General features: G+C 48.5%; 9 protein-coding genes and 1 non-coding gene across 20 annotated transcripts in view; 5 read left to right on the top strand and 5 right to left on the bottom strand.

Moving 5' to 3' along the window:
• TLCD3B (TLC domain containing 3B) overlaps positions 1 to 7,369 on the top strand; it is an 8,112-nt gene extending 743 nt beyond the window's left edge. Inside the window, exons 1-5 of one of the 2 annotated variants that reach the window (XM_087815159.1) lie at positions 2,238 to 2,362; positions 3,280 to 3,363; positions 5,945 to 6,179; positions 6,592 to 6,687; positions 7,082 to 7,369. In XM_087815159.1, the coding sequence (XP_087671285.1) occupies positions 2,238 to 2,362; positions 3,280 to 3,363; positions 5,945 to 6,179; positions 6,592 to 6,687; positions 7,082 to 7,369 (828 nt within the window). Of the gene's footprint in view, positions 1 to 2,237; positions 2,363 to 3,279; positions 3,364 to 5,944; positions 6,180 to 6,591; positions 6,688 to 7,081 lie in introns of those variants that run through there. The other variant, XM_016218554.2, reaches the window with a different exon arrangement.
• A 1,124-nt stretch (positions 7,370 to 8,493) lies between these two features.
• On the bottom strand, positions 8,494 to 9,230 carry FIMP1 (fertilization-influencing membrane protein 1). The gene is made up of 3 exons (XM_087815224.1): positions 9,167 to 9,230; positions 8,686 to 8,850; positions 8,494 to 8,588 (listed from the first exon to the last, which is right to left on the bottom strand). The coding sequence occupies exons 1-3, from the start codon at positions 9,228 to 9,230 to the stop codon at positions 8,494 to 8,496; spliced, it is 324 nt and encodes a 107-aa protein (XP_087671350.1).
• Positions 9,231 to 16,001: 6,771 nt separating this feature from the next.
• On the top strand, positions 16,002 to 19,915 carry DOC2A (double C2 domain alpha). The gene is made up of 10 exons (XM_016218561.2): positions 16,002 to 16,272; positions 16,635 to 16,714; positions 16,891 to 16,965; positions 17,089 to 17,198; positions 18,779 to 18,905; positions 18,987 to 19,046; positions 19,122 to 19,285; positions 19,411 to 19,492; positions 19,588 to 19,684; positions 19,770 to 19,915. Exons 1-10 carry the CDS (start codon positions 16,002 to 16,004, stop codon positions 19,913 to 19,915), a joined length of 1,212 nt encoding a protein of 403 aa, XP_016074047.1.
• INO80E (INO80 complex subunit E) lies at positions 19,501 to 28,984 on the bottom strand. Of its 4 annotated transcripts, none has more exons than XM_016218562.2 (7): positions 28,837 to 28,984; positions 28,614 to 28,684; positions 28,349 to 28,401; positions 25,457 to 25,535; positions 25,253 to 25,364; positions 24,758 to 24,874; positions 19,501 to 20,920 (listed from the first exon to the last, which is right to left on the bottom strand). In XM_016218562.2, the coding sequence occupies exons 1-7, from the start codon at positions 28,915 to 28,917 to the stop codon at positions 20,699 to 20,701; spliced, it is 735 nt and encodes a 244-aa protein (XP_016074048.1). In that variant the 5' UTR covers positions 28,918 to 28,984; the 3' UTR covers positions 19,501 to 20,698. The 4 variants fall into 4 exon arrangements, with proteins under 4 accessions (XP_016074048.1, XP_016074050.1, XP_016074051.1 ...); XM_016218564.2 differs by having other exon boundaries at positions 19,502 to 20,920; positions 24,758 to 24,823; positions 28,837 to 28,981; XM_016218566.2 differs by lacking the exon at positions 19,501 to 20,920 and adding an exon at positions 21,486 to 21,572 and having other exon boundaries at positions 28,837 to 28,977.
• Positions 28,985 to 29,166: 182 nt separating this feature from the next.
• HIRIP3 (HIRA interacting protein 3) lies at positions 29,167 to 32,677 on the top strand. 2 transcript variants are annotated; one of them, XM_087815784.1, is made up of 7 exons: positions 29,167 to 29,683; positions 29,759 to 29,879; positions 30,000 to 30,111; positions 30,357 to 31,666; positions 31,735 to 31,930; positions 32,014 to 32,112; positions 32,189 to 32,677. In XM_087815784.1, exons 1-7 carry the CDS (start codon positions 29,619 to 29,621, stop codon positions 32,347 to 32,349), a joined length of 2,064 nt encoding a protein of 687 aa, XP_087671910.1. In that variant the 5' UTR covers positions 29,167 to 29,618; the 3' UTR covers positions 32,350 to 32,677. The 2 variants fall into 2 exon arrangements, with proteins under 2 accessions (XP_087671910.1, XP_016074046.2); XM_016218560.2 differs by having other exon boundaries at positions 31,768 to 31,930; positions 32,189 to 32,671.
• A 650-nt stretch (positions 32,678 to 33,327) lies between these two features.
• Positions 33,328 to 51,238, bottom strand: TAOK2 (TAO kinase 2). 4 transcript variants are annotated; one of them, XM_016218559.2, is made up of 19 exons: positions 50,482 to 51,227; positions 47,438 to 47,604; positions 47,198 to 47,269; positions 46,998 to 47,099; positions 46,474 to 46,519; positions 46,251 to 46,347; positions 45,979 to 46,092; positions 45,781 to 45,872; positions 43,742 to 43,835; positions 43,558 to 43,639; positions 42,601 to 42,768; positions 42,171 to 42,431; positions 41,821 to 41,982; positions 39,970 to 40,335; positions 39,686 to 39,889; positions 39,108 to 39,347; positions 35,785 to 35,997; positions 34,657 to 34,839; positions 33,328 to 34,568 (listed from the first exon to the last, which is right to left on the bottom strand). In XM_016218559.2, the coding sequence occupies exons 2-19, from the start codon at positions 47,567 to 47,569 to the stop codon at positions 34,047 to 34,049; spliced, it is 3,150 nt and encodes a 1,049-aa protein (XP_016074045.2). In that variant the 5' UTR covers positions 47,570 to 47,604; positions 50,482 to 51,227; the 3' UTR covers positions 33,328 to 34,046. The 4 variants fall into 4 exon arrangements, with proteins under 4 accessions (XP_016074045.2, XP_016074044.2, XP_016074043.1 ...); XM_016218558.2 differs by having other exon boundaries at positions 42,171 to 42,449; XM_016218557.2 differs by lacking the exons at positions 33,328 to 34,568; positions 34,657 to 34,839; positions 35,785 to 35,997 and having other exon boundaries at positions 37,224 to 39,347; positions 50,482 to 51,238.
• Positions 51,239 to 52,054: 816 nt separating this feature from the next.
• On the bottom strand, positions 52,055 to 62,979 carry TMEM219 (transmembrane protein 219). 3 transcript variants are annotated; one of them, XM_087815787.1, is made up of 6 exons: positions 62,964 to 62,979; positions 61,769 to 61,967; positions 61,492 to 61,681; positions 55,517 to 55,746; positions 53,759 to 53,928; positions 52,055 to 52,154 (listed from the first exon to the last, which is right to left on the bottom strand). In XM_087815787.1, the coding sequence occupies exons 2-5, from the start codon at positions 61,931 to 61,933 to the stop codon at positions 53,791 to 53,793; spliced, it is 723 nt and encodes a 240-aa protein (XP_087671913.1). In that variant the 5' UTR covers positions 61,934 to 61,967; positions 62,964 to 62,979; the 3' UTR covers positions 52,055 to 52,154; positions 53,759 to 53,790. The 3 variants fall into 3 exon arrangements, with proteins under 3 accessions (XP_087671913.1, XP_016074084.1, XP_087671912.1); XM_016218598.2 differs by lacking the exon at positions 62,964 to 62,979 and adding an exon at positions 62,511 to 62,745 and having other exon boundaries at positions 61,769 to 61,970; XM_087815786.1 differs by lacking the exon at positions 62,964 to 62,979 and adding an exon at positions 62,511 to 62,533.
• A 24,814-nt stretch (positions 62,980 to 87,793) lies between these two features.
• KCTD13 (potassium channel tetramerization domain containing 13) lies at positions 87,794 to 102,218 on the top strand. The gene is made up of 6 exons (XM_016218578.2): positions 87,794 to 88,106; positions 90,092 to 90,261; positions 98,242 to 98,331; positions 98,421 to 98,473; positions 99,130 to 99,325; positions 101,284 to 102,218. The coding sequence occupies exons 1-6, from the start codon at positions 87,863 to 87,865 to the stop codon at positions 101,518 to 101,520; spliced, it is 990 nt and encodes a 329-aa protein (XP_016074064.1). The 5' UTR covers positions 87,794 to 87,862; the 3' UTR covers positions 101,521 to 102,218.
• Positions 102,219 to 102,372: 154 nt separating this feature from the next.
• Positions 102,373 to 105,314, bottom strand: ASPHD1 (aspartate beta-hydroxylase domain containing 1). The gene is made up of 3 exons (XM_016218577.2): positions 104,444 to 105,314; positions 103,138 to 103,251; positions 102,373 to 102,482 (listed from the first exon to the last, which is right to left on the bottom strand). Exons 1-3 carry the CDS (start codon positions 105,312 to 105,314, stop codon positions 102,373 to 102,375), a joined length of 1,095 nt encoding a protein of 364 aa, XP_016074063.2.
• LOC148093586 (U6atac minor spliceosomal RNA) lies at positions 102,732 to 102,862 on the top strand. Its single transcript, XR_015714316.1, has one exon. It is a non-coding gene; the product is annotated as a U6atac minor spliceosomal RNA (small nuclear RNA).
• Positions 105,315 to 106,229: the final 915 nt, after the last annotated feature.

Raw genomic sequence — 106,229 nt, forward strand, 5'->3', positions numbered from 1 at the left:
GTGTCATTTAGCATCTCTGACCGGTGCAGTCCTCATTTGTAAACGGATTTAATAAGAATACTCACAGCCCTGGCCGGTTTGCTCAGTGGTTAGAGCATCGTCCCCCGTCCGTAAAACAAGGATACTACCATCCGGGAAGATGAAATGAGAACGTAGGGAAATCACCTTGCCCCGTGCTGAGCACATAGGACACGTTCAGGAAGTTGGGTCCCCTTAAGTGAAGCCCTGAGGTCAGGAAGCTAGGTCCACTATTGTTTCTAAAATTGTCGCGAACTCCCGCCGAGGCCAGAGGCCTCCTAGGGTCTGTTCCTCAGCACGCCACTAGAGGGCAGCGTGCAATAGAAAATCCCGGCTCTTTGATTTAGGGGGCGGGAGATGGAAAAGGCTTGAAACAGGCAAAAGCAAATTGTAGGGCTGCTTACTGAGGTGTATATTATAGGGCAGGCCGGGAAAGCAAAGGTTTGGGTAGCAGGTCCCACGTCATGCAGAAGTCCACAGGACTGCTGGGTGCAGGGTGGGAAGGCAGCACGAAGGCAGAAACCAGTCTGGTTCTGGCTGAGCTTCTGACCTGCAGCGTGACCTTGGCCAAGTCACTGGGCCTCTGTTTCCATACGGTTGAATGAGGGGCTTGAACCAGCCAATCCCTGGTCCTTTCCAATCGGAAACTTGGCTGTTCTGTGAAGTCGCAGAGAAAGAAGCATAATAAACCTGGAGAAAAAGAGTGACCAGTGCTCAGGGGAGGCCAGGAGAGGCCAGGAAGCTGAAGGACAGGGGTGGGAGCATCCTAGGGCTCCAGGTAGGTTTTCTGAGAGGTAGCATTTCTCCACCCTCTTCACACTCCACAGCCACTCTCACACCTAGTATGAAAGGGTTCCTGCCTCTTATTATGTGTGTGTTGTTGGGGAGGTCACTGAAGACCTAGGGATCATTTTTGTCCTGTAAATAGGGGACAGGTACCGTTACCTCAGTGATGTTACAACAGTTAGACGAAGTCACAGGGCAGTTTGGAGTGGAGCCAGGACCTAGAGGCACAGCATATAGGTACACCTGGAGTTTCCCTCCCTGCCACCCGGGTGAAGGCTGTGGATGCTTCTGAGTCTGAAGGACACTATGTTGAAGTGTTTTTATTCCTATCCATTCCTTAAAATAATCCTTCAGAGACCCCAAGATGCACCACTCCCTCCTCCAGGGAATCCTCTATCCCCTGCTGGAGTGGGCCCCCTAAGCTGGGCCCCCCAACAGGCCACTGAGGGACAGGTGTTGGCAGGCATTTGCAAAATGCTGGTGGGAAACAGGATCAGGCCCATCTGGGGGCTGAGAGCCCCCTCCCAGCTGGCCCAGGAGCCCTGGGCCACCTTCCCCGGCAAGAGGAGAGCCTCCCCTCCCCTGGCCCTAGTCCGCAGCAGCCCCCGTGCCGCAGCTGCGGTCTCTTTAAGGGCCTCCCCCTCCCTCCTTCTTTGCTCCCCCCATCTCTGTCGCAGCCGCTGCTGTGGCTCAGAGCTGCATGGGGAGACGCCACTGCAGGTCCGGTTTCTTGGTGTCTGGTCGGTGCCATCATTTCCCCACCCCTCCCCCGCCCTACCCAAGCTGGTGACTTCCCCTTCCCCCTCCCCCTCCCACTGAGGGGGCAGGGGGCTGGGCATGAACTCTCTATAATGCCCCATGCGGCGTCAGTGCGGGGCGGCGGGGACTGTGGCGGCAGCCAGAGGCGGGAGAGCAGTGCTGACCGCTGACCACTTGCCCGGCCGCTCCTCGGCCTCTCTTCCCTCCTGCCCTCTCTGCCGGCCTTTCAGGGCTGCCCCCACAGTCCCACCCCCACCCCGCACCCCGCCTCCTCCGGCCCTCCCAGCCTCTCCACGTAGCCCCCCACCTGCCTTGTCTCTCCCTCCCCTCCCCCACCCGCATCTTCCTCCTCCTCCTGCACCCTCTCCCTCCCTGTCCTCTCACCAAGTCCTCCCCTCCTCATCTCTCTCCCTCCTTCTGGCTGGCTTTCTCCGGCTCCCTTTCCCGGATGCTCCCTCTCCCTGGTCTCCCCCCTTTCCCCATCTAATCTAACTCCTTTCCCCGCCTCGGGTCTGGCTCCCCTGCCCCAGCCCTTCCTGCCCTGTCCGCTTTGTGCCCCTGTCTCTTTCTCTCTCTCCTCTGGTTTTGCATCTTTTCTCCACCTCTAACTCCCTGCATCTCAGTCTCCCCGTCCCTCCCTGGCTGCTCTTCTCCCTCCCGAGGCCTGAGCCACCATGCTGACCCCAATGGTGGCTGGGGGGGTGGTGTTCCCCGGACTCTTCCTCCTCTCCAAGAACACGCTCCAGCGGCTGCCCCAGCTGCGCTGGGAGGAGGCCGATGCAGTCATTGTCTCAGCCAGGTAAACCGCACCCCTTCCCCTCGGTCCCTCTCCCCCTCAGGCTTTATGGGGATGAATGGGACCCAGGCCTTCCTCGGACCCTTGGCCCGGGGGGATCTGGGGGCTCCTCAGGGGGTCAGTGGGCTTTACCTCCAAGCTTCCTTCCCTCCTCACTGCCTTACTCTGTCCCAGGAGACCTCGTCCAAACCCAGCCATCTGGTCTACTCACATTCAACTGCTTTTCTTTCCTTTCCCCATTCACCCTCCCACCCTCCAAAACAGGATCAGCATGTGACTAAAACATTCCTACAAGATATTAGGGAAGGAGGCAAGGGGCAGAGCGCTGTGCATTATTCAGAGCATGTGTTTGGGGGGACAAGGGACAGAGGAGTGAAAGGTAGAACTCCATACAACTGTGGAATGAGGGCCAGGGTTGGGGAGTGGAGAATGGCAGCAGTTAAGGACACAGTGGGGAAGTGGCCAAGGGGAATCTGGAGTCACGGAGGGACTAGTTGGCGACCGGTATGATGACTGGGCAGCTGAGTGGTGCAAGAACAGGTCCAGGGCTTCCCCTTGCCATCCTCTGCTGTCCCCACCCTGGCCCTCCCCAGGAGGGGCGCTGTTATCAGCCACACATTCTCAGCATTGCCTCACCTCAGGATGACCTCCCTGGTGTCCTGGGAGGGAGACAACTCAGTGTCCACAACTGAGGGAAGGAAGCTGGCAGCCAGGAATGGGGTGGACTGATGAGTGGCAGCTGGGCAAGTGCAGGAGCCTGAGGTGGTGGGCGTGAGCCCTGGGTAAGGCAGCCTTGGGAAAAGATGGGCAGGGGTTGACCTGAGAAGTAACCAAGTACAAAGCATGGTAACTGGACAGTAAAGAGGAGAAACCAAGGGTTATGTCTATTTCCTCTACCACTGCTCCCTCTTCCTCCCTAGGCTAGTGTCCTCTGTCCAAGCCGTCATGGCCTCCACAGCTGGCTACATCGTCTCCACCTCCTGCAAGCACATCATTGATGACCAGTAAGTGCCATGAGACCCCCTTTGCCCAGGCTCCAGCAGCTTGTGTGTAGGTGTGACCCCTGAGATCTTCTAGGGGACTCCTCTAGGGGTCCCCAAGCCCTTCACCTGGGCCTGAGCAAGTTAACTGTAATAGCTGCAACTCAACACCCAGGGATAAATTTATCCGTGTCCTGTCCTTAAAGGTCAGAGCCAGCAGGAGGAGTGGGGATCAAACAGGATCCTCAAAGCAGCTCCGGGGCTTCCCAGCCTCCTGTATCATAGGTTCTGAATGCTGATTTCTCCCCTACCTCCTCCCACCCTACACCCTTCAGACCCCATTTCCAACCAGCAGCTAACTGGGGTGCCTTGTTCCTCATGCTGGGCTCACCCCTCACCTCCTCCCAGAATCCAGGGATCCAGCCCCAGCTCCGTGCAAGAGGGAAAGGAGAGAGATGACACAAACAAGGCCACTAGTGGTGTGTGTGTGTGTGTGTGTAGAGGTCAAAATTTGGCACTGGCCGCTGCTGCAGTGCCTGGTGCTTGCCAAAAAAGCCGGGGCCTGAGAGGTGGGGCAGGAGGCGGAAGGAGAGGGGCCCTGTCCGTGGTGCTGACGGGCCAGTTCTAAGTGACCCATGGGCTGCACCAGAGTTGCCTCTAAGGATGCAAACGATGCCCCAGGCTTCACTCTGGCCCTGCTACCTTTCTGTGGTGGCTGTCGAGTGCCAGGGACATTGTCTGGATGAGCCTGACCTAGAGGTGCCCCCTCTTTCCCTGCAGAGGAGTTCCTTCATCTGTGGGTTGAAGTACATCCCTCCCAGGAAAGGCAGCTGGGGGGAGTTGAGTTGTGTATGTTAAATGCCTAGAGCAGCTCTGCTCACATCTAGTGGGTACTTAACTCTTTCTTCAGACTCCACCCCTGTGACTTGGCTTCCTCTTGCCCTCTCCCCTCTTCTCCATCCCTGGGTCCAAATGAGCCTGGATCCCCACACATTTCCTCCTCTCGCCTCTGTACAGAGGTCACCTTCCGGCTCTTACCTCTCCTTCCCCCCAGCTCTGTTCTTTCCCCTCCCTTTTTAATCCTCAGGTAGATGAGGATCAGGGTTAATCTAGGGGCAACGGCTGTTCCTACTTCTGAGCAACTAATTGCTCAGAGGGTGGGTCTGGGTTTAAACCTTCACATTGCTGCCCAGGGACTGGTGGGTGGTCTTGGTCCCCCTAAAAGACAGTGGGCCCACCCCTACCATGTCTGCTACAGTGGGCTCTCCTGGCCATTCCCTGCTCTAACTTCCCTCAGGCTACTGGACCCCTTTCCACTTTACTGCCCTCTGTCGCTAAGCTGCTCCTTCTGTCTCCCTCCTGGTCACACACTCCAGCCTGGGTCTCAGCTCCTCTTTTCCTGAAACCACCATTGCCAGCATGGGCTTCCTGTTCCCTTTCAGGCCAGCCTCCCCCCAGGGCTTGCTCCCCCCAGGGCTTGCGTTCTGTTTCCAGCTTAACCCCGCCCCCCCACCTCCCCCCCACCCCCCAGTCTACCTCCAGGTCTCATCACTTCTCCAGCAGCTCCTCACATTTGGTCTCAGCTCTTTTTCTGCGTCGTTTCTTGGCTGACTTTACTTTTGCCCCTCCACCTAGCTTTGACCTCCCACCCCCACCTCGGACCTGTCACAGCACTGTAGGATTTAAGAGAAAGGGCTCGATGTACTGACTCAAGCAGGAAAATGCAATATTGCATATTATGCACTTTTCGTTTTTGTTTACTCTCAAAGTACAGAGAACTTTCTCTGCTCTTGGCTCCCTTTGCTCAGCGTTTTTTCCATAATGCTTGGCTGTACCTGAAAAAACAAGAGATTGGGCCACATCCAGGAAGAACAAGTGGCACAGGCAGCACCAGCTCCCCAGCGGGGCCTGTCTCCCATGCGTGTCTCGAGTCTTCCAGGGGACAGCGGGCTGAGAGTGAGGCCTGCGGAGCCAGGCTTCTCGTGTTTATTTCTTGGCCAGGTTACCTAGCCTCTCAGTTTCCTCATCTGTAAAATGGAGGGGATAACCATACCTACTTTTTAAAGGATTTTTGTAGGGGAGTAAATAAGTTTGTGCATGTAAAAGATTTAGAATATTAGAATAGTTCCTGCGTGTAATAATGACTAGTCACTGTTGGCCAATATGCTCTCCCCCGGCATGCGCACCCTTCTATTTGTCCCAACCTCACTGTCTTTCACACCTTGCCTGAGCTTGTTTTCTCACTCTACTGCTGCCCTTTGGTGTGTGCTGTCTTTTTATCTTTTTCTCCCACCATATTGGGGGGGGGGAGGAATGAATAAATGAATATGAAAAATGGGTGGGTTTTGAGAGAGTCTGGGTTTGAATCTCATGACTGCTGCCTACCAGCCATGGGACTGCATGACTTCGAGCAAGTTTCTTGCCCTCTCACCTGGGGTTTCATCATGTAATCTGAGTCCACATCCGCCTCAGGGCCCTGAAGAGCACTGAGCTCTGGCTCACACGATGCCTCCAGCATCAACCCTGGCACCGCTGCGGCTCTGCCACGGCCTTTCCTCCTGACCACCTCTCTCTCTCTCTGCCCACCCACTCCCTCTGCCCACAGACACTGGCTTTCCTCTGCCTACACACAGTTTGCAGTGCCCTACTTCATCTACGACATCTACGCCATGTTTCTCTGTCACTGGCACAAGCACCAGGTCAAGGGGCATGGAGGGGACGAAGGAGGGGCCCGGGCCCCAGGCAGCATGTGGGCTGTGGCGCGCGGCTACCTGCACAAGGAGTTCCTCATGGTGCTCCACCACGCCGTCATGGTGCTCGTGTGCTTCCCGCTGTCGGTGGTGAGTCAGGGCACTGAGCCAGGGCCCCCATGTCCTGCTCACGCCAGCACTGTGAGGAACCTGGGGGGCCATGGGTCCAGGTTCCAGCAGCAGGGCAGGCCCAGGGTGGAGGGTCCCCACAGAGGGTTTACTGAGTGCCAGACCAGCCCCAGACAGCAAAAGGGCCTGGGGTCAGCCTGGCCTGGCGGGGCCATACCGAGCCGTGGTGCTTCAGAGCTGCTGTTGCATGTTTCTGAGCCTCAGTGTCCTCATATGGAACATACTGTATACAGTCCTACCTACAAGATTGTGGGATACAGTAAGGTCATGTTCAGACTTTCAAAATTAAGCATCTCCAAAAGTGATGGAGAGAGCAGAGCAGGTGCTGCCCAGGGACCCAGCGAGGCCGGGCGTTTCCTTCCTGTCCTCTCAGGTGTGGCGTCAGGGCAAGGGAGACTTCTTTCTCGGCTGCTTGCTCATGGCAGAGGTCAGCACGCCCTTCGTCTGCCTTGGCAAGATCCTCATCCAGGTGAGAGGGGCCCTGAGAGGGTAGGAGCCTGATGGGAGGGCACGGGAAGGGCAGGTACACTCGGGGACCTTCCCGGAATCTTTAAAGGACAGGCCAAGTGCCAGGTCGGGGAGCGACTGTAGGGTGGGGTAGAGGGGAGGCGGGCTGCCGGGCCTTGAGCCGGGCGCCGTCGGAAGAGCCGGGGGAAGGCTCGCGGGCGGACGGAGGGGGCGGGGCCGGGGGAGGGCGTGGTCGGTGGATGGGGCGTGACCAGGGGCGGAGGGCGTGGTCGGCGGCGGAGGGCGTGGTCGGCGGCGGAGGGCGTGGTCGGCGGGCGGAGGGCGTGGTCGGCGGGCGGAGGCACGCCCCCCGCCGCCGCTCACCAGGCCCGCTCTCTGCCGCGCCCCCGCCGCAGTACAAGCAGCAGCACACGCTGCTGCACAAGGTGAACGGCGCCCTGATGCTGCTCAGCTTCCTCTGCTGCCGGGTGCTGCTCTTCCCCTACCTGTACTGGGCCTACGGGCGGCACGCGGGGCTGCCGCTGCTCGCCGTGCCGCTCGCCATCCCGGCGCACGTGAACCTGGGCGCCGCGCTGCTGCTCGCGCCCCAGCTCTACTGGTTCTTCCTCATCTGCCGCGGGGCCTGCCGCCTCTTCTGGCCCCGGAGCTCCCCGCCGCCCTCTCCCGCTCAGACCCAGGACTGAGGCTGGGGCCAGGGGACCCTCCCCACCCCTTCCCAAGCCCCACCCCTATTCCCGCGGGGACCGGGCTCTGGGCTGCAGGAAGGGGGTGGGGAGCCAGGGGCCTGACAGCCCCAGGACTGTCAAATGGACTCCGAAGGGGCGGGCGCAGACCCCTTCAGGGGCTGAGAGGAGGGACCAGGTGCAGTGGAAGGCAGGGGGAGAGGGCCTCTTCTCCCCACGGTGCCTGGCGTTGAGCCGAGGGGAGCGAACCCCTTCCTGCATACCCCCTTTTCCGATCAAAACCCTGGGGCCCTGAAGAGCGAAGGGCACAGGAAGGGGCACCGCTTCCAGGGGCAAGGCTTGAGGGCTTGGGGAGACTGATGGAGACTCGAGGGGACCAGGAGTCAAAGAATGTTGGGGAGGCCCGGCTGCCAAGGCCATCCCACACCCCCTGCTGCAACTCTTCTAGGCTCCCCGACGTCTGGGCGGGAGGGGCCACCCTAACCAACCCCCATGGGCCTTGCTCAGGGCTGGTTGCTCGCTCCAGGAGAGACCAGCCTGAGGAATCTTATTTATTCACCCAAATTCAAACTAATTTGTTGGGGTGGGGGGAGGGAGGTGGCTGCTATCCTCCAGCCTTCCCAGCGCTGAGCAATCCCCGGGGCAGGCGAGGGGGCGCCCGGTTCTTTCCCCCCTAGGCTGCACATCTTGCCCTCAGGCCCTGGCATGTCCCTGGTGCTACAGACCTCTCAAGGCTTCCTCCAGTCTGGGGTCGGGGAACCCTGGGAGGTGCTTTACAGACCGCTAATAAAGACGATCTGCGTGAACGCCACCATGGCCCTCTTAGCCCGGTTTTTCGAGGCTGGGGCTGGGCTGGGGGGCTAGGGATAGAAAGCCAGGATGACCACAGATCAGGGCAGGACCCCCTGGCTGCTTACTGAACGGTCGGGAAGAAAAGCAAACACGTTTATTCCTCAGCAGGGGAGGAGGGTGGGTCTGAGCACTCAGGGTGGCATCCAGGGCTGTCTGGCTCTTTAGGCCCCTTTCTGGAAGCTCCTACGGGGTATGGAGATCAGAGGTAGGAAGCCACCTCTGGGTCCTTAGGCCTCTGCCCTGGAAGGTCCCTTGGGCGGGGGAGGGCGGCCTTACGCGTGAGTGCAGAACTGGAACAGGAAGAAGAAGAAGGCCGCAGTCAGGATGCCCACCAGGAGGCGGCGGAAGATAGTGGCATTGGAGGGCCCTGCTGGCCAAGGAAGAGGAGGTGGGGACCCTGCACTCATCCCCAAGGTCAGCTCTTCTCCAGGCTCTGACCAGGAGGAGGCCCCTTCTCAAGCCACTCATACCTGCATTAGCAAAGAAGACAGGTTCCTCTTGGATAAACTGGGCCACGGCCAGGATCTTGGCTTCGTCTGAGTCTGGGTAATCAAAGAATTTGCGTCTGTTTATGAAGTCCAGCAACTCTGTTCCCAGGGTCGAGGTCTTGGCACTCTCCGGACTGGGTGCTGGGAACCCAGAGCAAAGTCTCTGACAAGAGTCAAGCAGACCCCTACCTCCCACCCCAAGAGACAGAAGCAGACCCAGGGCCCCGCCAGCCTTCACGGCCTTAGTGTGGCTATGGAGGGGCTCGATTTTTTTCTAGGAACTTCTCCAAGATCAATGGAATTCTCCACAAGAAGGCCCACGCTGGCTGGGGTGGATGGGAGAGCAGTGTGGAGAGCAAAGAGAAAGGCTGAAGCTTGGCCTCCTAGCCCCTTAGGGGGCGCTGACCCTTTCCCCCCAAGCTTTCCTCCTTCCCACTGCTCCAGGACCACTCCCCACCTGTATCAATGGCCCCCAGCCCAACCAGCCACACCCACACCCTCGCCCACTGCCACAGACTCATGACCACTTCTGTGAGGAGTGGGGGCTCTATGATGTCACAGCCTGGAGCCTTTATGATCACACACTCTGGGGTGAGGGGAGAGAGAAACTGCTGGAGCTTAGAACCCTTCCCCCAATCACCCCAGAATTAGAGGGGAGAGGTTGGGACCCACAGAGCCTCCCATACTTTGGGTTGAACAGTGGCAGCTCCAGAATTTAGAAACAGAAGGGACTTGGTGGAGCTAAAGAATACTGTATTTGTACAGAAGGCACAGGTTTTTTGTGTGTAGAAGGGAGACAAGGCTAAAAACCTTCAGTTACCCCTTAGATCAACCACAAGAGCATTTATTGAGCACTTATCACTTTGCCAAATACTTCACATAGATTGACTCATCTCACCATCACAACCCCATGAAGTAGGTACTACTGGCCCTAACTACACAGAAGAGGGAACCAAGGCACAGATGGGCAAAGTAATGTGGGCAATGCACACTTCCCTTGGGTGTGCATTTTCCTTCCTGAGGCCGCCTCTGGCCTTGTGTTCCCAAATTCAGGAGCAGAGGCACCTCCGCTCTCCCCAAGCCCTGTAGCCTAGCGCTCAGCCAAGGATGACCCCGGGGTTAGGAACCAGGAGAGATGATAGGATTTCCCCACTAGGTGGCAGCATTGTCCAAGCCTGCCTGCCTGTTTCCCCTCTTCTCCCAGGGAGACACAGCTCCCCAGCTCCAGGCCCTTCACCACCCTCTCTCCCCACAGGTCGCATCAGGTGCTTCAGGAGAAGGTATTACCATTGCCAGGGGAATGGCAGGCATGGGGGTTGTCAGAGGAAGCCCCTGGTTCATCTCTCGAGGCAGCTCTCTCGGTCATGCACAAAGCTTTTGCGGGCGCCCCTCTCTGGGTGGCCTCCCCCAAGGGCCATCCCATTTCCTCTTTCTAGTGCCCAGTTTTCTCTTATTTGTTACTTCCCAAGAACTGGGCCTCTGTCTGCTTCAAAGAGTTAGTTCCTTTCTGACTGACAGATAGGGACTGTCTGTCACAGATGTGTCCGCCCTACCCAAGCCCAAGGACACTTCAGGGTCTCCTTGGTTTTATTACACAGATGCCTGTTCATGTGTGAGGCCCGCTCCCTCCTCCACTGGATCCCCACCCCTCATCTCTCCTGCCCTCGTGGACTGCCAGCCCGTTCTCACAGCAACACTAGGAGGCACATGCCATGCTCTGCTTCCTAAATACGAATAAAAGCCCAGAGAGAAAAGGGGGAAAGAGGAGGGAAACTAACACCTTGGGGGCTTCCTGTGGGACTGGCTCATGTGGGCCTCTTCTCTCTACACTTATGTCTTCTAAGAAAGAGAAAGTGAGTTCCCAACGTCACAGGTATGTAAGGAACAGCAGGGACTCAACCTGCTTCTTGGCTCAGGGCTCAGGGCCAGGGCCCAGGCTCCATGTGCCACTGCTCCTGGGGTTCAGCTGGGAGAAAAGGGGTTCAGAGCCTTTAAACCTTTGGAATGGAATTTGCAGTTTCCTCAATTGCCTCAAAAGAATACAGCTCCTTCTCTACCTGAAAAGGCCCTTTTGACTCAAACAGTGAATTATCCATTCATTTGCTCACCCAACGATTAAATAAATGTATTGAGCTCCTACTATGCGCTGGGCTCCATTTGTGACTTAAATAGAAATCGCCAGGCCCTGCTCTCTGCCCTCAGGGCGCACAGGGGAGAGAACTAACGTAGGCACATCATTAGGGTACAGACAGGCAAACCCTAAGGGGCTGGCTGCACTTGCCGTCTCTACGTTGAGTGTATTTTTCAGCCCCTTCAGGCCTGCCTTTGTCTCCACCACTCCACTGAAACCACTTTTGCCAAGTCCACCAATGATCTCATAACTTGCCGAATCTAATGGTTACTTCTCCGCCTAGTCTGTCTGTCTGTCAGCATCCTGAACCTGCCTCCAGGCTCCGGAGCCACACTCACTGATTCTCAGGACACCGAGTTCTCTAACCAGCTCAGCCTTGGACCTTCTCTTTTCTATCTATACTCTCTCCGTAAGTGATCTCATCCGGCCTCATGGCTTTAAATACCATCTATACGATGATGACTCACAAATGTATATTTCTAGCCCAGCCCTCTCCTCTGAGCTCCAGATTCCTCTACCCAGTTTCCTGCTTCATGCCTCTGTATGTCCAAAACCATCTCAGACTCCACAGATCCCACACAGAGCTCTTGATGCTCCTACCCCAAACCTGCTCCTTTCTTTTGCAGCAAATGGTCTCATGATTCCCCTACTCTGCTCAACACTGAAGCCCAGGAATCAGATCCCTCCTTGTCTCTCTTCTGACAAACCCACTATCAAGACCTGTTGGTTCAATTTCCAACATAAATCGCAAATCCACCCACTTCCTTCCCCCTCCGGTTCTGCCCCCCTTGCTTAAGCCAAGCCCATGTGTCGCCCAGCTTATTGTAACAGCCTGTGGACTGGTTGATCTCCCTCTGCTCACGCTTCCCCCAGTGACAACAAGCCAAGAAACACGCATCTGCTAAGTAAAACCCTCCAGTGGCTTCCGGTGGCTCCTGTGTGAATTCTGAACTTACCCTGACCTGAGAGCCTTGCCCAGCACCGTTCGCCTACCCCTTTGGCTCTTTCCAGGCTCTCGCTTCCTCGGCACACTCCAGCCCTGGCACGCACCTCTGTCTTGACACGCTCGCTCCGCACTTGACCTGGCTGACACCTCCTCATCTCAGCCAAGGCTGAGGAGACACTTCCCCTGGGAAGTGCACCTGAAACCCCACACTTTGTGACCCTCCCCAGCCACTGCATGGGTCTCGTGGCATGGGGCTTGTTTGTGTATTGTCTATCTCCCTACAAGGCTGTGAAGCCAGAGATCACTGATCTTGGTGATAATCATAACACCACAATATATAGTAGGTATTTGATAACTATTATTGACTTAATGGGGAGGTGAAAAGCTTTTCCACCTCTTGACAAATCAGGGCTCAGCCCTGTCCATTCTCCCCTTCAACAAGGCTCTCTGGAGGGCACTACTGAGCTAAGCCCCTTAAGATCACAGTGGAGGGTGCAGGACTCTAAGGCTCTTCTTGCCCAGCTTACCCCCTCCTCTCACTGCAGGCCCAGGTCTGCCTCTGGCCAAACCCACCAGCTCTGGTCCTGGATGGTGGCATCTCCCTTAGCCCTGTCTCCTTGCTTATCCTGGAGGGCCCTGAAGGAAACCTAATGGTTGCCTTTACTTTAAAAAATACATTCTTTTAATGCTTTTGAATAGGTAACATATGCACATGGTACAAAATTTAAAAGGTATAAAAAGATATATGTTGAAAAATAACTCGTCTATTCCTGCCTTACCCTGCCTCGCAGCTACCTCCTCAGAGGTCACCATAGTTACCACTTGTGCAGCCTTCCAGAAATAATTTATGGACAAATAAAGAAACATATATAAACTCCTTTCCTCCCACTCAAATGGAAGCGTTCCATACATGCTACTCTGTGCCTTACTTTTTTCAGTTAACATGAGATTCTGAAGGTGATTCTGTACAAGTACAGAGACCTCTTTCTTTGCCTTGGCTGCATACTAGTTCATTGTATGAAACTGTGTCATAATTGACTGAACTGGTCCTCCACTCATGGACATTTAGGCTGTTCCCAATCTTTTGCCATTTTAAATAATCTTGAATTTCTATTATTTTGCTCATGGGCCAGCATATATATATATACACACATATATATATATGTATGTATATATGTATGTGTGTGTATATATATATACACACATATATATATACACATATATATATGACAAAATCCTAGAAGTGGCATTTCTGGGTCAAATAGTCTACGTATCTGTCATCTTGGAGTCCACCGTCAGACTGGCCTCCGAACAGGTGCTGTCCACTTACCCACAGCCTCATCAACATTATGTGTTAACAGATGCTTTGAATTTTACCATTCGATAGACAACAAGTGCTATCTCAGTGTTGTTTGACCTTGCATTTCTCTTTTTAAAAACTGTATGTTTTAAAAATACACATTTCAATAGATCTTAACCATTTTCAAGCAGACAGTTCACATTGTTGTGCAACTGTATTTCTCTCTTTTTAAAAAACATATGTTTTTATTGATTTTAGAGAGGAAGGAAGAGAGAGAGAGAGAGAAACATCAACGTGAGAGAGGTACATCGATCGGTTGCCTCCCATGGAAACCTCAACCTGGGCATGCGCCCTGACCAGGAACTGGCGACCTTTTGGTGCATGGGACAATGCTCAACCAACTAAGCCCCACGGCCAGGGTCACATTTCTCTTTTAAATCACGGTTAGTAACGTCAACTTGGTGGCAGGCCCAGCCTGAGGCAGCCTCTGCTCCCTGGGGGGGTGGGGGAGAGACAGAAATGCAAGCAGGCTTGACAAACCAGTGTCACTGGAGCTGAGCCTGAGATAGCACTGGAAGCTGGGGGGATAGGAGGGGAATGTTCCAGGAAGGCTCCTAGGAAGAGGTGACTCAGAATGATCCCCTGAAGGAAGGGGAAGGTCCTCCAGGCAGAGCAGCTTGTGTGAGCAAAGGTCCGGTGGCCTGAGAGATCCAGGTGTGTTCTAAAAACTGCAAATAACATTCCTAAGAGCCGGTGCCAGGAGCTGCTGCGGGATGAGATCAGAGAAGTCGGGTCTTGGACTGAAGGGCCTTGGAAGCCACTGTGGGGACTTAGTCTTTGGGGGATGGCAAGTTTGGGGCAAAGGAGAGCAAAGATCAAAGGCTGGAGTTAGACTGGCAGGTGGCAGGGTTTTAGGCGAGAAAGGGGAACTGGTGAGGAGAGACTGCAGTGCTCTGGGGCATTCAGAGCGGAGCCCGATGCCCCTGGCCCCCGAGGGACAGAAGTGGAGCGGGTGAGGGAGGGGTGAGGCAGGGGTGAGGGAGGGTGAGGGAGGGGTGAGGCAGGGGTGAGGGAGGGTGAGGGAGGGGTGAGGCAGGGGTGAGGGAGGGGTGAGGGAGAGGTGAGGGAGGGGTGAGGGAGGGGTGAGGGAGAGGTGAGGGAGGGGTGAGGGAGGGGTGAGGCAGGGGTGAGGCAGGGGTGAGGGAGGGGTGAGGGAGGGGTGAGGGGGGTGAGGCAGGGGTGAGGGAGGGTGGGTTCCCAAAGGAGACGCCTTCCCAGAGAGAGGGCCACGTGCCCTCGGGGGTGGATTGGGTCACAAGGAGAGACAGCGGCACAGCCAAAGGGAGAAGGCGTGGGAAAGCCACAGCCTCAGACCTTCGTCTCCTCCCTCAGACTGTGAAAGTCCCCGGCTGGGCTCGGGGACCCCGAGGTCCCAGGCCAGGGGCGGCAGGCGGACCAGACCTCCTCGCCCTGCGGGATCCTGGGTCCCTGCGGATCTTCCAGGCCCTCCCTCAGGCTCCGCCCTAAGGACACCCCGAGTGGAGGGCCCGACGCCCTCCTCCCCCGCACCCCTCCGCGGGGGAGGGGCGTGAGGCGGCACCGGGGACGCGGGGAGGGAGAGAGAGGCGTCGCCATGGCAACTAGGCGGTGGACGGTCCCGGAGGCTCCGGAGGGGAGGAGGGAGGAGGCGAGGCAGTGGGCACCGTGGGCTCGGAGCGGGGCCGGGCAGGAGCCGGGTCCCCGGGGGCAGTTAGGGAGCACCGGGCAATTCTCCAGTTGGTTCCTGGTGACGCTAGGAGCTCGTGTGTTTGCGAGTGTGTGTATGCGAAGTTTTGGGGGTGAGTGTGTCAGCGAGTGTCTGGGTTTGCACATGTGTGTGAGAGCGCGCACGTGGGCACGGGCGTGTGGGCGGGAGTGCCTGTGCAAGATGCGGTGCCAGCCCGCGTGCCCGTGACCGTGCGTGTGCGCTCGTGTGCTTCCCCAGGCGGGCCCCGGGTGGGCCAGCGGGAGAGTCCCGCCCGCTCCCCACCCCCCGCCGCCGGCGCCCGCAGCCTCCAGCCTCCACCTCGCTCACCCCTCCTCCCGCACTTTCCCGGCTCTCCCTCCCTCCCTCTCGGCGCGCACAGCCGGACTCTGCGCTCTGCTCGCTGGCCACCCTGGGAATCGCCACCGCCCAGACTGCGCCCGCCGTCCCCCCAGCGCTTGGGCACCTGTTGGAGGCACAGAGGCAGGTGCAGGGGGCTGGTCGTCGGGGGAGGGTAAGGGTGTGCGCGTTAGCCTGCAGGTGCCTGCGGGGTGGGGGGTTAGCCCGCTCGAGGCTGTAATTCCTGGCTCCTCTGGAGAGCCAATCTAAGGAGGAGGCATCTGAGGAAGGGGACCCCGGCTTGGGTTGCAGGGGGGGTGGGGGACCAGGCAGACAGGCAGGTGCTGGGACTGAATGGACAGTGGGAAGTGAATGTCTAGAGGGGTGGGTGACACCCGGACTAGACAAGCACCTGCGGCAGAAGGATGAATAGAGCCTCAGAGAGAGGAGGGGACCTACAGGGTGGCTTCAGGGAGTAGGCAGGGCCCAGGGACAGACGGAAGCCCAGAACGAGGGGCAGACAGAAGCCCAGAATGAGGGGCAGGAGCTGGGAAGATGACAAAAGGACAATCTAGAGGTAAGTGGGCAAGGCGAGGTGGAGCCAGGACATATCTGAGGGGAGTGGGTTAGCAGCCCAGCCCCTGTGGAGCAAGGCTGGGGGTTGGAGGACTGAGGCCTCCTGCCTGCCCCTCAGCTGGCACAGGCTGACCTCTCCCTGGACACCTAGAAAGGGAGGCCAGACTGGGGAGGTTGCTGCCTGCAGCCCATAGGTATAAGGAGTCAGCAGTGGGCTCATGCACTCCAACTCCCTCCCTGCAGACAGGGGTGCTGCATGAGGGGCCGCAGGGGTGATCGCATGACCATCAACATCCAGGAGCACATGGCCATCAACGTGTGCCCCGGGCCCATCCGGCCCATCCGCCAAATCTCTGACTACTTCCCCCGCCGGGGACCAGGACCTGAAGGGGGCGGTGGTGGGGGGGGCTTTGGGGAGGCCCCTGCTCGGCTGGCCCCCCTGGCCCTGGCCCCCCCTGCAGCCCTCCTTGGGGCCACCACGCCCGAGGATGGAGCTGAGGTGGACAGCTATGACTCGGATGATGCCAGTGAGTCTGGGGGCTTAAAGGGCCCAGGGTGGTAATGGGGCCCTCCAGGCTTGTGGGAACGGGTTGGGGCCCTGCTGGGTGTGTGTGTTGGGGGGGGGGGGGGGGAGGCAACAGCACTGCCACTACAGCTGCAGTCAGTGTGGAGATTACAGCTTTAGCAAGGCTCAATATTCAATATTTCTGCTGAGACAACCACCCACACAGCCCCAGTTGCAGCGAACCAGGAACCCAGACACACACACTTGCAGGCTGACAGATAGGGATACATGCACACACCTTCACAGCCAGCACACGGCAGGCCTGCCTGCCGGCTCGCACCCCTGTCTTTACACACTGACTACGCTACTTTTTCTCTCCTCCAGCCGCCCTGGGATCGCTGGAGTTTGACCTTCTCTATGACCAGGCCTCCTGCACTTTGCACTGCAGTATCCTCAGGGCCAAGGTGGGCACTTCCTACCTCCCAAGCCTCAGCCCTGCTTGCCTCCCACCAGGGAGGGGTGGGTTTCCACCCTCCCTTCCCTTCCAGTCTCCAGGCCAGACCCCTCTCCCTTCTCCATACCCCAAGGATCCACTCTGCTGGGGGAGGGCTGGGAGCTCACAGCCCTCTTTCCTCTCCAGGGCCTCAAGCCCATGGATTTCAATGGCCTGGCTGACCCCTACGTCAAGGTGCACCTGCTGCCTGGAGCCTGCAAGGTAATAGTGTCCTTCCTCCACCAGTCTGGCCCAGCTTGTGTGTCTACCTCCAACCTTCCCTTGCTTTCAGCCTCTGTGGATCTAGGGAACATGTATTGAGAACCCTTCATCCCCACACCTCAGGCCAATAAGCTAAAAACTAAGACTCAGAGGAACACTCTGAATCCAGTGTGGAATGAGGACCTGACGTACAGTGGAATCACGGACGATGACATCAGCCACAAGGTGCTCAGGTGAGGGGCCCATCCTCCCTGCTGCCAAGGATTGCAGCCCAGCTCAGCACCTCCTCTGGGACAGCTGCCATTGGAACCTTCTTTGGTTGATCTACTTCCTATTGAGCTGCTCTCAGATGCTCAAGTACAATCAGTGGCTCCTCAGCCCCTTTGGCAGCAGGACAAAATGTTTCCCTGGCATTCCTACCCCCAAAATAGGTCCTACTGCTCCTCCGACAGAGGACTGCCCTCTTCTGACTGGTCAGGTTCATTACTCCTAACTTTTGCCTGTTGTCTCTTTACCTGGAAAGTGCTCCCTGCTTCCTGTGTCTCTTTCCACCACCCTACGCTCCACTCGTTGTTTGAGGCTCTGCCTTGTCCTGAAAGCTTTCCCTGGTCACCGACCTCCCTTTTCACTTCTGGACTTAAGTCAGACCTATGCAGTGGAGGTCTGCCCATCTGTTGCCTGTGTCCCCCTAACATCTCTAAGGAGTGGGGTCTTAAGGGACAGGAAAGTTGCTCAGTCATCCTGGGAGGTGGAGCTGTGGGGAGAGTAGTCCTTGGCAGGGAATGAAGGGCAGCAAAGCCTAGGCTCCTGGAAGAGCTTTCCTTCCTTTGTTCTTGGGCAATAGGAAGTGATGGAAGAGTTTGCATCAGGGCAGGTCCCGCTCTGCCTTAATTAAATACACCTCACCTGTAAAATGGGCTGTGTGGTGAGCTGCAGGCCTGGCACCTGAGAAGGATGCTTTAATTTGCCGCCTTCCTCTGCCCCTCCCTTTACACTGCTCAGGCTGTCCCTGCTCCATCAGGATCTGCTCAGCTACTTCAGGAAGCTTTAACAAATCTTGGGGACCCTCCCCATCCTCACCTCCAGGGCCTGTGGACAGGATCCTACTGATTGTGTATAGGGTGTGCATTTGGTGGATGTGGGTCACGGACTCAGGATGTAAGAGCTAGAAGGGCCTTGAGGAGCCTTCGGCAGTTGAACAAGGTGCCCATACCTCCTATGGAGCTCCTGTCCTTTTCTGCATGGAGCAGGGAGCCGGCCTGGGAGACACGAGGCCAGAGATAAGAAATGATTGCTTTTATTTCTATTGTCCCCTTCTGCAGCCCCCTGTACTTCCTTCTGCTGTGACACTCTTGAGTAGCTGTGTCATGCAGGAGTGTTTGATTCCCAGCTCTGCCACTTTCTAGCAACCTTGAGACCTTGGGCAAGTCAACTTCCCAAAGCCTCAATTCCCATCTATAAAATGGAGATAATGATTACCTGCCTCCTAAAGCTACTATAAGGATCAAGTGAAAAGAAATGTAAAATGCAGAGCCCAGGGCTGGGTACCACTGAGCACTCAGAGATGTATTCCTCACTCTCTAGCTCCTGAACTATGGGGCCAGCCTTTCTGGGTTCTGCCTCTGGCCTCGGCTCCAGTCCACCTCACACACCACCAAGGTGATGTCTCTCACACGCAGCCCACTTACAGGAGAGGTGTCTTTAAGGCAGAGCGGGACCAGTCTCAGGTGCTCAGGGTTCCATCGGAGGCACTTTCTCACTGGCGTGGGGCTCAGGTACGCCAGGGGCCCTGACCTCGCAGTTTCCCCGCCAGGATCTCCGTGTGTGATGAAGACAAACTGAGCCACAATGAGTTCATCGGAGAGATCCGCGTACCCCTCCGCCGTCTCAAGCCTTCACAGAAGAAGCATTTTAATATCTGCCTCGAGCGCCAGGTCCCGGTCGGTGCGGGGCTGTAGGGCGCTAAGGGGAGGGGGCCCCGGGGAGGCCAGGTTTCCAGAACCTTCTCTTTGCCCTCTCAGCTGGCTTCACCCTCTTCCATGTCGGCAGCACTGAGGGGCATATCCTGTTACCTGAGGGAGGTAAGGGACCTCACATGGACCAGCCTGGGTGGGAGGCGGTAAGGTTGCAGGCTGACCTCTGTGTCTGCCCCGAAGCTGGAGCAGGTGGACCAGGGGCCTGGGCTGCTGGAAGAACGCGGGCGCATACTGCTGAGTCTCAGCTATAGCTCGCCGCGCCGGGGGCTGCTGGTGGGCATCATACGCTGTGCCCATCTGGCTGCCATGGACGTCAATGGCTACTCCGACCCCTATGTCAAGACGTGAGCCCTCCCCCTGCCCTGGGGCCCACCCTGCCCTCCCCAGGGAGCCCGACCCCTGCCCTAGTCTCCTCGGGCCTGGGATAGCCCTGACCGCGCTCCTCTGCCCCACCCCACCTCCTCTGCAGGTACCTGAGGCCGGACCTGGATAAGAAATCCAAGCACAAAACAGGTGTGAAGAAGAAGACTCTCAACCCAGAATTTAATGAGGTAAATGGGGCAGGGACCAGAAATCATGGGGGCAGGGGGATGGGGGGGGCGGGTAGGGCAACACCTCATGGAAAATGTGGCTTGCCCTGTCCTAGGAGTTCTTCTATGAGATGGAGCTCTCAGCTCTGGCCACGAAGACTCTGGAAGTCACAGTCTGGGACTATGACATTGGCAAATCCAACGACTTCATTGGTGAGGGAGGAGCCTGCTGGGTGGTGCTGATGGAGGGCCAACTGGCAGTGAGCAGGGTCCTGATTTTGCCTCGACTGCTCCCCAGGTGGCGTGTCCCTGGGGCCAGGGGCCCGGGGAGAGGCCCGGAAGCACTGGAGTGACTGTCTGCAGCAGCCAGACACAGCCCTGGAGCGCTGGCACACCTTGACCAGCGAGCTGCCCCCTGCAGCCGGGGCTCTGCCCTCAGCCTGAGCAGGGCAATCAACTGCCCAGCACAGGCCCCTTGGGGCTGGGTCCAGTACCCGACCTTCGCACGAGTGTGTTGCACGTTTACACGGGGTGGCTGCCCCGCCCCGCCCTGCACTACCTGTCTTATTTCGTGAGAGTCTCTGTGACTGTGGGTCTGTCTTCTTGTGAGGGCTGTGGAGATCTGTATTCACATATGCAAACTTCCTCCTGCCTGACTCGCTACTACATGCAAATATGCAAACCACCTGCCCTGTGCACGCCTGCCGGGAGGTCCTGCCAGGGCCCCCGCCCCAAGGCCCCGGCTGCTGCTCCTCTTTCTTGCCTCTCCAGGCTGCCCCGTCCCCTCTGCCCACAGGGAGGAGGTCGGATTAGGGGGGGTTCAAAGGAGGAGAAAGTTTCCAGAAAAGGAGAGAAACCAAAAAAGAGCCAATCCTTTAACACAGAATCGTTCAAAAAGCAAAACATCTCGCCCTGTACAGCTGCCCTTTTAAACAGAAGGGGGGGGGGGCAGGCACCGCAGGGTCTCTGCCTCTCCCAGAGGTGGCAGATGTTCCCAGCCACTCATTTAAATAACTGTCCACAGGATGGGGCCAGGATGTGAGGGCAGGCCCCTGCCCTCTGGTGAGGGGCCCACCTGCCAGGGGACATTTGTGCATGTTTATGCCTTTTCTGATTGTGTCAGTGGCCACAGCATGGCAACTGGGCGTCAATAAATGTCTCTGTGGAAGCTGGGGGCTCGTGTGTGCTGGCACAGGGGGCACTGGACAGGGGCTCAGGCAGAGGGGGTCACTCCGGGATGTCGATCACCAGGTCATCATCTCCGTCCAGGGCATCATCCCCGCTGCCTGCATCGCTGAACATCTGCCGAGGGACTGCACTCAGGATCGTAGGGGGGGGCATCTTAGGGGGTGGCAGTGGGGCCAGGGCTGCCCCCACCCCAGCCCCAGAACCCCGGCTGGGGAAAGTCAGCGGCCCTCCCACAGGGCAGTCAGGGGGTCCCACCGTCATCTGCAGCAGGGGGGAAAAACACAGGGAGGGGCTGTCAGGGAGGAATGGGACCTCCAGGGGGCTGGCACTGTTCGGTAAGGCAGTTCTGGGGGATGGGGAAGGGGCAAAGGCTCATTCAGGGGGTATTGGACACAGCCGGGCCAGCCATGCTGGAATCAGGAGCTCTGCCCCACCTTAGCCCCTGCAGAGTCTCAAACCAGCAAGTGCCTAGGGGTAAGTGGTAGTGATGGAGGCAGTGATGAGGGTGGTGGTGGAGCTTAGAGGAAACCAGGAGGGAAAGGCTGGGCCCCACCCTCACCAGGGAGGCACCTTGGCAGCCCCTGTGATGGCAGTTAGGGCCAGACTCAGAGTCAGCCTGGAGTGCCTGCCTGCCTACCTGCCTCTGGGCACCTCAGATCCCACTGGCCTCCTGTCCCTCCTCCTACTGTGGGACTCACTGGTTCAGTGGGGGTATCCTAGGTCTTCACCCCCTGCTAGTGAGGCTTCTTATATCTGGGATGGGCCCCTCCTTGGGATCCCCGCAGTCACTGGCCTAGGCCAGGCCCTCCTCTCAGCTCACCTGGACTACGGTACCAGCCTCCTAACTGGACTCCCTGCCTTCAGCCTCTCCCAGATCCAGCTCCTCCTCCGCACTGCAGCCAGAGTGAGCTCTCTAAAACACAAACCTGAGCGAGTCATTCCTCCACTGGAGGGCCTCAGCCTCTTTGCTGCCTGCAAGACAGGCAGTGCTGCGTGCCTGAGAACAGGCCAGTCCTTCCACCGGAGTGTCCTTTTCTATTTGTCAAAAGTCCTGCTTTGTCCTCTGAGGCTGGGAAGTGGCCTCTGTCCTTCCCAATCCTCCAGCCCCACCCCTGCCGGGTCCTTATACTCCTCCCCACACAGTGCTCCATGGGCTTCATGCTTTGCCTGAGCACCTACTAATAGTGATTCCCATTAACGATCTCAGACCATTCTGACCACCCTGGAAAGGAGAGGTCATGGGCCAAAGGAGAAAACTGAGGCTGCCAAGTCCCCACTGGGCAGTGTTCAATCTGGCCCTGGGGTGGGGGTGACAGAAAATGCTTATGTGTGTTCTCCACAGTGGCCCTTCTGATTGCTTTAACCCACTCAGCCCTCATGGCGTTCCTTCACTGCTGTTCCTAGGGTGCCGTGGAGGGCCAGAGTGGGTTTTTAATCAGGGTCAGCACCTCAGGGTACAGATGTCTGCCAGGACTGATGACAGACAGGAGGCCCAGTACTGGGCACTCATGTGTACACACAGGAGCAGACACACATGTACAGCTGAAAAAAACAGCGGCATGAGAACTGTCCCTTCCCTCTGGCCACTACTCTTGACCCCTACTCTAGGTTCCCAAGTCCTAACCCTGCTTGCACTTACTCAATGGCCTCCTCAGGTGACCAATAGCAGCTAATGTTGATCTATGGCTTACTAGAGACCAGGCACTGGGCTAAGTTTTCTCTCCTTTAACTCATTTTATTGTGACAGTGACCCCATGACCCCATGGGAAGAAAGCTGAAGCTCATCGAGTTAAATGACATGCCCAAGGTCACATGGAGGAGCTGGGATCTAAACCCAGCCAAGTCGGACTGAGGCCCAGGCTCTTAACTGACCTGTTTCAGTCTTTGCAGCTTTCCCTCCTCTCCTCAGATTTGCTACCTCCAGTCTCCATCCGCCAAGTCACTCAGAAATGTCAAGACCTCCACTCCCTTTACAGACCCTCCAGACTCTGGACGTCAAGGCCTTCTATGATCCCATCTCATTGTAGTTCTTTCCAATGTTGTTCAAGATCTCATGACTCCTACTCCAGCCCAAGCAACTCTTTCACCATGTCCTTTGTCTTCCTTCCACCACTGCCTCAGCCAGTAATATCCAAATCTCACTTACCCTGGGCTCAAATGTTACCTCTTTTGTGAGGCGTTCCCCGAATTATCCCCTTCCTCAAGCACAGCAACTGACTTGGGCTCCCAACCAAGATTTTCTCTCACTGACCAGAACTTAGCTCCCCAACACTCCTCTACTTTAGGACCCAACATCGCAGAAAGCCTCAAACTGCCAAGCCCATGCCACACCACACCTTTACTCATAGGCTCCAGGTTTCACTGACCCTTGCCATCTCCACCATCCTGCCCTATAGGCCAGAAACAAAAGCCCTGCTAAGTAGAGTGAAGAGTCAGTGTATCACCCGTTACCTACCTATTTTCAGGCATGAGGGTCAAGGTCACACAGGGAGTTAAGTGGCAAAGCCGGGATACAAACTCTAGAACCCACACTCAACACCACCACACGGCGTCTCATTTCACTTCTGGCTCCAAAACCTTGAGTCGGCAGTCCACCCAACTTGACAGCTGTCCAGCCTGGTACCTATTCCACTTTGATTCAGAGGTGGATGGGCACTGTGCCTTCTGTGCCCTTGTCTCCTGGGGCTAGGTGTGCAGACCTCTTCTCTTCTCCACCCACAGTCTTACCTGCCGATCGCATCCACTTCCATGCTGATGACTTTCAAGTATGTACCCCATGAGCCCCAGGCTCACATTACCCAGTTGTCTTGTTGGCATTTCCAGACGGCATCTCAACATGTCAAAAAACAAACTTGTCTTCTCTCCCAAACCTGCTCTTCCCAGTCCTCACTTCTTCAGTTGCTCAGGAGTTGTCCTTGACATCTTTATCATGGCCCACACTGGTCTTTCTGTGGCTCATTCTTTGAAATAGACCCATGACCCACTTTTCACCCTCTCCATTGCTATCTGGTTTAGTGCAGTAGCCTCCTCACTGGTCTCCCTATTTCCATCCTGACCTAAGCCCCTCCCCTCCCCAGCCTATTCTCCACACAGCAATGTCAGCAATTTTGTTAACATGTAAATCAGATCAGATTCTCCCTCTGCCCAATCTCTCCAAAGGCTCCCTATTCATTCATAGTACAAGCCAAAGTCTTTAGAAACCTACAAGGCCTACACAATCTTATCCCTCAGTTACTTCTCTGACTTGCTCTTTGAACATCCTCTCCCTTCTGACTTTCATCCAATCACACTGGACTCCTTCCTGGTCCCAGAACAAGCCAAATCTGCACACATTCCTGCCCCAGGGCCTTTGCACTGGTTATTCTTCCTGATTGAAACACTTTTCCAGAGAGCTTGTTCCCACTTCAGTGAAGTTTCTGACCAAATAGCATCCCAGACCACCTAACCAGAAATATCACCCCCATCTACTCTGGTGCTTTCCATCCTCTTTACTTGACTCCATTTTTCTGTACTGATACCTACTTATCTTGTTTATTTTCTGCCTATCTTGCTAAAACGCAAGTTTCAGGAAGGCACCTGCAGCACCCAGAACAGTGCCTGGTACATAGTAAGACACTCCATAAACACTTGCTGATTACATGTATTTTGATTGCTCACTTTACAGACACAGAATCTGAGACCTAGAGGGTGAAAGAGCCCTGCTCAAGGTCCCACGGTTTTAACTGGTGCAGCCTTGACTTGATTCTGGATCCCACAACTCCACCCCACCCTCTGGGGTTGCCTGGCATCACAGAACACCTGTGAAAATGGGCCTGGCCCCTAGTCACACTGAAGCAATATAAGAGCAGGACCCTAGGCACCTTCACTCTGAGTTCCCCAACGTTGGTCCTGCTCCTGATCTATCTCTACATCGAGCCTGTGAGCCAGCACTTCTCTGACCCATACCCCTCATTACCTAGTGCTAGGCTGGGCCCCCAGCAGCCCCAAATCAATCCTTCAAAATTCTTGGACAGGCCCCCAGCCCCTGTCTTGAGCCTCCCTCAAATGGCTATCCTCCTGCCACTCTGGCCCCTCCCTAACATTCCCAAATCAGGGTACCTTGAGTTTCCGGGGCAGGCGGGGCCGTTTCTCCCGCTTGGGCCTCAGGGGGCTGGGCTCGGGCAGCTGCAGGGCCAGGTAGTCAGAAGGGAATGGGGGGTAAGGGGGGGAAGCCAGCTGCAGGTGGGAATGGGGGAATGGAGATGGGAAATGGAATGGATGGGTGGGGGGTGAAGGGAAAAAATGCAAACAGGAAGAATGGAAAAACAAGAGATGGTGATGAGTGTGGCTTCTGAGAACAGAAGGGGATGGGACAGCAGCAGGACTATGTCCTGGGGTCTGCTCTCCTCAGTTATATCTGTCCCCCATTTCTACACCAGAGAGAACTGGGCAGCCCTGACTCACACCCCTCCAAGGGATGCTTGCTGGCCACACCCAGACTGATGTCCCCAGCACTGGGCTGGCTTCACCAAAGCCTGGCCCCTCTACCCAAATGACACCCACCATCTTCCCAGGCATCTTAATTACCATTGCCCTCCCTTGACCCCAACTCACCGAGCTCAGGTAGGGGGAAGGGGCCCCGGAGGCCTGAAGGGGAAACCCTGTTGAAGGAGGCAGAGAGAGGCTGGAGGGAGAGGGGGCACCCCCCATCGGAGGGCTTCTCTTCCTGGAGAAAGGATAGGGGAGGGGGTCAGAGGAAGCTAGGAGGCCCAGGTGCCCTCCAACCCCTATCCCCAGAGAATGATGGCTTCTTCTCACCTCTTGGGGGCTGGTGTGTCCGACAACTTGGGTGTCCCCTCTGTCTCGCTGTTATCTGAAGATGCAGTGGCATCTGAGTCTGTGAGCGGGGAGAGCTGGTCAGTAAGCAGGGTTCCTGTCTACCTCAGAGGGGTATAATCTCAACTCTATGGAAGGGCTCCAGAGAAGCTGCCTCTTCAGTTGGTGCACACATGCTATTCTGGGGAGCCCACAAATCCTCCAGCTTCTTAAAATGTCTTCACAACTGACTTTCACAAACACTTCCTGCCAGGCTCCTCCATGATAACGCATTTGTCAAGTACTTACTGTGTGCCAGCCGGGCCGGGCACTCTGTACTTTTAGACATTGGTCTAGAGCACTTTACATTCATCACCCTTCCTTGTCTTCTTAACCATCCAGGAAGGTGATGACCTCACCTCCACTTTTCAGATGAGGTCACTGAGGCTGAGAGTTAGGTGTGGGGACTTGAACCCAGGTATCTGACTCTCCGGCCAATTCATGCCACTCTCTCCTCATTCACCTCTAAGCTGCCTTCAGCTCCTGGCTCTGCTCCATTCCCTATATCCAGGGTCCTGATAATCTACCTCTCAAATTTCTCCTACCTTTATCCAATGCCCTCTATTCCAACTGCCACAAGGTCAAGCTACTACCTTGTGGTGTCAAAATCACATAAGCAATCTCGCCTCTCTGCAGCACTGTCCACTCCCACTCCAGAATGACTTAAAACATAAACCTGACCAAATCTGAAATGCTTAATGTGGCCTCAAACCTACCTTTCTGATCTCCCAACCAAACTGTACTCTTCACATCATGTCAACTTAATCAAAAAACATTTATTTCCCAGTTCTGTGCCTCCACCTAGAAGATCTGTCATTCATTTGACAAATAACTGCTACATGTGATATGTGCCTTTCTCAGTTTCTTGGCTCAGACTTATCCTTTAAGAAGCAAATTAATATACATGTCTAATCACTATTGTACACCTGAAACTAATATACTGTGTCAATTGTAACTGAAAAAGAAAAATACCAAAAAAAGTACAATTTAATGCCTTTCTGAGAAGTCTTCCCCAAAATCCTTCAGGCCCAGTTAATTGCTGGCTCTTCCAGAACTCTATTCTCACTTGTCATGGTTCTCCTTATACTGTGCTAAAATGAGTCATGTGTGTGTGGGTATTTCCCTGACCAGAGTGTGGGATTCTCCAGGATACAAGTGGTGGCTTACGTGTCTAGCTCTTAATTTGCAGATTTATCACACTCTGATTATGAACATGCCGGTTCTCTCATGTTTCCTGTCCTGAAACACCCCTCCATCAAGAAGTTATCTGGAATACCTCAGGGAAGGAACAAGCAGGCAATGAGAAGCCAGAATAAAAGCCAAATGTTTTGCCACGACCTACATGAGCTGGCTTTTCCTTATTTCTCTGACCTCATATCATCTACTATCCTATAATATGCAGATGAATGATGGTGTGTGTTCAAATAAAACAGTATTTATGAAAGCCTGGCTGAATATTGTTTGCTGACCCTGCTCTAGACCAATGTCTAAAAGTACTACAGAGTGCCCAGCTAGCATGGCTCAGCGGTTGAGCATCAACCTATGATCCTGACTGATTCCTGGTCAGGGCACATGCCGGGGTTGTAGGCTCGATCCTTAGTGGGGGTGGGGGGGTGGGGGGGGTGAGGGAGGCAGTTGATCAATGACTCATCAATGATGTTTCTCTCTCTCTCTTCCTCTCCCTTCCTCTCTCTGAAACCAATAAAGATATATATATATATATATATATATATATATATAAAGTACCACAGAGGGAGGTGACTGTGACATGGCTTGAGGGTCCCATCCTGGAACAGAGGCACAAATGCCAAATGTAGAGCTTTTTCAAACTGTCTCAACTCAGTAGGTCATGAAGTCAATTTATTGGCTTGCAACCAGCATTCAATGAAAAACAGAAAAAGCAGTCTAAAAAGTATCAGAAAAAATTGTGTATAGTGATCTTAACATCATTTCATTAAATTTTGTTTTGTAAGTAAGTATTTAAGTAGGGACTTGTTCATGATGTAAAACATATTACTGATTGTAAATAGTGCTCCGAAAAAGTTTGAAAACACTGCTTATATGTCTTAGCTCTTCTGCTCTTCAGACAACCTGGTCTTCTGTTACCTCAGAGTATTTGTATTTGGTTACTCTGCCTGAAACCTCTCATTCATATCTTCTAAGATTTTTTCCCCTTCTTATCTAGGTCCTAACTCAAACACTACTTCCTAAAAAAGGCCTTTCTTGGACATTGTTTTGAAACATTGCCTGCCGTCTCCTTTTATATGGTCTGCAAACTAAGAATGGCTTTTACATTTTTTAATGGTCTGGGGGGGAAGGGGAATGAAAGAAAAATATTTTATGACATGAAAATTATGTGAAATTCAGTTTTACTGACACAGCCATGCTCATTTATTTACATATCACCTCTGGCTGCTTTTGCACTACAACAGCAGAACTGAGTAGCTGTGACAAAGATTATGTTCTGCAAAGCCTAAAATATATGCTATCTAGTCCTTTACAGAAAAGTTTACCAACCCCTGCTCTACCCTGATTTTATTCCTTTCAAATCTAAAATTCTAATTTCTTGCTTACTTATTATCCCCAACTAGAACACAAATTTCAAGAGACTTCATCCATCTTGGTCACCATAGTATCTCCTGTGCAAAGTACAGTGCCTGAAACACAGTCGATGTTCAATAAATACTTGAGTGAAAGAATGGTAGAAGTGAAGGGCAAACAACTGGGCTTAAGAACCATTGGAAGCTGTATCAGCTTCCACAGCCTAAAAGGAGGGGCCCAGGAAGCTTGCTGAAGCGCCAGGAATCATGTCCTTCACCAGTTTTTCATGCTCACCAGAAGAGTCTTCATCCACGTTTTCATATTGCAGAAGTCGGTCTAGGAGGAAACTGAGGAAAGAAGCAGGGAGAGTGAGTGTTTATTCCCGCCTCGGCAATGTTCTCCCGGGCCCTTGTCCCTTCTAGCTGGCCCGTTGGATCCTAGCAACAGCCCCAAGGCAGGCACCATGCATTTGTGGCATTCTCGGACGGGGTCTGAATACGTAGATCTACAGCAACCTCGTCACCCGCAGGCCTCCCTTCTCCAACCCAGCGTGCCTCACCTCTTGTCCCGGGACACCTTCAGCAATTTCCTCTGTGCCTTCCTCAGTTCCTCCTGAAAGCACTCGTGCTCCTGCATTACAGTCAAGGCGCCCGCTGAGCCGACGGTGGTCCGGAAAGGGGCCCGGAACCCAGCAAAAGCTCACCCCATTCCCTTTACTCGTGGGTAAACTGAGGTCCAACCAGCGACAAGCCTCCCCCCCTCCCCCTCGCCCCATCACTCACGTAGATGAGGAACTTGAGCTTCCGCTTCAGGTTTCGGTATTTCTTCTTGTAGTCCACTTCGCCGTCTGCCGGCCCGTTCATGACCAGCCCCGGGAGCAGCGCCCCAGCACTGAAGTCCCGCTACCCTGAAACGGCTCAGCTCCGCCTCTCACGCCTCCACTTCCGGAGACTAGGTAAAACTGTGCTTGCTGGGACTACAACTCCCGGCGTACCCCGCGCCCAGGGCTCGTTACCACACTGGCTGCCCTCTCAGGGAATACCGGGAACGGAACGTTGCTTCAAGCGGCTACCGTGAAGTTGGCGTCGCCGCGACGTGATGATGTCACAAAGATGGAGGATGCAGGAGAGCGCCTTTACTGATTCTAAAAATGCTCAGCGGTTGGAAGGCATAAGTCTTCCCCCGGGATCCCTAGTTTTCAGGAGAGATGTCTGTTTTCTTCTGTCTTTCGAAGTCACAGCGGCCTAGCTGGCCCGTGACCACGGACAGAGGCGTCGCGGATTGATTACGTTACACCCAAAGGTTGCGCCGAATCGGTTTCTAACGAGAATTTTAAAAAAACGATTGGTTCTAAGGAAAGGAAGGAGCCGCGAGACCCTCCAACTGCCGGGGAAATCAGGTTTTGTCTGGCAAAGTCCTCGGTCCAAGCGGGCCGCAACCGCCACTCAACGGCCCCTCGCCACACGGCGCCACTACACTGCGCGTGCGCAAGCTCCTGTCAAACGTGCTAACGGAGGCCGAGAAGATAAAAAAGGCGGGAGCTACGAATCCCAATTAGAGCAAAATGGCGCGGGAAAACGAGATGCAGGAGTTCACTCGTAGCTTCTTCCGAGGCCGCCCGGACCTCAGGTGCACTGGGTTGGGGTTGGGGTTGAAAAGAGCAGGGGCAGGGCGCGGACTCCCCCTTGACACGTGTCTCCACAGCATGCTCACGCACTCCATCGTGCGGCGGAGGTTCTTGGCTCACACTGGCCGTGACCATCTGAATCCCAAGGAGAAGCAGGCACTGAAGCGGCTAGTTGAGGAGGAACTGCTGAAGATGCAGGTGTGGGCGCTGAGGCCCCGCTACGGGAGGCAGGGTTTGTTGCCTAGGAGTAGGGGCCTGAGAGAGGGTGAGGCAGAACATCACCTTGATACAGGTTTTGCCCTCTTGATGCACAAACAGGTGGATGAAGCGGGTGCCAGAGAAGGACTAGACCTTGCCAAGAAGGCAAAGAGGCCTCCCACCCCCTGCAGTGACCCAGAGAGAAAAAGGCTCCGTGTGAATTCGGAATCAGGTTAGTGCCTTCTGCACGGTGGTTCATTCAAAAAGTATTTACCCTGCATGTATTATGCTCCAAGGCACTGGATGAAGTCATGAGGTCAGTGAGTCAGGGACCAGGAACAGGGTGGACTGACAACTGTTTCCTGCTGTCCTTCCCTTCATCTGTCAGTGCAGGGTTTGAGGCAACCTATTATCCCAAGTGGAGGGAGAAGGGACAGGAGGAACCTGTCCCAACCTTCTCTTCTCTCCACATTCCAGAGCCCAGTGCTGCAGCCTCCAATCCAAACTGCTTCAGCCACCCGGCAAAGTATGGGATGGCAGCAGTAGTCAGCCCAGTGAAGGAGAGTCCAAAGCGAGCCTCAAAAAAAGCAGTTGAGAGCAGTGACGAGGAAGAACAGAAGAGGGACCTTACTGCAAAGGTTGGATCAGAGGAGGCAGTGAAGGAGAGCTGTGAGGAAGAGGAGGAGAGCTCTGCTGGAACAAGTAAGGTTTGGAAAGAGGAGAGCAGTGGGGAAGAGGATAAGGAGGAGTCCAAAGGCAGGACTAGGAATAAACGTGCAACAAGAGACAGGACCCGGTGGAAGGGTGGCAAAAGGCAGAGTGGAAGCAGTGAGGAGGATGGGGAAGACAGCTGGAGGAAGTTGAAACCAGCTACTAAAGGCATGGGAAAGTCAGCCAAAGTGGAAAATGGAAAGACAGCCAATGGTGAGGCAAGTGATTCAGAGAGGGAGGCCAGTGACAGTGAGGCAGGGGGGACCCCCAAGGGGGAGAGGAAGAACCACTCTTACAGGAAGAGCGCCAAGAAAAGCAGGACACGAAGCTCTTCCTCCTCCTCTTCAAATGGCAGTCCGGAACCCAGAGGCAGGAAGGTGAGGGTGAGGATGGGGTGGGAGGCCACAACTAAGAACAAGCAGGCACCAGGCAAGATTTCAGACAGTGGGAAGCAGGCCATGCAAGAGAGTAACAGTGAGGAGGAACCCACCCAAAGGACGGAAAACAAAGGGGCTAAAAGACACCAGGAAAGTGAAAAGGAGAGCGAGGGGGAGGAGATCCTAGCCAAGAAAGAGAACAGAGAGGAAGAGGATTGGAAACTCAGAACTCCAAACAATGGAGGGAGAAAGTCAGCTTGGGAGGAGAGGAGCGGTAAGCAGAAAAACAGGGCTGTGCTGGGAGACTGGGGGGACAAAGAGGAAGAGAAGGAGAAAGGAGCAGAAGGCAGCGGAGGTAACAGTGAGGGAGATGAAGAGCCCCTAGTGCGGAGAAAGAGCAAGGACAGGACTCAGTGGAATGGTGGCAAAAGGCAGAGTGGAAGCAGTGAGGAGGATGGGGAAGACAGCTGGAGGCAACCAGCTACTAAAGGCATGGGAAAGTCAGCCAAAGTGGAAAGTAGAAAGACAGCCAATGGTGAGGCAAGTGACTCAGAGAGGGAGGCGAGTGACAGTGAGGCAGGGGGGACCCCCAAGGGGGAGAGGAAGAACCGCTCTTACAGGAAGAGCTCCAAGAAAAGCAGGACACGAAGCTCTTCCTCCTCCTCTTCAAATGGCAGTCCGGAACCCAAAGGCAGGAAGGTGAGGGTGAGGATGGGGTGGGAGGCCACAATTAAGGGAAGAGGGAGACCCAGACTCAAGCCCAGAAGTCCTGGCCTTCAGCTGTTGTCTTTCCTTGCCAGGCTGGTCATCGTGATGAGGACCACCCTGCTGTGATGAGACTAAAGCGCTACATTCGGGCCTGTGGTGCCCATCGCAACTACAAGAAGCTGCTGGGCTCCTGCCGCTCACGCAAGGAGCGCCTGTGTGTCCTCCGGGCAGAGCTGGAAGCTCTGGGCATGAAGGGTTAGGCTGGGTATATCCTGGGGGCTGCAGGAGAGGTCCGTGGCTGCTGGGCAGGAGAGGATCACAAGCTTCTTCTGCCCCAGGTAACCCTTCTTTAGAGAAGTGTCGGGCTCTGAAGGAGCAGCGTGAGGAGGCAGCTGAGGTGGCATCCTTGGACGTTACTAACATTATCAGCTGTTCAGGTGAGGGGCTTCCTACTACTCCCCAGGAACAGATGGGGCTTGGACTTTCTTAGACAAGTAATCTACTTCCCTCCAGGTCGGCCACGCAGACGCACGGCCTGGAACCCTTCAGAAGCAGCCACCCCTGGGGAGCTATACCGCCGGGCCCTGGACTCAGAGGAAGAGCGGCACCGTCCCCCAAGGCCAGACTGGTCACATATGCGTGGCATCATCAGCAGTGATGGTGACAGTAACTGAGCTCCCCCATCTATTAACAGGGACTTTACACACTTGTAGAAAGCACATATATAGCCTGCCCCCGACAACCAACCCCTATTCTGTGCCCGCAGAGCAAAAGTAACTTTCTTCAGAGACTTGAAACCCCCAGAGACACAGTTGTTGGGATCTCACTTCTCAGTTTCACATTCTCAGTTTAAAGTGCTTACAGGGGTTTATTTTTTGACTTAATAAAGAAGTGTTTGAATCACCTCATCAAAACTAGTCCCCCACTCTCATTCCCCTGTACTTGGGGCCAGGAGGCTGAGAAGTGGCCACTGTCTTCCCATCCACCCCTAGTCTGGTTCCCTTTAATTTCCCTCAGGTTCTCCAAAGAAGTCCCAGCTTTTAGACCCTGCCATCCAGTCTGCTACCAGACTCTATTCATGAGTGTGGTTCCTATTCTCCTTCCTCCAATCTGACTAGTGTGCCTCTTTGAGCCTCCTCCATAGTTTGAAGGAGCATATGAAAACTGGCCTTAATGTGAAGCACAAAATGAAATAATTTGGGGACAGCTGGTGTGTCTTCCTTCCCCCTTACGAAAACAGCCACTTGGTCTATAGGTAAACTCTTTTAGCATTAAAGGAGTGGGGGCACAGGACCTACACCTTACCAATCAATACTATCCCAGGCCTCTGGCTACAGATGGAGTCAGAGAGGTACTTGAGGACTTTACTGGGATTCTTGCTGTTGAAGTTGCTGGTAACAGGTAAGCCTGGAGTTGCCAGGAGCCTGAGCATAAAGTGACTCTTCTAAAAATATTTAAAACAAAGCAAAGGGAAGCAGAGATCAAGTTTAATGATCCCATTTGAGGCTCTGGCTCCAGTCATGCCCAAAGTCATTAAAATCAATGCAGTTTTTACTTATACAGCCCAATAAATTCTCTTTAAATACAAGTGACACTATCACCTGCCACTGAACAGTCCTTAATACACAGCTTAGAAAGCATGAGTCCTGGGGTCTGTTAGAATAACCAACAGTTTATTAAAAGCTTGCCATGGGGGCTCTGTGCCAGCCCCGTAGCTGGGAGGGTCTCCCGTGACAGCCCCCAGACCTGGGAGCAGGCCCTTCCAAGGTCCTTTCCTTGTTCCCCTGCCCCAGCTCTGATCTCAAGTTTAAAAAAAAAAAAAGACAAGACGGCACAGGACGTCAGACGGCAACAGGGGAATGGAGAGACCCAGGCATCCTGACCCCAAGACCCCATCCTGATCCTTCTTCCTATGCAAGCCTTTTCCTCCTGTACTTCCCACCCCAGGCCCCAGACTTGCTCTGCCACATCCCAGGTCTGGGGGGCCTGGCATCCGTTATCCATGGCCCCATTGCAGGGGTAGTATAGTTCTTTGAATATAGTATATCTAGACCCACCCTTCCCCTCCCCCAGGGGACTAGATGAATATTTGACACACATATCTCCCTCCTTTTCCGAGGCTGTGATGGAGAGAGACCCTGGCACCATGGTGGGGAGGCAGGGGCTCCTAGTCAGCCTTGAGACACCTATGCCCAAGCTGACCCTGGACCACTGGCCAGCCCAAGAAGCTCATGAGATGAGGAGGTTTGAGGAGAGTTGGAACCAACATCCTGTCCCCCACCCGTGGGTGGGCCTCAAGTTTACAGCCCTCCAGAATCAGGCTCTACCCACCCCTGCCCCTGCCCCTTCATCTGCTTATCCACCCTGCACTTCAGGAATAGAAGTGGGAGGAACCATTGAGGATGTGGGAAGCGACACTGGTACTGCGGCTCAGAGGCCCAGGCACCGCGGCAGCAGGTGGGCCCACATTGTCACTGCCACTACCCCCCGAGGCTGCCCGTCGCAGGGGCTGGGGGCTGTTTCTTAGCAGTAGCAGGGCTCCACCACGGGGTGTCCCACTCTGTGCTGGGGGCCCCAGCCAATTTGGGGGACCTGGGGGAGCCAGCAGAGAGGGCTGGCGCCAGGCTGGGGGGGGCATGCCAGGTGGAGGAGGGCCATGGCTCCAGTGTGCCCCTGAACGGGGAACAGGGCGGGAGGGCCAGGCAGGGGCAGGGGGTGGAGCGGGATAGCCCTGGGCAGCAGCCTCAGCTGGGATGCCTCCCAGAGCCATACTGGAGAAACCCAGCCTCATGCTCTCAGCATCGAAAGCCTCGATCTCACGGGCCTGACGCTCGAGCAAACTCCGGATTCGCTCAGAACGCCCTGTCTGCAGGGCCAGCAGCTCCTCTTCTACCTGGGGCACCCAGAATAGAAATCAAAGAGTCCAGTGAGGGTGGGGGTACTGCCTTCCCCACCCCATCCTGGAGGCCAAGCCGTCTTACCCGCTGTTCCAGCAGTGCCCGCCTCAGAGCTACTCTCTGTTCCAGCTCTCGCAACTCCCTCTCGTGTTGACTTTCCGTGCGGATCTTGATCTTACTCTGATAAGCATTGAGCAACTCCAATTCCTGTTGAAGCTGCTGCCGAAGGGCCTGGAACTCTGCTTCTTGGGTCTCATCAAGCCGCAGCTGGAAATTAGGAAGAACTAGTTTTAGGGGCCTCCTCCCCCACCCCCACAATCCTCCCCTGCCCCAGGTAGGCCTGGGCCCTAAGGTTTCAAGCAGCAGCCAGTGTCAACATCTACCAAAATGAAAGGTCGTCATACCCTGTGACACAGCAATTACACTTCCAGGAATTTATCCCCAAGGTATACTTGCACATGTGCTCGAAGGTGTTCACTGAAGCGTTGTAATAGCAAAATACTGGAAACAACCTAAATGTCCACCAATAAGGGATGGGTTAAATAAATTATGGTATATTCATACCATGGAAAATTCTACGCTGTTAAAAAAATGAGGTATGTGTACTGACATGGGAAGATGTCCAAGAAACATTAGGTGGAAAAAGAAGTTAAAGAATAGTATGTAAAGTATGATTCCATTCTTGTTTAAAATTTTTATGTAACTTTTCAAATATGCATAGGAAAAATCTAGTACAATGAATTATTAACAACTGTTACCTCTGAGAGGGACTGGGTGAAAAAATAGCAACGAACAGTGTTACTTTTTACACCATGTGTATATTTTAAGTGGCCCATTCCAGTCTTATGTGTGACCACTTTTAGAACAGCAACCTTCAAAACCCTCCAGAAGTCTGAGAAAATTGGCCTGAGGGCTACAGGCATTTTGATTTGCTCCCTGTTCACACATTAAACTAACTCAGGCTCAAGGAAAAATTACAGCCACTCTTTTCTTGGTGGTTCCTGGTAGAGTAGGCAGGCTGGCTTTGTCAAAGAAAATCCTCCAGAGAGAATAAAACCATTTAGGAGAATACTAACTGGGAGAGTGAGGCTTCCCAGGAACAAAAAGCCCCTTCTCTGTCTACCCCCCTCCCCCACTTTCGCTGCCCATAACCAAGTGGGAAAGAGAGGCCAACCTCCACCATGCTCTCCCTCCCTGGACCCCAGGCCTCACCGCCTGTGAGCTGAGCATCTCTGAGATGGACTGGTCGTATTGCTCGGCTAGGATTGCCAACTTTCGGGTCTGTTCTTCCTTGAGCCGCTTAAGGAGGCTCTTGTGCTGAGCTTTGGGCGTGGTCTCCAACAAGTGTGCCCGCAGAGCCTTGTACTGCCGAGTCTGGATCTTACACGTCTCCTGGAACTGCTTCTTGATCTGCAGCTCCTTAGACTATGCAGTGGATGGACCGAGGGGAAATGGGGGCAGGGGAGAGGGAGAGGAAGAGGAGGAGGAGGAGGAAGAGGAGGAGGAGGAGGAACAATCAGGGGAGAAGGGGAAAAGAGAGAGGAGAGGAGACAGAAACAGAGACAGGGAGAGGGAGAGAAACAGAAAACATGTTAGACAGAGGGGGCGGGGGGAACTGTATACAGACAGACATGGAGAGATGGGATTGTGTTGAGAGAGATCAGAAAGATTCTCAATGGGCAAGGGATGCAAAGAAAACAAGACAGGTTCCAAGAGCATGTTCACAGAGTTGGGTGGAAAACACACAAGAAACAGCAGGAGAGTTCATGGACAGGGAACTGAGAATCTTTAGAGTACTAAGGGCATACAAGAAGCTTTGACCATGCAAAGAGAAAACATGACCTAGAGATAGTAGCATGTGAGCAGATACAGAATGTGTACAAGAGGAGAAAACCAAATCACACAACACACCCATGGAAGAGAGCAACACAGCTAAAGACAGAGGAAGGCCCAGGTTCAGCACCTCTGGGTGGGAAGGAGGGAAGGAGGATAAGCACGGAGCTGAGAAATGGATAAGAAGAGGTGGCCCATCTCAGGCCACATAAGGCAAAGGGGCAAAGGAGGTGGCCAGAAAGGGCCTGACAAGTTCAATGGGCCAGCAGCTGCCACCCTGGCCAGATCTCCACATTCCAGTCAGCCCCTTACGCACTCAGCTCCCATTCCAAGCCCACAACCAATCCCATTTCCACAGCCCCCATACTCTCTGCCTGGCCCCCCAAACTCATTACCCTCTACTGTAGAGGGTTTCCAGACCCATCCCCCAGCCCTTTAGGATAATGTCTGATGCCAGGAGAGAAATTCAGCTCCCAGAAAGAAGGGAACCATATAGGGAATGGTTGGGAAACAAAGCAGGGGGTGAGGACAAAAGGACCTGGAACCTAAGGACTCATCTTAAGGAATCCACAAATGGGAACTGTGGGAATAAGAAAATACGTCAAAGCTCAAAGAGGTCCAGACCCCCAAGCTGGTGGTGGTCATGATGCAACAAAGCTATGACGGCAGAGAGGATGAGGCTGAAGGATGAAAGGGGTTGAGATAACGTAGATGGAGGTGAAGAGGTCATGGAGCCGGGGACCAAGGGTCTGGATTGGGGGCATACCGGGGAGGCTAGGCGGCAGGACAAAGCAGACAGAGGCAGCCTGGGCCAAAGGTATAGTTCCGCTCAGATATTTTATTTGTGTTTGTCTTTTTCTTTTTTTGATGGGGGAAAGGGGATAGGTTGGAAGGGAGACAGAAAAACAAAATCAAAGAGAGAAAAAAAAAACATGACTCTTTCCACCCACCACCACACCTGGCCCCAGGCCTGAGTCAATGAGGGTGAGGATGAGCACACACACAGCGGGAGAACAGCAATAACTTAGGGGGGGGGAGGAGCTTCAGGAGAACACGAAGTGTAACTTCTATGCTCCATAGTGGAGGAGGCTGCCTGTCTAGAGGTCTAAAGGGCTGGGGGGGGGAGGCATACTGAGGAATGAGGGGTGAAAGGACTGGGACTGCAGAATCTTCACTGAGTAGTGGGGGATAAAGTGCTCAATGCTCTAGATTTGGGCTGGTCACCTCCAGGGAGGCAGGGCCCGGGACTGACGGGTTCGGGATTTCCGCCCAGCTAGAGTCCCTGGTGGTGATTGGCAGGAGGCAGGGGGCCCTTGCCTGCGTTGGCTGCGTGGTAGCAGTCGGGGGATACGGCTGGGTCGTTCACCCCGAAGCAGGCCCCAGCTGGCCAGTGTGTGGATAGCCCAGGGAGGCAAGCGGGAGGCCAAACCCTGGCTGGCCCGCGCCAGGTGCCAGTTCCAGCCCTTGCACAGGGCCCAAAACCTTGCCAATAGGGCTAGTGGGTGTCGGGAAGCGCGGGAATTACCCCGCCGAGGCCCAGGAACAGGCAGTCGGCTGCGGAAACCATCCTTGTTGGTCTTGGGGTACAGTGCAAACAGACCCCGGTCACCCACTGCCCCACAGCCCTGTAGGGCCCTAAAGGCCATGGGCGATAAGCGCAGCAGAGCCCGTAACCAGAGCCGAGAGATGCCCCGGCGAATCTGAGGTCCCTGCTGCCGCACCCATTTGCCCCCAGCTGCCATAGCTGCCAGTGGTAAAGCCAGGCCTGGCCAGGCTAGGAGCCAAGCAGCCCCAAGGCCCAGAGGGACACCCATAAGGCCTCGGCGCCAGCTCAGACCCAGGATAGCCCCCAGTGCAGTGCCCTGGGCGAGAAGTAAGAACAGACTGGGGGGCAGATGCAGAGCTGTACAAAGAAGTAGGTAGGAGGCCCCCAGGCCCACCAGCCCTACCTCAAGGGCTAGCAGCGAGGCCTGCAAGCCACCCCCACCCTGGGCCGCCAGCAGCGGGAGCAGCAGCAGAAGTAGTAGGGGCAGGAGGCCAGAGGAGGACCCCACTGCAAAAGAGAGGCCAGCCAAGAGGCCATGGGACAGGAGTCCAGGGAACTGGCTAGCAGGGCTGGGCCTCAGATATGTTGGAGGGGGTTCAGGGGGGATGTCTGGTGAGGGACAGCCATCTCCAGGATCCCTTGGGGTCCTAATTGGAGCCCCCTCCTCCTCTTCCTCCTCCTCCTCCTCAGGTACTGGGGTCAGTGCTGGGCCCTGGACCCAGCCAAGCTCAAATTCCTCATCCAGGAGGCTCCCATCCTCCTTCTCCCATAATCTCCATGTCCTGGCCACCTCCTGGCCCACAATGTTCCTCTCCTGAGGTGCCAGGTATGGGACTCTAAGCTCCTCTATCTCCTCCTCAGGAAGACCCCAAACTTCCTCATCAACCAAACTCCTAAGTTTTTGTGGACTGGGACTAGAAGTTCCTGATTCTTCCCCCAATATCCTCTGCTCCTCTGGTTCCAAGGTGGCCCCTTCCTTTCCCAGAATCCTTCTCTCTGGAACTGCTTGCTCCTCCTCTCCCAGAATTCTTTGGTCAAGGACTGCCTCCTGGCCAGATGAGCAGGGATGCTCTTCTCTAGGGGTGCCTGTGCTGGGTGGTCCCAGAGCCCCAGGAATGGGGAGCGGGAGGCCCGGGGGACGCTGGCCTGCACGTACTTTGAGGCTCTTGGGCTGCTGGCGAACCTGGGCTGCATGCTTCTGCCGCAACTCTTGCTCACGCCGCTTGTTGTACTCCAGCTGGTTGCCCAGCTCTGTCTGGTGCTGCAGGCGGGTGAGCTCTGCCCTTGTGCGCTGTACAGCCTGGAGCTGTCGTAGCTCTAGCTCCCGTGTGGCCTCATGCTGCCGCAGCAGCAATGCACACTCCAAGTCCTTCTGTGTCTGTTTCTTGTTCAAGTCCTGAAGCAGAAGAGAGGCAGGGCCCAGAGTCCAGTCAGGAAGCCTTGTTGGTGTCAAGGAAGTGAGAGTCCCAAAACTCCTTGGCAGAAGGAGCTGAGGGTGGGGAGATGAGGTGTGTAGATGAGGGGTATAAGGGAGCCAAACTCCTGGCTGTCCTGGAAACAGAATCTTAAGGGAATTCTAGCAGGGTCTGTCTGGTAGGCATGAGAAACAAAAGGGGTGTTCAAGAGATGGCAGAGCCATAAAATGGAGGGCAGTGGAGAAAGACAACCACAAGTGAGGCAAATGAAAAAGGCTGTCTGGGATCTGGGAGGATAATGGGATATGGGGTGACCCACCTCTCTCAGCAAATCCTGGTCCAGGCTGTGACGAGCCAGTAGCATCTTGCGCTTGTACTGGCGACACTGCAGCTCAAAGTACTGGCGTTGCCGCCGTAGCAGCCCTGCCTCCTCCTCTGCCTGGCACTGCTGTAGTTGCTCCTTCTGCCGCAAAAGCCACTCAGCCTTCTCCCGCTTAGGTGTGCTGGGGTTCTCCTGGAGCTCCTGGGCAGTGGGGAGAGCAGGGCAGTTAGGATCTGCCTTGCCCACCACCAGGACCTACCTACTGCTGTAACCTATCCCACCTCCTTTAGCTGCTCCTTCCTAAGTTTGTAGGTTCGCTTCTGCGCCTCCAGCAAGGCAGCCAGCTCCTTCTTCTGCTGCCCAAGGATGTGCTGCTGGAACTTCCGCTCCTCAGCCTGGGCAGCTCGCGCCTCCTTCTCACCGATGGCCTGGTGCCGCCGTGACAGCTTTTCTGCCTCAGCCCCGAAGCCAGCCCGCTGTGCCTCAAGCTCCCGCTGCAGCCGTGCACTATGCTCATCACGTTCACCCCTCAGCCGTGACTCCAGGGCCAGCAGCTGTTTCTGGTGCTGTCGTCGCATCCGCTTATAGCCACTTAGCTGTTCCCGCAGAGCTGAGTCCTGCTCATGCTCCTGGATCTGACGGCTGACCTGGAGGGGAGAGACAAGGGTGAGCCCTGACCTCCATTTTAACAACACACAGAGTCTTCATGCTCTTTGGACAAAGAGCATGGGTTTTAGAATCCTGGGTTTATTTCTCACATTTGGTACCTTCTTCACACATAACCTCTCTGAGCCTGCCACCTCAATTGGAAAATAGAAATATAATAGACTTCACAGACTGATGTGACTGAATGAGATGATAAAATATACTGAGCATATCCTGGTGTAAAAGTAGGAACAACTCATATTAGTTCAAAAGAGTAAGCAAACAGACCTGGGTCTATGTCCCAGCTCTGCCATTTACTAACCGTGTGACCTCAGGCAAGTTAAGGTTGCTAAGCCGAGGTTTCCTCATCTATTAAGTGGGGGGGATAATACCTCCTTATATGTGACTGTGGAGATTAACTTTGATACATACGTACTAGTGTCTGGAACACTGAACCAGTAAGTGTTAGCTTCGTTTCCCTTCAGCAAACACTGAGGATCATTACAGCCCAAGTTCAGAGCCGGGATCTGGACGTGAGATGTTGGAATAACAAGAATACTGGCCCTGGATGTCCACATATAAGCTTTGAGCTAAGGTCCACTGTCCAGGTGGCCAATCCCCTGGAAGTCACAGACTTCTCTGCACAGTATCACAAAGAACCAAGTATCACAGGATTTGAAGAGTTGACCTACCAGAACAACCAACCACATGCAGAGACCACAAGAACATACTAGACCAAGTAGCCTGTAAGGGGTTGTTGGTGCTTCCAGCTAAGCAAGAATGTAATCTAAATGTTTATTAAAGGTATGAACGAAAAACTATGTTTTATAAAGTCTACCCACTTTTCCCTGTCAACTGAGAAAAACATTGCTATGACTTAGTTTTAAGAAAGGACCAAGGTCCTGTTTACAGAATTTGAGAACCATCAAAGGTGCTCGGGCAAGTGCCCTGGGCAAGCAGGTCCTGTGAGTCACAACCGCCTCATCTCTCCAATGGGATCATACTCGGTCCCTCCCCGAGGAGCTGGATTAAATATAGGCATGTGTGTGGACCTGAGAACCAATCACTAGTATGAGACAGATACCTGAACATCACCCTTGCCCCCTAAAAGCACAGAATCCAGCCCATCTTTCATAATACTATTCAGGAGCAGCACAGCACAGGGATGTAAAGCACCCAATTGGCCAGGGGCCTAGGAAGGCCCCGAGACACTATTTAAGCCCAGCCACAAAAATGGTATGAAAGTTTGCCAAGCTAGGAACACCCAATGTGGCTAATCCACTGGAGGACTATGACTTCCGGGGGACTGGACACATTGGGCAGTGTGGCCAAAACAGTCTGTTGGAACGAGACAGGGCTGAAGAGAAGGTAAGACACAGTAACCAAAAGTGAGGTTAGAATCTGGACTTACTTCTGTGTCACAAGGAGAAAATAATTTCTGGACTTAGTTTGGGGCCTCTAGCCCAAGGAAGGATGGCTGCACTTACCAGGGAGGCAGTACGGATGGTAGCAAAGTGGTCCCGGTTGCGGCAGTAGGCCCGGCGGCGGGCAGAAGAGGTGGTAGAGGTGGGAGCTGGGGCTGCAGGCTGCTGGAGAGGTCCCGGGGTCAGCTCTGGCTGGTAGGGGTCGTCATACAGGTTGTCAGAGCCCTAGAGGGAAGGTGGAAAGGATGTTCCAGGCTCAGAGGCCACTGGACCCAAGGGGAGTTCCCTGGAGACCCAGTCAGATTTAGAGGAGAGGCAGTCATGCTTGGGAGGGAGAGAAGGGAAACGAGATGATGCCTGAGCATGGGGCTGGGCCTTTCCACTATTAGGCCTACTCAGGGTGAGCTGCATACCGGCAGGCGGTGGATGATGGAACTATGGGAGGTGACTGTGTGCTCCCCCTCCTGCATCATGGCCATCTCCCGGGCTTCAGGGCCTTCCTCCTCCTCTTCCTCCTCCTCTTCCTCCTCTTCTTCCTCCTCATTGTCTGAGGCATCTGCTAGGCTGTTGACTGAGCTGCTCTGACTGGAGGCGCTGATGGACATGCTGGGCACTGAGTGGCTACTTTCTAGACTGGTCAGTGTCCCAGCCCGATGCATGTAGGGCTCCACCTCCTGTAGACAGGGCGTAGGCTGTTGGGCAGGGAAGGGGAAGAACAAGGGGTGTGTACATGGAGGTAGCACAAGGAGACAGTGGGTGTGAGGAGGGGTGGGCAAGGGGGGCCAAGCAGCTGCTAGGATGCAAGTACATGGTGGTAAAGGGTGGCAGGGCAAGCTGGGTCACCTCCTCCTCCTCTGGAGCCTCAGCACCAGGGCCGTTGGGTGCCTCTTGAAACAGTATCTTCTTCATCTTGCGGTACTGCAGGTTGTCCAGCTCCCGCACAGCATCCTTGGTCCTCTGAATTAAGTCCATAATGACTGTGGGTGGCCGCTCCCGGAGCACAAAGCGGTGCTGGGGAAAGAGAACACTGAGGTGTGCTGCCAGGCGCACCGATGACCCTCAATATCCTATGGGTGCTGGCATTACCTCTAACCTAAGGCACTCCCCTGGGGCCCACGCCCATCATAGGTGGATGCTGGCTTTGTCCCAACACTTTCTCCCACATTAATTTTCACAACCCAATCTCTACTCCCAGTCTCTTGTTCCTTCAGCCACGGCTGACAAGCAAGAATAGTCAGATCTGGATTCTAGTCCAAGTCCTCTATCAAAGTGTTATATGCCCCAGACATGTCACGAGGCCTCTCTGGGCCTCACAAGGTATCCCACAATTATAAAACTGTCAAATTAGACAATCTACATCAGTTCCCAACTAAGGCTCCTCAGGTTCCCATAAATCTATGAAGGGAAGATGGACCCCTCTACTTTTGATAAGTCAAAAAACACCTAAGGGAAATCATACATTTACCCATGACAAGGCTACACAGGCTTTTTGCTTGATTTACATCAGATCAGTGTGGTAACCCTGGTTATCGCAAGCTGACCAGAAACTCTGGCTCACAATTATATACATTTTTGATTAATAAAAGATACGAAAACAAATTATTACTTAATAAATAAAGGCAGTCCAGTAGACAAAATCTAGCAACACACAGTGTCCATAGGGTACAGAGATGATGATGGAAATTCATAAATGAAGTTCTTGGTGGAGGAAGAACTAGGAATCACTAATTTCACTGAAGGATTTCTTGTGGCTTGAAGAAGCTACAATGCTGGGAGAATGCTAGACCAGTGAGTCCTCACCTTCAGAAGAACCTCTGAGGTTGGTCTGTCTTGAGGGATTTTCTGGAGACAGGAGTCGACAAAATTCCGGAAGTACTCAGACCTAGTAGTCACAGGAGGGTGAGGGAGGAGGGGTGGGGAGGGCATGAGTCAGGCAGCCTTACCCTATGGCCTAACTGCCGGGCCCAGAAATCCAAGTCCTTACCAGTGTCCTGACTGGAGCACAGGGGACTCATTCTGTGCAATGTGGTATAAGGCACTCATCGCATTCATGTTAAACAGCGGTGGTTTTCGTTCCGCTATAGAGACAGATCAAGTGGAAGAAAGTAAGAGGTGGCAGGTAGGCAGAGGAGACTGGAACAGAAATCAGAAGTCTCTGTTTCACATTTCAGCTCCTGACTGTCTTCAAGGAACTTTCAGTCTGACAGGAAAGATTAAATAGAACTGGGCAAATAATATCAAGTTCAAACTGTTAACTGGCACAAGAGGGAGGCAGATAATGGCTGAAAACCTGGGTGTGTGATAGACCTTCAAGCTGGTACATTTGCAGGGCATTCAGGGAAGGTCTTTTGGAAAAAGGAATATTGGAGTTAGGCCTTAGATTAGAAATTGCAAGCCAGGAGCCCCTTGTGGCTCAGACAAATGTGCTGTGAAAAATCAGATCTAGTGAACTGGAGCCTACATTCTTGCATAACAATGGGTGGGAGCTAAGCACCAGCAATCTCCAGTTTGCCATAGTCTTCTCCATATTCCTTCTCTGGTCCTGACTATCAGTAGCCATTTATCATCAGGATTGATGTTTTTTGTTTTTTAACTGTAGAGAAGTATTTCTCTGTATCCATGTCTCTACCAAAACTAGAAATAAAATAGATAGCTCTAGATTTTTCTTATTCCTGGCCTGCTTCACGTATTTGCATCACCTGTCTGGTTGCAGCTTCAAATGGCAAATGCAGACATGGAGAGATAGACATGTACAAATTTCTGCCCTTCGGCAGGGGACACAAAATAAACCAAGGCAAGAAAGTGGAAAAGTTCATGGCACACAGGGGTGGAGCTCATGAAGGGGAGAGCCAGAGTGTTAGGAAGCAGAGCGTTAGCCTGGTGTAAGAAAAGATGGATAGGATTTTGGTCTTGAAAGCAATAGGGAGCCACTGATGGCTCTGAGGAGGGGGGGGTAAAACAACAGAGTTTGGGCAGATTTCTGTGACATAAGAAAGACTGTAGTAAGAGAGATTGGCAGTAGGCAAGATCACTGCAAGAAGTTGCTGATTAGAATAACTAACAGCATCACTTTCTTAGACAACTATCCTGTGCTTGGCACCTGTTGGAGGCCTTACAAACATTATCTCACTAAATAGTTTCAATAGTGGCTTGGCCAGTGTGGCTCAATGGTTGAGTGTCGACCCATGAACCAGGAGATCACGGTTCAATTCCCAGTCAGGGCACATGCCCAGTTTTCGGGCTAGGTCCCCAGTGGGGGGCATGTGGGAGGTGGCCAATCGATGACTCTCTCATCACTAATGTTTCTATCTCTCTCTCCCTCTCCCTCTCTGAAATTAAAAAAAAAAAAAAAAAAGTTTTAAAAGTGCGGGCCGATAAAGATGAGAACCTTAACTTGGCTTCAAGGCCTTATGAACTCACTGGAGCCTACCTCTCTGTCCGTATCACTCACTGCTCTTTGCATTAGTGCATTATTCCAAATAACGAAAGTTAGTTTCAGCTCCCCACGCCTGCTCTTACCTGTCTGGCGTGCTCTTCCCTACAGTCTTCGAACAGCTAACTATTATTTGCCCTGTGGTTCTGTTTAGATATCTCTGCTACAAGGAGACCTTCCTCACTCTCTGAACTAGGTCAAATACCTTGTTTTAGAGTTGTACTATTCCTTTAACTCCCCCATTCAGCTCTTATCACATTGAAAGAAAACATGCCTGTTTCCCCAACTTAAATATAAATTCCATGAACACAGGATCCTCATTCACTGTTATACCCCCAGAACCTACAAGCACAGCACATGGTACACCGTGGGTGCTCAAAAAAGGTTTAGAACTAGAGTAATAGACAGAAAGAGATAAATGCTATGAAATCTTTAGGTATAAGAACTGGGAGAATTTGACAGCCGCCTGTATTGGGGATCAAGGGTAGAGTTAAAATGGACAGGAACTTGGAGACCTTGAAGGATGGTATGGTATGGGAAGGAAATGAATAGAAAAGAGGATGAGGGAGCAGAGAGGGGGATGTCCTTACCCAGTTCGATGCAGGTTATCCCCAACGACCAGACATCCACCTTGCCATCGTACTGCCCTTCATCCATTGCCAGGATCACCTCTGGAGCCATCCTGGGAGAACAGTCAGGAGAAAGAGGCTAATTACCCACCCAGACCCTGCCAACTCCTGCTCCCAACTTCCTGGGAGCTCTCTCCACTCAACACTACTCCCACTCACCAGTACGGGGTGCCCACAAAGGAGTTGGCAGGTGCCATGATGGATGCAGAGCCAAAGTCCCCTAGCTTTACCAAGCCTGGCTCTGATAGCAGGATGTTCCCAGCCTTCACATCCCTGCCAAAGAAGCAAAGCACAAGAGTAAGAGATGCATCTCAGGAAGGCAGGGTAGGGGCTAGAGTATCAAGTTTTCAAGAAGGCTGTAGCCCAGCTGAATGAAGAGTGGTGTAGAGATCATCCCCCTCCCTCCCAGCCTTCATCAGTGCTGCTTGTACCTATGGATCATGTTGTGGGAATGCAGATAAGCCAGGCCCTGAAGGGCCCCGTGGGTCACAGCTGCAATCTCCACCTCCTGAAGGGGCTTCTTATGCACTGGGGAGTGAGGGAAAAACATCAAACTGAGGGAGCTCAACGGTGGGACTGGAACAAGCTTCCCTTACTTCCCCTATAGCTTCTCTGCTCTTCTCCCCTCTCCCACTTGGACAAAGAGTTACTTACCTTCTAGAAGGTCAGAAGCTGAGCCCAGGCAATACTCCATCACCAGCTAAGGAAGGGTCAAGGGTCAGAGATCAGCAGAATTGGCCACCCCTGGCCCATTTCCCTTGGGCAGAGATCCAAAACAGAGCTTCCTCACTCTATCCTTCACTCAGGCAATGCCCCAAGGGTAACGACAAGGAGGAAGGACAACTAAGAAAATGAGGGGTGGTAGGAGAATCCCTAGAGTCAGAGCCTCTCCCACCCGAATCCCTTCAAAGCCCCATCCAATCTCCAGCTCCTCCAACCCACGTGCCCCCTTTCCAACTGCTAATAGCCTGTCACTCTTCAAAGGAGCCTCTCCTTCTGGACAGACACTGCTGCTCATGGCTTTGTCGGAGAAATAAAGAGGCTTGGAGAGACTTCCTCCTTCCCAAGATCCCCACACCAGCACTCTGAGTAGGGCCCATCTAAGAGACTAGACCAAGAAATAAGGATGGGCCTGGTTGAAGGGTAAAAATCAGGCCAGAGTCAGGGGACCAGCTCACCCAAGCCGTGTGTTCCCTCAGGTAACAGCCCCGGTACTGAATGGTATTGGGATGCCGGAGCTTCTGTAGGAACCGAACCTCCTTGATGATGTCCTGCCACTTCTGGGAGGTGGTCAGGGGGAGGAGAGGCTTACTCAGCCTGCATCTTGAGACTGGGGTCTCCTGCCCCCCCCCCCCCAGTCTTGTTAAGCCTGACCCACCTCATTTGATTGCTTCCCACTGTAGGACATCTTCTTGATGGCCACCACCTCATTATTTCGGACATCTCGGGCCTAGAGGACCAGATAAGAAGGTGGTGAAGGCACCCAGTGAGAACTGGGCAGCAGGAAGAGGGCAGGAAAGGTTAGTGTGGTGGAGTCATGTAGAGAACTGTTTGGAGGGCCACACAGGGAAGAATGCAATCCCCATCCCTACCCCCACCCTCCCAAGCCCCAACTCACAAAGTACACAGCTCCAAAGCTGCCATGGCCAATCTCCCGAAGGTCAGAGAAAAGCTTTTCAGGGTCATCCTTGAAAAAGAGCTCAGCCACATCAGGGTCCTTCAGGCTCCCAGCCCGGCCCCCAGCTGGCATGGTGGCCCCTGAGGGCCCTGAGAGTGGGGCCTGATCTGGAGAATAAAAATGGTACTCTTAGAGCAAGGATGGGGCTCTCAGAGAGAGGAAGGTGTCCCTCAAGTTTCTGCCTTCCCCTTCCCTATTTCCCTGATGAGGAAGAGGCACTGCTGAGGAAGGGCAGGGGCAGATTAGGAACATAAAGCTCCAAAAAAATAAAGTTGCCCTGGCAACCAGAGCACGGGGGCCGGAGTCCCTAAAACTGCTAGGAAGACTGGGAGCTAAGGATCCTAACCATCCCCCTCAGACCTCAACAAGTTCCATTTCCCTATAACCCCAACTTCCTCCCTCAAGAATATAAGATTCTGCCTCCCAGCCAGATCCCCAAACCCCCAAGTGTTCTGTCCCACAAGTCCCATACTCCATCCATATTTCCAGACATCTTCCAATCCCCTTAGCGTTGAGGCCCCCTCCTCCTCCCCTCAACCTCTCACAGCCTGGAAGAGAGCAGGAAATGGCCAGGCCGGAGGCAGTGGAAATCCGGCCATTGTTATAAGTGGTTACTAGTCCAGAGGGGCCAGAAGACTCATTCTCAAAAAGGGCTAGGGATACTGTGGCAGGGAGGAGATCTAGAATGGGAAGGACAGGGACAGAAATGGCATCTGGCTTTGGGGCCCTCTCTGTGATCTGGGCTGCCTTATTTGTCCAGTACAATTACATAGGCATCACACAGGTACAGGGCATTTGCAGTGTACAAGTCACATTTATTGAGCATGTGCAGCAACACCTTATGCATTCTCTCTCATTCAATCCTTACCACAAACTTACGAGGTTATTACTATTACCCTTATTTTGCAGATGAGAAAACAGACTCAGAAAGGTTAAGCGACTTTCCCAAAACTGATCTTCTACCACTGCACTTTCAAAACAGCCTTATGACATAAGCAGGGCAGGATCACGGTCACCATTTCACAGATAGGGTCACTGAGGCATGTTAAGAAAAGAGGACTTCTCCAAGGTCAGAGAACAGGACTTCCTCCTCTCCAGTGAGGCATGTGTGCTCATTACTCTCCCTCAGCAACTCACTATAAGCTCAGGCCGCTCCTGCGGGAAGCTTTCTCTGACCACAGGGGTGCTTAGGGAGAGCTCCTAGAGCACCTAGCCAAACACCCAGAGAAAGCTCCTGCATCAAAGCCAGGACCCCCCAAAGGGATTCCAGGCCAGACTCCTGAGTAAGCACTTGTTGGAATTCAGGCACAAAGGAGCCTTCAGCAGAGCTGGACTCCCAGGGCAGAGTTCTAGCTCCTTAAAAGAGCCTAACAATTTAGCATGTAATTATATTCTGTCATGAATTGTTTCCTATTGTGCTGTTAATTTTGTCTCCTTAACCCAACTGGAAGCTGGAGGGCAAGGAGCAAGCCCAACTCTCTCGCGTGGGCCCCTAGGGTGCAGAAGGCTCAGAATAGTCTGTGAGATTGATGGGTTGCCCTCAGTACCTCCTAGGCTGCTCAAAGCAGGCCCCTTTCTCCATTCTCCTGCCAAGCAACCCTCATCCCAACCAGATACCCCCCTACAAAGGCAGGTGCTCAAAATTTGCCAAAGGAATCTTCTTGACCTCTTTACCAGTTCCCAACAAAGAATACCAACACAGGACCCTAGGCCACATCACATGGGGCCTCTTCCTCAAATAACATCGAACACAAGATCTGTGCTAAATCATAACCACCGTCTAAAATGGACAATGTTATCTCCATTCTGCAGATGAGGACATCCAAGTGTGCCTGTCCCTACACTACCAGTAGTACATTTCATACTCAATGTACAGCAACAGGGCTTTGGTAAGTTCATTATACTTGGTCGTCTCTTCAGTAAAATGAATTACAGCACAGGGGTGTTGTGAAATTTTTAGTGAGATCCCATACTTAGGAACACTATGCAGACATTCAGTATACGGATTTTTCTTTCCTGCCTCCAGGGTCACCACAAGGCTTTAACACTTTGGGGATCATCCTACCCCAGCAGCTTGGCTTAACTATTAAGAGACACCACTGTAGCTATCATTTGTCAGAAGAGAGCCCTCTCAGGAACCCAGGGCAAAGACTGAGATCACAGTAAAGATGAAGGTCACAGTGGAGAGAAAAATCCGTGAGGCAGAAGATAGGAGCCAGAGCCTCCCATCAAGAAAAGCTTCTGAGTATAACCCTCCCAAAAAAGGAAGCTCTTCTTCCTCCCATTCTTAAATCTTACCCCAACTTAAATCCTGATTCTGTCACTAAGTGACCTTGGGCAACCTCCCTGGGCCTTAATATTCTCAACTGTAAAATGGGAAGATAGCAATAAAAGGGTGAGTGGGGTTGCATGAGAAAATGGATGTACAGCACTTTGTAAATGATAGATTGCTGACAAGTGTTATGAGATTATTTATACGATATAGCTGGAGGAAAATACTGCCAGGCACTGCCAAACACAAATGCACACACACATTTCCTTGAAAGGACAAGAAACCCAACCAGACCATGCTTAAAAAACAGATAAGCAGACCCACCATGGGGATCAGAGGCATGGGGATCGACACCCCAGAACATACAGTTAAAAGGGTTATAATCACGGAGGCATCTGTGAGGGACAAAGTGAACAGGCGAGATCAGAAGGGTGCAAACCCATCTGATTAGCTCACACACCTAGGGTGTGACGCCCGGTGACATCAGAGACCCTGTCACCTGAGGTCCCCCATCAAAAAGACATAATGAAGGGATGAGGAAGGGGAAGAAGGTGGTAGCAGAAGGCAAGGCTAGCCTGAGGCTGACCACTGGCCCAGCTGGGTTTCCCCATCCTGAGTTGAGGGCCTACCCAGGCCCAGCTTCTGAGAAAGGAGCACCCTTTCTTCTCAATGCTAGACACAGGGACCCGCGTCCCTGCACCCCGTGTCTCACCTGGTAGGGGTCACTATGGTGCCCCAGCGCTTCCGACTCCTCCTGGGGTCCTCCAGCGGCTCGGCCAAGCTGGGAGAGGGGCAAGGAGACCTTTCCCCTTGCCACCTCTTCCTCGGCTTTTTCCCTTCCTGAGGGGCGGGCCCGGGAAGCCTCCCCTGGAGGGGAGGGGGTGACAACCTGATCTGACCTCGCGGTCCAGTCCTCCTCCTCGAGGGCGACAGTTGCGGAGTCGCGGATTTCTGATTGTGGGGTCTGAACCCCAGATATCTGAACGCGGGGAGGCTGAATCTGGTATTTGAACGAGTGGGGAATTAACCCCGGATATGGTGCACGCAGGGCCCTGAACCCGATATTTGGAACCCTATAAAACGAGCCCAGGTTTAGAAAGGTTGGGACCCGAAGTCGCGTATATCTCCAACCTGTGGGGCTAATAGCCAGATATTTGAGAAGCGAGGGGACAAGCCCGAAAATTCAGGACCGGAGCACCAAAGCACCAGGTCTCCGGCCACCGACAGGGCGCCCACCCCTAGGACGTCCGGCCAAACGGCCCCTCTCACGTCAGGGTCGGAGGGTGACAGCCCCACTCCCGCCCCGGCCTCCTCCTCCTTCTCTCTCCTGAGGGCAGGTGAAAGATTGTAGCTAAGGGAAGTCCCGGCAGCCCCTCTCCCTCTCCTCTTCAGTCTTAGGTTCTCGCTGCACCACAACCCAGGTCTCGTCCCGGTCTCCCTCTCCCTCTTCCTCCCAATTCCAAGATGGAGACCGGGTGGGAGCGCGCAAGCGCTGTAGAAACGCCCGGCCAAAGGGGGCGGGGCCTCAGAGGAAACAGCCCCGCCCCTCTCTCCTTACTGCTGGGGCCGGGGAGATAGGCAGCCATGAAGGCAGAGTGCGCACGCGCTCCGCCACGCGGACCCTGGGTGGGAGGCGGGGAGAAGGGCTAGGCTTGGAGGGGGAGGAGCCCAGCGCGCTTTCCAACTGGCGGTGGAGGGGGCTGCGGCGCAGGGGTTCGCCCCGCCTTAGCGGTGAGCCTGAGCTTGTTGCTAGGGGAAGCTTTGAGGGGGCGCGGGCGGAAGGAAAAAAGAAGACGTGATCTGCGCCTGCGTGCAGAGCAGATGCTGGGAGGGGTGAGGGAAGGCTGGCGCTTGGCGCGGGAAAAGGCGGGAAAATGGGCTGCTCAGGTTAGTAACCAGACAGCCTCCCTTTGGGCTACCAACTTTGAGGAATCTTTGCTAGGTAATTTGTAAAGTCCTTAAAGCAAACTGAGGCCTTTTACAGTTGCATGACCTGTCCAAGGTCATATTGCATTATGTAAAAGCACTCCCATGCCCAAACCCACCCAATTCTCTCAACTAGCTGAAATTAGCGATTTTATTTTATAGGCATAAGGTGGCAGAGTTGGGATCAAAACCTGTTTTCCAAAGCCAAGGTACAACCGTAGGAATAGCTGCAGTAGGTTGCCCTATGACAACCTGTATCCCAAACGAAGAATCAGCAAGGAAGAATCCCCTGAACCTCCCAAACCAATCTACTCTAAAATTCCCACCTCATCCAATTCCCAATAAACACACTGGCAGCATTGGGCAAAAAATCCTTTTATTTTCCCCCACATTCTAGCTCTCCATTTTCTGTAACATCTCTTCCAACTTAGAACCATGGCCCAAGAAGTTGATCCACACCTGGAGAGAGAAAAAATTAAAAAACAGGGCAGGTGAGAAAGCCCTTGTGGGAAGCTCTGGAATGGCTCAGAAACTGAGGAAAGAGCACAGGAAGTGACAACTAGAGATAGGTACAAGCACTCATCCCAACTGGGATGGCCTCAGTACTCCAGGATCTGCCTGGGGCCAGAAAGTATTCCTTTTCCAGTCTGCTCAGATCTAAGAAAGGCCTGGTCTCTCTGCTACACTCAGCCAGTCTCTTCCACTCAGCACCAGTGGCCCCCATGGCCTGCAGTGGCAAGTCATAGCATCTTAGTTTGGCATTATGGTGCCTCATTTCCTGCCTCAAGTAGGTAGCTAAAGCAGTCAGGTCTAGACCCAAGCAAAATAAGAAAGTTGATCTTGAACGTCCAGTTTCTCTGGCCCTTCCCTGGTCCTGAGCTGTTTCTACTACTCCCACGGTTATGTTCTAGGGCATAGCAGCCAGCTGAAGCTGAGAACAATTTAAGAACTGGATGCACAATATATGACCCTCAAATTGTATGAGACCTACCTGACAGGGTGAGAATATTTTACAGAAATATTTTTTCCTTTAATGATCTGACACACAAACTGGTCAGCCAATATGTTTACCATCCACTGCTACCTTTGTGAGGCTGTGTCCCTTGAAAGATTCTGTTAGCAGAATCAACTTTTTCTAAAGGCAATAATGGCTAATGGAAAAGAGAAAGTGCATGTAAAGAACTTGGGCATCGTATGTGCCTAGTAACAGGCATCATCAATCAATTCTTTTGAGCAGTTCAAGATGACTTTTATAAAATCTGAGTCATAAAACTGGGTATCAGAATTTCAGGACAAAAGCATGACAAACATGATTCATATCCAGGACACATCATCAAATTTGAACCTTCTTGCCCTAACTGGTTTGGCTCAGTGGTTAGAGCATCAGCCCGTGGCCTGAAGGGTTCCAGGTTCAATTCGGCCAAGGACACATACCTCAGTTATAGGCTCGATCCCTGACCCTGGTCAGGGCATGTGTGGGATGCAACCAATTGATGTGTCTCTCTCACATCGATGTTTCTCTCTCTCCCCCTTTCCCTTCCACTCTCTCTGAAAAGCAATGGAAAGAATATCCTCAGGTGAGGATTTAAAAAATAATTTGGCCTGGCTGGGTCTGGCTCAGCAGTTGAACATCAACCTAGGATCCAGGCGATCAGGGTTCGATTCTCTGTCAGGGCACATACCCAGGCTGTGGCCTCGATCCTCAGCTGGGGGCGTGCAGGAGGCAGCCAGTCAATGACTCTCATCATTGGTGTTTCTCTCTCTCTCTCTCCCCTCTCTGAAATCAATAAAGATATATTTAAAAATATATATATATTTGAAACTTCTTAATTCACCATTATTACTAAAAAGCTTCTTCAATGTGGACTAGAGCTATGGGTGAATCTTAAAATCAGGATGTTAACAGAAAGAAGTCAGTCACAAAAGAATACATACGATTCCATCTATATAAAGTTCAAAAATAAGTAAAACCAAACCATATTGTTTAGGAATAGCTATTTCAGTTACAATTCCCACTCCCACCCCATCTTCTATTCTCACAGAACTGGGGCAAAGAACCTTACCTGAGAACAAGACAGGAACTAGGCCAGTGCCCTTATAGCCGGGTTCTAAACCAGTAGGACTCCCGGCGTGGGTGGAAACATACAGCAGTAAAAAACCAGAGAAGGCCACAGAAGAGAAGCAGGAAGGAGCCCAAAACCAGCAGCCTGGAGCCACACAGAGCCAGCTCCTCCTAGGTGGGCACAGGGAGGGAAGGAGAAATGAATGAGACAGAGGAAGGATAGAGAATCTTCCCTTAGGAAGACATCTTACCCCCAGCCCCAGGCTATGGAGAGAAGCCTCTATGGAGGAAAGGGCTCTCCACATCCAGGGAGCAACTAAAAGGAAAATGTTACTTCTATAAAAGCTAATTGTCTCTATGATCTACAAACTGCTTTCTTGCCCAACCATTGAGCCCCCTAATGATGACTCTATGAGAATTCACTATTATCCACATTTTTAAAATGTGCAAGCAGGGCCAGGTCTGGAAACCAAGATCTTCCCTGATTCCAAGCTCCCAGATGATGCTCCTCACGAGGGTCTTTGCAAACGTGAGGGAAGAATGTGCAGCAGCCTCCTAACTGGTCTCTCTCCTCCACTCGGGGCCAGTCACTTCCACCCAGCAGCAGTGGTCCCCATGGCCTGCAGTGTCAAGTCATAGCATCTTAGCCTGGCATCACAGTGCCTCATGATCAGGCTCCTGCATCTCTCCTGTCTCTTCCCTTAAGGCATTCCTCAGCCCCTCGTCATGGAGTGTCCCCAAAGGCTGAACACTTTTTAATCTCTAGGCCTGTGCTCATGCTGGCCCCTTATGCCTGGAATGTAGTTCCTCTTTCTTGTACCCCCTCTGGTGCACTATCTGCCCAAATCTTCCTCATCCTTCAGGGATCATCCTGACAGGGCAGAACAAGCCTGGGACTCAGTCAGAAACTAGGTTGAAATCCTGGGTCAGTAGCAGTGTGGCCTTGAGCAATTCACTCCCTCTCTCTGAACCTGTTTCCTCATCTGTAAGATGGGATAATAACAGCTACCTCAAAGGCTATTTTAAGATCAAATGAGATAATGAATCTGAAAGTACTCTGTACGTTATAAACTACTGTACACAATTCCCTTTCTTAAATGCTATCATCTCTGTGAAACACTCTATATAAATATTCAAGTTAGAGTTAATTGCTCCTTACGATGTGTTAGAGTAACACTTGGCTCACATCTCTATGCTGGCAATTAGCTTATTCTGCCTTAGTCCAGCTTCTGAATTCCTTTGAGGTAGAGGTCATATTTTATTGTACTTAAAGACAATAGTTAATAGTAATAGCTGTCATTTATCAAATCTCTATTATGTACCAGGCATTGTACTAGGTTCTTTATATTCACTCTCATTTCTTTGTTGGAATTAGGAGATAGTATCATGTTTCCTATTTTACAGACGAGGAAGCTGAGGCTCAGAGAGACTCAGGTCCTTGTTCAAGATCACACAGCCTCCCAGTCAGGATTATAAAGCCTATATTTTATCTATTAGGTAAAATTGCCCTTAAGCCCTGGCTGGTGTGGCTCAGTTTGTTCAGCATCATCCTGAGCACCAGAAGGTCGCAGGTTCAATCCCAGTCAGGGCACGTACCTGGGCTGTGGGTTAGACCCCTGTAGGGGTGCGAATGGGAGGCGACCAATCAATGTATCTCTCTCACATTGATGTTTCTCTACCTCCCTAAAAAAAAAACTGCCTTCAAGACACAGCATGCAGCATGGAAGTCTATGAAACTCTGACAACCTGAAGCTCTTACCGAGGTGAGCAGCTTGGTAAGCACAAGGCCCTCCTGGCTCCAGACCCTGACACAATCCTCAGCCACCCTAGGGCTCAGGGTAGCATTTCCTACTCCCTCCTCAGAGCAGGATATGGGTGGCTGGCTGGAGGGCAGGAGTTCTGAATCAGCACTAAAATACAGGCAGATTCCTGGGGTCCTTTCTGTGGTCACCCTGGCTGTAATGAGGACCAGCTCTTCTGCAAAAGATCCTATGAGAGGCACAGGAGAGGAGATGGAAGAAAAATGAAGGATCTGGTGGGAACCATCCATTTTCAGACTTCTATACATTTCTAAAGCTTCCTACAGTACCAGGTATTTTGGCACTGATTCTATTCAATAAAGTACTCTATATACCATCATTTAAAAATGAAAATAACTGGGTACCAATATAAACTAAGATTAATTTAAATTAGCTTACAACCAACAAAACAAACACATCAATACTTGCAAGGCTGCAGTGAAACTGGGATAGATACACGTTGTCAATGTCAGTTTGTATAAACTAGTCCATCGTTTTTTAAGAAAGCAGTTTTCCACTAGTACCAAAATCCATTAAAAAGTTCACATCCCGGTGTCGCTCAGTGGTTAGAGTGCCAGCCCGAGTACCAAAGAGTCTGGGGTTCAATACGTGGTCAGAGGCACATACCTGGGTTGCAGGTTCCATCCCCGGCCCGGGTTGGGGAGCATGTGGGAGGCAATCTATCGATGTTTCTCTCTCTTCCTCTCTCTCTCTCCTCCCCTCTCCCTCCCTCCCTTCCACTTGCTCTAAAAATCAGTAGAAAAAATATCCTTGGGTAAAGATTAACAAAACAAAACAAAACAAAAGTTCACATCCCATTTCAAATTAGTGGAAAAATAGTGGCCTATTTAGTCAATGCCCTTGGGATAATTTCCACTTGGGAAAAAAGGTTAGACTCTTATCTTACACTATAAAATAAAGTCCAGATGTATTAAAGACCTATACAAACAAACTAACAAACTAAAACAAAACAAAACAAAAACCTAAGCAAGTATTAAAAGAAAATACAGAAGAATATTTTCTATTTTTCAAGTTGGGAAGCCCTTCCTAAAAAAGTCACAAAACCTAAAAGCCTAAGTAAAGGACAAGAGCAATAAAGTTAACCTCAAAACAAATTAAAGACTTCTATATAATGAAAGATAAACACACAAGTAACAGATTGTTTGAAAATATCTAGAATAGATTTAATTGGCAAAAAGGTTTACTATCCAGAATGCATAAAGACCTAAAAATCGAGAAGATAAAGATGAAGAAAAATAAGCAAAAAAAATGAAGAAGAAATTCAGAGAAAACATGAAAATGGACAATAAACTTATAAGAAGATGCTCAACCTCACTAGTAATCAGGAGAAAGTAAATTAAATCAGGTAACTCCCTTGCCCATTAAGTTGGTAAAAATTTTAAAAAGTAATAGTTACAAGAGTTGAAGATGTGGGAAAATGGGCACTCTCAATTCATAAATCTTTTAGGAGACAATTTGGTGGGCTGTATCTGTCACAATTTTAAATGGGTACAGAGAGGGACTAAGATGCCCACCAAACTATCAACTCTGTAGCGGAGGTAGGAGGACTTTTACCTCTGCTTTGTATATTTCTGTGTGGTCTGAATCCACAACAAAGTGAATTTGTCTATTAAAAAGAGTATTCAAGGTAAAAAAAAAAAAAAAGTGTGGGTGTGTGTCCATATCCTTTGACTCAGTAATACCACTTGTAGAAACTAATCCTAAGGAAAAGATTCAAAAGAAAAATGCAGCCCGGCCTGAGTGGCTCTGCAGTTGAGCATCAACCTAGGATGCAGGCGATTGGGGTTCGATTCCCAGTCAGGGCACATGCCCAGGTTGCGGGCTCCATCAATGACTCTCTCATCATGATGTTTCTATCTTTCTCTCTCTCCTTGCCTCTCTCTGAAATCAATAAAGATATATTTAAAAAAGAAAAAGAAAAATGCAAAGTATACCCAGATATTTATTGTGATTTCGTAAAAAATGCCAAAAAATAGGAAACAATAGAGATGTTTAACAATAAGGAAAGCATTAACAAATGGTCTAACCCCTTAATGAATCACTTTACACCATTAAAATAATAATGCTTTTGTTTTTTGCACTAATACAAAAAACACGGTGTCATAAGTGAAAAAAGAGAAATACAAACCAGTATATACATCATAATTACAACTGAGAAAAGTACATGTAAAATTCTATAAAAGGACTCCCCTTTCTTCTATATTCCCCAGATCGAATGAGTCACCAAATCCTGTCAATCTTACACTTCTTAATGTCTCTCTCAAATCAGTCCCCTTCTTTCACAGCAATGTCTTAGCTCAGTTTTTCTCTTCATCTTTTTATTACAACCACCTCCCCCCTAGTCTTCCTGTATCTGGACACATTCCTTCCAGGCAGTCAGCCAACAAGTGTTATCTTTTTAAAAGAACAACACAAAAACAAAATCTTACTGTTTTCCTGATTAAAATCTTTGAATTGGCCCAATGTACTGAATAAAGTCCAACTACCTTGGCTTGGCACATGAGACCCGCCACAGAACTGAGTGTTTCTTCAGGCCCATTACCTGCCACACACTCAACAATCCTTTCCCTGTACCAGTCAAACTGAAGCCCTGGAAGTTTCTAAACATGCCATCATGGTCTCCACCTGTACACCTTTGCATATACTCTCCCCTCTGGCTGGAAGGGCACCCTGAAAGGCCTCCCTCAAGTCTTAGCTCAGGCACTGTGTATCCTTGGAAAAGCCTGTCTTCACCATCCCCGCTTGATAGACTTCTGAGTACTCGCACTCTACTTTCTGTTCTGCACACATTGCAAAGTATTTATTTCTGTTCACATCTGTAACCTTGCTAGACAGTGAGCAACTTGAAACAGAGAGATCTCTGTATTTCCCATGCTTGGTACATAGTAGGTGCTCATTTTAAATTTTGTCCAAAGTACTCTTTGATGTTATTACTTTGTTTCTAACCATTATTTAAAGAAACAGGGCTTCTTTGCAGAAGCAAAAATTGACAAGCTGATCCTAAAATTCATATGGAAATTCAAAGTATCCAGAACAGCCAAGACAATCTTTAAAAAGGACAAAGTTGGCGTGGCCGGCACCGTTGAGCATCAACCTATGAACTAGGAGATCACAGTTCCATTCCCCGTCAGAGCACATGCCCGGGTTTCAGGCTCCATCCCCAGTGGGGGGCATGTAGGAGGCAGCCAATCAATGAATCTCTCTCATCATGATGTTTCTATCTCTCTCTCCCTCTCCCTTCCTCTCTCTGAAATCAATAAAAACATATTTAAAAAAAGAACAAAGTTGGAGGACTCATATTTTCTGATTTCAAAACTTACTACAAAGCTATAGTGATAAAAACAGTGTGGCACTAGCACGAGGATAGACATATAGATCAATGGAATAGAACTAAAAGTCCAGAAATAAACTCATACATCTATGGCCAACTGATTTTTTTTAAAATCCTTACCCAAGGATATGTTTTTATTTATTTTTAGAGAGAGGATGGGAGAGAGAGAGAGAAACATCAATGTGAGGAAGAAACATGGATCGGCTGCCTCCCATACGCACCCCAACCAGGGACTGAACCCCAACGTACGTATGTGCCCTGACTGGGAATCAATCCTGCAGCCTTTTGGTATACAGGACATCCAACTAACTGAGCCACCTGGCCAGGGCATATGGTCAAGGGTATCAAGACTATTCAATAGGGAAAGAATAGTCTTTTCAACAAAACATGATAGGACAACTGAATAGCCATCTGCAAAAGAATGAAGTTGGATCCCATCCTCACACCATAGACAAAAATTAACTCAAAATGGATCACAGAGCACTGGCTGTTGTAGCTCAGTTGGTTGGAGTGTTGTCCTGTATACCGAAAGGTTTAGGATTTGATTCTTGGTCATGGCACATTCCTGGGTTACGGGTTCGATCCACCATTGGGGCATGTGCAGAGGGCAACTGGTTAATGTTCTCTCTCGCATCGATGTTTCTCTCTCTCTCCCTTCCCTTCTCTCTAGGATCAACGAACACATCCTAGGGTGAGGATTTAAAACTTAAAAAAAGGATCATAGACCTAAATGTAAGAGCTAAAACTATAAAATTCCTAAAAGACAAAAACAGAAGTAAATCTTAGTGAACTTGGGTTAGGCAAAGTCTTCTTAGATGTCACACTAAAATCACAAGCAACAATAGAAAAAAATAGGTAAGCTGGAATTCATCTAAATCAAAAACGTTTGTGCTTCAAAGCATACCATCAAAAAAGTGAAAAGAGCCCAGAGAATGAGAGAGAATATTTGCAAATCATACATCAGATAAGAATCTTGTATCTAGAAAATATAAAGAACACTTACAACTGAATAATTAAAAGACAAATTACCCAATTTAAAAAATGGGCAAAGACTCTGAATATACATTTCTCCAAAAATATGCAAATAGCCTATAAGCACATGAAAAAATCCTCAATATCATTAGCCACCAGGAAAATGCAAATCAAAATCACAGTGAGATATCACTTCACACTGACTAGGAGGGCTATAATAAAAAAGACCGATAATAGCAAGGGTTGTGGAAGATGTAGAGAAACTGGAACTCTCATACGCTGCTGGTACAGCCACTTTTAAAACAGTGTGGCAGTTCCTCAAAAAGACTGAACAGAGTTACCATAAGACCCAGCAATTCCACTCCTAGTTATAACATACTCAAGAGAAATAAAAATATATAATCACACAGAAACTTGTACACGACTGTGTATAGCAGCATTATTCATAATAGCTAAAAGGTGGAAACAATCCAAATGTCAATTAAATAATGGACAAATACAATGTGGAAGTCATACAGTGAATATTATTAAGCAAAAAGAAGTGAAGTACTGATATATGCTACAACGTAGATGAACCTTGAAAACATTAAGCTAAGTGAAAGAAGCCAGTCAAAACAGACCATTATATGAAATGTCCAGAATAAGCAAATCTACAGAGACAGGAAGCAGATTAGTGACAGGAAGTAGATTAGAGTTGGGAGGTGAGGAGAAAATGGAGAATGACTGCTAATGGGTACAGGATTTCTTTGTCTGGTAATGAAAATGTTCTAAAATTGATTGTGATGATGGTTGCACACTTTCGTAAATATAAGAAAAGCCATTTAATTGTACATTTTAAATACATGAATTTTATGGCATGCGACTCATCTCAATAACGCTATTATATATCAGACACATTCCTTTATTCTTGTTCTTTGATCACACACATGTACACCTAGACATACAAAGACCTACCCCCCACACACATATACACATATGTGATTCATAGAATCTTAGAATGATAATATGTTGAAAAGGACCTCAGAGGTCAGAGAATTCCACCATTCTCTCCTCCCTCTTCATCTCCCAATTTTTTAGATAAGGAGCCTGAGGCCAGATCTCACACAGGAATTAATAGAACCCACTGACTCTCCCTCTCTCATTATTTTCCCAGAAGACTTTAAGTGCTTTGGAAATGGATGATGTCTAATTTTTTCTGTATCCTCCATAGCACATAGAGCTGTGCTAAGTACAAAGCAGGCACCGAAGACATTAGTTTAACTGAACAGAATATGCTTCTTAGATATCCCTTAGGGAAAAGGTGCCTCTATGAGGAGAAGGGTGGAGGAATAAAAAGGGATGACAAAGAACGTTAGGTCAAACGTAGCCCATCTCATCACACCTCCAAGGACAAAATCAAACAATCCCAGAGCTGGAAGGGGAAAGAAAACATTTATAGAGAACCTACACAGTGGGACAGTGGACATTGTTTTCACTGGAAGTATCTAGTCCTTATTACAGCAGAAGTGACTAAAGCCCAGGGATATGCTTAAGGTCACCAGATTAGTGAGTTCAGAGGCAGGGCCCACCCCTGAGTGTTCTGATGTCTAACCCCACAGTCCTTGATCTCACCTTTCAGTCCCATCTGACTACCTGGAACCTTGGCTTGGAATGTCTGGGTCTTGTTCCTGTCTGGACCATCTCCAAAGTTCAAGGTGGTCCGCAAGCCCACGACGTGGGACCCATGCCACTTCCCTGTGACTGTCGGAGTTACAGGGCACAGGGTCAGCTGGCCAAAAGATCTCAAGAAGGAGACCCAGTCCTGTGTGCAAAAGGAAGGTGGGAGAGAGGTGAGAGATTTGCAGCAAGAGCTGGCCTACCTGTGACTGATGAATAGGAGAGTACTCACCTGAGGGATGTCAGGGCTGCGCAGACCAGTCCTGTGAGTGAGGAGGAAGCCACCAAGGCCCAGGCCAGAAAGGCCAAGAAGCAACAGGATCAAAGTGGCACAGACCAGAGGTGGGTGGTGGGCCAGACAGAGATGCAGGTTGTGCCCTGCCTGGCAGCTGCCCATGGGGAGCAGAGGTGTCTGGGCCTCCAAGGAAAGCCTGCTGGAGGACAGGAAGGGAGAACTGGACAAGAGCCTACCAGTCAGAAGGCACTTACCCATTTTACTCAAAGGGAAGCTAAAGCACCAAGGGGACAAGGGACTTGCCCACGGCCACACAGGTAGTGGCAGAGACAGGACAGGAATCCAAGGCTCTCGACTCCAAGTGTTCATCCCCTGCACCACTCAGTAAATGTTTGCTGCATTTCATTTCTGAAGCGATCAAGGCGGAAGTGGAGGAGAGCATGCTGTGCTGGAAAAACGAACTCGAAAAGGAGAATTCTTAAAAATAGAATTTCAGGAAACAGCTGTTCTGGGCCTAGGGTTTGGCTGCAGAATAGTTCCAGCCAATAGCCCAAAGGAAGTGTCTGACAAAAAGAAACCCACTTTGGAGTTACATTGCTCAATGTGACTCCTCCTCTGCCCTTCATTGGCTATGTGAGAAAAATCAGTCAAACTTTGGGAGTTTAAGAATCTGTGAAATGGGAGTTCTAAGCCATGTAATGAGAACTAAGTGTGGCAGATAAAGCAGTTTGCATAATACTTGGCCATGCAGGAATTCAACAAATGTCCATTTCTTTTCTATTTTTCTGTGTCATAGTGATCTTCAGAAAAGGTGAGGCAGGGCAAAAACTGAGGCTTGTGGACTTTAACATAGGAATGGTAGGGCCAAGGTCTGAAACCCGTCTCCTGCCTCCAAGTGGAGTGCTCTTTTCCAGGCGAGAAGCCACAGCCTGATGAAAAGGAACATCTGGAAAGGGGATGGGGGAGCAGGGGAGCGCCAGGAAAATGCAGGTGCCACAAATGCTGGCCCTGCCCTGCCTCCCGGGGCGGCTCGTTCGGAAAGGGGAAAGAGCAGGAAGGGGTGGGCAGGGCCTGAGGGTCAGCGGCCGACGGCGCCCCCGGGCCTCCCCTTCCCCCGCCCCCCTGCAGGAGCTTTACACACGCGCCCCTCCCCAGCCTAGCAGCGTCCGGCCCGCCCGCCGCTCGCCCTCACCGCTCGCAGCCCGCGGAGGCCCGCGCCCCCCGCGACGTCACGCGTGGAGCGGCGAAGGGGCGGGGTCCGTGCTCCCCCCCACACACACACAACCCCTGCGGCGGGGTTTCGCATGCGCAGTGCGCACTCGGGCGGCCGCCTGGCCTCAAAGCAGGGTAGGGGTGTACCAAGGGGAAATCCAACGAAGGGGCCAACGGGGAGAAACCACTCCTCGGAAGGCGAATGAAAGGGAGAGAGGCGAGGAAACAAAAACCCTAAAAACACTATTAGAATTGTAAACTCTCCCTCCGCAGAGACCGTGAGGCTGCTTCAACGCGATTCTCGTCTCAGGCGTTTTCCCGTCTCCCGGCTGCCCCCGCGCCAGTAGCACAGCCCAGCCGCGCCCAAGTTCCGGGTACGGCCTCGGGTCGGCCGGGGGTGGGGCTCCAGCCCCGGGCCTGCGGCCTTCCAGGCGGGCGGGGTCAGTTCCCTGCAGCCTAGAAATCAGGTTAATCGTCGTCAGGTCAGGCCTGGCCCCTGGCTTTTAGTGACTCCTTAAGGAAAAGGATCCTACAAGCTGCAAGGCTGCTCAGTAGATACCATCTCATTTCACTTCTGCCCACATTTTAGAAATAAGAACGCCGAGGTCCATCTGGGATTCAAGGCCTGACTCTGTTCGTGCCCCTGCAAAAAGCTATGCTTTTTGGGGGGACTGAGTTTAGTCCTCTGTTAAAGGGGACCATTATACATACATACCTCACTGGTTGGATGGGAAGCTTAGACAAAAGTGTGGGGAAACATGGGCGCAGTGTTCACTGAGCACACAACCAGCACTGGACACGCTGTTGCAGCAGAATCTGAGCGCTCAGCGCTACCGAGGCTTCCTTGACGCAGAGACCGTGTCATTTCTGTACCACTAACTCCAAAGGTTTAGAGCACAAAATGCTCTCATATATGGTCAGATGATATTTGACAGGGGTGCCAAGACCATTCAACGGGGAAAAATAGTCTTATTCAACAAATGGTATTGGGAAAACAGGATATCCACATAGAAAAGAATGAAATTAAACCCTTATCTTTACACCACACAAAAGCTAATTCAAAATGCATGGAAGAGCTAAATGTAAGAGCTGAAGCTATACAACTTTTAGAAGAAAACATGGGGGGGAAAGCTTTATGACATTGGATTTGGCAATGATTTCTTGGATACAACACCAAAAGCTCAGGCTTTTGGTAAACTAGGGAAAAAAGGGGAAAAATCGGTAAATTGGACTACATCAAAATTTAACACTTTTGTGCATCAAAGGACACAACAGAGTGAAAAGGCAACCCATGAAATGGGAGGAAATATTTGCAAGTTATATATCTGCTAAGGAGTTAATATCTAGAAGATGTAAAGATGAATCCTACTAAACAACAACATGAAAAACCCAACCCAATTAAAAAGTGCACAAAGGACTTGAATAGACATTTCTCCAAAGAAGATATACAAATGACCAACAACACATGAACAGATGCTTAATATCACTAATCTTTAAGGAAATGCAAATCAAAACTACAATACACTCTAGCTAACACCTATTAGGATAGTTATATTTTAATTTAACTTAATTTCTAAAAATATATCTTTTTTTATTTCAGAGAGAGGAAGGGAGAGGGAGAGAGTTGAAACATCAATGATGAGAGAGTCATCATTGATTGGTTGCCTCCTGCACGCCCCCAACTGGGCATCGAGTTGGAAACCTGGGCATTTGCCCTGACCAGGAATCGAACCCACAACCTTTCAGTGCATGGGATGACGCTCAACCAATTGAGCCACACTGGCCCAGGCAATAGTTATTATTAAAAAAAAAGAAAATAACCAGTGTTGGCAAGGCTGTGGAGAGAGTGGAACCCATTGCACCATTGTTGGGAGTGTAAAAAAGTACAACCACTGTGGAAAACAGACTAGTATATTTTTGAAAAATTTAAAATAGAATCACGCCCTGGCCAGTGTGGTTCAGTTGGCTGAGCATCATCCATGCACTGAAGGGTCACTGGTTCAATTCCCAGTCACATGCCCAGGTTTCAGGGTGCGTGTGGGAGGCAGCCAATCAAAGTTTCTCTCTCACATTGATGTTTCTCTCTCTCCCTCTCCTTTCCTCTCTCTCTAAAATCAATAAAAACACATTTTGAAAATAAAATAAAATAAAATAGAATTACCAAATTATTCAGCAATTCCACTTTGGGGTATATACCCCAAAGAATTGAAAGTTAGCGTTTCAGAGAGATATTTGCACACACATGATCATAGCAGCATTTAGCAGTATTATTCACAAGAACTAAAAGGTAGAAGCAACCCAAGTGTCCATCAACAGAGGAATGGATAAAGAAAATAATGGTCATACATACAGTGGAATACTATTTAGCTACAACATGGACAAATCTTTTACAGAGTGAAATAAGCCAGTCACAAAAAGACAAATATTGTATGATTCCACTTATATGAGGTACCTGGAGTAGTCAGGTTCATTGAGACTGAAAGCAGAATGGTGGGAATGGGCAGTTATAGTTTAATGGGTTTAGAGTTTGAGTTTTGCAAAATGAAAAGCGTTCTGGAGACGGAAGGTGGTAATGGTTGCATAACAAGATGAATGTATTTAACACTACTGAACTATATACTTAAAAATGGTTAAGATGGAAAACTTTATGTCATGTGTACTTTGCTACAATTAAAAATAATTTTTAAAAAATAGGAATTTACGGCAGTCTCCTAGAGTATAGTGAGTGTTTTCTAAATGCCACTGATTGACTTAAATGAAATTGCAAGTATAGTATTTTCTTCTCAAAGGAAAAATGAAAGTATGACTGACCAAGAATTTTACAACCTAGGAACTGGAAGGCACTTAATAACTGAACAAGTTCAACACCCCCCCCCCTTTATTTTCCAAATGCTAAACTGATGTCTGGAGAGGTTAAGGGACTTGTCCCAAGTCTCCCAATGAGGAGGCCTCAGTGCCTCAATACCAAATCTAGTCCTTTCCCAGTAAAAATCCTCCTCCTCCAGTCCTGCCAAGAGAGCTCTCCTGGCCCGGCCAGGTGTGGCTCAGTGGTTGAGCATCGACCTAGGAACCAGGAGATCGGGGTTCGATTCCCAGTCGGGCACATGCCCGGGTTGCGGGCTAGGCAGCCGATCAATGACTCCCTCATCATTGATGTTTCTATCTCTCTCTCACCCCCTTCCTTTCCTCTCTCTGAAATCAATAAAGATATGTTTAAAAAAAAAAAAAAAAAGCTCTCCTGAAAACCTCTGAGGCACAGTCACGTCCACCCTGCCCACTCTGAGCCAACTAGATGGCCTTGCCCTAGTTTTCGTCTCATCCCTCCCAGCCAACACCTCAATTTCTGGACTAGTATGCTCTGGCCAGCCCCAGGTCTTTTTGTAGCTTGAGCACATAGTAGTCACTCACTCAATATTTGTTGATGGATTTATTAAAAACAGCTTCATACAGACCCATATCCCTAAGAACTCACCAATTTTGTCTCATTTTATGGTTGGGAGCACATCCACCCATGCTTGAATACTTGTGAAATTTAGATTAAAATACAAAAGAAAATGTATTCAGTCCACAACTGTTTTTTAGTATCTACTATGGTCCAGGTACAAAGTTAATACCCATACAGCAAAAGTTTTGTCAGTGCTTCTAATTAATGACAAGTCTAATTTGTAGGGTGAGATAAGGCCTGAAAGTGCTGGAACAAAACAGGAAGTCAGCAAATGTGCATTTCCTTCAATCTTCTTCTTTTTTTAAAGAAATATGTCTTTATTGATTTCAGAGAGAGGAAGGGAGAGGGAGAGAGATAGAAACATCAAAGATGAGAGAGTCATTAATCGGCTGCCTCCTGCACGCCCCCTACTGGGGATGAAGCCCACAACCCGGGCATGTGCCCTGATGGGAAATCGAACCGTGATCTCCTGGATCCTAGGTCGATGCTCAACCACTGAGTCACATCAGCTGGGCTCCCCAATTATTCTTTTTTCTTTTTTAAAAAAAATCTTTATTGATTTCAAAGAGAGGGAGGGAGAGGGAGCGGGAGAGATAGAAACATCAGTGATGTGAGAGTCACTGATTGGCTGAAGCCCACAACCCGGGCATGTGCCCTGACTGGGAATCAAACCCCGATCTCCTGGATCCTAGGTCGATGCTCAACCGCTGAGCCACACTCAGGTGGGCTCCCCCATTATTCTTGTGCTGCAGAGTAATTAGGCATATTTGGACAGAAGTTCCTGTAAATGACCATAATTCGTATTTACTTATGTAGCCAAACCAAGCAATTCTGTAGACCAGTAGAGGCACACTGCTTAGAGAAAGGAACTGCCTCGAGCCTGAGCATCAGGGTACATGGATGTGCACAAAGGTCTTACATAGGAAAATAAAGGTGGCTGGGGGAGCACGAGAGGACACAAAACTGGTTGTGTATTGTAATGCTCCAGCACTATACCAACATTCTGACTTCAACCATTCGTCAGGCTCTCTAGGTGGATGTTAATGGCGAAAACCTGCTTCTAGACAGCTTAAATAATTTAACCGAGGACACACAGATAATAGGTAGCAGAAGCTGGCTTATGATTTAAGTCTGACTACAGCCTATCAAGTGAGAATCAGAAAGCTGATTGAGGAAGGAATCACACACTCCCTTGAAAGGAATCCAAGAAGGGGTTCCTTGATCACTCCGTGGTGATAAATTTCTCTCTGAGCTCTGGCCCAAATAGAGCTTTTCCCAGGGATCTGTTTGATTTTTTTCCTTAAAGATTATTGAGTCTTAAAACTTCTGGGGGTTAAAGACCCCTTTGAAAATCTGTTGAAAGCTTTTCATTCATCATTCATTCATTCATTCATTCATTCATTCATTCATTCAGATAAGCATTCATTCAGCATTCAGATAAGATATTCATTCAATAAGCATCTCTGAGTTGCCAGGCTACACTATTCTGCAGGCTAAGAATACAATGGCAGCCCAGCTAGTGTGGCTAAGTGGTTGAGTGCCCATCCATGAACTGGGAGGTCACAGTTCGATTCCCGGTCAGGGCACACGCCCAGGTTGTGGGCTCGATCCCCAGTAGGGGGTGTGCAGGAGGCAGCTGATCAATGACAACTCTCTCATCATTGATGTTTCTCTCTCTCTCCCTCTCCCTCCCTCTCTCTGAAATCAGTAAAAACATATTTAAAAAGAAAAGAATATAGTAGCAGACAAAGTATGCAGGATCCCAGGCCTCCTGGAACTACAGTCTGCCTATGGACCCTTTCCCTGGAAAAATGCACTTTCACCTAAATGTTTCCATACAGTTTCCATCAGCGGAACCTCAGTCCTCTTGAAGCCCATCCTTGGACAAGAGCCCTTATTTATTTAATAAGGTTCCTTGTACCCTGGTTGGACCTCAGTTTTGTGTTTGGTTTTATATCAGAGCTGCTTGATAAAATTAGTCCTTTCCCCCTTTACTACTTGGTTTTATCCTGTGCTAGTCATTCATTCAACCAACCAATTAATTAATTCAGCAAACATCTGAACACTTGCTAAATGCTGGGCACTTGGTTAGGCACTGAGGGAGGTGAAATGAAAATCCTTAGTAAAAGAAGCAGATACACAAAGAATTCTGATAAATGTCAAATTCCGTAATAGATAGATAATAACATAATATATAAGAACAGTAGCTACTCTCTATGGAATAACTTCTAAATGGGTCAAGCATTTAATGGCCTTCAAATGTTATTTTGTTCAATCACGTCAATAACAAAACAAAGTAGGTGTTATCTCTATTTTACAGACAAGAGAACCAAGACTTAGGAAACTTGTCTATTGTTTCCAGCTAGACAACAGCTACATGTAATACATACAGGCACACACACACATACATATATACATGATACAAATATTGAAAAAAAAGAATATGTTTATAAACCTGGAATAAGAGATACTTTCTAAAGCAAAACATAAATACAGAAACCATAAATGAAAAACTGATCAACTTAACTATTTAAAATAAAAATCCTCTATATGATAAAAGACCCCATACAAATGAGAAGTAGGAGAAAATAACTGAAGTATATATTAATAGTCAAGGGATTAGTAGTAGCTAATAATGTCCCCTCCCCATGGTAAAACTTATATTGAGTAAAATGCACAGATCTTAATTGTAAAATTTTATAAGTTTTGACAAATGTAATGCCCATATAAACACCCCAATCCTATAAAGGTCTCACTGGAAAAAAATATATAAAACATTTCCATCACTCCAGGAACCTCCCTCATTCCCCTTTCCAGTCATCTCCTCTATCCAAAGGCAACCATGATTCTGATTTTATCATCAAACGCTTAATGTGTTTTTTTTAATGTCCAAATTCTTTTACTAGATTGTAAGTTTCTTTAATGGACTACTTGCCAGATTTTTTTTCTTAGTTCTTTTGTACGGTAAAATATATGTAACAAAATTTGCTATCTTGATTGTTTTAAAGTGTACAATTTAGTGGCATTAGTTACATTTACAGTGTTGGGCAACCATCACCACTACTATTTCCAAAACTTTTCATCACCCCAAACAGAAATTCTGTAACCATTAAGCAATAACTACCCATTCCCCCTTTGACTCAGACTCTAATAACTTCTTATCTACTTTCTATCTGTATGAATTTGCCTATTCTAGATATTTCACAGAAGTGGAATTATATAATTTTTGTCCTTTTGTATCTAGCTTATTTCACTTAGCAGTCTGAAGACAACAGCCTGTGTTCCTGGTGTGAGTACATGGTACCAGAGGAAACAGAATGGACCATGTTCCCAAGGAATTGTATTTGTCTGTTTTGACCTGCCTATGGGCTCCCTGAAGGACTGATGCACTTGTTTTGTCTAACTCAGGACACTTTCAGAACAGAGAAGCAGCCACATGGATGATGTTACTAGAAAATATTAAAGATAAATGAATAAAGTACAGCATAGGGAATATAGTCAATAATATTGTAACAATTACATATGGTGCCAGGTGGGTACTACTAGACTTATCATAACTTTGTAAGTTATATAAATGTCTAATCACTATGCCGTACACCTAAAATTAACATATTAAATGTCAACTGTAATTGGAAAAAACAGCAACGCTGAGGCAAACAATAGACATACTGAAAGCCAGGGAGAGAAAAAAACAAAAGGGAAATGAGAATATTTGGAAAATAGGGCTTTGAAAAGCTCCCACATCCAAGCCAGGATTCATGCTCAGAAACTACCTGAGAAGGCCATAGCTTTCAGCTCTGGCTAGTTCAGCACATGCAGGAAGTGAAGGCTAAGGCAGAATTGTAAATGGCTTGGCTAAATACTATATCCCAAACAGAGATAATCTGCAAAGACCTGAAAAGTATTTTTTTTTCTTTTCCTCTTCTCTCCTCTCCTCCTCCCTCCCCTTTCTTCTTCTCCTTCTCTCTCTCCTCTCTCCACACCATAATTTCAAAAAGTTCAGTTCTCAGCAAAAAATTACAAAGCATGCAAAGGAATAGTAAAATATAGCCTATTCACAGGAAAAGAAAGTAAAAGAAACTGTCCCTAAGGAAGCATAGATTTTGGACTTACTAGACAAAGACTTTAAATCAACCGTCAATAATGTGCTCAACAAGCTAAACACAAACAAACAAATGAACAAACAAACCATAGACAGAGAACTAAAGGAAACCAGGAGCATATTGTCTCAACAAATAGAGAATACCAACAAAGATAAAGAAATTATAAAAAAGAACAAAACAGAAATTTAGGAACTAAAAAATACAATATTTTTTTAATGTAATGATGATGCCCTAGCTAGTGTGGCTCACTTGGTTGGGTGTTGACCCATGAACTGAGAGGTCACAGGGTCAATTCCTAGTTAGGGCACATGCCCAGGTTGCAGACTCGATCCCCAGTAGGGGGTGTGCAGGAGGCAGCTGATGGATGTTTCTGTCCTCAATATTTCTCTCTCTCTATCCCTTTCCCTTCCTCTCTCTCTAAAATAAATAAAAAACATATTTTTAAAAAAGAAAAAGCAGGCAGCAAATTTACCCTGCAGGTATTCAGAAAATTTAAAAAAAAGAATATATAATCTATCCTGAAAAATCTTCCATGTGTACTTGAGAAGTACGTGCATTCTGCTGTTATTGGGTGGAGTGTTCTCTATATGTCTGATAGTTTTAACTGAATTATAGCATAGTTCAAATCTTCTGTTTCCTTAGTGATCTCCTATTTGTTCTATCCATTACTGAACGTGGGATATATAAATTTCCAACAATTTTTAAAAATTTATCGTACACCCTGGCTAGTTTGGCTCTGTGGATTGAGCATCAGCCTGCAGACCGAGGGGTTGTGGGTTCAATTCAATCCTCGGGTTCAATTCAATCCTCTGTCCCAGTTGGGGCGCATGCAGGAGGCAACCAATGATAAAGGGCTGGTTGAATAACCCACAGCTAACAATATACTGAATGGTAAAAGACTGAAAGATTTCTCCTAAGATGAGGAACAAGACAAGAATGCCTACTTTGGTCGCTTCTATTCAACATACACTGGAAGTTCTAGCCAGACCAATTAGGCAAGAAGAAGAATTTTTTTTTAAACCTTACAAATTGGAAAGAAGCAAATTTATCTCTTTTTACAGATGATATGATCATATGTAGAAAATCCAAGAAATACACCTGAACTGTTTCATCATGCAGGGAGGCTGAGGAAGAAACCTTGGCCCACAGAGCAGAGGAAATGGGAAAGGCAGGGGTTTGGTGGGCATAAGGGTTCCCAGGGATCATCTCAGGCCATCAAAGAGGGCAAAAGTCCCTGGGCTTTTTGGAGAACAGAGTGAAGGTCATATTGTGAGGGAAATGGCAGGGGTGCAGAAAGGCAAGTGAATTGGTGAGGTATAAACTTCATCACTCAACCTAAAGCTTTTCTTGTTCTCTCCCATCTTCACAGGCTAAGACAGCTGTCATAGAATTGGGGCCTTTGCTCCTGTGATTCCAGGGCTAGAGGGTCCTGAAAGGTATTCTAGCCAATACCCTGCCCTAATCTAGGCTCAGTCTACACACTCTCAGAACTCATAAAGCTCTCAGAGACCCTGGGACCCAGTGTACAAAACCCTTCTATTTTCTCCTCAGGAGAAGCAGGCCTGGAAGACTTTTCCCCATGCTGTTCTCTGCCTGGCCCAAGTCCCAACTCCCAGCAAGAAGCCCATACCTGAGACAGCTCCAAATCCTCCTCCTCCAGAGCCAGCTCAAAGTCAGGAGGCAGAACAGTGCTGAGAAGCCCAGCAAGTCCCCCAGATTCCTCTGTGCTCAGGCTAGCTTCATCAAAATAAACTTTGTTCCCTGAGGATTTGTTCCTGAAGGTGTTATTGTGTACTTATCACAGTTCCTATGGCTACAGGCTCACAGTGAGAAGGGAATGGGTATACATCAGCATCTTCCTGGAACAGGACTTTGACCTCACTTATGGACAAACATGCTGCAGGCAGCCTTGTGAGTGGCACAGTGTGAATAGAGTTTAGACTTCTGAATGACTTAAGTAGCAAAGAACATTAAATAAAACAATACATGTGAGAATGTGTGTTCTGATCCTTGGTTCAGCTTAGGTGCTTAATAGCCATTAACCATTCATAACTGTATTAACCTTTACATCTAATAGGGAAATCATCCAACCAAAAGGCTGTAAACTGGCAGCTCTCAGGCCAAATCAAACCCATGGGCCTGTTTTATATGATTTCAGAGTGTTTAAAACTTGTTTTGAGTCAGCTTTTAAAAAATCAGCATCTTACATGAAAAAAAAAGTCCAGTTCCCAGTGTCAATGCCCTCCCATCAAAGACTACCAAGAATACAGCTGTAATTAAACTAAGTTGGGCTTATTGACTCACTGCAATGAGGGTGACCACACAATATGGGAAACTGTGGGGTATCTCAGCAAGAAAATGTTATAATGACTTCTTACAGGACTTGAGCTTGTGTTAGGTTTCTGGGAAGGATTCAAGGAAAGGTGCTTTGCTCTGGTTTTGATGCTGTGAGGAAGTGGGAATAGTTCTATGATTTAATACCTTAACTATATTTATCTAAAAGTGGGAAGAAAGGAGCAAGACTAAAGCTATAATTGTTAAAGAAGCAGAAGTCATTTATACTGGCCAGGGTGGAGAGAGCTGGTCCTTTCCGTTGTTTGGATAATGTTCTTTTTTGTCTGTGTTCAGACATGATGACAGAGTGGTCTTATTTTTGTCCTGATCTATCACAGTCATAGAGTAGCCTTGTCTCTGTGATGTTGGTGTTCTGAAAAAAATTGTTCAAGAGAAAAAACAGTCTAGCTGCAAGTATCATACCAGTTCCTATCAACAACAAGGCCTCTATGATAGCAGCAGGCCAGCTCCAGGCTGTCAGGGGCTGCTTCTCTTTCTCAGTCTCCCCTCTTGGCTAAGGGCAGATGGAGTCAGACTCAGGACTTTCAGTGTAGTATCCAGCTCTTCACCATTGCCAACTATTTGCTCATCAGGAGACTGTCAAGAGAATGTCTATAGTTAGACTAAGGTTAGTCTCTCCTTCCCCTTTTATTGCAGAATTTTTAACGGCAAACCAGCATCAGATGTTAGACCTCTGTCCTTGAGTTTTGGCCAAGAAAGAATTTAGAGCCAAGGCTCAAATACAAGCAAAAGTTTGTGTAGAAAGTCACAAAGGTAGAAGAAACAAGAGGCCAAAGAAGGGCCTTTGGGGCTTAGGAGAAAGGGAGCAAAGGCACGAGCTTTGAGAGAAGAAAGGGGGAGGAAAGGCAGATGGGGTGGGGAGAATGAGAGGGAGAGATCTGGAGCTCTCAGGGCTGGATCTCAATAGAATATTCATCATCTTTCTAGTTGTGTCCTTTCAGAGGTCATTAGTCAGTGCAGCTGGTCCTGATGTCAGCCATGGCCTTGCTGCTTTTCTACGCCAGGAGCTGAAATACAACTGAGGCCTGGATATTTTCTCTAGTTTGACCAAAACTCTGTCTCTGTGGTTGGCAGATCTGAGGCTTTGTTCCTAAAATTATTTGATGCTGATCAGAACCTCATTATCCTGAGGGCTTAATGCTTAAAGGAGTGGTTGTGCAAGGGCTTGTATGGGAGTCCTTTGAGGCTATTCTCTGGCCCCCGTTCCTCCTCTAAGGGGATCTACTGAATGACTAGCGACATGCCAGGGGAGGAAAGGTCAGGGGAGGGTCTGAACTGTATGACCAGCAATATGAAATGTCAGGGGGTCTAAATCGCATGGCCAGTGATATGCTAGGGAAGGAAAGGTCACTCTGGGGGCAAGGTCCCACCTTACAACTGTCCATTGCTAGGCACCTGGGGCTTCTGCCCTGGGTGGCCTTCTGTACCAGGCCGATGGTTCCTACTCTGCTCTTGTCTGTCTAACTGCCTACTATATCAGGATGAGTCACTGAATCCTCCAACATGATGATGGTTGCATAGTAGCATTTAATACTCTGAACAGAGTATATCAGCCAATTGCATCACAGAAAATTAGCATAAATAAAATGGTTATTAATCTTTATAATAGGCCCTGAAGATGGACCTAGATTATCAAACCCAGGCAATGAAATAAAAACATGTCCCAAAGTCCAGCTTGCCTTTTTTTTAGAGGTCCAAGTGACTTTTTCCTTTAGCATAGTCACAGACTGTTCTACTTGACCTGCAGTATTTATATAGGTGCAACAAATCGTTTTTGCTAAAACATAAATTTCCCCTTGGTTAATGAATTTAAATTGGCTGTTGGGCTTTTGGATAGAAGCTGTGTCATTTATGATGTCTGCTGGGATTAGACACAGGTTTAGGATCACCTTTTCCAGTAAATTATCCCTGTTCTAGGAAGTGTAGCTCACATAGTGTGTGTGATAAGTAGGTCATCTTCCTGGGAGCTTTCCTGCATAACCTGTGCTTGTCTCATTTTGGAGACTTCTGGGTATCATTCTCAAGAAAACAAATCCAGTGGAGAGGTGGCAGTTTAAAATATCTGAAAGGCTCTAACAATTACCCCAAACATGCAGGATCAGCTAGTGTGCAGCAGGCAGGTAAAAGCCTGATGTCTGTGTAAGAAGTAGGACTTATACAGACATTGTACTGGGAGTATAAATCTCATCACAATAGCAGTAGCCAATTTTGGGATTCTTGAGGCAGACAGATCCTTCAGTGGAATTACACAGTTCCTGCAAGTAGGCTGGAATGTCTGGAGGAGAATAATCTGGGCATTGCAGCGAGGATAGCACCAACACTAGCTCCCATTCCTAATGACCTAGGTTTGATCTCAGCAGAAGTATTTTGTTCAGGTCCAATTTTTACGAGACTAAACTTTGGAACTAATTATGGAAGGAAAAGTTAAGATGATGAAGGACTTGCAGAAGAAAGTCTACCTTCTGAAGTGTTGTAGCTATTACATTTTGCCAGCAGGATTAGGTGGGGAGGCAACAGACCCAGCAATGAGTTAAATTCAGAGCAGTAGCTAAGGTCTGAGAAATAAGCACTAGGGCTTTTTCCCCCTCAAGTAGCAAAAGGAGACCACAGGAAGTAAAAAAAACAAATAAAAAATAACAGCATGAAATAGGGAAGATCATATTAAGAAGACTTTTTAGTCAGAGAGTAGACCCCTGGACTCCAAGACGGTGTCAGTCGTACCATTTAAGGAGAAGAACCCCATGGATGTCAAAACAGGGGAACTGCCTGCCTGGATGCTGATGCGGGATTTCGCCCCAGAGGCACTGCTGGAGCATTTCACATTTTACTGCCGGTACTTACAAGTATGTCGTGTGAAGAAAGGGCAGGTCAGTGGGGTTTCTACCGTGCTGGCAGCTTATGTGGTTTTTCCACAACTGCCCTTCTAAGGAACTCAGACAGGACATAGGAGTGAGTACCACTGAAGAGGGCCCAGTGTGGGCTCCGCATGCCTGACCGTGACCTTTGCCCAGCACCTCTGAATCCTTTCTATCATGATTAACATCTAATAAAAGGTGACTGGTTAAAAGACAAAACAAAAACTTTTAGTCAGTTCAAGAGGGTGTTAAAGACAACAATGGGCAAGAGTACCGGAAGGACAGAGGGCTCGGAGAGGAGTACTGGAGAACAGAATATTAATCTTGTTCTGGGATTTTCTGCAGAAACTGTTCCCATGTGTGGTTAGCATCTTGTTCCATCGTCTTGGACAGAAGCTGCTCACAGTCCGAAGCTTCTGGAGAATTGCTAAGAATCCTCAGCTTGAGGTCACCCCAATGGACTGAAAGCTCGGTAGGCGGAGAAGGTGATGTAAGTCTTTTTAGTTGGAAACATAAATCCAAAACAAGGATCTGAAACCAAGACTACTCTATCCAGCAAGTCTATCATTCAAAATAGATGGTGAAATAAAGAGTTTTTCAGACCAAAAAAAGGCTAAAGGAATTTATCATTGCCAAACCAGCACTGCAAGAAATGTTAAAGAGACTGCTGTAATAAGAAGTAGAAATAGAGAGAGAGAGGTATAGGCATAAAGAAATAAAATGGCAATAGGTAAGTACTTATCAATAATAACCTTAAATATAAATGGATTAAAGGCTCCAATCAAAAGACAGGGTAGCTGAATGGATAGGAAAATAAGACCCAAATATATGCTGTCTACAAGAGACCCCCTCAGAACAAAAGACACACAGACTGAAATAAAACACAAAACAACATTTTCTGGAGGACTTTAAGGGAGAGATAGACAGCAATACAGTCACAGTAGGGGATTTTAATACCCCACTGACTTTACTGGATAGGTTTTCCAGACAAAAAATCAACAAGGAAACAGTAACTCTAAATGACACACTAGATGAGATGGATTTAATTGACATTTACAGAACATTCCACCCCAAAGCTGCAGAATAGGCTGGAGGATTATATTAGTCCCTGCAGAAATCAGTCATATAAATTTATTATGGTGCCAATCTAGAATTAGACGTGATTCCCCAATGCATGGGCAGTTAACTCGGAAGGAGATAACTCGTGGGTTCTGGGGGGAACTGATCTTATTATATCAAGGGCAATGGCAAACTTTGGGTTTCCTAGAGTTTTGATAATTATGAGTTTTCGAATTCCTTTAGTTCCCTTTGTTTTTGCTGAAAATAATAGCTGATATGGACAGTGCATTTCCCCAGTAAAAGGTAAAACTATACAGAATTTTTTAAAAATAGTACTAATGAAATATATGTCTTTGTTACTAGAGAGATAAATTGAGATCGCTCCCCACATTGGAAATTTTGAAATCAAGTAATTTTTTCTCTACTAATACATCCATAGCTCTAGCAAGAGAAAGCCTCAATCCATCCTGATAAGCAACAATAATTAGAGCAGACTTACAGTTCATCTGGAGGTGTTCACAAGGCCTCGAGGCTTTGGTTCCTTTCCATGTCCTACCTGTATAGTCCGGCCAGAAAGATGTCATCGGCAGGTAGGGGATGCATTGGAAACATCCTCAGCAATACCCTTAACATTACCCCTGTCAATGTGGGTTCAATATTGTCAATTTATTTCTGCTTGCTTTCTTTTGGATTTTAAAAACTTTTAATTTTGAAATAATAGATTCACAAAAGTTGCAAAAATAGTACAGAAAAAGGGTACCATGTACCCAGTTTCTCCCAATGGTAACATCTTATAATAACTATTGTGCAGTATCAAAACCAGGAAACTAACATTGGCATAATCCACAGACCTTACTCAGATTTCACCAGTTTTACAAGCATTCAATTGTGCCTGTGTGGCTATACAGTGTGTGCACACATAGGGTCTTATCACACGCATATTTGTGTAACCGCTATTACAATTCCATCACCACAAAGATTCCTCATGGTATATCTTTATCGTCACACTTATCCTCTGTCCCCACCCCACCCCTGTCTTAACCTTTGGCAACCACTAATCCGTTCTCCACCTCAATAAATTTGTAATTTCTAGAATGCTGTATAAATGGAATTTTGAGATTGGCTTTTTTTTTCTTCATTCGGTGTAACTCCCGGAATGAAACTCCCTAAGCTGTTGTATGTATTAATAGTTTGTTCTTTTTTATTGCCAAGTAGTATTGTAACCAATAGCTCAGAAGCCTAACAGGAGATGGCAAGGCAACCCAGAAATGAACAATAGCAGAAAGCTGTTACCTGTCCTGGACTGGAGGGACAAAGGGTTAGTGTTATCAGACCCCAGGGCAAAGGTCACCTGTAGAAGCTGGAATCATGGCTGGCCTCTCCTGTGCGAGCTGGACCCACGTGAGAGCTACAGCCACGTGGCACAAGCGATGCTACTGAAATTAAGGTGGGGATGGGAGTGGGAGTGGAGGAGGCTGCTGTGGAAAAATACCCTGGGTTCTCCCTTCCTCCCTCTTTCCATTCTTCCTCCATCGCCTTTCACTGGCTGAACCCAACTGGAAGCCAGCTGACATAGCTACCTGAGGTGGGGGGTCTGCATCGGTCACTCTGCCCCAAAACTGAACACATCAGGGGACAATGAGGAGTGGATCTGAGGGCAAACAGGTACAGGACATACACAGTAGCATATGTGAGTGTTCGAATTTACAAGAAAATGTCACACTGTTTTTCTAAGTGGGAACCTGTTTCCAATACATTTCAAAGTCCTGGGCTAACCTAAAAGCATAAACCTACTATCAGTATAAACATTTGTTTTAATATCTTTTGTCAGCTTGCAGGTCTAGGTGAAGATAATTAATTTACCATCTGGGCTGACTTAATTTCTGGGACAAATTTGCAAGGATAAATCCAAGATTGTGATAAAATAGTCAGCTTGGAATTTTTAAATTTTCCTTTCTTGTTAAAAATTTTAATTGTGGTAAAACAGACATAAAATAAAACTTACCATCTCAATTCCCCCCCCCCCTTTTTTTTAAATCCTCACCCGTGGATATTTTTTCCATTGCTTTTTCAGAGAGAGTGGAAGGGGGAGAGAGAAACATTGATGTGAGAGCCTCCGGCTTGTGCCCTGACCAGGGCCGAGCCTGAAACCGAGGTATGTGCCCTTGGCCAAAATCAAACCCGGGTCCACTGAGCCAAACTGGCGAGGGCCTTCTCAGCCACTTTTAAGTGTACAGTTCAATAGTGCTAAAAGTACATTTACCTTGTTGTGCAACCCACCTCCAGAACCCTTTTCATCTTGCAGAACTGAAACTCTATATCCATTTTAAACAACTCCCCACTCCCTCCTCACCCAATCCCCTAACCACCACCATTCTACTTTGTTTCTATGAATTTGGCTACTCCAGGTACCTTATGTGAGAGAAATCATACAGTATATGTCTCTTTGTGACTGATTTATTTCACTTAGCACAATGCCCTCAGGTTCATCCATGTTGTAGCTTGGGCTGCTTCCACCTTTTGGCTCTTGTGAATATGCTGTTATGAACAAGATCCTGCTTTAAATTCTTTTGGGTATATATCCAGAAGTGGAGTTGCTGAATCATATTGCAATTCTATTTTTAATTTTTTGAGGAACTGCCATGCTGTTTTCCATAGGAGCTGCACCATTTTACATCCCCATCAACAGTGCACAGGGTTCCAATTTCTCCTAGTCAATGCTTGTTATTCCACCCCTCTTCTTTTACAGTACTTATCTTAATGGGTGTGAGGTGGTATCTCATTGTGATTTGGATTTGTATTTCCCTACTGATTCGTGATATTGAGCATCTTTTCATATGCTGTTGGCCATTTCTATATCTTTAAAATAATTTTTTAAAAATTTGATTTCAGAGAGAGGAAGGGAGAGGGAGAGATAAGAACATCAGTGATGAGAGAGAATCATCAATCAGCTGCTTCCTGCACACCCCCCACTGGGGATCAAGCCTGCAACGAGGGCATGTACCCTGATCAGGAATCGAACTATCACCTCCTGGTTCGTAGTCGATGTTCAACCACTGAGCCACGCCGGCTGGGATTGTACACCTTTGAAGAAATGTCTATTCAAGTCCTTTGCCCATTTTAAAAGTCATGTTTGTTGTTGAATTATAGGATATTCTTTATATATTGTAGGTATTCACCCTTTAGCAGACATATGATTTGCAAATATTTTCTCCAATTCTGTAAGTCACCTTTTCACTTCATTGACTGTGAAACTTTGGTACACAGAGTTTAATTTTTTTTTAATCCTCACCCAAGGATGTTTTTTCCATTGTTTTTCAGAGTAGAAGAGAGAGAGAGGGAAAGAGAGAGAGAGATCACTTGGGTGTCTCCTGCATGTGCCCTGACCAGGGCCAGGGATGGAGCCTGCAACCGAGGTACATGCCCTTGATTGGAATCGAACCTGAAATCCTTCAGTCTGAGAGCCAACGCTCTAACCACTGAGCAAAACCGGATAGGGCAGAAGTTTTAAATTTTGATGCAGTCCAACTTATCTATTTTTTCATTTGTTGTCTGTGTCTTTGGTATCATATTAAAAAAATCATTGCCAAATCCAATGTCATGAAGCTTTCTCTCCCTGTTTTCTTCTAAGTGTTTTATAGTTCCAGCTCTTACATTTAAGTCTTTGATCCATTTTGAGTTAATTTTAATATATGGTAAGGTAGGGATCCAACTACATTCTTTTGCATGTGGATATCTAGTTTTCTCAACACCATTTGTTGAAAATACTGTCTTTTCTCCATTGAGTGGTTTTGTGACCCTTGTTGAAAATCATTTGCCCATATGTGGTAGGGTTCATTTCTGGACTCTCTATTGTTCTATATGTCCATTCTTATGCCAGTACCACACCGTTTTGATAACTATATCTTTATAATAAGTTTTGAAATCAGAAAGCATGAGATCTCCAAATTTCTTTTTCTTTTTCAAGAGAGTTTTGGCTATTTAGGATCTATTGAGACTTATGAATTTAAGATGGATTTTTCTATTTCAACAAAAAACACTAATGGGCTTTGATAGGATTGCATATGTCTGTAGATCGATTTGGGTGGTATTGACATCTTAACAATATTGCTCTTCCAATTCATGACCATGGGATAGCTTTCTATTTATTTGGGTCTTCTTTATTTCAGCAATGTTCTGCAGATTTCAGTGTGCAAATCTTTAAATTTCCTAAGTATTTTATTCCTTTAGAGGCTATTGTAAGTGGAACTGGTTTCTTAATTTCCTTTTCACATTGTTCATTGTTAGCATATAGAAATATAATTGACTTTTGTGTGTTGATTTTGTATCCCACAACTTTGCTAAATTTATTATCTTTTTTTGTATGAAATCTTTAGGATTTTCTATATATAAGATCATGTCATGTTATTAAAGATAATTTTTCTTCCAATATAGATGCCTTTTTAAAAAATATGTTTTTATTGATTTCAGAGAGGAAGGGAGAGGGAGAGAGATAGAAACATCAATGATGAGTCATTGAGTGGCTGCCTCCTGCACTCAAGCCCGCAACCCAGGCACGTGCCCTGACCAGGAATCGAACCATGACATCCTGGTTCATAGGTTGATGCTCAACCACTGAGCCATGCTGGCCAGGCCAATATAGATGCCTTTTAATTCTTTTTCTTGCCTAACTGCTTTGGTTAGGACTTCCAGTACAATGTTAAATAGAAATGGCAAAAGTGGGCATTCTTGTCTTGTTCCTGATTAGAGAGGAAAAACTTTCAGTCTTTCACCATTGAGTATAATGTTAGCTATTTGTGTTTTTCTTTTTAAGTATGAATCATCAACAAACACAATTAAATAATGGGCCTTCTAGGGTATATCTAGAGGACCTATGCAGGATTTGATAGTTCCCCAACAGTGGAAAACAACCATGGGCTTCCCCTTTGTGTAAGAAAAGAAGGGTGACCCAATTTACAGGGTTACAGTGATGGACAGTGATGTATAAAAGGAAAACAACAATATTTCATAGGCAGATATGCCACTGGCCAGGAAGTATTGAGAATAGAAAGAATAGACTAGACTAGACTAGACTAGAATAGAATAGAACAGGATAGAAGTCTTTAGAATGGGGGAACCATTACAATTAGTAGAGACCTAGAAATAAATCAAGGGAAAATTTCGCACATTCTGCTATTGTTGCTACAGCTCTTAGATGAGGTAGATATGCCTTGGCTACTGGACCTAATGAAAGACTAAAATAAGGAGTAGGCCTCTGATGAACCCCCTATAATTAACCGGGACACCAAATGCTTGTTCAGACTTTTCATGAACAAAAAGGGAAAGGGGCTTGTGAATCCAAAATCCTGGAAACAGGTCTTTTTGTAGATAGTTATACCAGTCTTTGGCTTAAATATAATTTTTTTAACTTGAAAAGTATACAACAATTGACAGATATTTGTATTAACATACTTCACTCATGTGTAAATAACTTAGGAAGATAAACTCTCCTTTTATTCGTTTTTTTAAAAAAGTATGAGTTTTGCAGACAAAAGAGCTCTCATAATGATTTTGAATTAATTAATGTTTGGAGAATTCCAAATAAAGTTAATTATTCTTATTGTTTTTTTCTTTTATAGAGTATAGGAGCAGATCTTTGTGTTACCTAATGGCCATTTTAAGAAACCCAAAGATAATTTAGGAATAAAAAATGTCCCATTGGTTTATTTAAATCTGGGGCCTAAATTTAGGAAAAGGCAAAATCCAGAATAGTTGTCGAGAAAACAATATATAAATATCCAAGAAAAGAAATATGATGCATTCAAAGAAACCCAAAACACTGATTCAAAAGGATATATGCACCCCTATGTTCATAGCAGCACAATTTACAATAGCCAAGATCTGGAAATAGCCTAAGTGCCTATCAGTAGATAAGTGGATAAAAAGCTGTGGTAAATTTACATAATGGAATACTACTTGACTGTAAAAAAGGAGGAAATCTTACCGTTTGAAACAGCATGGATGGACTGGAGAGCATTATGCTAAGTGCAATAAACCAGTCAGAGAAAGAAAAATACCATATGATTTCACTCTTATGTAGGATCTAATGAACAAAATAAACAAACAAAATAGAAACAGACTCATAGATACAGAAAACAGACTGACAGCTGTTAGAGGGGAAGTGAGTTGGGGAGGTGGGTGAAAAAGGTGAAGGGATTAAACACAAAAACCTCATAGGCACAACAATTTGGTGATTACCAGAGGGAAGGAGGTGGAGAGGTAGAAGAAGGTATAGGGGGGATAAATGGTGATGGAAGGAGACTTGACTTGCAGTGGTGAACACACAATACAATATAAAGATGATGTGTTATAGAATTGTACAACTGAAATCTATATAACTTTATTAACCAATGTCACTCCAATAAATTCAATAAAATTTAAAAAATATATTGATAAGCAGTGTTGTAATAACACATAGCAATGAACAATGTTTATTAGGAACGAAACTTTTTTCAAAAACGAAGAATCTTTTCAAAAATGATTTATGAGTATGTTAAAAAACACCAAGAGTTGCCCTGGCTGGTGTGACTCAGTTGGCTAAGAGTCATTCAGTGCCCCAAAGGGTTGCTAGATCCATTCCGGGTCAGGGCATGTGCCCAGGTTGTGGGCTCGATCCCCAGTGGGGGCCTGCAGGAGGAGGCAACTAATTGATATTTCTCTCTCTAAAAATCAACAAACTATTCTTTAAAAAAGTAAAAACACCAAGAGTTAGCAGGTTATTTTGGTTACCAAAAAATCCCTCTATTAATCTCGACATAAAAAAACTTAATCATTTTACAGGAAGAAAAAGCCCAAATTCTTATTTTCCACCTTTTATATATCATTCATGTAATATCTTTTCAGTGAATTATTTATTTTTAATGTGTTGTTGTTGTTAATCCTCACCTGAGGGTATTTTTTCCATTGCTTTTCAGAGAGAGTGGAAGGGAGGGGGAGAGAGAGAGAGAAACATCAGTGTGCGAGAGAAACATTGACTGGTTGTCTCCCCTGTGCACCCGACCAGGGGAGAGGAGCAAACCCCAAACCAAGGGGCGTGCCCTTGACTGGGAATGGAACCAGCAACCTTCTGTTGTGCAGGCTGATGCTCTAACCATTGAGAACACCAGCCAGGGCATGACTTGTTTATTAGTATGTACATATACATGTATGTGTTTAGGCACACATAGATACAGAAAAATATAAATAGGTAATAAATTGAAAGCTTTAAAACATAATTAACACCCTAGCTGGTGTGGCTCAGCTGGTTGGAGCACTGTCCCATACACCAAAAGGTGGCGGGTTCCATTCCTGGTCAGGGCACATACCCAGGTTGCAGGTTTGATCCCTGGTCAGGGCACGTGAGGGAGGGAACCAATAAATGTTCCTCCTTCTCTCTCACTCCCTCTCTAAAATCAATAAAAACAACAACACATAATTAACTTATCAGTATATTAAATAAAACAATGTACATATATTAAATTTACTATCTTGATCAATTATAACCCTCTTAATAAACAAATAGAAATATAACCATTATTTTGTATATATATTCTTATTTTGTATTGTACCTCTGTAATTCTTATACATAGTATAGTCAAACATTTATATTAATTATCATATTTAACCAAAGTAACTAACTTTTTTCCCAGAAACAAGGGAAAACTAGAGGACAGAAAACCAAGAATTGTTTAGCTATCTTTTTTTCTATGAGCATTCATTTAATACATTTTTCCAAAGAAATATAAATGGCCAACAGGTACATTAAAAGATGCTCAACATCACTAACCATCAGATAAACACAAATCAAACCACAATGGGACATCACCTCACACCTGTTAGAATGGCTGTTATCAAAAAGAGATAAGTGTTGGCAAGGATGTGGAGAAAAGGGAACCCCTGTGCAGTTCAGCCACCTTACAAAACAGTATGGCGGTTCCTCAAAAAATTAAAAATAGAACTACTGTATGACTTAGCAATTCCACTTCTGGGTATATACCTGAAGGAAACAAAATCACCTTCATGTTCATTGCAGCATTATTTACAATAGCCAAGACATGGAGATAAACTAAGTGTCCAACAGATGAATGAATAAAGAAAATGTGATATATAAGCCATAAAAAAACAAAGAGGAAATCCTGCCATTTCTGATGACATGGATGGACCTTGAGGGCATTATGCTAAGTGAAATAAGTCAAACAGAGAAAAATACACTATATCACTTATATGTGGAATCTAAAAAAATTGAACTCAGAAACAGAGAACAGACTGGTGATTGTCAGAGGCGGGGTGGGGGGGGAGGGAGAAATGGGCAAAGGTGGTCAAAGGTACAAACTTCCAGTTATATGTAAACTTATATTTATATGTAAACTTCCAATTATAAATAAGTTCTGGGAATGTAATGTACAGCATGGTGACTGCAGAAAAAAGAAAATTAAAAATGATAAAAATGAAATCTATGATAACTTAACTTATAAAATCAATATAAAAATTAAAAAGGTTTAAATTGTTTGAAAATTAACTTTGATCTTTTACAAACCAAAATATCATGCTGGTATTATTTTCCATGGCAAATTTAAAGCCCTAGATCATGTCAAACACTCTTCTTTTTATCTTGGAACTAAGGTCTTATCTTATAACTGTAATACTGAAGCCTATCACACATAAATACACTTTTCAGTGCCCACGGAGAAAACATACATAGTTTAACAATTCTTTAAGACATTTTTAACTGTTTAAGTGGACTGCTTATTCCTAGAGTACACACATAAAATGGAAGTTTTTAATAGTTAATCTTTAAAGTTTTCCAAGAGCGGGAAACAAACAGCAAAAAAAGGTGAGAGGGAGCTACTTTAGAGAAATATGAAATTACCACTTTAAAAATCTAATCAATGATCCCTCTGCTAAGAGAGGAAAAACACTTTGAATGTAGAAAAACAGATTTTGACATATACGTGTACACACAAAAAGTGACATCCCAGCTTATTTTAAAAACTTAGGCACTTGACAATTTAATAGAGCATTTATTAATCTACAAAGTACAGAAATGAAATATTGCCTACACTAAACAAAATAATCTCTTTTTGACAAACAAGACAATCTCTTCATGAGGGTTTCTTCCTCTTTTCTGAGGTACCTCTCAAATAAACAATCTTATTCTTGTCAAAAGTTCCCCCAAATGGTCACTGCAATTCTAAATTGTTTTGAATGAAATTGTATCAGAAAGATAAAGGTACAAACTAGAGTAATAGTGAGAAAACATGAAGGAAGCAGATATTTGGCCGCAGATATCTGGCCCAGTTTTAGTTGGCACAAGGATCCATAAGGATGGTGCTGTGCAACCTGGTATCTCTAGAACTTTGCCAAAGGCCAACTGTCATTGATCCGACCACAGAAAATGTCCTAATTCTAGGCAGAAGGAATGAAACAAAACAGTTTTCAGTGGCACAAAACACCTCCTCCCCCAGTTCTTCAACTCTAGTCTTCCCTCCTGAGACTTCCCTGACAGACATTAAGCTCTTCTCACCACACTTTCTCGTCAACGACGTGTTTCTATCTTATTTCTTTCTTTCTTTCAGGGTTGGGTATCTCAGGACATTCATTGGGATTCTAAGACCTTTTTGCTCAGCTACTCCAGCGACTCCTGACATTCTTTCAGCTCCGTATTACACCAAGCCTGTTCCGGCCTTGGAGTCTTTGTACTGGCCCTTCCTTCTGCTTGGCACTCTCTGCCCTCATACCTCCACCTGGCCACTTCTCAGCTTCAGCTCAGTATCAGCTCCGCAGAGAGGCCCTTCCACCACGGCCTTCCCTACTCACACCCTGCATGTCCTAGCACTGCTGCCTCCTCCCCTGGGAAGCCACCCCCCTTAGCCTTGTTTAAAAGAAGTAACAGCCCTGCCGGGTGTGGCTCAGCCGTTGAGCATCCACTTGGGATCCAGGCGATCAGGGTTCGATTCTCCCTCAGGGCACATGCCTGGGTTGCGGGCTCAACCAATGAATCTCTTGTCATTGATGTTTCTATCTCTCTCTCCCTCTCCTTTCCTCTCTCTGAAATCAATAAAGATATATTAAAAAAAAAAAAAAAAAAAAACAACTGGGAGTGATTTGTGCTAAGCCCCACATCAGCAAACCAAAACTTAACACCTAACCTAACTGCAACCTCAAGATCTCCCAGGAATGCAAGCTTTAGTCAACATGGGATGAGCGGGTCAGCACCAGTGAGATATCCCCCCCCCCCCCCCAGGCCCTCTTCCAGTCCCCTTAGGAGGGCCGCCTTGCCTGAAACAATGCATTCTTTGCTAATAATTTCCCTTTTTTTCACCCCCTTTCTGCCTTTAACAACCTTTTCTATAGCTTGGGGAGCTCTTTTCTATTTGCTAGATGGGATGCTGTCTGATTCATGCATAGCTCAATAAAGCCAATTTGATCTTTAAATTTACTCAGCTGGATTTGTTTTTTAATAGCCTGCTTTAAAAGCGCTTCCCTTGGTGCCGGTTCGCAGCTCTCTTCTCTCCAGGGCGAGGGGCTAGCGGGCGGATACCCTACCCAATCCCAAGCTTCTCTGGGCCTCAGTTTCCCTGTCGTGCCTGGGAATCGCGCCAAGAGCTGAAACCCAAAACCGGCACCACGACGTCGCTTTCCGCATCAGGCGGGTGGCCAGGCGCCGCCAGCATCTGGTCTCCGGTACTAACGAGGCGAACGCGCCTCAACCGCCTCAACAACCGCCGCACCCGCCGCACCCGCCGCACCCGCCGCACCCCGCGCGCGACTCCTTTACCGGCCGAAGGCCACTACGCATGCTCCGCACTCGCGGGCTCGCGAGGTCCGGACGGTACGCTGACGCGCCTGCGCGGCCGCTGGGCCGAGCCGCGGGGAGGTGCCGGCGCCGCGGGGCTGAGGGCCCGCGTCTCCGAGTAGCGGCGCCGTGTGGGCGTGTTCGCGCGGCCGCCCGGCGGGAGGGCTCGGGTCCCCGGGTCTTTGCGAGCGGCCGGAGGGCGCGGAGAGGGCCTAAGGTCGCCGGCCGCCGCCGCCGCCACCACCTGGCATGTCGGCCGAGGCCTCGCGCCCGGCGGCGGCCGAGGCCCTGTCCCTGGAAGCCCCGAAGCCCTGGGGACTCGAGCCCGGCTCCGCCGCCGATGGTCTCAAGCCGCAGACCCCGAACAGCAAGTACGTGAAGCTGAACGTGGGTGGCTCGCTGCACTACACGACGCTGCGCACCCTCACCGGGCAGGACACCATGCTCAAGGCCATGTTCAGCGGCCGCGCGGAGGTACTCACGGACGCCGGAGGTACTGCGATGCCCTTACTTGTGCCGTCCTCCTCCAACGGATCGGCGGCTCCCCTACCCCTAGTCTTCCACCGATCAGTGTCTTCATGTCCCTTCTCTTCTCACCGCCGTCCAGTCAGCTCATTCTCACCTCCTCCAGCCCCCACATCCCCTCTCTTCTCCCCCTTTTCGTTCATAATCTCCCTCCTCCCCCGATCTTGACTCTCAGCAATAACCTACACTTACGGAACAAACCCCTCTCCAGCGCTGCCAGGCACTGTGGTAAGTGATCGAACATGTCACTACAGAACTTTCATTACCACCCGCACCCAATTCTCCCACCCTTCACTCCTCAGCTCAAAAAACTTGAGAACCAGCCCTGCTGCCACCGGCATCCGTCCAGGCAACCTTCATCAGTTTTTTCCAACTGCCCAGCCTTTTGTTCCCCTCTGTATCTTAGCACTGCCGACAACCAGCCTGGAGAGCTGGAGGGTCTTGTCTGTCTCTGTGTTTTCCCTAATACACTCATCTGTAAGTGCAGATTGTAGAAGGAGAAGGCTGCTTTAGGTTTGCCAGGAACGCCGGAGTGGAGGGTGGAGAGTTCTCTTTGGCAGGTGAACCTTACCTTCTCCGAGGGTGGCATTCAGGTTTGGGCCTCACATGCCCAAGTGGAACCTTAAAGTTTTGGAGGGGAGATTCAGAGATGGTTAACAGAGATTGTGAGAGCAGGAAAATAAACATTTGGGAGGTGGAACTTAGTCTTCAAATATCTAAAGGTGAAGAAATTATTTATTCAATAAGTATTTGTAAAGTGCCAGTTAGTGCTGGAGATACTTTGTTTAGGTAAATAAACCTGAGGAGATTAGCCTTGTTAAGTTTACTTTTTTGTGGGGACAGGGGAGAGCAATAAGCAAGTAAACATACCGAAAAAAAAAAAAAGGGCATGTGCCCTGGCTGGGTGGCTCAGTTGGTTGGAGCATGGTCCCATGCACCAAAAGGTTGCGGGTTTCATTCCTGGTCAGGGCACATACCTAGGTTGTGGATTCGATCTCCAGTAGGGAGCACATACGGGAGGAAACCAACTGATGTTTCTTACTCACGTTGATGTTTCTCTCTCTCTCCCTCCCTCCCTGTTCCTCTCTCTAAACATATACTCAGGTGAGGACTTCAACAAAAAAAAAAAAAAAAGAAAAAAAAAGATTGTCAGGCCGGTGTTGCTCAGTGGTTGAATGTCGACCCATGAACCAGGAGGTCATGGTTCGGTTCCTGGTCAGGGCACATTCCCAGGTTTGGGCTCAATCCCAGTTGGGGGCGTGCAGGAGGCAGCTGATCCATGATTCTCTCATCATTGATGTTTCTCTCCCTCCCTCCCTCTGAAATCAATAAAAACATTTTTTTTAAAAAAAGACATGTAATTCCAGATAGTAATAAGTTCTATGAACAATATAAAGGTTAAAATGGTAGTGAACTTAAGAGGGTGGTATAGACATTTTAAATAGAATGCTCAGAATTAACACAAGAGATTAGAGATTTATTGATAAGGTAATCTGTAAGAACTTTCTCATGGTGAGAACCTTCTCAATGTAGAACAGACTTGGAAAGGAATTCTCTTTGGCTGGATACCTTAAAAAGGAGCCTAGCCCTGGCCAGTGTGGTTCAATTGGTTGGAGCATCCTCCATGCACCAACCAACTGGGTTCAATTCCCAATCAGGGCACATACCTGGGTTGTGGGTTTGATCCCTGGCCCTGGTTGGGGTGCATGTGGGAAGCATCCCATCTATGTTTCTCTCTCTTTCACAATCAGTGAACTTGTTCTTGGGTGAGGATTTTAAAAAAAGGGGGGCCTATGGAAATACAACATGTTTTAACGCTATTTTCTTGGGTAAGGCAGAGGTTTGAGAAAAATTCTGACTTGTAGCTTTAAAATCCTTTTGTTCATAAAAGTTTAATAGTTCCAAGGCCCCCAGCAAAGCCATCCTTTCTCCTTCCTCTCCCTACCCCACCAGGTTGGGTGCTGATTGACCGGAGTGGCCGCCACTTTGGTACAATCCTCAACTACCTTCGGGATGGGTCCGTGCCACTGCCTGAGAGTACCAGAGAACTGGGGGAGCTACTCGGCGAAGCACGCTACTATCTGGTACAGGGCCTGATTGAGGACTGCCAGCTGGCACTACAGGTGAGGGTCCCTCCCCCACCTCCTGAGTCCTCCTATGCCCATGTCCCTGTGAGAGCTACTCAAGTAGTTAGATACAAGGACATTAAAAAACAATAATAAAAGGAAATATGGGACACTGCCTAGAGAGGCTGCCTCTGTCCTGGCTTTGACCAGCCATGACCCCAGAAAATTTGGGGGTGCTGTCTTCTGCATCCCTGCTGTCTCAGGCAGGCCCCCCCACATCTCATGCTAAGACGATTGCAGTGGTTAAATGACTGCTCTCTCTGCTTCTTGCTATTTCTACCCAGCCAAACCAGCTGTTATACTACCATCTGATTAATTATCCTCAAACGTAATCCCAATCTAGTCTCCCCTTTGCCAGAAATCAAATCATAAATAACTCTCTTGTGCCACTAGGAAAAAAATCTAAGTTTAAACTGGAATATAATAACCTCCTTGATCTTGTTCTGTCCTGGCAGAAAACACCCCACCCTGCTCCCATGGGCTTAAAATTTTTTTTTTTGCAATGAAATCTCATAGAAATAGGGTCACTCCCAATAAAATGGGGGTTCCAGAGCCCCACCTGCTGTGCTTAATTTCTGTGGATCTCTTGGGTTTTGAGATCTTAGAAAGCATAGCCAAGACATATGGGTTAAGTGTCATCTCCACCACAGCTGACTGGGTGACCTTGAGTGAGTCAGTTCCTACCTCTAGCATTCTGTCTTCATGTTCCTAAAGATAGAGAAGTGAGAAAAATTGTACAATGTAATGAGTTTTACATAAAGCCTTTAATTCTGTCCTGTTTTTGCAATGTTAAAAATGTCCTTTCTTTTATGATACAATATTAGTGGAGACTATAAGGGTTTCTTTTTTTGATGTTTTTTATATATTAAAAAGTGGCAACTATGAACAAGTGTCTATTGTCTTGGGGAATACTTATTCTTGGAATCCAAAAGCATAGAATTTCTTCTGGCTGTATCCATGTTTTTCAAACTTTGTGACTGCATCCCATATATGTGACTATGAATTGTATTTCATAGTCACATATATACAGGGTGTCCCCCAAATATATATATACTACTAAAAAGCTAATAGCTCAATTGATGTTTCTTTTTTTTTTTTTTTTGTATTTAAAAAAAATTTTTTTTAATCCTCACCCGAGGATATTTTTTCCATTGCTTTTCAGAGAGTGGAAGGGAGGGAGGGAGAGAGGGAAAGAGGGAGAGGGACAGAAAGAAACATCAATGTGAAAGAGACACATCAGTTGGTTATCTTCTGCACGTGCCCGGACGGGGGCCAGGGATTGAGCCTGCAACTGAGTTATGTGTCCTTAACTGGAATCGAACTCAGGACCCTTCAGTTTGCAGGCCAACGCTCTAACCACTGAGCCAAATTGGCTAGGGCTGATGTTTCTTTCTTTTCAGATTTAACCCATTGGATTTAATAATTATTCAAAGTGTGTATACAGTTTTTTTGAGATACCCTATATATATAACTGAAATAAGAGTTTTATAAAATGATACTTTCAGTGACATACTCTCTGATATATTGTTTTCTTTCCTTTTAATGCTGTTTGAGATCCATTAAACTTATTTCATGACCTGTTAATGGGTCACCACTTGCAGTTTGAATGGGATGATCTTGGAGAAGTGCATTCCTGAGTAATGTTATCCCACACCCACTCCTGAATCTAATGTTTATCTAGTGTTATCCACACCCACAGAATCACTCCTTGTGTCAGGAGTGGTTCTGCTATCTGCTTGTATGCACATCTTGTATTCCTGTTTGATTATTTTTTTTTAAAAATGAGGAAGTTGGGGATGCATCCAAGGTCAAAGAGCCAGTAAGCAGCAGAGCTCACATTCAACCCCAGGTTATCTGACTTTGAAGCACAGTGCTTTTTCTTCTATGCTCCAACTACCTCTGTTACAGGTTTCCCTGAGACCATTCCCATCTCTACCCCACTTGGCTAGTGTTTGCTTGTTTGTTTGGAGGTTTTTTGTTTTTGTTTTTAAGACTTAGGTACAGAATGTTGAGTTCATCATACTCCTCAGTGTGTGGCACTTAATCATCATTTGTCTATGCAAATCCTTTTCTCTTTTTATTTTTTTCCTTTATCTCCAATCCCCTGCCCACTCCCCTTTTCCGCATAGATATCCCTCCATATGCTTGGATTATGTTTGTACCCTGGAAAAGCTAAAGCATTGTTTTGTATGCATTTTAAGTTTCCATAAATGGCACTGAGTTATGGATCATGTGTTTTGTTTCTTAATTCAATACTCTTTTCAAGATCTATTCATGCTGCTCTTATGTACATTTAGTTCTTTGCTTCTAACTACTGCACAGAAGTCGATGGTATGCATTCACCATATTTTATTTATGCATTCCCCTGAGGTTGGAGACCTAGACTAGATTGCCTCCCCACTTTCTGCCTCCACAAATGGTGCCACCGTGAGCATCTTCATACATGTGTCCTTGTGGGCCCAGGGCCAGAGTTTCTCATAATTGTAGCTGGAAGTGGAATTGCTGGGTCACAGGACACATACAAATGAATTTCAGCAATATCATCAGATTACTCTCCCAAATGGCTGTAGCATTTTACACTCTTGATCAGGAGTTCATAAGGGATCTCAGTTTTGCATATCCTTGACAGCACATAGCATGATCCCGTGTTCTAATTTTGCCAATCTGATTGGTATAAAGTGATCTCATTGTAATTTGCATTCCTCTGGTTACTAATGAGATCTTTTCATGTACTAGCTCTTTTGGTTTCCCTGTCTATTCATATTCTTTTTTCCCCCATATGTTTGTTAATTTTTAGAGAGAGGAAGTGAGAGAGAGAGAGAGAAAGGGAAAGAAACATCAGTGCGAGAGAGAAACATCATTTGGTTGTCTCCTGTATGTGCCCCAACCCACCCCAACCAGAACTGAACCTGCAACCTAGGTATGTGCCCGGACTGGGAATCGAACCCATGATCTTTTGGTGTACGGGACAATGCTCCAACCAACTGAGCCACACCAGCCACATACATTCATATTCTTGACCAAATTTTCTATTGAGATTTTTTTTTTTTTTAATCTTTTTCTTGTTGCTTTACAGGAGATCCTTGCATAATTTAGTTTAGTTCCTACAGAGAATTAAGCCCTCTTACCCTAAGACATGTATTATACATAATAAATTTAGTGTTCTCCAATGTATCTAGAATGGTACTATTTACCTACCATCCTTGGGAGAGTTGAGAAAATAGTTACTTAGATTACTTGCTAGGTTTTCAGATTCAGGAGAGGAATCTCAGTTGAGGAAATCTGTTTCTGATGATAATTTCTAGTTGGTTTTAGGTGTTGCCAGTGTTTTCTCTTAGAATGTCACCTCTCTGTAGCATCTATTCTTAATGGATTTTTTTATTGTAAATATTTATCTTTTTAAAGTAGTATGTATATATTATAGAAATTTAGAAAACACAGATAATTAAAAATATAAAAGTACCAAATATCCTTCCAGGTCTTTGTGTGTGTGTGTGTGTGTTTGCCAAAATATAATCATACTGTATGTGCTTTTTATAATCTGCTTTGTTAATAATTGCTATCTTTACATGTCAATAAAATTTTATCTAATATCCAGGGCATACACAAATTTCTCCATTCATACGAGAAATGTCTTTTATAGCTGGTTCATCTAAACAAGGGCCCAATCTAGATCCTTGCATCATGTCTGGTTATTATGTTCTTTAAGGCTCTTCTAACCCAAATCAGTCGCTTTTTTTTTCATGATGCTGACTTGCTAAAGAGACCACTAGTTTCCAAATTTGCCTGCTTGTTTACTTGTGGTATCATTTGGTTTGTAACCTACCCCATTCTGAGATTTGTATAAACTAAGTGGTAGATTTAAAGGCTTGATATTAAACATTTTGGTTAGAATACATTTTAGGTAATTTTATATATTTCATATTGCGTTATATCGAGATGCATAATGTTAATATGACTCATCATTAGTGATGCTCAGAATTAGCCCCTTGATTCAGGTGATGTTGGTGTAATCCTTCCATTGTAGTTACATTCCCTCGTTGCCAACTATTAAGTAATCTGTGTGATGTTATTTTGGCACTATATGAATGGCAATTACCTATCAACCACACACCAGCTGATAACCCTTACCTGAAATCTGAATCAATAATTTCATTAGGGTTGTAGAATAATTATAATTCTATCATTCCTTCAACATTATTACGTGGGATTATTTGTAAGGCTTCCATTGTCAGGAAGAGAAATATATATATTTTTTCTTTTTAATTTTTTGTTTTGTTTAAAATATTACATATGTCCCTTTTTCTCCCCAATGACCTGTTCCACCCCGTCCCATCCCTCTCCCCACCATTGTCCATGTCCTTGGGTTGTGCATAAATGCGAAATTCTTTTTCTTAAATATATCTTTATTGATTTCAGAGAGAGGAAGGGAGAGGGAGAGAGAGAGATAGAAACATCAATGATGAGAGAGTCACTGATCGGCTGCAGCCCGCAACCCGGGCATGTGCCCTGACCGGGAATCGAACCCTGATCGCCTGGATCCTAGGTTGATGCTTAACCACTGAGCCACACCCGGCCGGGCACGAAATTCTTAATTTAATGTAGTCAAATACTTTTTCCTTTTTTTTTTTTTTTTGCCTAAAGATGTTTCCTTTTAGGATGTTGTTTAAAACTTTTTCCCATTCTACATTTTTAAAATAGCTTTATACTTTTATCTTTTTTATATGGGTCTTTTAATCTAAATGTAGAATCCACTGGGGTAAATAGGAATTTTGAAGGGATTTAACTCTTGTCCTCCTTCCTCCTCAGAGTGAGCTGGCTTCCCAGTGCATCTATTAACAGCCTGTGCTAGCCACTGTCCGAAATGGCCACCAAAAGTGTTCAGAATTCTTGCCTCCTCCTCACTCTGGCTCATGTTTAGTCCCCTCCCTCACTGAGTAGGGCTGACCTGTGTAACCAGGAGCATATTACAGAAATGATAGTGTGTGACTTTTAAAGCTAGGCCATAAAAGACATTGCTGTTTCTGCCCCTGTCTTGGATCACTTATTCTGGGGGGAGCCAGCTGCCATGTGAGGATACTCAAGCAGCCCTAGGGAGAGGTCTGCTTGGTGAGGAACTGAAGCCTCCTGCCAACAGCCAGCACAAACTCCCAGTCATATGGGTGAACTATCTCAGAAGCGGATCCTTGAGGCCCAGTCAGGTCTTCAGATAACTACAGCCCTGGCCAACATCTGGACTCCAGCTTCATGAGAGACCGTGGGCCAGGACCACTTAGCTAAGCCAATTTCAAGTTCCCAACCTCCAGAAACTGTGAGAGAATAAATGTTTATTGTTTTAAGCCAATAAGTTTGTAGTAATTTGTTACCCAGCAGTAGATAACAGATTTTGATATCTGGAGTGGGATTCTGCCATAACAAAAACTTAAAATGTGGGTGTGGCTTTAGAACTGGGAAATGGGCAGAAGCTGGAAGGACTTTGAAGAGGGTGTTAATAAAAGCCTAAAGAGTTGACCTTTGAGGAGGCTGCAGTGAGGAAAGTGTTAACTGGTGCAAAGGCGATCCTTGTTATGTAGTGGCAGAAGTTTAGCAACACTATCTGGACTCCAGTAATGTAGAAAGTAGAAAACATACTGAAGCTGAGGATGCAGTTGTTAAATCTTTTGTTAAAATCTCAAAAATTTCAAAGAAGATACCTCAGAGATTCATTCAGTCAAATAATAGTGCATCTAAGAAGCTTAAAGGTGTTGTCCCTAGCAGTCTCAGCACAAGCCCAAAGTAGAGGAGAACTTATTTCACAGAGATTTGTGAGTGTGTGGCTTTTGCCTAATGAAGTGAATCTCAAGACTCACAAGAGAAGACACCCAATAAATGTTTAAGAGAATTCTATTGGCAGAAACACTGAAAGGAACAGAGGCAGTGCAAGAGGAGAAGAGGCCTTCAGACACCTCCTCCCCCAAAGTTCTATAGGCAGCAAACAGGCTAAGGAAATCATGGAGCTGTAAGTATGGACTCTTTCATGGAAAAGGAAGGATGACTCAGGGCAGAGCCAAGAGCCAAAGAGAATCATTTTGGGGCAAGAATAGGCATCAGAGAGCTCCCAACATGTGTCCATCTGAATCAAGAATTTCCGTGAAGCCCTGGCCAGCATGGCTCAATGGTTAGAGCATTGGCCTCTGCAACTGGAGGGTCTCGGGTTCAATTCGTGGTCAAGGGCGCGTACCTGGGTTGCAGGTCCAACTCCTTCCCCCCCCGGGAGGGGGTGTGGGAGGCAACCAATTGATGTGTGTCTGTTACATCTGTGTTTCTCTCTCCCTTTCCTCTCTCCCCACCCTCCCCTCCCTTCCATTCTCTCTAAAAATAAATGGAAAAAATATTCTCAGGTGAGGATTTAAAAAAAAAATTTCCGTGATACAGTGACTTCTAGGTGTCTCCTGTCCCCTGCCCTGCCCTTTTGAACAAGAGTGTGCTAGTGAGTATCCTAATGCCTATTCTACCATTGTGAATTGTGTGTATGGAAGAGACAACTTGTCTCTAGTTCACTGGTCTTCAGATCAAGAACAGATGTACTTAAGGAGCTATAGTTAAGGAACTACATCAAGATGCCTCATCCTCACGTGGACCTGATTTAGATAACAAGATTCTGTACTTCAGGCTGATGCTGTAATGAGATGAGACTTTGGAGGACCATTGGAGGGGGTGAGTGTGTTTTGCATATGGGAGGGACTTGAATCAGTGGGAGCCGGCCTCTAAGGCAGTCCCCAGTGATTCTTGTTTTCAGTGTTCTCTTTGTAGCTTCCTCCCACACTGAATAGGACTGACAAAACTAGGTCATAAAAGCCACTGAGGCCTCCACCTTGCTCCCTCTGGAATTACTTGCCTTGGAAAAGCCAGCTGCCATGTTATGACCATCCAGCTAAGCCACTCCTGAATTCCTGCTCCACAGAAACTGAGACATGTTGATTGTTGATTTAAACTGCTAAATTTTGGAAGTTTGTTACACAGCAATAACCAATACACATTCCGTGCTTTCCCCACTGATTTGTGGTATCTTCTTTGTAAATATCAGTTCTCAGATATACATTAGTCTTGTTTCCAAGCTCTCTGTTTTGTTCCATTGTTTTTGTTTGTTTCTGCAACTAAACTACCCTGTTTTCATTATTATGGTTTTGTAGGATATTTTAATATCTGGTAAGGTTGGCTTTTCCCCTTGGCTCTTTTCTAAATTGACCTACGAATAGTAGACTTTTATTCCATATTAATTTTAGAAAAAGTTTTATGAGTGTCTCAAAAATTTTTTTTGGAATTTGTGTTAGAATTGCACATCTAGTTTTTAAGTTGGGAGAGGTGAGAGGAGTTCTGGCATGAAGATTCTAGAAGACAGAGAAAAGGAAAGAAGCCTATGTGTCTGGTTCTGATTCTGCCTCCAGCCTCCCACCCAGTCAGGTTCATTCATTTAACAGATACTTACTGAGCACTATTGTACATGAGGCACTTATCACCTAGATGGGAAGAGACAGACCATTAGCAAATAGACCAGAAACAGAAAAAATGAACTGAGTGCCATGAAGAAAGTGAACTGATTCTGTGAAAAGGAAGTAGAGGAGGCTGCTTCAGCCTGGGAGCTTAGGGAGGAGGACCAGCACCCTCTGAGGGGCACTATTTGAGTTGAGATCTGAATGGTATAGAGGAGCCAGTCATGCAGACAGCTGAGTGCACACTGTTTCTGGTAGTGGGAATAGCAAAGGGCTAGGTGGGGACACACTGGACATGCTACACAACAGGCCATTGGTGGGGCTGAAGCCCAGCAGGCAGGGGAGATGGGTAGGGACAAAATCAGAGATGTCCGATGCTGCAGAGCCTTGTGGACAATTGAGTCTGGATTTTTTCCCAAAGGCTGCAAGCAGCTTTTGAAAGCTTTTAAGTGGTGAGTGAGTGACCTTTGGTTGTGCTGTTAACCACCTTCCGCTTCTTCTCCAGCAAAAAAGGGAGAACCTGTCCCCGCTGTGCCTCATCCCCATGGTGACATCTCCCCAGGAGGAGCAGCAGCTCCTGGCCAGCACCTCCAAGGCGAGGCCCCTGAGCCCTGTAGGGTGGAGGTTGTGGGCCTCTTCCTGCAGCCTGAGCCCCATGCTTCTCCATCCTCTCTCCCCCAACAGCCCGTGGTGAAGCTCCTGCACAACCGCAGTAACAACAAGTACTCCTACACGAGGTGACTGCCATGGGGCTAGGGAGGTGCACTGGGTGGAATCCTGGGCTCCAGACAGCCCTGCTCCTGGCTCAAGGGGAGGGCTATGGCCACACACACGGACGAATAGAGTGCCTGCCTGAATGGGAATTCCAGCTCTGCCACTTATCCACTGGGTACTTCGGACAGGTCATTTTCACTTCTGAGCATTAGTTTTAATCAGTAAACGGGCTCTGGTGAGGATTAGATGATAATAACTAGCATTTACCAAGTGCTTATTTTATAACAGGCATTACTCTAAGTACTTTACATATATTAACTCATAATCCTCACAGTTGTTTGAGGGAGGTACTGTTGCGATCTCCTTTTTATAGCTAAGGAAATTGAGGCACCAAGAGGTGAAGTAATTTGCCTGGTTTCACCCAGTTACAAAGTGGTGGAGCTAGGATGCCAGGTGATGCAGCCTGACTCCAGAGACTGCACAGATAGCCACTGTGCCATGCTGGGGTTTGCTCAGATAATGCTACTTCCTTGCTGAAGCCTGCTTGGCCTGGCCCCAGGGGTGGAGGAAACTCGCTGCTCTGGGCAGGACCAGAGTGCTGGGTATATGGGCCCTGTCCTGGGGGGAACAGAGGGAGGGAAGCCAGTTGTGCTGAGGCCTCCTGGCCCCTGGTCTTCAGCACTTCAGATGACAACCTACTTAAGAACATCGAGCTGTTTGACAAACTGGCCCTGCGCTTCCACGGGCGGCTGCTCTTCCTCAAGGATGTCCTGGGGGACGAGATCTGCTGCTGGTCTTTCTACGGGCAGGGCCGCAAAATCGCCGAGGTGTGCTGCACCTCCATTGTCTATGCCACGGAGAAGAAGCAGACCAAGGTCAGAAGGGGCTCAGGGCCTGGTCAGGGAGGGCCATGGTGGTTGGCAGGACCAGGGCCCTGGACAAAGGCAACTCAGCAGATCAGGCAGGGGAAAGTCCATCACTGAGAGGAGCCAGAGTTCCAAGTTCTGGGGTCTTAACTGTAAATCATGATGTCATACCATCTAGCCTCTGACGATCTTATCAGCCTGGTCTCTTCTGACCCTCCTATGAGTGATGTGCCTCAGCTACACCAGGGTTCTTGCAAGTCTCTAAGTACCCAGTGCTATTTCACACTCCCCAAGTTTGTACACAGTATTCCTTTATCTTTTTTTTGTTAATCCTCACCCGAGGATATATATATATATTTAAATGTTTTTATTGATTTTAGAGAGAGAGGAAGGGAGAGGGAGATAGAAACATCAATGATGAGAGTCATTAATAGGCTGCCTCCTGCACGACCCCTACTGGGGATCAAGCCTACAACCTGGGTATGTGCCCTGACCAGGAATCGAACCTTGACCTCCTGGTTCCTTGTTCGATGCTCAACCACTGAGCCACGCCGGCCAGGCCTGAGGATATTTTTTCCATTGACTTTTAGAGAGAGTGGAAGGGAGAGAGGGAGGGAGAGAGGGAGGGGGAGAAACATTGATGTGAGAGACATTGATTGGTTGCCTCCCGCATGTGCCCCAACTAGGGCCAGGGATTGAACCTGCAACCCAGGTATGTACCTTTTACTAGGAATTGAACCCAAGACCCTTTAAGTGCGTGGACCGATGCTCTAACCACTTAGACACATGGGTCAGGGCAACATTATTCCTTTTTCTTGGAATTAATTTTCCTCATTCCTGTCTGCCTGATGAACTTGTGCTTAATCTTTAAGACCCAAGCCAACCATCACTTTGAGACATGTCCACACATGAACTTTCGCCCCAACAACCCCAGACAAAGTTGGTCATACTCCTTTCTTAGCTAAATACAGTGTTTATTGTGGTCTGGAGATGGCGAGGGTGGCGAGGGGGTTTTCTTCAGTAGTAAGGTGTTAGCTCCTTGTGACTAGGGCTGTATCTTTTTTCTCCTATTTCTCTACCACTAGTGGAGGCCAGTAGAAGTGTTTCTCACACAGTGGAAGCTAGGAAACATTTATTGAATGCATGACCCTGCTTCTAAGAGGCTTTCTCTGTTGTTGGGAAGACAGGAAGATAAACCAGTAATTAGAATGCAGCTTGTTAAGAGTTATGTTAATTATATTTCTCCAAGCCACACAAGAGGAACCCCCAATCACCTCTTTGCCTCATCCCTTCTACTCTCTTTTCATCACTGTCATTGCATTGGCCTTGCTGCTTATGTTCAAATAATACACTAGCCTAGTGCTGCCCCAGAGCTTTTACACTTGCCATTGCCTCTTCCCAGACTGCTCTTCCTCTGGTTACGCACTGGCTCCTTCCCTCCCCTCCTTTGGCCATTGGTCAAGTGTCATCTCAGTGAGGCCTTCTCTGAATTCCCTTTTACAGTATTCCTGGCCATCACCATCCCCACCCCTTTTCCTGCTATAGTTTTTTTCATAACATTTGTGATCATCTGACAGTTTGTATTTTATTAAATGTATGTCTGCGTCCTCCCCCTAGAATGCAAACTTCCTGTGGATAGAAACTTTGTTTTGTTCGCTGCTCTATTTCCAGTGTCTAGAACAATACCTGTTTGTAGTCATTTAGTAAATATTTGTCTAATGAAAGAATACACCAAGAGACTTGGTAGCAAAGGAGAGAAAATAAATGACTGCCTGACTTCAGAGCTGCACCTTGAAGTATAAGTGTGACTTTGCTGAGTAAAGAACTTGCAAAGAGGACAGTTCAGGCCAAAGAACCCGTGATTGCAAAGACTAGGAGGTGTGCCAGTGCAGGAGCATCTGGGGGGAAAGGGGTCACTGTGTGGCTGGACCAGAGGATGGGAGCTGGGGATTGCTGGCCTTTTGCAGGTGGAATTCCCAGAGGCCCGGATCTTTGAGGAGACCCTGAACATCCTGATCTACGAGACTCCCAGGGGCCCAGACCCAGCCCTCCTGGAGGCCACAGGGGGTGTAGCTGGAGGTGGTGGGGCGGGCCGAGGGGAGGATGAGGAGAACCGAGAGCACCGTGTCCGCAGGATCCATGTCCGGCGCCACATCACCCATGACGAGCGTCCTCATGGCCAACAAATTGTCTTCAAGGACTGATCTTGACCTTTCTCCTTGTTTTCCGCCTGCCACTGGGGCCCAGTCCCTCTTTCTTTTCCTCCCCTTCCCACACCTTCACCCCGGCTTTGCTGGCCAAGCTGTGGGTCTCCCTTCTGTCCCTTTACTGCATGGTACAGTTCACTTTGGCCCTTTTCCATTCATTCTCATATCATTGCTAATAACATGGTACATTCCAGCCCCTTCCCTCAGATCCCTTCAGAAGGCCTATATTCATTCCCTCATCACCACCCTTGCTCTGCTGTTTTCCCTTGTCAGCTGGTTTAAAATGATTTAGAATTACCTTTCTCTTTTTTTAGTACATTGTACATGCCAAAGTGTCAAGGCAGCCCCTTAATAATACCCTCCACATTCTGAGCTGCCTCCCAACCATTGTTCAGGGTATTGTTCCTCCCTCTTTCCCTTACCATTCTCCCTACCCCCTTAACTTTGTATTAGGCTGGCCTTGGCCTGCACCAGCTCAGCTATCTTCTCAGTCTGTTTCATATTATTTATTATTTTAATTTTCTATTAAATTATTGGAATAAAGTTGAATTGAGGATCTGGTGCTAACTCCCAGGGTGAGGGCCAGGGAGATGGCTTGTGTTAAGGAGGTACTTAGCTAGTTGGATGGGAGAAGACCTGTGCCCCTGCCCTGGGGCTGGTAGCTGGGAAGAAAGTAGCCAGGAGTTAGGAGAGGATTTAAGATTTGTATTTCAATGTTCACTAGCCAGTTCCCACCCTCAGCCCCACCCCACCTCCTGCAATGGAGAGGAGGTCCTAGCTACCATGCAAGCCATCCCTGAGTGCTGCATCTCTCTAGCCCAGATGTCTGAAAGCAACACCTTCCTTCCTTCAAGGGTCTGGTGCAAAGACAAAGTCGAGGGCCTGGCGCTCAGCCCCAGCCACATTGGGATGCCAAAGGTCCACGATGAATACCACTCGAGGCCCATCTTCAGGGGAGCCTAGAGTACATGGGAATGGAGATAGGAGAGTAACTGACATTAAGTACTTATGTGCCAGAGAGCTCACCATATACTGAAAAAAGCAAACACTTTGTAAGTAAATGCCAGGCACTGTTTTAACCCCTTATGTGCATTAACTCAACCATCAAAACAAACTCTGAAGTAGTTCCATAATTATTCCTATTTTATACAAAGTAACAGGTTAAATAACTTTCCCAAGTTCATACAGCTAGTAAGTACCAGAGGTATGTGTTGTATAAAAGAAGAGAAGATTAGCGCTCCCCTCGACAAGGGTGGAGGAGGCCCTCAGGCCTGACAACATGTATGTGGTTAGGTTACGGCATTGCCACCAACTTGGTGGCATCTAACCATCGTAAGTGCCAGAGGTAGCACAGGAACCCAGGTGGTCTAGGCCCAGGGTCTTGTGCTGTTAACCACTTTGCACCTACATTAATTTATTTAATGCTTCAGACACCTGATCAAGAAAGCAGTTTCCCCATTTCACAGGTGATTGGAAAAGTTATGTGACTTGTTCAAGGTTATGCACCTGGAAAATGGTGATGCTGGGACAGCAAGCCAGTGGGCCTGATTCTGCAGCCTCTCATCTATTCCCCTTCACTCTTTGCCCCTCCTAGCAGAATGGGAGCCCCATTACCATTATGAGCCACTGTGTGCAGGAAGGAGTCATCCACCAGTAGACAGTGTCCTTCAGCCCAGCACTGGGGCTCACCCCCAACCACCAGCTCACAGCCAGGGGGGATCTTCAGACCTGTGAAAAAAGATCCAGGCATCCAACATTCCTGCCCCCATGGAAGGGGCCCACCCCATTCAGTCAAAAAACAGACTGAGGGTCTTAAACACCAGGTTCTATGGTGGTTCCTCCTTGCTCTGGAAGATAACCAGAATATAATTATAAAACAATACTGGCTGAAAGAAGTGCTAGGAGTTACAGAAATATGCAGTGCAAGGCGCAGTCTGTTCAGTTTCAGAGAAAAGGGAGGGCTTCCTGGAGGAAGTGGCATCTCCTCCTGGGCTTCTGGCAGTTTAACTCAAGAACCTATTGTTTTCTGGGCCTTCCCTCCCTGCGAGAGAGAAAACTAATGACTCCATCCTTGCCCAGGGACCACACAGTAGAGTACTGTGAGAAAACTGAGCAGCCGCTTCCCGTGACAAGAAGACATCCCAGAGGAGGTGACACTTGAAACATAAGTCCTGAAGGCTAAGTAGGAGTTTTCCAGGAGGTGATAAAATGATAAAGGTAAAGACATTTTAGGTTAAGGGTATAGCATGAGTGTGGTGTCTGCCAGGATTAGCCAGCAGGCTTTTATTTTTTAGAGCATGGTGGGATGGAAGGCAAGGAAGGGAACAGATGGGAGATGAGGAGAGAAAGGATCTAGGCTTGATCCTGAGGCCAGTGTACCTCAAAGTGGAGGACACATCCACCTGGTAGCACAACACGGTCATGGAATTAAATAATCGGAAATTTGTTTTTCCATTTTCTCTCAGTTTTTAAAACACCAAAAAAAGAAAATCTCAGTTTGGTGCTACCATGACATTAACAACCACTAACATCACTCCCTCCTAAGCGAAGAGAGTGTAGGCTTCAGTCTTGGAGAGACTAGAGTCCTTGGCCAAAATTTGTAAAGCCTTTTTTTAAGTTTAAATTTGTTTTTATGAGTCCTTTCTATTTAGGACAAGTAATACTGATTATCATTGTTCTATAAAAATTCCTTTTAAATAAGTAAAACAAAATGTGGTGGAGTCCATATGAAGAAACATAGTACAGGTGGTAAATGACTACGGCAAAGCTTATGAAAATGGTTTGCAGATAACTGAAGCTCAGGGGAGGCCGCTGCTGTAGTGGAAGATTTCTGAGAAGAGGCATGGTCAGAACCACAGTGTAGAAAGCTCTGGTGGCAGAGAAGAGGCAAGGATGTTGTCTGCAGGCATCATCTACTTACCCAGATGGCATCTCACCCGGGCATTGGTGGGCCCACAGCGGCCTTCAAGCCGGGCTCCAGGAAGAAGGACAGAAAAGCCAGCATTGCCGAAGGTGTTGGCGCTCATGAAGCTCCGCAGCCCCCTCAGTGCCCGATAGGCCCTGGGGCACCGGCGGCAGTTGCTGGGTTGGCACCGGCCTGCTTGGTACAGCAGGAGCTGGTAGCACCCGGGAGCCAGTGCTGGGGACCAGCCCCGAGGCAGAGGGGTAGTCCCTGAGAAATCCCAGCTCACAGCCCTGAAGTCCCGCAAAATAGCAGGGAAGCTGCTTTCCAGGAGCTCCACATCATGTCGCTGGGCATCCCGCGGCACGAAGGGCACTGAGGGCAGGTCTGGCAGGAAAAGCAGGCCTGGGCGCTGAATGCCCAGGACACCTGGCCCTCCCCCAGGGACTGGGCCACCTTGAGCTGCCCGCCTCACCCTACCCATCCCTGCCCAGGAGTAGCGCCTGGCGTAGGCCCGGAGGCGACGGCTCACTAGACCTTCTGTCCTAGGTCCTTCCCCAGGCTCCCCAGAGCTCCCTAGGCTTGGCCTGCCAACCTCAGAGCATCCCCCAGGCCCACCACTGACACCCCCAACCCGACTCCCAACTGCCAGGGCCTGCATGTCTTGGGAGCCTAAGCAATAGCAGTACCAGAGGAAGAGAGAAGTGAGGGCTCCGAGGAGCAGGGTGAAGGCTGAGGAGGCCAGTGGCAACGGCCATGAGGGAACGATGGGCGGGGAGGCCATGGCCAAGAGGTCTGGGGCATCCTCCAGACCCCAGTCGCCCTGGCCCCCCAGTTCTTCCTCCATAGCTGCTCCCTGGTTACCCCCCAGGCTGTCTCCCTTCCACATTCCCACTCTATTCTCTCTCCTGAGCTCTTCCCCCCGCCCCGTGTCTCCCTCTTTCTCTCCTTCGTGCACCTTTAACCCTCCTTTCCTTCTCTTTCCTCTGCCTCTCTCCTCTCTCTTACCTCTTCTTTCTCCTTCCGGCAGTTTCCTCTCTCACCCTCTGTCTCCCTCTCCCCTTTCCCCTCCTCCCTGCACCCACCTCCCGCCCCTTTCCTTCTAGCTTCCCCGACAGCAGTCCCGACCCCACCTGGACCCGCAGCCCTGGGGACCTGCAACCAGCCGCCCTCCGCAGAGGCTTCTCTCCTCCCCGCCCCCTCTCCTACCTGCCCTCTAGTCTCATTCCACCCGACCGGCGGGTTCTCTCCCTCCCTCCCTCCCCCCGTCTCGCTCGAGCTCTCCAGCTCTTTCTCCCTCCTCGCTGCTTCCTTGGCTCCCACACACCCTGACGTCACTCCTCCCTACTTGAGTCTGCTCAGCTTAGTTACCCCAGCCCCTGCCCAGTGGAGGCGGCAACTCAGCCGGGGAAAAGGGGGGGGGTGGTCTCCGGATTTCCCTCTCCCCAGACCCCAAAGGGGCGCCACGTGCGGCGCCAGGGGCAAGTTGCCAACCTCCTGCCGCCCCGCAATGCGTATAGAAGGGGCGGGGCCTCCTGCGGGACAAACCAGGGGGCGGGGCAAGCGCGTGGATTGCGGACACAGATGCCCCGGCCCGTCCTTGGGTCCGCAGAGCCCTGGACCCGTCTGCCTGCGACTCCTCGCCCATCTCTCTCCGGAGCCAGCCCCCGGCGGCTGGCGGACCGGAGGCGGCCGCAGCCAATCGCCCAGGGCGCGGGGCGGGGCCCACAGGGCGGGGCCGGGAGCTGTCCGCGCCCGTGGTGCTGAAAAGGCGCTTCAGAGACGTTGCGAGAAATAAAAAATC

This window comes from Miniopterus natalensis, chromosome 3, assembly GCF_054644295.1.
Source record: "Miniopterus natalensis isolate mMinNat1 chromosome 3, mMinNat1.hap1, whole genome shotgun sequence".
Classification (NCBI taxonomy): Eukaryota; Metazoa; Chordata; class Mammalia; order Chiroptera; family Miniopteridae; genus Miniopterus; species Miniopterus natalensis.

What these genes read in the sequence shown, in the direction of transcription:
- FIMP1 (XM_087815224.1), bottom strand. Translation starts at nt 9,230, where the DNA reads ATGAGTCTGTGGCAGTGGGCGAGGGTGTGGGTGTGGCTGGTTGGGCTG. An exon ending in GCTGGGGGCCATTGATACAG is followed by an intron (nt 8,851 to 9,166) that starts GTGGGGAGTGGT and finishes CTGGGTTCCCAG; the next exon opens with CACCCAGTCCGGAGAGTGCC. An exon ending in CTTTGCTAATGCAGGTATGA is followed by an intron (nt 8,589 to 8,685) that starts GTGGCTTGAGAA and finishes CTTGGCCAGCAG; the next exon opens with GGCCCTCCAATGCCACTATC.
- DOC2A (XM_016218561.2), top strand. Translation starts at nt 16,002, where the DNA reads ATGAGGGGCCGCAGGGGTGATCGCATGACCATCAACATCCAGGAGCAC. An exon ending in GCAGTATCCTCAGGGCCAAG is followed by an intron (nt 16,715 to 16,890) that starts GTGGGCACTTCC and finishes TTTCCTCTCCAG; the next exon opens with GGCCTCAAGCCCATGGATTT. An exon ending in TCCGACCCCTATGTCAAGAC is followed by an intron (nt 19,286 to 19,410) that starts GTGAGCCCTCCC and finishes CCTCCTCTGCAG; the next exon opens with GTACCTGAGGCCGGACCTGG.
- INO80E (XM_016218562.2), bottom strand. Translation starts at nt 28,917, where the DNA reads ATGAACGGGCCGGCAGACGGCGAAGTGGACTACAAGAAGAAATACCGA. An exon ending in AGCTCAAGTTCCTCATCTAC is followed by an intron (nt 28,685 to 28,836) that starts GTGAGTGATGGG and finishes ACTGTAATGCAG; the next exon opens with GAGCACGAGTGCTTTCAGGA. An exon ending in CGTGGATGAAGACTCTTCTG is followed by an intron (nt 25,536 to 28,348) that starts GTGAGCATGAAA and finishes CCCCGCTCACAG; the next exon opens with ACTCAGATGCCACTGCATCT.
- HIRIP3 (XM_087815784.1), top strand. Translation starts at nt 29,619, where the DNA reads ATGGCGCGGGAAAACGAGATGCAGGAGTTCACTCGTAGCTTCTTCCGA. An exon ending in CCGTGTGAATTCGGAATCAG is followed by an intron (nt 30,112 to 30,356) that starts GTTAGTGCCTTC and finishes TCCACATTCCAG; the next exon opens with AGCCCAGTGCTGCAGCCTCC. An exon ending in CGGAACCCAAAGGCAGGAAG is followed by an intron (nt 31,667 to 31,734) that starts GTGAGGGTGAGG and finishes CAAGCCCAGAAG; the next exon opens with TCCTGGCCTTCAGCTGTTGT.
- TAOK2 (XM_016218556.2), bottom strand. Translation starts at nt 47,569, where the DNA reads ATGCCAGCTGGGGGCCGGGCTGGGAGCCTGAAGGACCCTGATGTGGCT. An exon ending in TTTGTGGGCACCCCGTACTG is followed by an intron (nt 45,873 to 45,978) that starts GTGAGTGGGAGT and finishes CTGTTCTCCCAG; the next exon opens with GATGGCTCCAGAGGTGATCC. An exon ending in CCATCCGTACTGCCTCCCTG is followed by an intron (nt 40,336 to 41,820) that starts GTAAGTGCAGCC and finishes TCTCCCCTCCAG; the next exon opens with GTCAGCCGTCAGATCCAGGA.
- TMEM219 (XM_016218598.2), bottom strand. An exon ending in GCAGCCCTGACATCCCTCAG is followed by an intron (nt 61,682 to 61,768) that starts GTGAGTACTCTC and finishes TTTTGCACACAG; the next exon opens with GACTGGGTCTCCTTCTTGAG. An exon ending in TTACCAAGCTGCTCACCTCG is followed by an intron (nt 53,929 to 55,516) that starts GTAAGAGCTTCA and finishes GTGCCCACCTAG; the next exon opens with GAGGAGCTGGCTCTGTGTGG.
- KCTD13 (XM_016218578.2), top strand. Translation starts at nt 87,863, where the DNA reads ATGTCGGCCGAGGCCTCGCGCCCGGCGGCGGCCGAGGCCCTGTCCCTG. An exon ending in ACTGCCAGCTGGCACTACAG is followed by an intron (nt 90,262 to 98,241) that starts GTGAGGGTCCCT and finishes CTTCTTCTCCAG; the next exon opens with CAAAAAAGGGAGAACCTGTC. An exon ending in TCCTGGCCAGCACCTCCAAG is followed by an intron (nt 98,332 to 98,420) that starts GCGAGGCCCCTG and finishes CTCCCCCAACAG; the next exon opens with CCCGTGGTGAAGCTCCTGCA.
- ASPHD1 (XM_016218577.2), bottom strand. Translation starts at nt 105,314, where the DNA reads ATGTGGAAGGGAGACAGCCTGGGGGGTAACCAGGGAGCAGCTATGGAG. An exon ending in CCGGGTGAGATGCCATCTGG is followed by an intron (nt 103,252 to 104,443) that starts GTAAGTAGATGA and finishes CTTTTTTCACAG; the next exon opens with GTCTGAAGATCCCCCCTGGC. An exon ending in GCACACAGTGGCTCATAATG is followed by an intron (nt 102,483 to 103,137) that starts GTAATGGGGCTC and finishes CATGTACTCTAG; the next exon opens with GCTCCCCTGAAGATGGGCCT.